We start from the raw sequence: 144,179 nt of genomic DNA, 5'->3' as shown, positions 1-144,179 counted from the left end.
ACATTTAAAACCCTCATTTCTGAAGTAAACTGGAATTTCCTTGCCCAACTCTCACTTGATGAGGCTGTCCAAGCTTTTAATAAAACCTTCCTTGATATCTTGAACTCTACAGTTCCATTTAGGAAAAATAAGAATAAAGGCAAACATATCCCCTTGGCTATCAAAAACTACTCATACCCTTATGAAATCTAGAGCTGGAGCCTGGACAACATGGTTGCAATCTAAAGACCCTGCCCAGCTGCAAAGATACAAAGAACAAAGAAATTGGGTTAAACAACTCATCAATAAAGACAAAAAATAATTCTACCACAACCCTCCAACCACTCTAAAATCAGATCCTACAAAATTCTGGAATGCAATAAACCAAATATTACATCCTGGCAATCCTACCTCACCCAACCCATGCCCCGACAAATTACCTGATGAAACTACCAACACCTTCATCACCTGCTTCACAGAATCTGTATCCAAACTATTCATTCCCAACCTCCCTAGCACTACTCCTCCCAATTGCCATAAAGCATCCTATACTGCCAACTCTCTTAAAACTTTCTCCCTCAAACCTGTCCCCACTTCCTAAATAAAAACTCTGCTGTCTAGGCTAAAACCATGCTCTGTATATGTTGACAACATCCCATCATACTTTCTCCAAATAGCTACTCACTCTCTTGCCCTGTCTGTATCTATCATTATTAATCGCCCTAGCTCTGAATCTAAAGTCCCATCTATCTGGAAACAATTCTATACCCTGCCCATTCACAAAGCAGGTAACTCAAATTTCAGACCAATTGCTATCCCCCCCCTCTAAAGTGAGGAAAAACTACTCACTCCTGTACAGCATGGATTCTGACCAAAGCATAGCACTACTACTGCCCTTCTCTCCTTCCTTAACACTATTTCACTAGCCAGAGATGATCACAAACTTATCTTCTGTCTATTCCTTGATCTGTCAAAGGTCTTCAATACTGTTTCTCACTCTGTTACTGAATAAACTGACTGATCTAAATTTCTCCCCCAACACTGTAGCATGGTTCTCTAGCTACCTCACAGACATACTGCAATCAGTCAGATGGCTGTCTGCACTGTCCACTCCCCTTCCAATAAAAATGGGTGTCCCTCAAGGATCCATTCTCAGCCCACTACTTTTCAATATCTTTACCAACTTACTGCATCCCTCCTGTCCACGTTCTTCCATAGTCCAATACTCCAGTGACTCCACAGTCATAACCATAGCTAATTCCCCCTCTGTACTCCTATCTGCTACCCTATCCTCCTTTAGCTCAGTAGAGACATGGCTCTTCAACAATCAGCTCATACTTAACCCTAAAAAAAAAATTATTACTCTTTCTTCCCAAAACAGGTAACCGTATCAAAACTTCCTTTTCTATAATGTCGCTAAACAATACCCCCATTGTAGTTGAATCTAGCACAAAACTCCTAGGTGTTACCATTGATGACCAGCTGAAATCCAACCATCACATTAATAATTGTATCAAGAAAACTCATAAGAAATTAGGACTTTTATATAGAAACAAAACATTTCTCTCCCATGAAGCTAGAATCACACTTACACATGCTTACCTTCTACCATGCTTAACATATTGCTCCCAAATTCTTACTAATCTAAACTTTTCACTACTATCCAAGCTTGAATCAACATACCACAATATAGCTAGATTTGCTGCTCAACAAACCTACAAATCCCATTACTGTCTATCCCTGAAACACTTTGCTAGAACTACCCCATCTACTCCTGCTCTCACAGCTCCAAACCATGCACTCAATTTTGTATCAGCCTGCCTACTATCTTCTCTCATCTCACACTACTCTCCTACAAGAAATCTCAGAAGCTCATCCCTTGATCTAGTAGACATTTATAAACCTAAATCCAAATCAGGTCAAAACATATACAGCTACCATCCCTCTATAGCATGGAACAAGGTCCCTCTTAAAATCAGAAATCTGAAGCATCCCAAACAATTTCAGTAGGCCATAAAAGAATATTTCAAACAAAACTGGAGCTGACATTGATCTCATCCTCCCTGAATATCACCATCTAACTTATTGTACCTCTTTCCTTCCACTCTCCCTGCCTCCTACTAATCTCTACACTCTACCTTATCCTATTCCTTCCTCCTATTATCCCTGCACTTCCCTTTTCCTTATCTTCTCTGTAATAACCTCTTCAGACATGGTTACTCCTTCATTTCTTAATCATTTGTATTTCATTCCTGTTGTTCCTTTTCATTTCGACTTTGTTAATGTACAGTATTTAGAGTCTAGTGTAGAATTATCATTTTAATTTTTTTTAAAAGTGTTTATATAACTTAGCTTATTTTTACTGTATTATTATGGAACTTTTCTCCCCGGGACTCTGCTGAAAAAGGGCTCTGGCTCATTTAGACATTCCTGGTCAACAAATGTAAAATAAAATAAATAAATAATAAATAAATAAGTGTACACTTAGTGCAATCTTTCGGAGTGGCTAGAAAGCACAAAAATGTGGTAGGGAAGTTCTTGAATACAGATCATGTACACATAATGTACAGATCATGTTATTGCCTTGGTTTGGCTTACACTTGTAACTCACCTTATCATGCCTAAGTTTCACTCCCTACGATACATCACTAACAGTTTCACATCATCCTACTAATCTAAGAAGAAAGACAAATGATCCCAACAAACGACCGGGTACACTCCAACATTATTCACCATTAGATAATCCAGTGACTAAGCGCTTTCGCCATTCATTTAGCTTCATCCAAGTCATCGGATAGCATACATACAATCAATTATATAGTTGCATCGATCAAATAATTAACCAATCATGAAAATGCAAATTAAAATGTCAACAAATATAAAATGACAAGTGCATGACAACTCCTACAAACCACTGAAAAAATCCTATGTAACTATGCTAAAAAGTTCCTGTATAACTATAATAAGACTCCTTTGTCTCATGAGTACTATAAAATAAAAACATTCAATGAATTCACTTAATTAAAAAACAGTTTTCAACAAAATATGTTGTACGTTAAAAAGCCAGATGTAAACAAGATTTTATATTTGTTGACATTTTAATTATTAATTTGTCTTTTTTCTCAGTTTATTTTCCCTTTTTAGGTTCATTTTATCTGTTCGTGAATCCTACTAATCTACTTTTTGAATGATTATTTTTTTTCTCATTTTTTCTTCTTAATGTTTGATTATGATTGTCCAAGCAAACAAAACATGTATTTTTTTTCTCTTAACATTTGTACAATACTGTAAAAAAGCTAAAATTGCGTATGTTGTAGATACTGTAACGTTTACTGGGAGCTTGTTTCCAAGGGCCTCCCCCAGCCATACTTTCAAGGAAAAAAATGCAAATCAATCAATCAATCAATCAATTAATTAATCAACTAATCAAAGCTTGTTGCTAATTCTGTGTGACCAGGCAGAATCACACAAAGACAACACACAGATGTGCATGCAGCAGAGGCACCATACAACAAGACCTTCCTTTTTAATTACAATAAAATTATAATTTGAGGCCAGGATATGTTTAAATAGCATGCATCTTCTTTACTGTTTGAATTACAAGTAATTATACTTATTACTTCGGATCAGAAATCCAGGTGATATTTTTAGATCATTTTGTTTCAAAATCATCTGAGAATGTCAGCAAATAATGCATAATGACCCTTGGGATAGTACATGAAGGTCATAAAATTAACATTTTATTTAAGTCATATATCTCATTTGTAAGCCTCAGTTTCTCAACTCAATGCTCAACTAATAGCCATTTCACACAATTTCCACCAGGCATTACTGACCTCTGCAATTATTCTCAGGGGAAATGATTCCCAGAGCAATATAGTCTTTCCTATATATAGGCAGTCTGAGTCCACTAAATCCACCCACCATTTATTTAGGACAAACTGGGTATCACCACTGCCCTTGTACTTTAATTAAGTGTTAGGGGCATCCAGTCTTGTGCATGTCTGTAAACAATAGCCTTATAGTTTGTAAACCCTCCTCCACTGACATTCTGCTGGTCAGCTTTTATTCTCTCCTTCCTAACAGACACTGACATTTACTCATACTGCTCTTAGTCAAATTATTTCTTTCTCTTATATTTTCTTCACTCCTTCTAGACTTGCTATTTCCATTATTTATATCCTCCTGTCTTTCATTAGTGGAACTGCATGCCTTCAAGGAAGTCACCCTTGGCCTCCCCCATTCTTTCTTATTTATCTTTGCCCGAGACAGTTATTAATCCACTTTGTGCTCTGAGCTAGTATTTGTGCACACTCAACATTGACTCAGTGCATTCAGCTGCTTCTTTAGTGTGTTTTTATTTTGCTATAAAAGTGTCCCTGCAAGCAACTATGTATGTAACAGTGATGCCAGCAGTTTGAACACCATTCCATGCACTAAATTTTTATGTAAATTGTAAATATTATGGCAGCCTGAAACAAAGAACTTTTTTTCACTATAATAGCTCCATTTTCTTAGACCACAGCAGTCCCATTGGTACTTTCTCCTTAATCTGTGTTCCAGTTATTGTTTTAGCAGTCCACTGTCTGCCTTCCTTAGGATTATTTCTCTTCTTGTGTAACCACTTTCCATTCTGAGACAGTATTTTTTTCAGAGGTGTACTCCTACATTCTGGTTTACTTTTTCTCATTGTTTTGCTGATCTGTGGGGGTTGGGGTAGCCTTTGGACTTTGCATTTCAAAGACCATAGAAACCTCCTTACATTACACAGTTGTTCAAACAGTCAAGTGAAATTTTTACTGTTGTCACCATTAGTCAGGTCAAGTTGATATTGGACTAACTCTCCTACTAAAACTGTGTCCTAGAGTAACAAAATCAATACTTTCATCTACTAGCACATATGATTTTAAACTGAATTGTTCCTTTTACTTATCTCTCTCTTAGCAGATTTATGGCTATTTAAGTTCAGTCAATGATTGCTTTTTCTCTGTCTCTTTGCCAAGCTTTCAAACCACTTTGTTCACCCTCTTTAATACTCGGGCTCAATCTACTCCCCTACTCTACCTCCAATTCCCACCCACTCCCTCTTACTCTACATTTATACTTCTGTAGCACCACCCACATATTCCTTAGGCCAATAGCATCAGTTCCCTTCAAAAGAAAAATAGACAATAGAATTACTCCCAGCAGTAACACCCACTCTAGTTTACCACCCAAGGGTCTCTCTCAAACTGTCTTAATCCTTGCCCCTATAACTATCAAACTGCATCTCTACAACCAACCAAGTACCCTCCTTAAATTTTCTAATCCTAATTTACAACAAAAATGAACCCAAGTTAAATAAGATACCACTAACTCAGATTATTTTACTATTCCTCCTTACTCTACTAGCCTTCATCACCAATTGTCAAATCCACCTCCTTCAAATACTTAGGACTTCAATCAGTCCTCACAAAGAATATAAACATCTACCCAGCCTGTCTTTCTCCATAACACCCTATCTCTACAAACAAACAAACAATTTATTTATCTATAAATATCCCAAAATTAAGTATCCGCAGTTATGATCGATAACCAAACCACAACTAAAATGTAACTGGCCACACTCTTCCCACCATAAAATATCTATTCAAAACTTATATTCACCTCAACCTATGTCCCACTGCTCATAAAACCATCACTCCCATCCCCAAAATAAACTGGTCACCTAATACAGTTCAACAAAAAAGCAGAGCCCAAACTCATCTGACTATGAACCTAAGAAGTATGTGCAATAAAATTCATGGTGTACATGCCTACCTTGCCACATACACTCCTGATATAATAATATAGCTACTGAAACCTGGTTAAAAAAAGAAATAAAGGATAATGAGACCCCACAAGATACAGTATACTCAGGCATGTAGACAAAACAAGCATGCAGGTGGTGTAGCAATCATCTATAAAAATTCCACAGGAAATACCCAAATTTAACAATGCTGAACTTCTAATAGCACTCCTGAAAATCAACAATAGTAAAACTATATGTTTAATAGCAAATTATATAACATGTAGGGATAACACTGATACTGCTGAAAGCATCCTGTATTGGATATGCCAACAAATTAGCCATGAAACTGTAATTCTTGGAGACTTAAATACTGACTGGCAGCTCATAAGTTCCAGTACCCCCACTAAATCCATAAACTTGTACAACTTCAGACAATTAACAACCAAATCTACTAGAATTAATAACACTTCAGGGAGACACTCAACATTAGACTGGATTCTTACAAACAAACAAGACAAACTGACACAATTAGGCTGCCTCTCAGATAGCATAGGTGACCACATACCAACATATGACATTAGAACTACCGACCAATACGCCTGACAGGTCTGATCTGTAAGGCAATGGAGCAAATCATTATGGAACTCATAAATGGAGAGATTGGGAACCTCCAAACACTTGACCCCACACAGTTCGGCTTTGTCAAGGGCAGATTATGCCTCCTGAACCTGGTGGACTTCTTTCGGACAGTTATTCAGGCTATAGATAAGGGAACGTTGGTACACATGGCTTACCTTGACTTTGCTAAAGCATTTGACACCATTCCCCATTCAGGTATTATTGATAAACTCACCAACCTGGGCATAAACCCTTACATCACAAGATGGATCACAAACTGGCTCTCAGACAGATCCCACAAAGTAATAGTAGTGGGATCTATGTCCGAATCCAGACCAGTAACGAGTGGTGTGTCTCAGGGCTCTGTCCTGGGGCCCCTCCTATTTGGCATATACTTCTCTGAAATACAGGCAAACACTGAAGGGCTGCGGCTGACCAAGTTTGCAGATGACTGAAAACTGGGTGCTATAATAGAGTCTCCAGCCAACATGGATATCATCCAGAAGGGCCTTAATGAGACTGATGCATGGTGTCAAAGCCATGGTCTCAAGCTAAATGCTAAAAAATGTGTAGTAATCCCCTTTGGAAAAAACAGAGTACCTGCGAACTACCACATAGGAGGTAACCTCCTGAAATCTGAAGTAGTAATAAGGGATCTAGGGACCTAAGTAGATAGTCAGCTTTCCTTTGATAACCATGTTGCCAAGGTGGTTAGAAAATCCTTCTATGTGACCCATCTGATCCCAAAAGGGTTTGCATCAAGATCTAAGTATGTAATGGTGCCCCTCTACTCTTCCCTCATCAGACCCATTATTGAGTACAATGCACCAATTGGTATGTACCTGGCTAGGCATCTCCAGCAGCTGGAGAGACCACAGAGGTACCTCACTAAGAGGATTACTGGCCTCAAATAGTTGCCCTATGCAGCACGATTGAAAAAACTAAGGCTTTTCTCTGTTGCATACCGCCTTCTCATAGGCGATCTCTGTCTAACATACAGAGCCATGTCCAACCCAGAACTGTTGAACATGCTCCATCTTAGCAAAACCTAATCCACTCGAGCTACACGCTCTAGGGATATAAACCTCAGGACAACAATGAATAGAACATGCTGGAGGGATAGATTCCCTTCGCAAAGACTTCCTTTGCTATGGAACAAGGTCTGGATCTACATAAGACAGAGCCCCTCACTATCACTCTTCAAGAGGAACCTTTGACGAGTGGATGGGTAACAGAAAGTTCACACCAGGGATCATACCAACAGCTCTACTAGATAGGGGCCAAGGGTACTAGCTGCTAGATTAAGGGCCTAGGGAACTAAACAAAGGGGCGGTGAATACTGCACAACATGGCTGGGCTAATATATGCCTTCGGACAGATAGCCCAGTACCTACCTATGAACCTATAACCTAATTAAACATATTATCTATAATCAAATATGAAATACAGCCAATTTCAGCAAAGATGTTTTCAGTGAAACAGTAAAACAATATAACTGGAATGTACTTAGAACAATGCCATTAGATATTGCTATAGACCCTTTGTCTAGAACCAGTATGTAATAAAAGAGTAAAGTCAAACCCCACACTATGGCTGACAAAAGAAACAAACAAAAAAAATCATAATAAAAAGGGTTAAAGCCTGGAAAAATTGGTATAAAAATGAAACTCAAAATGCCTTCCAGCAATTTAAACATATTAGAAACCTTGCAAAACACCATGTCAAACAGGATAACCAAACATACTATACCAACCTACAAGACAAACATAAAAACAACCCAAAACTTTTTTGGTCATCACTAAATAAACTACTCTACCCTGGCAAGATCACCACTCTCTCTCCAAAAACAGACAATATGACAGACTACAAATAACGAGGAAACATTTCTGTGGAAGATCTAAGATTCCTTAGAGTTTCTTAGAGTTCAGGCACCTAATAAAAAATGTCCTGTGAATATCCCAAATAACAGGTGGTAGAAATACTTTCTTTAAAAACTTTCCAAATTATAAGTCCACTAATGAAAGTAGGGAAGCACAATTTTAAATTGTATTTCTATGAAGTATCACCCATTGCCATTATAAATCTGCATTTGTAGGTTTCCTGTAAGTGACTGATCAGTTGCAGTTAGAATTTATGGTAAGGATAGCAGTTTTTAATTTGTAGGGTCTGATTGTCACAGGAGGCTGGAGCAACTTTTGCAAAGGATTTTTGTCTATTATCAAAGCAAGGATGGTCTTTGCAATGAAAGAGTATCTTGTTTTGTGGGTTATTTTTCAGCTGTGCTGCAATAGGAGAGCAACAGTACAGAAATAATTTGCAGGGATGGCTCTTGTTGCATCTGGAAGCTAGTTTTTTTTTTCTGTTATGCAATGGTGCTCTTTATTGTTGCATAACAGGATGAAATTAAGTTCTTGGCTGACTTAAGGATTTTTGGTATTGCTTAATGAGTTTAGGCGAAGGCTATACTGACTCCATTGGATCTTCTTCTTCCCTATGTAATGAGGTAGGTGCTGTGCAATGGAATGTAGTTCTAAAAAGTAAACAAATGGTAGCTAGTATTAAATACTAATTAAACTGCAATTGATACTGAGTGATTGTATTCCAGCTATTAAACATTTGTATTGCCACCATATACCATTTCCTTGATATACTGTTACTCAGTAAATATTAATTTACTTGTATAAATTATCTTATTTACATTAAGACCATCCATATTCTAGTTTCCTTAGTAATCACAAATTGTTTTAAATTTTATCTTTTGCACCCTGCACCTTCTGACCATCAGGATTTCCTGCTATTGACAGATCCACCCATTCCACACTTTATTGGTGAGATGTAGTTGTAGCAAGACCAGTGCCCAGGTAAACATATTTCTTTTTTATTTGTTTCTGATGCTAGAGCTAACTGTGTACCCTGTATGCCTTTGTTATGTGAACTACTGAAGCCTGATCCTTACTGCAGCCTGATCCTTACTGCTAGCAAGAGGAAGTCTGTATACTCACACATGCACCATAATTCTGATACACTTTATACAATGTTTGCTGGATTGATGCACTTGTTCTGGTAATTTCTACTGCTCTTGTCACATTATTCCTTAGCTTTTACTTCATGTCAGTGCAATACTTTAATGAGCCAACTCCCTTACCTTGAGATGGGTTAGCCTATGTCCACAAGTCATTCAAACCTTCAGCTACCTTGTTGTCCAACCTTTGTGTTGCTAGCATTATCCCTCTGTGCCACAAAGCTAAGACTGTTGAACTTTGGGAAAGCAGAAAAATATACATGTGGCTAATTACTATAATTTTAATATATTATTGCAACATCAAATTACCTCAAAGGAAGAAACTATAGCTTACTTTTCTTTTAAAAAATGTCAGGATAAGGAACTGGCAGAAGGATCACACTGTATATATGGATGTCCTTACATTCACTGCTACAGTATTCAGTAATTCACCACTGAATTCTCTACACTGATGGAGTTCAACTTCCCAGTGTTGAACTCCCTGATCACTATTTTCACATAGGAAATCACTGTTGGTATAGTTTCTAAAGTGTACACCAGCAATGATGTCCTTTAATGAGCTTATCATTTTAATGGGTGTATGACCATGAACTTTGTATAATACAGCTTGACGTTATATAGGGGCTTGCTTCTCAGATGGGTTACAGGTTTCTTACTCCCTGAAAAAATGTTTATTTTTATTTCTGCATTGGGTTGAGTTCCAAAAGAGTTGAAATCAGTGAGTTGAGTCCTCATTGATTTGTGACTTGATGAGATGTAGGGGAAGATTATTACCACATTTAAAATAAATCCCATTGTGAAGCATATTTTAATCTACTACTTTAAGCCTTTGTATCTATTTAAGCATTGTCTTCTTCACTTTCAGATGAGGCAATATTTTCTTGAGAAAACTGATTTTTTTTCCTATTCTTTGCCCTGCTAAATATTTTGCTTAAGATATTTTGAAATTTCCTGTGTAATGTTTGAATAGTTACAATTTTCTATGGCTATAGTACGCATCATTTCATCATATTTCCATGAAGCACCATTTCAGCAAAACCATAACAATAATGATTGTTATAACAAATGAAAGCCTTGAGTGAAGTAGAAGGCAAGATCCCTCTAACACTGTATGCATGTTGATTGAATATTCATTCACTTCATTGGGATAACCTCTCATTAAGTCACCTAAAACATGTATCCAATTACATTTCCTACCTCGTGACTTCTTCTTCTTTGTTTTTCGGCTTTTTCCCAGTAAGCGGTTGCCACAGCGGAACTCTGATCTGCTAATGATTGGCAGTAGATTTTTACGAAAAGCCGAGGTGCCAGCTAGACGCCCAACCTTCAACAAAGGCACCCCCATTTATGCACGCATGTCTTTCGAACGCTACCCAACCACGGGGAGGACATGCAGACTCCACACAGAAGGCACTCCCAAGCCAAACCGAAAATCGAACGGGAGAACTTCTTGCTGTGAGGTAACAACGTTACCGCTGTACCACCGCGCCTTGTGACTATACTAGTAAATTTGAGACTAAAGGAAAGGAAACTTTCCAAGCAGGTGGAAGGAATCTAAACCTTTTCCTTTATGCAAATACAGATATAAACATAAGGCCATTACAGACTGATGTCTAGCCTGAGTCCCCCATCTCAGGTATTAGAAAGAGTGGTGCATTCACTAGTAATGAGCCACTTCTTAGCACAATATACTCAGCAATACTCAACATTGATTTTGCTGCACACATAAAACTCATAATGCTCAAGTTTAATTAACAAACTTTGTGGTGAGCGAATGCCACAATGAGAAATTTCTTATCACTCTATTCACAGACTTATTAAATCCCTTTGATGTAATAAATCATGCCTTAGTTCTTCATGGGCTACATAGTTTGTGTTATGCAGGTACAGTATTTTGATGGTTCAAAGCTTGCATCTCCTCAAGGTGGTGTACCACAAGGTAGCATCCTTTGCCCATTACTTTTCTGTCTTTTCTAATGAAATGTGCCACCCCACCAATGGCATGAAATTGTTGCAATATGTTGATGACTATGTAAACATCTGCAGTTTACCTAACCTAGCTGAAATCACCACATATTTGCAAAAATCTGTCCATAGACAACTACCGTGGGCACATGACTCTGCATTGATTGCTAACGAAAAGAAAAAAAAATACTCATGAATTTTGGTGTATAACTACCCCTGCCATCTTTACAAACCAGTTCTACTATGAAATGCCAACTTCCTGAAAGTGGACATTCCAAAAGAATGAAAAGAAAATGCCTGAAATTTAAAGGATGAAAAAATCCATTTTGTTGCTACATACAATTCCCACAGTTGCACCAACTTGAAGAAGGGAGAAATCTCCCTAAAAAGTGAACCATTTCTGGCACACAATTAAAACTCACACAGGCAATGATTTCCAATGGAGAAAAGCATTTGTCCTTATGCCATTCATCTTATTTTTCTTTGGTCTACTGTCTCTCATGCAATTTCTCCTTGAGATTGTGAAGGGAAGCCTTACAGACTTTACCATAGTCCACATAGTGAAGCAATAAGTACTTAGATGCGACAATTTGAAAATAAGATCACCTTCTCAGAACAAGTTAATGATATAGTCCAAGATACAGAAAAGACTAAGAGTTAACTGCATAAATATCGTCTAACTCCTATTTCAAAGATAACATTAGCCAATGCATAACTTATAACGTTTGTGTATGGCACTCCATACAATGGATACCTAAACAAAACACTCTGCAGTTTGACTCTACATATTACAAACTAGCACAATTTCTGACCCAGCCTTTAGCTAGCCTGCTTACATGTAATATATTCCACAATCTTGCCTGGATGCCACTTTCATACAGTTAACTACATCCATCTTACATTCACTTACAGACTGTTACATAACTGCTAGTGTCACTGCATATCCTCTTTGCTGCATCCATTACAAAGTAGACTTTTTACTGATAGAATTTGTCCTTCAATATCTATATGTTCACTGATTCAATTGTTTTTTTCCTTCCTTACATAAGACTTACATTTTCTTACTTACCTTAATACTTCTAGCCTTACATCACCTGTTTTTCTTTTCAGTTTTTTTGCTCCATTTCTTCCTTTATTTTCCCAACACCCAAACAACTATCAATCACATCTCTTCCTAATTTCTCACCTCTTTACTTTTATGTTTCACTACAACATCTGAATTTTTTGTTTAGTATGACTAGTACTTTATTACTCCTTATTATTAATGTAGTACTTTATTCGCATTTCAGTTATTGTACACTGCCCACCATTTAATGTCAAACATAAGTTCGAACCCATTTCACTGAAAATTAATAACACTGAAAACATATAGCAATGAAAAGTGTAGAACTGTATAGAATTGTGTAGAATGTATGCATTTCTTATCATAGGAGTTATTAGGGAAGTCTGTCTAGCACAGTATGTGTAAATTGCGATAGCATCATGTTGTATCATCAGATCTGTAAATGTCTGTATTTGCTCTTAAGCACTGATTCACTGTGTATGGTGCTTTTCACTTTTCTCCACAGTTGTGCAATCATGGAATTAGTATGTATAATTAAGAAGGGAATGGAGGTGCAGGGGTGCTTGCCCCCCTTGAAAAACATGTTTTTAGGATATATTTCTTGGGAAGAATGTTTTCAGTGTTATGAGTTTTCAGTGATATAGGTTCAACCTTATGTGTTTCAGTGCTATGAGGTTTCAGTGTTTATGTATATATATATATATATATATATATATATATATATATATATATATATATATACATACAGGTTTGTATAGTTCCTAATTTTTCTGACAAACAATTTATCTTGTGTTTTTATACTGATTCTTTTTTTTTCCCAAGGTCTCTTCTAAAAGTGAAGTCTGCCCAGTTGGTCAACAATGTTAACAGATGCAAATAAATAAAATAAAAACTTGACTTCTCACTCTGTGCACAATTAATTAATATATGTCCTAATCTGCGATTGCACAATCTTAGGGCAATTATAAACATTCACTGGACTCATCCTTTATAAAACTAAGATTCAAAGAACCAGCTGATTATACTACATGCATACCCATATTAACACAAACTTTTTTCCTTTTCTTAATTTATTTTTCATTGCTTCTGACATCCATCCAGTTGCTTGACAATTTACTTAATCTATAAATTGTTTATATTCATCCCCAAATTCACAAGTTTACTTCCTTATTAAGTATCTCCAGAGTTCATTAAACAGCTCCAACATATTTTCATTCTTATAAATCTCATGTTGTTAGTCTTTCTTTAACATCTTCAAAAACTGTAATTATTTTTTGTCATAGAATAACTTTGTCCCCTTCCATATTCCATTACTGCTTCTTTCATTTTTTCATAACTAACATTTTCTCAGAACAATCCTATGTTATGAAATGATGCCAAACTGTTAGCCTCACTTTTCAATACTTTATGTTAATATGGAATAAATTTGAGATGAATAACTATTTATTTTTCACATTATTATAAGTAACAATTCTCTCTTTACTATTCCGGATAATTTGCTTTGTCTAATCATTTGAATCAAGCCTTTATTATCTATTCACAATTTCACTTTCTTTTTTATTATTTAACAAATAAAGTCATCATACAAGATGGACTTTTGAGCAGCAAGGATTATTTGATTTGCATAGATTTTTTTGTGGAGTATCAGACATAAGGCATATAACACCAGCTCTTTCTTTTATTAAACTTTCAATTACAAGAGTGATACATTCTTTTTCTTCCAAGATTTAACTAAATTTCATGAATTATATCTTGTATCTATAGTACTGCAAATACATTTCTCTGTTCTCACAGGTACATCAGCTGTATCCCTGTATCTTTCTTGAAGAAGTCCCCATAATTTTATTGTCTTTTTAATCTAATATTCATTGATATAAAAAATGTCAAGTTGCAAACTTTCTAGAAAACCCAGTAGAACCACTTAATCATTCATTCATTCATTCATTCATTCATTCATTCTATCTCTTTTACTAAACAAGAATATCCCCCACTACAAAACTGACTCATCTACTTTTGTTAGTTTTCCCCAGCTGAATATACGTCATAGAATTTATTTCATTAGCGTTTGGATTTCTGTAGCTAGACATTATCTTGTTTAATATTTGATATTTGATAACATTTAACGATGGAATACAGACATTTTTTCTCTACTGCCTTCTTCTATATGAAAACCAGAAAGACCACATGGCCCTCCTTTACAAAAAGTAAAAATATTAATCTGCTCTAGGATTTCAATGGTTGAATCAGAAACTTTTTTAGAAAAAAAAATGCTCCATGTTCTACAAATAACATTGCCTAATCACTTAAATAGTTGTAGTAGACTTTACTTCATGAACATATTTTGGAACTATACCTTTGTATGCTCTTCAGAACGTATTCTTAGCCATGGCTAAATCTTATCCTAGAATATACTCTCCAGCATGCAAAGAACCATTATTTATCCTGTATAGCTTGAACTACCTAATGCTTTATCTGGTGACTACCTGTATTGCTGTTTTCCTTTCCATCACACCTCTATAACAACAAATATCTTCATAAGATATTCTCAAAGGTTTTTTAAATGTTTTTCCCATTATTGAGACTTCCTCAATCTTTTTCACCACAGCCAACTGACAATAAAGAAATATTTAATTTTTATAAAATCCACTTTGTTCATTTCCTTCTTGTTATCCTAATTGTTTGTGGCACATCTGATGACCAACTAATGGAGATGATATGTACTTTCACAGAAAGAGAAGGGACACTTAAAGGTAATATACACATTCCTTATTTATATATTTACAATATCAATATATAAATACATAGAAATATTTTACACCAAACTATTTTTAATACTTTCCTCAAACATACTCACCTCCTCACCTTACTTATTTTCCTATAACCATAACGTTCTATATCATACACTTTCCAAATTTTCCCATCTTTTAATATATAATAAACTTGTACACCTGTCAGCCTGTTCATCTTATAAACAGCACACCAGTTTCTTGATCTAAAATGTATACATCTTCTCTTCTTTTTCATTTAGAATATCTATGACTGATCTTGTTCAGATTAGTGCTACTTGCTTTTTTCCTGATAAATGTCCTTCAGAAATAATTCCCCAAATCCTTTAATTCTGTTATACTACATAAAAACATATCATATTGTTTCTTTTTAACCTGTTTATGTTTCATTAATACTTTAACTGGTGGTCTTTGCAAAAATAAATGTCATAAGAAGCCCCCTGTAACAATTTGTGTAAAACCACTTCCTTCTGGTCCCTTACATGTTTAATATTCTATTGTCCAATCCTTGCCATGCATGCTATCATAACAAATATGCCATATTTTTGTTGTTTCCCATGTTTCTTATTATTAAGTTTCAAGTTTCTAGTTTTCATATAATATGCAAAAATAACCATATCTTATAGCTTGCATTTCATTATTTGCTTCTTTTAATAATAATTTACCTTTCTGATTTATATGTATACCATAATTTTTCCCTTCAGACGTTCCTTTCATTATTGCATGAATGGGCACTGAGTTTGCAGTAATTGTGTTATTACTTTCACTATAGTTGTACCTTTATTTCTGTGTTTAGTGCAGGTATTATCACCATTTTATTTTTTTACAATTGCCTGTTTTATCTACCATATAGTTGGTCATCTCCAGCCCAAGATGTATTCTTGTCCCATAGTATTTAACTCGTCTTTAACTCTGCAGCTTCTTCTTAAGACAAAAAAATATAAAAATAAAAATAAATAGAAAAAAAATCTAAGGGTAGTCAAGGGAGTACAATATTTTAAAGATGGGGGTGTAAAGAAAGAAGGATGAATCAGATACATCTGTTTAATATCCAAAGTTAAGATTCTATTTGCATGCTATTTATACTAAGAATACCATTATTTCTTGTCTTTGTTTTTTGTCATTTCTTTATGAACATTTTAATTTTTTTTATCATTTCTTTATAAACATTTTCAATCATATAAAAGAAAAGTTCATAATGTTACTTAAGCAATACCATTAAAAACTAAAAAATAATTTTGTTTCTGGTGGTAAAAGCAAAGCATGGATGACATCTGTGCACTGGTTATAAAGTGCAAGAAAATTGTTCTGTCTACATGCAAGGTTTATTTTAGATTACAACTGCTAGTCTATTACTGTGCTATAGGTAATGATTTACAGTAGGTACTCCAATGTATACATTTATTGTGTTTAATTGTGCAAACAGTTAAATGAGTTTACTTATTTATGGCTAGACCTCAAAGTAACAATGACAATAAAGTTTACATCTATGCAGTTCTAATGACTTGTCTCTATCCACTGATTCCATCTTCCCAATCGCAGAAAGAAAGTTAAGGGTTTATAAATGCGCTTTGCTTTCACAGCAACTAAAATAGCTACTTAAACCCAGGGATTTACCCTGGAATGAATGGAAACAACTACATGAAGGATATAACCACCTCAAGAAAAGAGCTGGAAATGCTACAAGTGCAGCAAAGGCCTCATTTTCTACAGACAGTTTTTGGAATTAGCTACCTGCAGAAGTGAGACAGCAAGAGAAACCAGTCCTTTAGAAAAATGAACAATAGCTTAAGGATATTGAATGCTACTACTTCTATGTCAAATGCTGGTCATTACTTCTTATTTATTATTTATTTTTCCTTTGTTAACCAGGTTAGTCCACTGGGCTGGGGGCTCATTTTCAGTGGACATCCAAGGAGAAAAGCTCCACAAACACATCATAAAAAAGATGATGCCAAAAAATAATGTACATATATCATAACAAAACCAAGTAACATTACAAGTTTAAAAACATAAAAAAGGCAAGATAAAAATACATGTGAATAACATTAATGCCTTGTAGATAATCATTAAAAGTATTGACAGAGCTCCACAAACACATGCTAAAAAAGATGATGCCAAAAAATAATACACATATATCATAACCATACCAAGTTACATTGCAATTTTAGGAACATTAAAAAGGGCAAGATAAAGAGACATGAGTAAAAACAATAATGCCTTATAGGAATCATTACAAATATCCCTTTTGTGCATGTACAACAAAAAAAAAATAGAGGTAGAGTTGGTGGAACAAAACAGAACATTAAGTGGACTGTACGAAAGAGTGAAGAATAACTGAAGAGACAGAGAATAGCAAAGAGTGGCAGTTGTGTCAGTTATAGTGGGTCAAGTGGAAGGAAAGGTGGTAAAGATAGATAGAGTGGAGAGAAGGAAATGAGGAGAAAAAAAGTTGGGGAGACCGGGGAAATAAAAAATAAAATAGGGAGACAAAGTTGGAAGGAAAGTGTTCAGTGGTATAGCTATGGGTTCACAGGATTGTAAGTATATATAATGTATGAAGGGAATAGTTCTGGTAGAGTGGTGGCAGTTGCAGGAGGGAAAGTTGGTTAGGTATTTTTTCAGTTCTTTTTTGAACAGGAGCAAAGATTGTGTATGTCATGTGTTAGATGAGAGTTTGTTCTAGGTTTGAGATATGGAGCATTTATAAAGTAACCTGCCAATAATTTTGTTGGACTTGTGGGTGTTCAGTAGCACTTGGTAAGTACTATGGAGAGATGGTGCAGGTTTGTAGAGGGATAAGAGGGTGGACAGGAAGAGACAATTTTCAGGTTTGTAGAAAAGAGAATGGGCAATTTGTAGCTGTGAAAGTTTGAGTAGTTGTGGGAACTCGAGCCATTGAAGTTATTTTTGTGTGAGGCAGTAATGGGATTTGTAGGGAAGATTACAGGCAAATCTGGCTATCTGGTTGTAGGTTTGTTCTAGTTTGGTTAGGAGATTTGCTTGGATATGTGAATATAGGGGAAGAGTAGAGTAGACAGGGGAGAGGATAGGCATGTGCAAGTGAAGTCCTAGTGGTGTTAGTTAAGAATTTTTTGTATCTATACAGCAAACCTAGTTTTTGATTGGTCTTTTTGATGGACTGTAGGATGTGATGGTCAAATTTCAGTTGGTCGTCAATAGTGATTCGAGGAAGTTTTCTTAACTTTGGAGAGTGCGTAGTTATTTGTGTTGTCAAGAGAAGAGAGACTGAAAGACGTTTCAAGATGGGGTAAAGATTTTAGAAGGAAAAGGAGGAGTCTGGTTTTCTTTGGGTTAAGGATTAGTTGGTTGTCAGTTAGCCAGTGTTTGATGATATTAAAGAAAGTCTATGTGAGAGAGTGTAGGTCAGTGGGGTTGTCAGAGAGGGTGGTAAGGGTAGAGTCATCCACATATTGGATTAGTGAAGATGAGGTACAGACAGAGTGAAGATTGTTAGTGAAATATTAAAGAGAATGGGGCTAAGAATGGATCCTTGGGGGACTCCAGTTTGGATAGGTAAGAAGTCTGCCATTTAACAGACTGATGTCAGTTGTTGAGATATCTGGAGAACCAGAGGATAGTGGAAGTGGAGAGGTTATGTTCGGATAGTTTAGAGAGGAGTTTAGGGTGGAGATGGTGTTGAAAGCTTTAATGAGGTTGAGAAACACACATGAATCAAGTTAACTGTTGTCTCTTGCTTCTGCTACAGTCTGGGTAAAAGATAGCAGGGCTGTGGATGTGCTGTGATGAGGTCTAAATCCATGCTGAGAAGGAGTAAGAAGGTTTTCATGAAGTAAATAGGACATACATTGCCTATGAATGCATTTCTCAAGAAATTTTGAGAAGGCAAAGGATGGCTATTGGTCAGTAATTGGTAGGTTCAGTCAAGTTACCTCCCTTGTGAAGTGGAATAATATAGAAGGATTTTCAGATCTCAAGGACTGAGTATTCTTTGAATGAATGGTTAATAAGAATTGAGATGGGATATGCTATAGAGTTGAGAATGAAGTACCAAGATAGAGCAAAATATCGTCAAAAACACACAATAGTCTCAGAAACGCTAGACTTTTAATGAAGCTTTCGGGCTCTCAACCCTTCATCAGCATACATAGTTCTCATTACTTCACATTTAAATAGAGGGAACAATTAAAAACACATGACCAAACCAACCAATAAAATTCAGAAAATCATCCCATATACTTCATTGTAAAAAAACAATTATTAAGCAATGTAACAATTTTAAAAACAGTATTTTACATCAAAACATAATTTGTCAGCTCATCACAAAACTACAAATATACTAATATAACTTATTATAAGTTATTCATTTGTCGCATTAGTAATACAGAAATTGTGGGGGTAGCTTGTCTAAAGAGGGTGAGCAAGGTTTTAATTTTAGCAGAAGGCATTTGATATAGGCAGTGGAAACAGGTTTCAGGGAGAAGGCTGATTGGGGCTGGGTGGTTGAGTGGGTTAAAGGTTTTGACTATCGTCTGAGGGGTAGTTTTCTGACAGAGTCTATAAAGTGGTTATTTAGAAATTTCAGGATGGGTTTTGTCAGCGAAGGGGTTGGGGGTAGAGGGTTTACCAGGGTGGAATATACTGTTAATACTGTGCCAGAATTTTTTGGGATTAGAAAACTGAGTGGATTGGGCTTCTTGATATAATTTTGTTTTGTCCTGACTAATACATTTTTTAGTGATGTTTCTATGTTCTTTATATTTAAGGAGGAGAGAAGGAGATTTTGACTTAGACCATTGTTTCCAGGTATTGTCTCTAAGTTTCATGGTGGAAAGGGTATCTTTGAAGAGCCAGGGGTGGGGTTTGGTTTGATCTTAATTTTCCTAATGGGAACTAGGGCATTTAGTATGTTTAGGAAAATTTTGTTAAATTCAAGAATGGCATAACTTAGAGGAAGGCTATACAGGTGAGACCAGTTGATGAGGGAGAGTTGGTAGTTAAAGGTTTCTGCATTGAATTTGGACAGGTTACATCACTGTCTATAGAGGTTTGTATTAGGGGTTTGAGAAGGTAGCCTTAGTATTGAGATAGGGAGGTGGTCACATATTGAGTCGAGTAAGGTGGTAAGATTGTGATACTGATTGGGGTTGGAAGCTAAGATCCAATCAGGAATGGAGCTGGAGTTTTTGTGTATGTGAGTGTGAGAAGAAATAAGTTGATAAAGCCAAATAGGTTAATAAAGGAACTGGGGGTATTGGGGTAGAGCTTATTCCAATCAATATTAACATCACCTAGTATGATCGTTTCATGTGCTATATTTTGGGAGATCCATGATAAGATATTTTCAAGGATTGAAATGTTGTTGCCAGGGGTATGTAGATAGACACTATGGCCATTTATTTTTATGAGGGTTGAGATGATAGTTAAGAAAGATGGGTTCTGCTGGGGAGACGTCTGGGAGTGGTAAGGAGAGGGGGGAGAGGTTAAGTTGTTCAGGGTATAGGAAGGTGACACCTCCCTCTTTTTTAGAAAGTCTATCCTGCCGGAAGATGTTATATCTGGGAGGTAAAATTTCAGAATTAGTAATATTTGGTTTTAGCCAAGTTTCCGAGAGAGTTAAGATGTGGGAAGTGTGGTGGGCAATCCAAGCATGAAATTCTGTTATTTTGTTTGGAAAACATTGTAGGTTTATGAAATAGAGTGATATGTATCTAGGCAGAGAGGAGATGGGGTTGGTACCTTGTTGGACTGGCAGTGCTACGAGTGATGGTGGGAGGGGACAGACAGGGATTGGGGTGGATATCCCCAGCTAGTAAAAGTACAGTAGGAAATAGTGTTTGGTATATATATGTGTGTGTGTGTGTGTGTGTGTGTGTGTGTGTGTGTGTGTGTATATACCATCAAATGTTTGAACGGTACAAAATAATCCATTGAAAATATTACCTTCGCAGAACCACTTCCTGCATACTAAGCAGGGCAGAATGTTGAAGTGCATTAAGTGACAGAATCGTATTCACACTTTCAACATTCAGTTTTGCAGTTTAGTACTGCAAATCAAGTAACCTAATGTTTTTGCAGGGGGAAAGCACCACTGTGCCCCCCACACCCCCTGCAAATTATGTATTTCAACTCCGAAGCTGCAGTGCAGTGGGGAAAGGGGCAATTTCCCAATCTGCACTATACCATGATCTCTAGCTGAAACATTAACCACATATAGGCGAATGCACAGTGGCATTTGCTGTACTGAACACTCACAGTAGTGCAGGTTGGCAATGTGGGAAACAGCCTAATGACTTTTGACATTTTACATTTTCATGGTAAACCATACATATATATATATATATATATATATATATATATATATATATATATATAGATATATATATATATATATATATATATATATATATATATATATATATATATGTTGCGGATGGTGGTATATGCATATGTGTGTGTACATATATATATATATATATATATATATATATATATATATATATATATGGGTCTACCTGACAATGCCGAAAGCTGACAATGCTGACGATGAGAACACCGACACCAGAAAATCGAAAACTGAGATGACCGACGGATGAAAACCCCGACGCTGAGAACACCGACATGTGAAAAGGCTGTGTAAGTATGCGGTAGTGACGGACGTTAGGGTTAGGGTGCGAGTAAGGTAAGTGTGCGATATTGACGGACTCTAGGGATAGTGGTGGGTTAAGTGAGTTAGGGTAAGGGCACGGGTTAGGTGAGTGTGCGATAGTGACAATCTTTAGGGTTAGGGGCGGGTTAAGTGAGTTAGGGTTAGGCGGTTAGGTGAGTCTTGGATAGTGACGGACCTTAGGGTTAGGGTTTGGGTTAAGTTTATAGATAGTTGTGTATGTGAGGTTTAGTGTGGGTTTATAAGGATTTTGGTGTGCTTGTGTTGTGTGTGTGCTTTTTGGACAGGGGATTTGTTTTGTTTGTTGATTGTTGGGATTGTGGTGTGTCAGGCATGTGAGGTTTCGTGTTTGTGAACTTTCGTTTATGTGGTGTCGGTGATTTCATTGTCGGTGTTGTCAGGTAGACATATATATATATATATATATATATTTATATAGATATATATATATATATATATATATATATATATATATATATATATATATAAATATATATATATATATATATATATATATATATATAAATATATATATATATCTTATATATTATATATGGGTCTATGTTAAATATTTTAGCTTCAAAAATGTCGAATACCATATGGTCGAAATTTGGAAGTTCGAATATCTAAAAAAAAAAAAAAAAAAAAGAGAAACATACACTAACAGTGCGAACATATACCAACACCTAGACTGCACTTTAGTGCAGAAAAATGAAATTCTCCCATTCTGCACCATACGGCACCATTAAAAGTCCATCTTCGAACACTTGAAATGTCGAACATATAGTCTCGACCATATAACGTTCAACATTTTAAGTGTTCGAATAACTGACATAGACCCTATCTATATATATAAACACACACACATATTTTATATATATATATATATATATATATATATATATACATACATACACACACATACATATGCATATATACATATATCAAAAACAAACAGATGAAAAGGGAAAGCAAGACTATATAAGTTATTTTTTTACATGGGTCTCTTACAGCTGTCAAAATTCTACAACAATATAATTACTGCATGTTATACTTTAAAAGATTGTCTGAGAACTCAAAAGGGCTGCCAGGTTAGCAAATGACTCAATATCTATGGCAGCCATCCTTTTCTAGGGCAAGTGTTGTGACACAGATCATTTTGAGTCAATGTGCAGCAGAGATCAGGGATTATAGGTTCATAGGTTGGTACTAGGCTATCGGCCCTAGGGCCTATAGAAGCCTAGCCATAACAATTCCCTGGCTATTTCTTCCAACACTATTTACTTCCTGGGACCCCTGTCTAGCAGGGCGACTGACGTGATCCTTGGGGTGAATTTCCTTTCTCCGATCCAATCATCAAGGTTCCTTTTGAAGAGGGCCAAAGAGGTGCTCTGCTTGACATGTATGGGCAGTCTATTCCAGAGTCTAGGGTGTCTCTGGGTCAAGAACCTATCCCTTCAGCATGTTTTGTTTATTGTGATGACAAGGTTTAGATCCCTGGAGTGTGTGGCTCTGAGGGATTAGGATTTCTTTAAGTGTAGCATGCCCAACAGCTTTGGGTTTGACATGGCCTTGTATGTTAAGCAGAGATCGCCTCGGAGTAGACAATATGTGACAGAGTATAGCTGGAATTTTTTAAGGTGGTCAGCATAGGGCATCTGCTTTAGGCCTGTGATTCTTTTAGTGAGGTATTTCTGCGGCCTTTCCAATTGTTGTAGATGTCTTGAGAGGTACATACCAAATGGGGCATTGTATTCTATAATGGGTCTAATGAGGGATGAGTACAGTGGGACAATGACCTTCTTTTTTCTGGATGAAAAGCCCTAAGTGATGAGGTGTGCCACATAGAAGGATTTCCGGACTGTTTTGGCAATGTGGTTATTGAAGGTGAGACCGCTGTCCACCTGTGTCCCTAAGTCTCTTATCACACTTTGGGTGTTTTGTGTACTGCCACCAATGTAGTAATTCAAAGGTACATGTTTTTTCCCAAAGGGGATAACTATACCTTTTTTGGCATTGAGCTTGAGCCCATGGCTCTGGCACCAAGCATCTGTTTTGAGAACTTTTGTAGCGTATCAACATCATTTGGGGATTCAATAATGGCTCCCAGTTTTCAGTCATCTGCGAACCTTGTTAGCCAGAGTCCCTTAGTGTTGGCCTGTACTTCAGAGAAGTAGATGCCAAACAAGAGAGGTCCCAGGACTGAACCCTGAGGTACTCCACTTGTCTGGAGATGGATTTGGGGTCAGCTACCTTTACAGTGTGGGTTCTGTCAGTAAGCCAGTTGGCAACCCATCGAGTGATGTAGGGATTAATGCCCAGCTTAGTAAGTTTATCTATTATTCCAGAGTGGGGGATGGTGTCAAAGGCCTTGGCAAGGTCCAGATAGGCTGTGTGGACTGCCTTACCCTTGCCCATAGCTCTGGAGACTGATTCAAAGAAGTCAATCAGGTTCAGGAGACAAGATCAGCTCTTCACAAACCCATACTGGGTGGGGTCCAGTGTTCTAAGGTTACCAATGTCTTTGTTTATAAGTTCCATGATAATACATTCCATGGCCTTACAGATCAGGCTCATCAGACTGATGGGGCGGTAGTTCCCGGGATCCAAGGTGCTTCCCCCCTTGTGGAGTGGGACAACTGTAGCTGTGCGCCACTGAGTGGGCATGAAGCCTGAGGTGAGGGTATGATTAAACATGACACTTAGGTGAGGTGCCAGTTCATTTTGTAGTTCATATAGTACACAGCCCAAGATGTCATCTGGTCCCATAGATGCTTCTTAGCTTTGGAGAGTGTGCTTTTTGCCTGTGTGGCTGTTATTACCGGAATTTGGCAATCTTCCGGTATTGAGATGGACCATTTAGGGGGTGTGAGGGGGGTGAAGTTGGCACTGAATCAATCTGCCAGGATATTGGCAATATCCTTGGGATCAGTATATTTAATGCCATTCTGTTGTAGCTCAGAGCAGATCTGAGCATTGCCATTTAGATTGACATAGTTATAGAATGCCTTGTGGTTGTCTTTGGAATCTTTGGCAATTTTATTTTTGTAACTAGCTTTGGAGGATTTTATGAGGGATCTCAGCTTCTTACTGCAGCTGGTAAGGGAGTTTTTTACATCCTGGGATTTTACTTTTTTTGCAACAGTTTCTTCCTTTTGTTGTAAAGTTTGTTTATGGCAGGGGACCACCAGATTGGCTTCCTTTTTCTGGAGGAGAGCATCTTGGTTCAATTTGGGATGGCACGATTCATGCATGAGTGGATGTGCTTGTACAGTGCCTTAGTGTAGGACTCAGCAGTCGAACTTTCAGCTCCCGTCTGCATGGGTGTCATGAAGTTTGTAACTTCTGACTTGAGTAACATGAAGTTGGCTTTGGAGAAGTTTTTTATGGAGGTTTCCTTACTGGGGGGGTGGGGGTGGGATGTGGATGTTAAGGGTGATTAGCTTACGGTCTGATCTAACCAATGAGGGGGTGACCATAGGTGTGGAGCATCAATTTACCATGTTGGTAATGACCAGGTCTAGGATATTGGAGCCCCTGGTGGGACTATGGATTAGTTGATCCAGGGCATTGGAATTTATGAATTCCAAGAACCGTTGGGCAAAGGTGTTGGTACACGAGTAGTTTTGCCAGTTAATGGCAGGGTAGTGGAAATCACCCAGTATTAGGGTGTTTACTTGTATATTAATATTTTCCACTATGTTTAGAAAGGTGTAGTGAGAATCTTGGGGCATGGTGGGGGATCTGTAGCAAGCTACAGTTTGGATTGCAGTCTTATCTAGTTTTAGTTGCACCTGGAAAATTTCAGACGCATTGTGTTGGGCAACTAACCTGGTGGTGTGAATATCCTTGGTGAATATGGAAACTCCTACACCTTTAGTGTTTCTATCCTGGTCTGGTGGCCGAAAAGTGTGGTAAGAGTTGTAGCCTGGTATTGCAGGAGTGCTCTCTTGAGCCTTGAACCAGATCTCAGTTACTGCACAGATATCAATGTTCTCCATTTTTAGGAGTGCCTCGAAAGAGTGCATTTTGTGGTTTAGACTTCTAGCATTGAGTAGTATTACCTGGAGATTTTGCATGCTTGTACCTGTTACGGTGGTGGTTTTGTCCTTTGAACTTTGCCTAAAAAAAGGCACTATAGGGGTGGGAAGAGCCTTTGCCAGTAAACTGAATCCCAGGGGCGACAGGTGCAGACCATCTCTGGCAAAGCATCGTGGTCTGTCGATCATGTCATCCCAGGCAGACAGATACTGGATCCCCTTTGAATGACACCAGAAGCTTAGCCAATTGTTGAAGTCAATCATTTTGTCCTTATATTGTGGTATCATTCTGGGCGAAGGCAGGATGCTACTCAGGGCTATGGTCATACTTGCCTGGGCCACATGATCCAAGAGATCTTCCATGTCTCTTTTCATGTAGTCCAGGAAGGTACGTCTCAAGTCATTCACTCCAACATGGACAATGACAGAGTCATATTTGTACTTGTTGTGGAGTGACTTGAGTGCATGAGTTATGTGGCGGATCCTGGCACCCGACAGGCAGCTCACTGTAATTTTCTCCTTGTTCAGTCTGGTGAGTGGGACATCAGTGTGCTTGACTATAGAGTCACCTATGACTAAAATGTTAGATACATTGTCTTGCCTTAGGGGCTGTTGCTGGGTGGCACACTGGTATTGTGAGCTATGTGACATTTTGGTTATGATTGGTGTTTGTTTGCATTTCAGCTTCGGAGATCCTTGTTGCTTAGGCAGGTTACAGTTAAGGGCCTCCACATATGTGGATTTAGTGTTGCCATGTGTGGGTGTTGGTGGTGTGAGTTTAGAAGGGCTATGTGTTGCTTGAGGTGTAGTGCGGGTGTTAACCTTCTCCTCTTGACTGTCTAGCACAATCTTGGGTGGAGAGAGCTCTGATTCCAGTTTGGCTATGTAAATGCATCTCTCACAGGTTGTACTGTTGAGTGGTAGGAGGAGAGGGCTGTCTGTGTACATGAGGCAATTGTTGCATTGTCCCAGTACGCCCAGATTCACCAGGTGGACAGGAGAAATAACTGGAAGCGTACCTTTGGACATGCCTGGCTTGGTGTTTTTTTTTTTAATGTACAGGAGCTGTTTTCCCTTGCCTTAGCAAGGTACTTTGCAATTATAGGCTGTTTAGTGCCTATGATTAATTTCTCCTTATTAATAAGGAGAGTTGAGTGCTTGTATCAGTTTAAGGCTTCCTAGTTCTTTCCAGCAGGTATTAGAGCAAGTGTTAGTCATAGGGATGCTTAAAGGTAAGCTGAAAAAAAAAGGTTTATCCTAAACACTGCAGTGTGTACTAGATAAGTTAGATGTGAAAGTAGGTAACTTAAGTTTTATCTGTCTAAAAAGTTACGTTTTAGTGGAGAGTCACTATTTTTAAAACAGCAAGATCGATTGAAAGGGGATGATCACTTTTGTATTCCGGTACTATGGAATACAGTAGAATGGCCAATAAATTTAAATAGTTGAAGGGGAGTGATTTCACAAAATGATAATTTTGTGCTTACTCACACAAGCCAGTGAAAGCAGAGAGGAAATGAGATATATGGTTATATATTACCTTATAATGTGGCACAGATCAATTCAGAGATGGTCCAATTAGGTGTTTAAAGGCCTACTTCTCTATAGCAGTGCATGATTCTCCATTCCAGATATTTGAGTACAGCTAGAAAACAAATTAAGAAAACAAACTACAAATGTTCCTTTTAGAACTACAATTTAATTATTGTGGAATGTTTAATTGTTGTTTCTTATTTGAAGACATGGCTGGAGGTATAGCATACTGAATTAAATAAATGGTGCATAAGTGATGTGTGCTGCTGACCTGAGTTTGATTCTCAGAATCCTTATGTTTATATTGTGTAACTTTAAAGTTAAAATGCTGGACACCTGCAAAAATAAGTACTTGCTCCTAGTCTGTCTTAGACATTTAACACATAAAAACAACATATAACAACACATATTCCCATGCTATGGAATAGACTTCCCATACATGTCAAACAGAGCACCTCACTGGCCCTCTTCAGGAGAAATCTTGATGAGTGGATGGGAAATAGAAAATTCACCTCAGGGATCACTCCAGTGGCTCTACTCGACAGAGGCAATGGGAACTAAGGTCGGGTGGCATGATACCAGGATAATCCTATGGGCTAGGCTTTTAAAGGCTCCAGGGCCATTAGCTTAGTACACACCTATGAAGCTATAAATGGACAACAATAAACAACCTCTCTTAAAAATGTATATCATAATATGTGACTGTCAAGAAGATGGATTCAGGTTAGGCATGCTTGAGTACTTTAACCATTGATTTATTTATTCATTCATTCTGTAATATTCTTCTTAACTCAGTAACGCCTACCTACCCCTGCACTTATTGGATGCATGCCAGGGAAATTAACCATTCATTGGCCACAAACTTCTTACAAGTCAAATACAAATTAATTCACACATAGTATGAACACTTACTTGCAATTCTGAGGATTACCTATTTGTATCTGGCACATATTTCACATGTAGGAGGAAACAGAATATGTAGACTCCTCACATAAGACACCTCAGTTGAGAACCAAACCAGAGAACTGTGAGCTGGGAGGTAGCAATGTTAACTGCTGTACCTCTGCATTACTCACATACACATAAATTGTAGTTAAGTGAAAAAGGTTATGCTAAAATCACACTTCAACCACGTATAATCTAATATAAAGTTCTCAAAACGTAGCTGAAATTAAAAACCTGACACATACACATTTACACTGGCTTATTACACAGGTATGCATTTAAATACTCCATTAAAATAAAAAAAAGAATCATGGTGCTGTTGTGAGCAGCTTTCTTCCAACTTTCCTTTGTTAATTATTAATATTTCTGATATCATCTGCTCATTAAGGAAATGAACTAATAAAACTTTCACCATAAATCCTTCATTTAAAATAATTTCCTAACATTATTCTAGTGCACACTGACCACCTTCATACATTATTTCATCCGTACTCACAAAACACAAAAAAATACTCTCATATCTAACATTATGCTAGGCTTAGAAAGGCCCTCCTGTGCCATCTGCCTGGTAACAATCCATGAATCTATGACTTTATTGGATGAATTCTATTTCATGGTCACCCTCAAGTATAATAGAAAACATTCATGTAAGCCCAAGCATACATCAACAATTCGGCACAGCTACACACTTACAAGCTGTGCTGACCCTCACTTTAGAGAATTCTTAATTAGTAAAATAACAATTTCAACAAACTGACTCACTGTTGTTGACCTGGTTAAATATGATTAACTGTGAGTCTGCTAATTCCTCTTCCTGAAACCTCTGTATACCCTTTGTGCCAACTTACATTAATCCACAAGATGTCTGTCAAGAAGACAGAAAGAAAGAAAAAAGCCAGCTACGTCCCACATTTAGACAACTCATGGGTATCAAGGAGAGACAGAATAGGTCACACGTATACCAATAGACATCTTAGACCAAGTATGGCATATAAGTATTGAACACAGAAAACTGGAGATGTGTTAGTGTCAGGAAAAGCAGAAGGGGCATTGATCCTGCCATGAGGGTTCTAATCTTCTAACAGCAAGTGATGTAAATTAATGAATTACACCAGTCTCTTCTATACTTGCAATAATTCACACAACTACACAGACTATTGTAGATGTATCTGTCTTTTATATAGTTAAATTCTTCAGCTGCCCTATCGCATATCAGGTATATAAGGTGTGGCAGCATTATATCCTTCCTGGCCAATCAAATGGTTGGAAAAAGCTATTAAGTAGTAAACCTGCTTCACTACTACTGACAAGAACTAGCCATACTGTATAAAATAAATGCAAGCTTCCTGCAACCATGATATTGCCAGCAAGCCTGGAAATGCAAATACCCCGCTCCAAGGAAAGTCCCTATTCCGACTAAATTCATTGCTTGGCCTTTAGGTCTCACACACACACACACACACACACACACACACACACACACACACACACACACACACACACACACACACACACACACACTCACACACTCACACACACACACACTCACACACTCACACACTCACACACTCACACACACTCACACACACTCACACTCACACACTCACACACTCACACACTCACACACTCACACACACACACAGTCTTTTAGGCAGACACAAACTACAATGACAAATGAAAATTCTATGTTTATAAGTATACAGAGAACAGAAAATAGGGTTGTTTTCTTCTCCACAGTGAGGAAAAAAGTTTGCTTCCTTTAGCACATTTACAGAAAACCACCTAATTCCAGCAAATGCACAGTTACATCAGTGGTCTTCTGTTTTTGGTAACAGGCCTGCAGAAGATGCTATATTTGAGCTTGCTTTGCTTTGGGAATGGAAGAGGCTGAACATGTTTTTATGACATGATCTGACTACTGTCAGAGTATGGCACAGTGGTATGAGGTATTTATATCATTTACAAATACTGCAAAAGTAGAGGTCCAAGAAATTAACTTTGGGGCACTCAGTAAATTGCACAGCAAAGGGTTGATAATGCATTGTTCCACTTTACTGTTTGCTATCACTTGTCAAGGTAGCTTGCAGACCAATTAATATTCTTTCGGTAAACTCCTCATTTTTAAGTCAGTGGAGAAGGATAGGGTGATTGACTAAGTGAAAAACTTTGCCGGTATTTCCAGTGTCAACCTTAGGTCAAGTGATGCCCTAGGCAGAAGGGCTCCACAGCACCCCCCACACACCACCTGGTCTATTTACACTGTCCACTTTACTGGAAAAACGCTCATGCTAGAGCGGTACCCTAGGCGGACGCCTAGTTGGCCTATGCCTAAGGCCGGCTATGGGTATCTCTGAACAAAGCAAGGATAGCTATGTTTTATTGAATTTTGTACAAGTAAAGTCTGTGATTTCCAAGAATTCATTACTAACTTTGCTGCCCAGCCTGAAGCCATGTTTACAGTTGCTAAGGAGGTCATGATTGGTAATGTAGCTAAGCGATTGTAAGTATGTAGCATTTTTAGTAATTTTACAGTGGGTTGTAAGATGGCAAGTGATCGGCAGTTGAACAGGACAATAGAAATTCCACCTTTATGTAATTGCTATACTATGGTTTGGTTTCTCAGCAGAGGTATGGTACTTTCTATCAAGATGCCATTAAACAGTAGCATAATGGTATAGGCAAGTTCTGGGGCATATATTTTAAAGCCTTTCAGTAGAAGTTTACCTCTTATAGTTGTAAGGATGTGAGAAGTTTATATACTGTAGCAGCAGATATTTGCTGGTTAAAGCGAGTGATCAGAGAGGCTGCTGTTCTGGTGTTTGTGGGAGATGGTTGGGTGCTGGTTACAATATGTCTGAAACCATCACTGAAGGGTTGAGCAACCAAGCTATCATGGATGTTGAGAAACAGACTGAGTATTTTGCTTACCAGGATGTAGAAGGTTGTTCGGATCTGTCCAAAGTTAGCAAGAAAGTAAGAAGTGACCTGTAGGTTATTGAAATTGATTTAGTTTTGCTTAATGAATTGGAGAGGTGCAGTAGTTTATTGCTAGCTTTCAGTTTTAGGATGCAACAATAATTCAAATAAGCAGTAAAATATAGCAAAAGGAAAGAGGGGTAATGCACCTCAAAAACAAAACTGATATTCTGTTTAGTAAGACATAATGATTAAATAACTCAATACTGCAGATTTGCAGCAGGCTTATAAACAAGTAAAAACCATAACAGACACATTACATTAAATATTTAGTTACATTTTTAATGGAGGATGTGTATAAGTTAGAAATATTTCTAGTTAGCTTTTGTGCTTTATTATGCCTTTGTGTAATCCTATAATTTTAAGCAATTTTCTAAATACTGTTTTCAAACTGGTAAGATTATGAAGCCATTTACGATGTATTCTACCTTGCTGTACCAGGTTCAGTTCTGTTGAAGGTCATTTTGGCCAGGGTACTAAAAGATGGTTTATCAGCATTTTATCATTATTATAGTCTATTATTTTAAGTCTTTTCCAAATATTCCAAATATGTACATTGTCTGTAGATCTTTAATGATGGTATCATTTTTATGATTTTAACATTTATTTTGTAATCATAATATGTATCCTTTTTGACAAGTTTCATAATGCTACACTTGTTGACATTAAAGATGAGTTTGTTAGCACTGCACCAGACCCACACACACACACACACACACACACACACACACACACACACACACATATATATATATATATATATATATATATATAGTTCCCCTTAACAAGATCAAATAGATGGAAGCTCGAAATTCATAATCTCGAGACCAGAATCTCGAACTTCCATTCACTCGAAATTGTGAATGGGAGCCTTAGGTTTAAAAAAATAAAAAGTTAACTTACCTTATTGCAGGGGGTCAGGTCCCCTGTACCCTAGCAATTTAAATGTGAGTGTTCCGTGACCGCACTATAGCGGAGGAATGGATAATCTTCCGTTTTGTGCTTACGCGTATAGTGCGGAATGGGAGATTTCCCTTTCCTTCACTATACTGCGATCCCGGAGTAGGTATATTTAAGTAGGGGGGTGTAGGGGGTGCAGGAGGGAGAAGCCCTCTGTGAAAACATTTGAAAGGTGTTAATATTTTTTGTTCCTTTCATATGTTCGAATTTCTCTAAATTCGAGATTCTGGTTTTGAGTTTATGACTTTCGAGTTTAGAGAAATTCGATCATATGAAGGGGAACTATATATATATATATATATATATATATATATATATATATATATATATATATATATATATATATACACATACATACATATATATATATATATATATATATATACACACACACACACACACACACACACACACACACACATATATGGGTCTACTTCTATTCAACGAAAAACATTTTTCAAAAAACAGAAGTACGAACCCATTTCAGTGAAAGTGCACTTAACTGAAAGTTCACCGAACTGGACATAAAAAAAAAAAACACTGCAAACACACTTTTGCTTGCCCCCCTGTACCCCCACACCCCCGCTACTTATATATACTAACTCCTAGATCACACTACAGTGGGGAAATTGGTAAATTTTCTTATCCCCACTGTACCATGCTTCTGTGGTGTAACCAGTGTCCGTGAAAGTGCACTTTCACTGAAATGGGTTTGTATTTTTGTTTTTTGAAAAAATGTGTTTTCATTTGCTTTTGTTGAACAGAAGTTGACCTATATAATATATACACACAGTAGATCATCTTGGAGGACTTCAGCATCTTTTAATGAATCATATCATCCTGTTTGCAGTTATAAAACCATTTGGTTATTCATAGTCCATCTCCTACTTCTGCATCTGATAACAGCCCCAAAAAAGAGGTGGCCCCAGTACAGATCCTGTAAAACACTACTGTAACCTGTTTTGGTAGACATCTAATTTTCTACCTTAATTTGTTGTACCCTTTTGAATAACTAGTGTTTTACCCAACGAATAATGTATAAATTGAGATTTACTTCCTTAAATTTCCAATGATCCCTTTATGAAGAATAGTAAGATTAAGACAAGCAGCATATACTGTTAGCTCTTCAACTAATGCTGCTGTTACAACTTCAAAATTGATACAACATTCAAAAGGCAAGCAGGCCTCTTAATAAACTCATAGTGTACCGTATCGATCAGAATTGGCCTTTATTTCATTCTAGATTTAATTATGACTCATGTTTTTACAAAGAATATCGGTCACTCTGGTGGGTCAATTTTTTGGGTACCAAGAGTCATATGGACCCTTAAGTTTACTTTCATGTTGTGGAAAAATAATGGAGAAGGTAATATTGGATAAGTTATTGTTAGAATTGGATAGGTTTATAGGTTCATACTAGGCTATCCGCCCTAGGGCATTTATAAGCCTAGCCAGAGTGTGTTTGGCTTTCGCCACCCATTTTAAATTAATGTTGCTATGCCTTTTTTTGAGGTTAGTATACTGTGCCTCTGTCTAACAGTGACACAGAAGTGATAGCCGGGGTAAACCTATGATCTCCCATCCACTCATCAGGATTCCTCTTGAAGAGAGTCAATGTGGGACTCTGCCTAACCTGGACTGGGATTTTATTCCAGAGTGAAAGGAGCCTCTGGGTTATGAATCTGTCCCTCCAGCATGTCCTATTTATTTCAGTGCTGAGGTTCAAGTCTCTCAAGCGTGTAGCTCGATGGGATTTGGATTTTCTGAGGTGCAGCATGTCCATTAATTCCGGGTTGGACATGGCTTTATACGTCAGGCACAGATCGCCTCTGAGCAGGCGGTATGCCACTAAGTAGAGCTGGAGTTTCTTTAACCGGGCAGCATATGGCATCTGTTTGAGCCCTTTGATCCTCTTGGTGAGGTACTTTTGGGGTCTTTCCAGTTGCTGCAGTTGTCTGGTAAGGTACATCCCAAAGGGGCATTGTACTCAATTATGGGCCTGATGAGGGATGAGTAAAGAGGCACGATGACCTCCCTGATCTAGATGTGAATCCCTTCATGATTAGGTGGGCTATATAAAATGTTTTTCTAACCACTTTGGCCACGTGGTTGTCAAATGAGAGATTGCTATCAACTTGGGTCCCCAGGTCCCTAATGACTTCTTCTGTACTTAATGGATTACCACCTATGTGGTAATTTGTGGGCACTTTGTTTTTGCCAAAGGGGATGACTATACACTTTTTGGCGTTAAGCTTGAGGCCATGGATCTGGCACCAGTTGTCTGTTTCTATGAGGTCCTTTTGGAGGATGCTTGTGTCAGCTGGAGAGTTGATTATGGCGCCCAGTTTGCAGTCATCTGTGAACTTGGTCAGCCACAGTCCTTCCATGTTGGCCTGTACCGCCGAGAAATATATACCGAACAAGAGAGGTCCCAGGACTGAGCCTTGTGGGATGCCACTTGTAACTGGTTTGGAGTCTGACATGGCTCCAGCAATTCTAACCATGTGGGTTCTGTCCTTGAGCCAGTTTGCAACCCATCTAGTGACATAGGGGTTTATATTTAAGCTGGTGAGCTCATCTATAATGCCCGAGTGGGGTATTGTATCGAAGGCTTTTGTGAGGTCCAGGTAGGCTGTGTGGACCACCTTCCCCTCGTCAATGGCCTTGGTGACTGTTTCAAAGAAATCGACCAGGTTTAAGAGGCAGGATCTGTCCTTAACAAAGCCAAACTGGGTAGGATCCAGTGTCTGTAGGTCCCCAATATCTTTATTTATGAGGTCCATGATGATCCTTTCCATAGCTTTGCAGACCAAGCTAGTCAGGCTTATGGGGCGATAGTTTCCAGGATCCGTTGAGGCACCACCTTTGTGGAGAGGGACCACTGTTGCTGTCGCCACTCTTTGGGTACATATCCTGTAGTAAGGCTAAGATTGAACAGTAGTTTTATGTTTGGGTTTAGCTCTTCTTGGAGTTCATGTAGGACACAGCCCAGGACACCATCTGGTCCCATTGATGCTGTGTTTTTGCTTTGGAGGCGGCTCTTACCTGAGCATCTGAGATGTCAGGGGGGCAGCACTCTGTTGGGATAGATATTTGCCCTTTTGGTGGGGAGAGGGGGGAGAGGTTTGCACTAAACCTGTCAGCTAGGATGTTGGCAATGTCTGTGGGGTTGGTGTATTTTTTGTCATTTTGGACTAATTCTGAGCATATCTGGGAATTCCCATCCAGGTTCCTAACATAACTAAAGAAAGCCTTGTGATTATCCTTAGTGTCCTGTGCAATTTTTCTCTCGAAGCTGGCCTTAGACGATTTTATGAGTGCCCGTAGTTTTTTGCTAATACTGATCAGAGATGCCTTCCCTTTTTGGGATTTTGCTCTATCATGTAGTAGCTTCCTCCTTCTATTGTATAGTTTGTTTATGGCTGGGGTCCACCAGACAGGACGTCTTCCTTTGGAGGATTGGGTCTTGGTTTTATTTGGGATTGCATGATCCATGCATTCCTGAAGGTGTTCATAGAATGTGTTTATAAAGGATTCTGTGGTCTGGGCCGTATTTTCCACAGGCCCGGGGGCTTTAAAGGATTTTGCCTCGGTTTTGAGGCATGTGAAATTTGCTTTAGAGAAGTTTTTCACTGTGGTTTTCTGGACAAAGGGTGGGGTCGGGATGTGAATATCCAGTGAGATTAGTTTATGGTCTGATCTTACCAGTGAGGGATACACTTCTGGTCTGGAGCATAGTGTCCCCATGTTGGTGATGATCAGGTCCAGTATGTTTTCCCCTCTTGTGGGAGTGGTAACAAGTTGTTCCATAGCATTTGAGTTTATAAATTCTAGGAACCTTTGGGCTAGGGTGTTGGAGCTAGAGTAATGCTCCCAGTCTATGTTTGGGTAGTTGAAGTCGCCCAATATAATGGTGTTTGGAGAGACCTTCATATTTTCCAGTATTCTCAGGAAGGCCAAGTGGGGTTCCTGTGTTTGGGAGGGTGGTCTGTAGCAGGCTATAAACTGGAAGGCAGTTTTACCCACAGTTAGTTGCACATGGATAGTCTCTGATGCTTCGTGCTGTGCCACCAACCTGGAGGTGTGGGTATCTTTGACGAATACTGATACTCCCCCTCCTTTTGTGGTTCGGTCCAAGTTTTGGGGCTGAAAAGCATGGTATGAGGTATAACCTGGTAGTGCTGGGGTGCTCTCGGGAGCCTTGAACCAGGTTTCTGTTACTGCACAGATATCGATGTTCTCCATGCTAAGGAGAGTTTCGAGTGTGTGCATCTTGAGGTTTAGACTTTTGGAGTTGAGTAGCATTACTCTTAGTTTCTTATCCCTTGTGATACCTATTGAGGTGGGTTTGTCTTTTGAGCCTTGCCTAAAAAAGGCACTATGGGGTAGCAAGAGCCTTTGCCAATATCCGAAAGCCCAGGGGTGACAGGTGCAAGCCATCCCTAGCGAAGCATCGTGGCTTGTCGAGCATGTCATCCCAGGCTGACAGGCATTGGATCCCCTTTGAATGACACCAACACTTAAGCTAATTGTTGAAATTGATCATCTTGTCTTCATATTGTGGCATCATTCTTGGTGAGGGCAAGATGCTACTCAAGGTCAGGGTCATACCGGCCTGGGCTACATGCTCAGAGAGCTCCTCTATGTCTCTTTTCATGTAGTCCAGGGAGGTACGTCTCAGGTCATTCACACCAGCATGGACAATGACTGAGTCATATTTGTACTTGCCTTGGAGTGACCTGAGTGCTTGTGTTATGTGGCGGATCCTAGCGCCCGACACGCAGCTCACTGTGACCTTCTCCTTGTTCAGCCTGGTGAGCGGCGTGTCAGTGTGCCTGACGATAGAGTCACCTATTAAAAGTGTATCAGGTTTGTTGTTTAGCCTTAAGGGCTGTGACTGTTCGGCACACTGGCTTTGTGAGCTATGTGTTGCACGTGTTTTGTTTTGGGGTAGTGGTTGCTTGGGTGTCTGCTTTGGAGGTCTCTGCTTCTTAGGCAGATTTTTATTTAGGGCCTCCGAGTATGTTTTTGTGTGTTTATGTGTTTGGTTTGTTGTCGTGGTAGGTCTATGTGAGACTGGAATTGTAGTGAGTGTGGTTTCCTTCTCCTCCTGACTGGTTACGCCAGTACTGAGTTGAGAGAGCCTAGCCTCCAGTTTGGCTATATGGTTGCATCTCTCACATGTGTTGGAATTTGTTGGGAGGAGGAGAGGGTTGTCTGTGTACATGAGGCAGTTGTAACATTGCCTCAAGATTCCCAGATTCACCAGCTGGACCGGAGAGGAGATTGACAACTGACCTTTGGACATGCTAGAATAGTATTGGGAATTCCTTTACAATTGAAAAAAGGGCCAATGGGGAACAAGGTACTCAAGGGGAGTTTGTGAGGGTGTAGTGCTTTAATTTTTTAGAGCTGACTTATATAATTGTTTTAGTGAGCAAGTGCCAGGTAGCTTAAATGCAATGTGCTACACGTAACTTAAATGCAAAAACGGCAAACAGTAACTTTCTTTCAAGTGAGACGAGGAAATAAGTACAGTAAGCAATGCAGATATCACTAGGGATCCACAGAAGTGCTAAAAGGCCACGTTTTAGGTGGAATTAGCGTTTCAGGGAAATAAACAAACGACAAGCATACAAATAAAGCTAGATTCAGCAGGCCTGGATTTAGTCTATGCTACAGCAAACAAGGTGTACCAATTTCAGTAAGAAACAGTTAGAATATGCAGGCACTATAAGCCTCTAACCAGAAATTCCCTGCTCAGAAGTGCAGAGTCCAGCCTTTCCTCCCACAAGAGTGCAGACATCAATCCTTCTTAACGTAAAATAACTGGCCTGAAGCCCAAGTGCTTAAACCAGAACTAATACACTTTTAGAATAACAGACACTGAGCTCTCAATCAGCAGTTCCCAACTTAGAAGGATGTAAGCTACCTGTCCTGTCACCACAATGCAGGCCACAAACCTTCCTAATGTAAAACAACTGGTCTGAAGCCCAAGTGCTTAATCCAAAAGACTTAGAAATGATAGCTACACTTTAATCAAGTTACTACCAGCAGTAATAAATACAACTGAATACTTTAAAGAATGCCTGGATTAGTGCTCAAGTTATACAAACAAAACTAGATTCAGCAGGCCTGGATCTAGTCTATGCTACAGCAAACAAGGTGTACCAATTTCAGTAAGAAGCAGTTGAAATATGCAGGCACTATAAGCTTTAACCAGAAATTCCCAGCTCAGAAGGACAGAGTCCAGCCTCTCTTCCCACAAGAGTGCAGAACACGAACCCTCTTAATGTAAAATATCAGCATATTATTCTCCTGTGCCCAAATTGGGACTTGAAACCATATATCAGCATGCACATGTCGAAAACAGATCTATTACCATCTGTAACATGATGTTCTATAACAATATAATAACAGCTAGGAATGAAAACTTGTGCTGTGATGTAGTTTAATTTAACTTCAGCATTTAACAGGGTCATACACAAAACACTAATCAATAAATTAGTACAACTAGGTATTGACGTACTCTTGATATGATGGATAGCTGCATGGCTTAGGCAAGTGTCATACAGCAACTGGATAGGTGAAATGCTTGGTTACAGTCAGGGTGTCCCACAGGGCTGTGTCCTAGGCCCTTACTTGTTTAGATTGTATATTTCAGACCTAACTTTTTCATCTGAGGTGTTCTACTGTTTATATGCAGATGACCTGAAATTAGGTAAACTGATGTGTTACAGATAAGGCATGTCTGCAAAATAACTTGACTAAATTGACAATTTGGGCACAGGAGAATAATATGCTGATAAATACATCATAAACTAAGAATATGAGATTTGGGAGACATAAATTGAAAGGTGAATGTTTAATACAGCACAAAGTGATTGAAACTGTAGACTTATTAAAGGACTTGGGTATATGGGTAGATTCAGCTATGAGTTTTTCTAATCATATCAACCAATTGGTTAAAGATAGTTATAGGTTGTATAAAAAGATTTATAAAGTCTAGGAAAGCAAAAATGATGAAGTCACTGTTAGTTACATTAGCCCCAAATTTGAGTATGGAATAACAATATGGAAACAAGCATGAGTAAACCGGAAGGAATACAGCGAAAATATACCAATGTAAGTTATTATGAAAGACTAAGATATCTGAACTTGTGCATGGTCTCTTACAGATATCTAAGAGGAGATCATATTCAAGTATATAGGTCATTTATAGTCAGCTACCTCTGGGAATGTTTGGTGCTATCAGAAAGTACTAGACAATCCTCAGACAAACTATGTAGAAGATTCTATAGGAATGAGAAGTGTGCTAATTGGTTGTCTGACAGAGTAGCTGATGCATGGAACAGACTACGTAAGTACTAGTTTAGATATTTTTAAGAACAACCTGGACACTTATTATGGGAACAAGTATTATAGTATACTGGCAAGGTAGAAGGGGTTTTAATGCCCGTGATTGAAATACTTGTATGTAAATATTTGTATGTATATTTTATCTCCATATTTCTCATACTAACCTATGTATACATCACATACTATCATGCCCACATATTTTGCAATAAAATGTCATCTTCCCTGACCTTCAGATTCTATAAATGCTTCCCCATTTTGTGACCAAGTAGGTAGGGATATTATGTGTTTTCAGAGTGGGATAGCATGCTTTCTCAGAAACATATAAAAAATACTATATAACCTTGTCCTGAATAACTCAGTGTTCACAAATGCATTACTAATATGAAAAAAAAATAAAGGCTAAAACACCTGTCTCATAACCCTCTTTGCAACATTTTTAAAGCATCCATTTCATTCGTTGACTGAATCTGATTTCCCTTTCACTTTAATCAATCCAATGCAAGCGCTTTCATTCCAAAACAAGTGTGGAACATCATCAGACATAAAATATTGCACTACATCCCTTCCTTTATACAAATGGCATCATATACGTTCAATCCATTTAAAGGGCCATGCAGATCAATAAAAAAAAAAAAAACAGACTAAATATACATTATCAGAAAATTGACACCACACTCCTGGATTAAAAGAAAAAGGTCACAAAAACACATGCACATGTACACCCCCCCCCCCATACACATAAACATAATTATATTAATTATTAATGTGCCACCAAAGATACAGACATAAAATTTTCAACCATAGCATCTGCCATCTGTAAAGAGCTAATAATACCACTCAATAATGGATATCACACTCCTGTATTAGAAAAAAGATCATGCACACAAACACATCCACACACATAAATACATGTATGCAAACATGCACACATGTGTGCGCGCACACACACACACACACACACACACACACACACACACACACACACACACCTTCTACAAGTTTTAAAAGCTAAATTCTCACAAGATATTCAGACTTTTTAACTTTTCCCAGCTACTGTATTCTGCTGATATTCATTCAGATCTAGACCCCAATAACTACACTTGCATAGAAATACAATTACATTATGATGTACTAGACAGCATAGTTGAAGAAACTGCATCCCCAAATCTCCTAACCATCAACTATTGACAGCATTGAAATCATCCATGTCAGTGCTCAGGGTATATGCAACAAAGGTGAACAAATCAAAACTTTTACTCAGTCATGCAAAACAAATGAAATGTATATAATGGAATCCTGGCTAAAACCACATGTTAAAAGTTCTGCAGTCAGTCTTTATTGATTTTGTATGTTTATGCAAGATAAATAAAGAGGCAGAATTAGTACATGCATAACTTCTCTTCTAAATTAAATAAGGAGGCAGAATTAGTAAAGACATAAATTCCCTTAACTTCTCAGTTTCTTACAAGCAACACCGACATTGTGACAATAAATATTGTCATGACACTCTTTCTCTGAAGCAGACATAATTCCATTCTACTAGATAACCTCTCAGATGAAAGACACCCTAGTTTGGATAACTGAAAATAAACCCCAGAGCATAATTCTCTAGGAGACCTCAATAAATATTTAAATTATTTTCAACAAACACATAGCTAGAATGTAATACAAATCCATGGTCTATATCACCTAATGTCCCTCCCTAGAAATACTGATAACGACTCAGACAAAAAAAGCATCAAAGAATGGATATTCACCTCAAATTTCCTGAACACAATACAGCCATCTTACTAGCAAACAAATGTAACTGACCATCGGGTCACTTTCAACGCTCATATTCTATACAAGTCCTTTCCCCAACTTGATCAAAAACTAGTTAAGCTAATACGTAACACAATTTTGGCAATATCTGATCATCTGACTTCCATCAATGAAGCTACTGTAAACTCTCAGTTAACTGGCAGCCATGGGGATTGGTAGATGCAGGATAACTGTAATTTCTGGTTGCTTGAGAGTTACTATTAAAAATAGGCCTGACTAACACTGTACCCTATACTATTTGTTTGGTTTGACTTGTTCTCAGATTGGGGAGTGAGGGAATGTATTCCTAACTTTCTTTTCAAAACTCTAAAACTCTAAAAACATAAGGTATGTTTCTGCAGGGAGAAAACAGAAAGTGTAACACATGAAAATTGTACTGTATTTCTTCAATTTTTTTTGTCAGTTGCTTGAGAGTGCTGGTTGCTTGAGTTTCAGTTAATTGAGAGTAAACTGTATAACACATTTAATGGATACAGTAATGAATATATTAAATGACTTAGTTTAAAAATATTTGGAGTCAAACATAAATCTTTAATGATAACATTTATTGTTTATTTATTTGTATTTGTTTACCTGGAAAGTCTGACTAGCAGAAGCTCATTTTCAGTGGAGGACCTGACAGAAAAGCTGCAGAAACATACAAAATATTTAAACATAAAAATAAAACAATAATTGTTTTCACACAGTTAATAAGCAAAATAAGTAAGCAATAAAAGATGTTTGAAAATAAAGCATTTCAAAAATTTGTTATGAGTAATATTTGAATTTATGCATGAAAGTATGGGCAAAAGGCATATATGATAACTCACAAAACATCTTTAATGTAGTACAGGAATCTCGGTAACACCTATAAATTAACTTGTATCTTTCAGCTTTTCCCGGTTAGGGGTCGCCACAGCGGAACTCCGGTCTGCTAATGATTGGCAGTAGATTTTTACGTACAGAGTTGCCAGCTCTGACATACAACCTTCAACGAAGGCATGCCCACTCACGCATATCTCCACACAGAAGACGCTTTCGCTGAGAATCGAACAGGACAACGTCTTACTGTGAGGTGACAATGCTACCACAGCACCACCAATGATGCTTGTAGACTACTGCCAATAAAAATGTATCACCAGCTGGAGTCATCATGCTTTTTCTGATATGAATGCATTGGGAAAAGAACAATGTTAAGCTGGTAAACATTTGAAAATGTGACACCAAAAGGAAAATGCAATTCACCAAATCCAGTCAACTCAAAAATGTTTGTACTTGTCCTTTACAACTGCAAGCTGTTATCTTTCACTTCATAAAGAAACTCTTGTGTCATAGTAACAGTTCATGCTGTGCAGAATCAGACAATGTCTTGCTCACATTTATGAAATTATCACTAGCACTACTCATTGGCAAATCTCTTAACAAAACATTCCTCAAAGAAGAAAGAGGAAATTTTGACCCCATTAGTCAGACTGGCATTCAACTTTGTCATTGTGTAATAGACTGTGGTCACTGCATCCAACCCTGATCCCGATATTGCAGAAGCTCTGCCACAAGGCCCAACTCCAGAAAGTTTTCACTATGAACTTTGCCATTGTACAATATCCTGTGGTCACTATACTCAGTCCTAATGCTGGCGTTGCAAGAGCTCTGCCAAAAGGCAAAACTCCCAAACAGTTTCACTCGGAATTTTGTCAATGAGCAATGTAAGGAAGGGGGTTAATGTGAAGAGTGTGACCTAAACTTTCAGTAAAGATGCCCATGAGATTAAAAGGAAAATTTGTGACAACTGGTCCGTTTTTGTCTAGTAACAGACTGGTGAGTGAGATTCTGGATCCTAACCTTTCTTTTGTTTTCCTAAAAGGTAGGTACATTAGGCCTTATTTAGAAGGGAAGTTCAACATGGACAGTAAAAAGAGGCTTGGTACATTTAAATATGGGCCCCTTTTTCTGTACCTTTTGTGAGTCCATGAGATGCAGAGATTTTTTCATATGCCCCAGTACAGGTAAGAAATATAACAGTTAAGTGGTTGGGAAATGTACTAGTGAAAAGTTTGTTTACAGAGCCCATATTTCTAAGTTTAAAAGCAAGATAGTCTAACACATGTCTAAAATTATAAATAGACTAAGAAAGACTCCTCTTACAAAGGACAGCATTGATTCACCAGTCTATTCTTTTTTCACTTTTCACATTTTGGATATGATCAGGATGGGTCCAGTTGAGGGGAACTGTAATGCCATTCTTGAAAAGAAGACTTTGGAATGCCAAATTTGCCTTAACACCTACAACCCACCTGGAGTTAATTCTGCTTGTTCAATTAAATATATTCCACAGCTTACAAAACTGGACTACATATTTTTTATTAATGGCTTTGACATGACATATTTGCACCTTTATTCACTTTTTTTGGACATTTTTTTATGCTTGCATTGTTGATGGTTTCTACTGGTTTTCCGTTCTGCTACAACATATACACATGCTTAGTCATTTGCATTTTTCTACACAATTTGACTTTTTTCTTCATATTTTTAGGTTTTGATTGATTTTACGATTGCTCAATTTTAAAAGCGACTCGATGAAACCCAACGAGTGAAAGCACATTTCTTTTTTGTTTGTTTTTAGTATACTTACGATTACAGCTTTTTATTCTGATTGCATTTTTCTCTGTGATATTTCCTTATATTACATCTTTTCTAAGGTTACTATGGCGAGTGCTGTTTTCTTGATTCATTTGACTTTTGTCAGAGATGCATACACACACACACACTAGCGCATGTATAAACACTTTTTCACTTCAGCTGGCTGATTTTTTTGTTTGCTTGTTTCTTTTTATTTATTTATTTATTTTAAGTTTATCACTCCTTTTGGATGGATCTTATTGTCATCGTGGTGATTAATAGCCTTTAGTAAAGAGAGCTGTGTAACACCTTGTTCCTGTCTGGAGAAAGATTAGGAGGTGATTACTAGTCCTGCACTTCAGTTTATTTGGACTTTGTCATAATAGTACTCTGTTTCTTATTTTAGTTTGGATTGTAAAAAATGACTTGTATTACAACAGGCTATGTTTTTGTTGTAGGCTAGGCTAATTATTATGCATGAGGTTGTTAATCATAATTTATGATGCTCTGTGTTTTTTATGTGTGTATTAGTTTTATGTGTGTTAAACCTGTTATTAAAAAGTTGATCTGATGAAGTCCAGTTGGTGGACAAAAGCACTTACCATAAACTAAAGCTGAGTTAGTCTGGTGACTAAGCTTGTTTGAGTTTATTTCTTCAGTACCTTCTCAGAAAAGGAATTAACATCTGAAGCTTTGGACTGTTTATTACTGTTGCTTAACATTGTAATGTTTAAGTGTTTTTATTTTTCATTTTTCATAAATAACAAAGAACTGAAGTCAGTCCTCTGCTTAACAAACTGGAAACAGCTATTTCCTCCCATCTCTGCTATATGTTTTGTAACTAAAACTAGTCTGCCTTGTGCTGGAAAGGGACTGTGATATTTCCCTTCAAAGGATTAGTCCTTACACACTAATGACCCCTTTCTAAGTTGCTCACTGTCCATTCCCTTGACCAGCAGATTACACTGTTTATGCTAGTTACTTAGTCTCCTTAGCTTCCTGATATCTGCATTCAGTAAATGAAAGAAAACATGTTCTATTCTGTGATGACTACTTAATTGCTTTGTGTTGGCTATAAACTGATTGCTATCTGTAATAATGCTGCCTTTCTAACCTTTATTGTTACATTAATCAAGAGATAAAGGCAAATTAGTCTCTTCCTTTTTTCTAGTCTTATCTAAAGTCTTCAGCATAATTTGTTACAGCAAACTTTTGTGTCAGATTTATGCACTAGTTCTCTCTCAGTCTACCTGTCTATTGTTCAAAAGCTAGCTATCCAGATATTATAGACAGGGATCCCAGAGGGAGGTGTTGGGAAAACAAACTGGAAAGGGCAGAACATTACTGGTAGCTTAGAACCAATGCAATGGTGGCTCTTGGTATTAATAATTATTGATCCCTCAAATGGACTTTGGTTTTATAAACAAATGTACAAGGCTAGAAGTGTATTTCTTTAAGTTTTAAATGGTAACCGTTTTTTAATCTTTGTGATTGGTTGGAAAAGTTTTAAATGCATTATTTAATGTGTATTATTTTAGAAATTAACAGTTCTGAAGAAGTCCTGGTGCTCAGGATGAAAGCGCTTGACTGTGTTATTTGTTTGTGAATAAATCTTCATTTTTGTGAGCTGTATTGGACTGTTATTTCAGCTACAAGCACTTGAGGGCAATTTTGTGTTTCTGGTTGTTTTTTGGCACTCGTTTACACACTGTTTGTGTTCGGAGTTATGTACTCCCAAATGAGAGTTCCCACACCCCTACTGTATTAATTACACCAACTCCAAGACTGCAAAACAGTGTGGGAAAGGAGATATTTGCCTTCCTTACTGTTCAGTTATCCAGGACATAAAAACACGCAAGCCACTAAGCAATCATTTGATGAAAAGTGAATTTGATGAAGCATGCAGTGAATTCCAGTTTGGTCAAACCAAACCTGCAACAATCACAAATGTATATATTTATACAATATACAAGTATACAATTTATAATTGTGTTATTTCTTCAAACACCTGTTTGCTCTCCATCATATTAGTATATGAATAAATCACTATTAATCTTACACATTTTTGTCTCATTCTCACATTATCCTTTCTGGTATTATTATCTTTACATCTAAAATTCTTTCTTCATTTTTATAAGAATTCCTATTACAGAAAATGTCTCATTTCCTACTAACCAAACAACCCCACAATACTGTCTGTTATTTTCTTTTTATTTCTTTGCAAGATCTTGTATCTGACAAGTAAAATGCTATTCACATTTAATGCTTAAAATCCTTTATCATTCTTTTCCTTTTTTGTAAGTTTTACTCCCAGGTCTTATTTTTATTTTCCTTCTAAGTCTGTCACCAATTGTTCTTGTTTTTCTCCTATCCCAATTTCTCCCTCTTCTTCCTCTTCACTTCCTAAAATTGCAAATCTGTTTTCTTCCTGTGTATTAATAACCTCACTTTGAACTATTTCTTCTCTAAGTACCTCTTCATTGTTTAATCTTTTATTCAGTATCCCTATCTCCACACCACTTTCTATTTCAACATCTTTTGTAATATTTTCTAATGTTTGTTTTTCTTCTGAGCTTTCTCCTTCATCTGTTCTATCCTTTTCTAATATGGGCTGTCAAAACAAAAGTGTCCAAATTCTTTATGCTTTCTACAAAAAGGCTTGTCATTTTTTGATATATGTCCCATCTCCTCACATTGGCCACACCGTCATTTGTTACAGTCTTATACTAAGTGATTTTCATTCCCACAGAAATAATATGTTTTGAGTTGACCACAGTACCTAACAAATCCTCTCTTACCATTCACAATTATTGTACTTGAAATATGTTGAATTTCCCATCCTTATTGCCCATTGTTACCCACAATTCCCAGCCTCCAGTCCATACATTTTTTTCATCACATATCTTTTTTAATCTAATGCATCTCTTGCATTCGTGTTTGATAATATCCATTTTGTTTTTGAATTTGTCCATTTTTAGTGACAGTTCTTGGATGTTTGTTGTTATAAGATGTAGTTCTTTCTTCACTGCACTCTCCTGGTGTGGGTTCTTCACGTTGCTCATGTTTTTAGTGACAGTTCTTGGATGTTTGTTATTATAAGATGTAGTTCTTTCTTCACTGCACTCTCCTGGTGTGGGTTCTTCACGTTGCTCATGTTTTTAGTGACAGTTCTTGGATGTTTGTTATTATAAGATGTAGTTCTTTCTTCACTGCACTCTCCTGGTGTGGGTTCTTCACGTTGCTCATGTTTTTAGTGACAGTTCTTGGATGTTTGTTATTATAAGATGTAGTTCTTTCTTCACTGCACTCTCCTGGTGTGGGTTCTTCACGTTGCTCATGTTTTTAGTGACAGTTCTTGGATGTTTGTCATTATAAGATGTAGTTCTTTCTTCACTGCACTCTCCTGGTGTGGGTTCTTCAAGTTGCTCATGTTTTTAGTGACAGTTGTTGGATGTTTGTTATTATAAGATGTAGTTCTTTCTTCACTGCACTCTCCTGGTGTGGGTTCTTCACGTTGCTCATGTTTTTAGTGACAGTTCTTGGATGTTTGTTATTATAAGATGTAGTTCTTTCTTCACTGCACTCTCCTGGTGTGGGTTCTTCACGTTGCTCATGTTTTAGTGACAGTTCTTGGATGTTTGTTATTATAAGATGTAGTTCTTTCTTCACTGCACTCTCCTGGTGTGGGTTCTTCACGTTGCTCATGTTTTTAGTGACAGTTCTTGGATGTTTGTTATTATAAGATGTAGTTCTTTCTTCACTGCACTCTCCTGGTGTGGGTTCTTCACGTTGCTCATGCTTTAGTGACAGTTCTTGGATGTTTGTTATTATAAGATGTAGTTCTTTCTTCACTGCACTCTCCTGGTGTGGGTTCTTCACGTTGCTCATGTTTTTAGTGACAGTTCTTGGATGTTTGTTATTATAAGATGCAGTTCTTTCTTCACTGCACTCTCCTGGTGTGGGTTCTTCACGTTGCTCATGTTTTTAGTGACAGTTCTTGGATGTTTATTATAAGATGTAGTTCTTTCTTCACTGCACTCTCCTGGTGTGGGTTCTTCACGTTGCTCATGTTTTTAGTGACAGTTCTTGGATGTTTGTTATTATAAGATGTAGTTCTTTCTTCACTGCACTCTCCTGGTGTGGGTTCTTCACGTTGCTCATGTTTTTAGTGACAGTTCTTGGATGTTTGTTATTATTAGATGTAGTTCTTTCTTCGCTGCACTCTCCTGGTGTGGGTTCTTCACGTTGCTCATGTTTTTAGTGACAGCTCTTGGATGTTTGTTATTATAAGATGTAGTTCTTTCTTCACTGCACTCTCCTGGTGTGGGTTCTTCACGTTGCTCATGTTTTTAGTGACAGTTCTTGGATGTTTGTTATTATTAGATGTAGTTCTTTCTTCGCTGCACTCTCCTGGTGTGGGTTCTTCACGTTGCTCATGCTTTAGTGACAGTTCTTGGATGTTTGTCATTATAAGATGTAGTTCTTTCTTCACTGCACTCTCCTGGTGTGGGTTCTTCACGTTGCTCATGTTTTTAGTGACGGTTCTTGGATGTTTGTTGTTATAAGATGTAGTTCTTTCTTCAGTGCACTCTCCTGGTGTGGGTTCTTCACGTTGCTCATGTTTTTAGTGACGGTTCTTGGATGTTTGTTGTTATAAGATGTAGTTCTTTCTTCACTGCACTCTCCTGCTGTGGGTTCTTCGAGTTGCTCATCTTGAGATCTCCAGTAAAAAACTTCTTGACAGGAATAATTAAAAAATTCTCTTGACTATGAATTAATTTTTAGAAAATAATAAAGAGTCTATGTTAATCTATCTTTCAGTATACTTTCAGATAGATTTTTCCAAAAATTTAAATATATTTCCTGTCAGAATATTAAAATCTAAGCAGAGCTATGGATTTCTGCTGCTATGAGACTGGCATCTTGGCCACACCCTCCCCCCCTTCCAGGCAGATCTTGATAACAAAAAGAAAGGGTATAACTAAAGGCAGCTAAGATGTAGAAAATGCCATGAAGTCATATACATCCATTCACATATTTTATGTGTATTCCATCATTAAACCCAGCTTTAGAAATAAAACATTTTTATTTATTTTCATAGTGCTTCTACTGTTTGGGATTATAAACTGTAAAGGTGCTTTGATTACGTTTTAGCAGAAATGCATTAGTATTGTTATTTAAATAAGTACTGGAGCTAGGTCAAAATGGTTTAGATGCTATCCAGTCAGGAATCTGGATGGAGTGAGTAAAGGGTGAAAGATGCCCAATTAGAGCCAGTCTAGTCTGGTATGTCTCATCCTGGTGGATTGTGTGACCATAATATGGTGAAAGGTGGACAGTTGCTTAGTGATTTACATACTGGCTATGATTAGATGTTTAAGATGATATTAGGTGCAGGGGGTTCTTCACAATTTGCATATTTGTCTGTGATTGGACAGGATCACAGGAAGCATCCTGCATGCATACATCAGAACCCTTTGTAAAGGGAAAGAGCAGATGGTGAGTGTTTGTTTGTTTCTTTCTTTCGGCTTTTCCCGGTTAGGGGTCGCCACAGCGGAACTCCAGTCCACTAATGATTGGCAGTAGATTTTGACGTGCTGGCTTGCCGGGCCTAACGCACAGCCTTCAATGAAGGAACACCCATTCACGCATGTTGCCACACAGAAGACGCTCTGAGAATCGAACAGGCAACGTCTAACTGTGAGGCGACAACGCTACTGCAGCACCAACACCGCAAGTTTAAAGCATACAGAATATGAAATCCAAATCCTGTTGTGAGTAGGACAGGCATTTGTGTTAGGCTGATTGTACCACATCTAAAACATCTAACCTAATTTTGTCTGCAACATTGGATCGCACAACACCCCTGGACAGTCTGTTATTTCTCTGTTCTAACTACCCTGCTGGGCATTATCACTTGTGTAAAGACTATTTGTTGTTTTACCTTCAGGTATTATCATATGAATTTTAACAAAAGAAAGAGTTTCATCTAGTGAGTTAAATATTTTGATATCAGAAGGTAGGGGAAGTTCTTTTGTGACTAGAAATATTAATTCTGCTATTTTTAAGGGGGGGGGGGGCTAATTTCTCAAAGTGTTTTGGGTTTCAAATACCATGATGTGAATGGTCCCTATTCCTAAGTCTGGGTACAATTAGAGTTCTTAAAATTAGTATTGTTTCATTCTTTGATGGTAACTAAGAGTGCTCTCATCACTCAAAATGCATGCACAATTGTCTTTTCCTGTAATTTAGATTGGTCGCATGTATTATCATATTTAAATATGATTGTAAATTATTTTTATTAGACCTCCTGCTCCTACTACAGTTGGAACTGTCTTGTTATCTTTCTTTCACATTCCTCTTGTTTTCTCTTGCAAATCTTGGTATTTTATGACTTTGTGTCTCTTGTACAAAAGACTGTGTAATCACTGGGTGTAGCTATTTTGATAATTAATAATGCAGTTGTCTTTTTTCATGGACTACTATATCTGGTTTTCTTGTATCTATTTTTTAAACTGTTGATAATGAGTGATCAAATGTGATATAAACTTTATCATTCTCTATAATGCTTTGTGGTTCATGTTTCCAATGCTTCTCAGTTACTTCTACAGTGTAATATTTGTACAATTCACCAGCGCAGCAATATTGTCACATTACTGTGCCTTTAAGAATACAGCCCCTCTGTTGTAATTGCATCATACCCAGCAACAAGATATGCAACTGCTTCCAGTTTTATTTTACAGAACCTGCACTTGTCTGTTTCTCTATTATACCAACATACGTATACATGCATAATCCACTCTCCTGGGCCACTGTTATTAGCCTTTCATTTTTTGGTTTATATTCACTTCTCCTTAACTATTCTTATGTTAAATATTGGTCAACATGAGGTTGTTCAAGAAAGTCTCTGTATTGCTACTATATTTGTGGATTTTTCCATTTTTTTTTTCCTTCTCATCTGATCCTTTTCTTTATTTTGCTTTGGCACTTTCAGTTGTTGCCTATTTTCTGTCTACTACTAAAGGCCAAGCAGATTTTTTTCTCAACAGCGAACAGCATTTGGCTCACTTTAAGTGTTGCATTATTCCAGGCAGAATGTAAACAAGTTCATTGTCTGTGATAAGTATTTTGCAATAACAGATCTTTATATGTCATTTCCTTTATTTTAGTAATTCTGTCTAATACTCTATGAGCACTTTCCATACCACAAGACAGACTTTCACTATGTTATTTCCCTCATGTTTTTTCTGGCATCCCAGAATTCTACTACGGCCCCTTCTTTACGTTCTCATTGTCTAGAATTTTCTTTGAGTTAGCCACGTATCCCGCTTAATTAAAAATTATCTGTGATTATCCTCTCTAATTAGTTCCTCCATATAATTCATGGTGTCTTTTTAATTCTTTTATCTGACGTTTATCATGTTGAGAGACCATAACACTTACCAATTAATTTGCTTCATACAGCTTTGTTGAATTAAATAAATTTTACTTTTAAATTGTTCCATTTTAAATGTTAGGTCCCAGATAGTGTTGAGAAATTATTGAATGCCTTTTCTCAGTACAGATATGTGTGTGTGTGTGTGTGTGTGTGTGTGTGTGTGTGTGTGTGTGTGTGTGTGTGTGTGTGAGTGTGGATGTGTGTTTGTGAGTGCGACTAGGTGATAGGGTATGCTACATGTAGAAAGAGCTGAAAACTATACAAGAAAGCTAAAATTTAATAAAGATATTTCTTTAGAAAAAAGGAAGTTAAAAATATTCTTTTAGTAGCACAAATATACCACCTTCCAACTGGATGTGATATACCTCAACTTTAAATATCGCAAAGCTTGTTTTAAGTGTTTTTTTTTTTTTTTTTTTTTGTAAAAATGTTCCTGTCAGAAATGAATTTTCCCTGCTGAGCTTCACCAGCCACAACATACATCTCCAAATGCCTTTTTGGGTGCTGTCCTTGTAAGATGGTCACTGTACATACAATTTTTTGTTGCACTGAATTTGCAACACACCAGTGCGTGCCATTTTTTCTTTTTAATATCTTCATGACACATAACTCAATGTCCTTTATTTTTCATACATCAACACACAGACACAAAACACACACAAGACCATTCATACCTTTTCAGACATTCACAGAATTATCTAAACAAGCACAGACCCCCACAACCATTACCTGCCCACTAAACTCCCTAGCACTTACCTCTAATGTGATCTCTCCCATTAAAAGTGTAAAAACATGTGGTTGTGTTAACTAGCATTGCTGGTGGTGGTGATTTATACAGCCGAACAGTTCATTGAATAGTTTGGTTGTATCAATCATGTACTGCAGGCATTTCCAGGGGTGGAGCACAACTCAATTATAGGTGCAGTAAGCTAGCGGGATAGCTCACTGTAGTGCTGCACCTCCTCATATGACAGCGCTGTGCTAGGGCTGTCTGTGACTCAGAAACAACTACTACAAGTGGGAAATAGGGTCACTGCTGGCTATAATATTTCTGAATCCCTGACTATATATTCATACTCTGAGTTTGTCATTACCATCTAAATAAGAGTAAGTTAATGCTCTTGAGTTCCAAAACACACAGCACACCCTGCACCAAGTATATCACTCTTTAGATTATTAGAGTTGCTTCCTCAATATACTTATTACACATTCAAATCACTATTCTAAACATGCTCAAACATAAGCACCATTTTGGAAGAAACCAGATGTATGTCCCATCACTGTGACTACCACATATTGTCTTGCACACACTGAATTCACACTCCTGGTAAGGAATAAATTATCCATTTTAAACTGTGGTCTTATATAGCAATAACCCACGCCTGGGTGTGGGTAATGCTAAATTTACCCACGGTTGGTGTGGTTTCGCCCTCGGGACCAAACAAAGCCAACCATGGGTAAATTTAGCATTACCCACACCCAGAAGTGGGTTATTGCTATTATACCATGACATTATTTAAGAAAAGAAACTATTACATTTCTTAAATAATGGCATAGTATAATGCCTGTTTACTGCCCTTCCGCAGATGTCTGGCATCCGCGGCAGTTCTGATGTACTGCACGCCTGCGCAGTACATCAGAGCTGTGGGCAAAAGCAACGGAGAAAGCAAGATCTCCATTGCTTTTTATGTTTCGCTATGTTAAATGAGTTTAACATAGCGAGACAGTTTAAAATAAGCACAACATCCGTTGCTTATTTTAAAACTGTCTCGCCATGTTAAACTCATTTAACATAGCTATAAAAAAGCAACGGAGATCTTGTTTTCCGTTAAACACTGTCTTATGTTAAATGGGTTTAACATAAGGAGACAGCTTTAAAATAAGCAACGGAGATCTCCGTTGCTTATTTTAAAGCTGTCTCGCTATGTTAAAACCATTTAACATAGCGAGACAGTGTTTAAAACGAAGTTATACTAATGGAAAAGTCCGGCGACGGACCTTTTTCCATTAGTATAACTCGATTTACAACGGGCACGCTGGCCAATCAGCATGCACGTTTTGGGGGGATCATGGTATAATATGCTTTTAAACCTATCCAAGAAGCATCTCTTTGATGTTATTTCTGTGTGATTTTAAATGAGTCACTGAAGTTAGGCCATGTTGCAGACTATTTTCAATCACTCTGTAGTGCACATTATTTGGTAGGCAGCTGACGAAAATAATAACTACACACACGTGCACACAAACACACACACACACACACACACACACATCATTCCAAGTGATGAACGAATACATAGGAGTTGCCTGTGAAAAAAACAAAAATGTTTGGGAGATGTGTGTATGTGTGTGTGTGTGTGTGTGTGTGTGTGTGTGTGTGTGTGTGTGTGTGTGTGTGTGTGTGAACTGGCATATTAAGAAACAGTGTCACAGAGTGTATGCATCTAAGCTTGAGATATTTGTATGTAGCTAAGTCCTGAAAGGGAAAATTTGCATAACTAAATATTTCTTCTAACCATATGTCACAAAATTAGTTAACTATAACAGAAAAATCTCTCTTGTTTATTTACCCACTGCCTACAACCTGCAAGTTTTCTTATCCAGTTCTACTATATTTATTTTATTTGTTTGTCTCTTTCTTTTTATTCCCCCTCTCCTTACAGGAACATGTCTGTTTCTTCCTATACTTGCTCTTGATTGGCCCATTTGTTACACAGCAGCAGGAGCTTAGAAGATTCCTATAGCCCATTTGTTTCACCCCAGAGATCCCCATTGAGCTCAGCCACACCATGGCTTGAATCAGGTGACAGGAAGCAGACCATCTTGCTGGTGCTGCAGGAAGGCACACCCTCCCCCCAGCAAAGAACCCCTCTTCTCTGCAATGGTTCTTCATAGCCCCACTGCAGCTGTCCACTGAGGAGAAGCATGCTTCTGCACACTAAATACCCCTAGGCTTATTGAGTGACTTACACGCGGCAGCATTAGCTTGCTGTGCTCAAGCTACATGAGGTGAACACTTAAGTGTTCCTGCTAGATGTCACCCATGTGGTGAGGCAGACCCATCTCCTACTACCCAGGGTGGGTGAGCCAGCAATGGTGTGTCACTTCCATCCTCTCCTACAGGTATCCAAGCCACTATTCAATCATGGGTCATTTTTAGATGCATTTAGAGTTTTATCCCTCTATACAATGTCGATGTCTCTTCTCTCTTCCTTTATTCTTTTGAGCAGGTATGTAGGTAGGTAGAATGGATATAAAGAATTTCTTTCTGCCACAACTTAGTTATAAAGAGCTAAAAAAAACTAATATGATTAAAACAATAGAATAAAAATGTATGAATGTTAGAAAGTACAACAAATAGTCAATGAAAGAAGTGATGGTATAAAGTATTCTAAACTAGCAATGTAATCTCAAAGTATCAGAAGTAAGAGAACAGAAATTATTATATTAATCCAACATGGTGAGTCACAGAGATAAATGTCTGTACAAAATAAATAGCCAGGTGGGCTCTTTTGACAAATTATACCTCCTAAACTAAGCCCACCTGCTAGAAAATGGTTGACTATGAGATAGTATAAGGGAAAAAGGATAACAGAAAGTAGTACAGGTTACCATATAAAACTGAAATGGAAATGGGGTAATGAGAAGTGACTCCATGTTAATAAGCATATTTATTGTTTATTGCTCTTTTCAGTTATGAGAGGAAGAACTGTAGATATGCACACAGTGATATGCGAAGGGACATTTTGAAAAGTTAAGGAGTTTGAAGGCACTGTAACCTTGGGGGTGTATTGTTCCAGGTCTTTGGTTAATTATAGACAAAGACTTCATCTCCAAAATTTGATGTGAATTTAGGGTTGATGAAAGAAGTTGTACCAAGATAGAACGAAGAGTTTTTGATATGAAATTTGCTGACAAAGTGGATTTTAGCCTGGGGCAGTGGTCATGTTTAATGATTTTTTAAATAAGCATTGCTTGAGGGCTCCTTTCCTAAGTGTGAAAGGGACTTCATGTTAAGAAAGATAATGGCCATTAATCATCAAAGAGGAATTTTATCTTGGATATTATCAACATGAGCACTGAAACAGAGGGAAATATCAAATTCCATATGCAGCTACTTGAAGAGATCTGTGCAGTCTGTCGTGTAGTGATGGAGAATGACAAGGAAATGCATTTGGTTGCACTATGGGGTCCAAACTCCCTTGTCAAACAGCATAGTCTTTAGATTGATTACACTCATTGCTGTTGCTTTGTCTCAGGCTAGGAGATGAGAGTGGCACCGTTACATTGTAGTTTGCGTTTAATGGTGTCTGGTGATAGATAAGACCCTTTAATTATCATGTCATTGGTCTAGCAACTTATTTTCCCCAGCTGTTGTTTACAAAGATGGAGTAAAGTAGAGACCCCAAAATAGACCCTTTTGAATTCATTTAAGTAGGTTAAAGAGGAGAATTGCATTCCATTTAAATAGAGATTTGTGGATCAGTTGCATAGGTAATTGGAGAACTAATTCAAAGCCAGGATACCTGCACTATGAACCTTGAGCTTTTTTGTAAAAGGGTACGTGACAAAGAATGAAAGACTTTATTGGTGATTACAGATAATGGTTCTAGTAAGTGTTCCTTTCTCCATGTCTGAATAAATATGTTAGAAAGGGAAAAAATAGAGGTGTCAGTTGTGTGCTGTTGTCTACAAGTGTGTTGTGAGCATTTAAGATGTTGAGTACTATGGTAGTCAATGTGTTGGAATATTTTCCTGAGTGATCTACTGAGTGAGACGAATTGTAATAGGTGATAATTATTTATTTATTATTTATTTATTTATTTATTTATTTACATTTGTTGACTGGGAAGGTCTGACTAGATGCAGGTCCATTTTCAGCGGAGGCCCGGGGAGAAAAGCTCCACAATTAAAATAAAACAGACATAGTTACAGATAAAGAATCCTAGCAATTAAAATATTACAAACATAGTTAGAGATGAAGAACATAATACATTCAGTAGATAACTAGCATCTGTTCCATCCACGAAGTTATAGCAGATATTAACAATTGTTACAATAAAAAGTTACTGCCGTATAATAAGTAGATAGGCATGGAAGTATCAGAACTTGTTGTAATCAAGGTAGTTTGTGGGGTGGAAGAGAGGTAGAGGGTAGATGGAGTGGGAGAAGTTAGAGGGGAGAGCTGCAAGGGCATAGCCAGCATGTTTTTAGGTGCACTTTAAGTAAAGCTTTGAAGTGGGTGCATGATGGTACAGCGGTTATTGTGGGGGGGAGGGTGTTCCATAATTTGGCTATAGCACTGGACAATAGTACTTCTCCAGCAGTGTTATTGGCTTTAGTAACCTGTAACTGATTTTTGTTGCTGGATCGTAGTGGTCTGGTGGTGAGATAGGGTTGGAGTAGATTCTGGAGGGATGGGACCTTTAGAGGATGGTTTACTAGTTTATGTACGAGTGTGAGTTGATACCATTGAAGGAGGTGAGGGAGTTCTAGCCATCCTAGTTCAGTAAGTAAGAGACAGTGGTGACTGTGGTAGGATGCCCCGGTGGCAAATATGGCAATTTAGTTGTAGCAAGTCTCGAGTTTATTTAGATCGCATTGCCTTAGGTTGGTATATATTGGAGAGGCATAAATTAGGGTGGAGATAAGGTGCGAATTTGCAACTGAAATCTTAGCTGCTTTGGTGAGGAGTTGTTTATTTCTGTATAAAGCTCCTAGTTTTTTGTGGACTTTTTTTATGGTCATGGATAAGTGAATGTCAAATTTGAGATTGTTGTCTATTTCAGCTCCTAGTAATTTGGTGTGATCTGTTGGGTGGATAGTGGTGTTGTCTTTTGCTGTGATCTTAAAGTGAGAGTTGTTTTGAGTATGTTTGGTGGGTTGGAAGATGAGGAGTTTAGTTTTGTTTGGGTTGAGTATTAACTGGGCATTGGATAGCCACATTTCAACAGAGGAAAAGGCATCCTGTGTGACTTTTGCAGTTCGGGTAGGGACTGGGCTGAGCAGATAATGGTTGAGTCATCTGCATATTGTATGAGTGTGCCATGTTTGTTGGCAGAGGCTAGATTATTGGTGAAAATAGAGAAGAGTAGGGGTCCAAGGATGGATCCTTGGGGAACACTAATAGAGACAGGTAGTTGGGGAGATATGTCATTTTGCCATACAACAGATTGCTGGCAGTCAGACAGGTAACTTTGAAACAAGTTGGTGACTGATTGAGTGAAGGATAGGTTATTGAGAACACTGATGAGTTGTTTGTGTGGGACCATGTCAAATGCTTTACATAGGTCTAGGAAAGTAGCAGAGGAGAGATGGCCATTGTTTTTATGGTGAAGGATAGTGTTAGTAAAAGAGAGTAAGGCAGAGGTGGTGCTATGGTTTGGACGGAATTAGAAAGGAGGTTGTTAGTAAGGAGGTAGTCTGAGATTTGAGAGTGAATGCATCTCTCTAGTATTTTGGAGAGTGGAGATAGAATCGCTATGGGGCGGTAGTTCTGTGGAGGGGCCGCCTTTGTGGAGGGGAATGATGTGTGATATTTTCCATAGTGTAGGGATGCAGCATTCTGACAGTAATTGGTTAATCAAGATTGATACTGGGTAGGCCAGAGCGTCAGCTGCAATTTGTAGGAATTCACTTGGGAGGTTGTCTACTGCTAATTTTGTGGGTTTAAGTTTAGTTAAGAGTTTTCTTACGTTGGAGGTAGGAATGGGAGAAAATGAGAAGAGTGTGGGGGGATTACTGGGCGAAGGTGTGGGGTGTAGGGGAGGGGGGTTATGTTGTCTAGCTAGTGATAGTACGGTTTGTGTGAAGTGTGTGTTGAATGAGGTAGCAATATTTTCTGAGGAGTGAGGAATGTTAGGTGGAGGGGTATTGATTTTATCTGGGTGGAGGATGGAGTTTATGGAGGTCCAGAATTGTTTGGGGTTGTGTTGGGAGGAGTTGAGGGCAGACTGGTAGTATTGGATTTTGTCCTGCTTTATTAGCTTTTTAATTCTATTGCGTAGTTCTAAGAATTTCTGTCTAGCTGAGGGGGTTTTGGTTTTGCGCCAGTGTTCCCAGGCTTTATCTCTGTTTTTCATTTCAGACCTAGTGGTTTTCTGTAGCCATGGGGAAGGTTGGGCTTTGGATCTGGTAAGTCTTATGGAGGCGTGGTTATTTAGGATGCTTAGGAAGGTAGTATTGAAAACTTGGACTGCGTCATCTAGGCTGAGGTAATTTAACAAGTTACATTCTTTAAGGGATGAGATGAATGTGATTGGGTTAAAGTGTAGTTTTTTAAGTATTTGACGGTAGATGACAGGTTTAACTTGGTATAGGTGTTTTTTGAGTAGGAATGTTGGGGAATGATCACTGAGGCTATCTGATAGGCAGCCTGCTATACAGGACTGGGGAATCTTGCTGACTAGTATCCAATCCAGGGTAATTTGCTTGTTGGAGTTTTTATTTATTCTGGTTGGTGACTGGACTAGTTGGGTGAAGCCATGAAGGTTTAGATGATGAGTTGGATGGTTGCCGCAACAGGATTGCCAATCAATATTGAAGTCACCTAAAATTTCTTTTTGCATTTCACCTAAAATTATGGTCTCTTGGGGGAGATGGTGGGTAGTCCAGCTGAGGAGGTTTTCTACTGGCTGGGATTTGGGAGAAGTTGTGGTTGTTAGTCTGATTATTAGAAGTGGGGTTGGAGATGGAGGGGCCAGGGTAGGGGTGGATGTCTCCACTGAGGGCAAGTTTTGATATGCATGAGATTATTAGTTTTATCAGTTTGTGAAAGAGTTTGCATTTTAGGGAAACTTTATGATTGGGTGCAGTCAGTAATAGATATGGTGGGAGGGTTATTTTGTTAACTTGTAGGGATGCATTTAGTTTGAGTATTATAAGCACAATACAGTATTAAAAGTAACTTATTTATGAATGGAATTATACTGAAACTGAATAAGGACAGATTAATTATGTGAATGAGGTGGTTGGCAATATAGATATCGCAGGCTTTGCGAAAATGATGGTATATGCCATAAGAAAGGATGCAGTTTAAGATTCTGTTATCAGTGATATTTACATGAGACCATATCTTATCCCTCCATTTCTAAAGATCTTTGAACATCTGTGTTTATATAGTGCAGGTTCGAGTAAATATGCCAATAGCTAAAACAATGCAAATCCTATAAAATAACCTTGAGCAATGATGTTTATATATTTGCCTAACTACTTCATAAAGCACAACAATAAATGATGTGTGTTTTCACTAGTTTTTGCCTTTTACAAGGATGGCAATTGTATGGGTATGTGAACAGGATGTGATGCCTTGATAAAATTAGTGGTATCCTGGTGGGGTAGGGTGGATTGACAAGCTTTAATCCCTGTAGTCACATCCTAAGGGAAATCAAGAGTTCACATATAAGGGGTAGAGGTACTATATGAGTAATGGCAAAGCAAAAAGAATGTTAACAAGGAAATAAAAAGAACAGTCCTGAAATGCATACTCTGGTGGTGAATTCAAATGACTTATCTGTAGAAGGTGTGTGTGTGTGTGTGTGTGTGTGTGTGTGTGTGTGTGTGTGTGTGTGTGTGTGTGTGTGTGTGTGTGTGTGTCTGTATGTGCTTGTGTGGTATGTTGGAAGGAGAGTAGCTGTTATAAAAGTGGTTCAACAAATCAGAATAAATATAACAGAGAAACCAGGAGAAATGGTAAAGAAAATATATCTTTACATGAAAATAAATGTAAAAATAAATTGATAAATTAAAGAAAATCATGGTTGCTCCTGCTTTGATGAGTGTACTGGTCATACAGGGATGCAATAATTGTGATGAAATAATAAACCCAATAAAGAAAATGATGGTATCAATGCTGTTCATAATATCAAATTCAAATCACCTCAGTGCACTGGTAATTTGATACGAATTTTATGAAAAAATTATCTTTCTGTGTTACACCAGTTCACATTGATTTATTGGTATTTGTACTTTTGTATATGCAGCCTGCTGTTTTGCTCATTGGAAGGAATTTTTTCTCTTTGGAGAAATAAATGTTAACTAATAATACAATACAAGAAGCTCCGGTGTACATACATTTTCACGTAAGAAAATAACAATATAGAAATAATAAATAAATCTGTGACTTTGTTGCAGTAATGGAATGCTTAGTCTCCATGTGCTAGCTAGGTCTTTAAGATAGGAGTATGCTCAAGTAACTATGCTTTAGTTGTACTTAACAGTTATTTAAAACACCCTTTCCTTCTAATCAACATTTACTACTCTATGCTCAAACCATACGCATACATAGTAGAGGTACTCAATCTATCAGTGTTTGACTTACCAGTTAAACACACTTGTCTGGTACTCAGTTATGCAGAAGTAAACAAAACAGTCCTACATTTTCTATTACTATTGGGAGTGGTTAACCTAAAAGCATCATTAACTCAAGTTCTGAATATGAGAAGGATAGGATTTATGACCTCTAGAAATGCCAAAGTGTAAGCTTTGCACAACATTGCAACATTATTCTGCATGGAGATGCATACAAATAACAAGAAAATAAGAACAACATAAGAAGAAAATATACTGAACTGCGCAAAGTAACAAAAGTGCATTACATTAGGACAAAGCATAGTACAAGGCTTGGAACATGGCACATGCTCTAAGTATTACATCAGAACAAAGGGTAGTGCAGGGCTTGAAGCATGGCACATGCCCTAAGTATTACATCAGAACAAAGGGTAGTGCAAGATTTGAAGCATAGTGCATGCTCTAAGTATTACATCAGAACAAAGGGTAGTGCAAGGCTTGGAGCATGACACATGCTCTAAGTATTACATCAGAACAAAGGGTAGTGCAAGGCTTGGAGCATGGCACATGCTCTAAGTATTACATCAGAGCAAAGGGTAGTGCAAGGCTTGTAGCATGGCACATGCTCTAAGTATTACATCAGAACAAAGGGTAGTGCAAGGCTTGGAGCATGCCATATGCTCTAAGTATTACATCAGAACAAAAGGTAGTGCAAGGCTTGTAGCATGGCACATGCTCTAAGTATTACATCAGAACAAAGGGTAGTGCAAGGCTTGGAGCATGACACATGCTCTAAGTATTACATCAGAACAAAGGGTAGTGCAAGGCTTGGAGCATGGCACATGCTCTAAGTATTACATCAGAGCAAAGGGTAGTGCAAGGCTTGTAGCATGGCACATGCTCTAAGTATTACATCAGAACAAAGGGTAGTGCAAGGCATGGAGCATGGTACATGCTCTAAGTATTACATCAGAACAAAGGGTAGTGCAAGACTTGGAGCATGCCACATGCTCTAAGTATTACATCAGAACAAAGGGTAGTGCACGGCTTGTAGCATGGCACATGCTCTAAGTATTACATCAGAACAAAGGGTAGTGCAAGGCTTGGAGCATGGCACATGCTCTAAGTATTACATCAGAACAAAGGGTAGTGCAAGGCTTGAAGCATGGCACATGCTCTAAGTATTACATCAGAACAAAGGGTAGTGCAAGGCTTGGAGCATGGCGAATGCTCTAAATATTACCTCAGAACAAAGGGTAGTGCAAGGCTTGGAGCATGGCAGATGCTCTAAGTATTACATCAGAACAAAGGGTAGTGCAAGGCTTGGAGCATGGCACATGCTCTAAATATTACCTCAGAACAAAGGGTAGTGCAAGGCTTGCAGCACAGCACATGCTTTAAGTATTAAATCAGAACAAAGGGAAGTGCAAGGCATGGAACATGGCTCATGCTCTAAGCATTACATCAGAACAAAGGGTAGTGCACGGCTTGTAGAATGGCACATGACTTAAGTATTACATCAGAACAAATGGTAGTGCAAGGCTTGGAGCATGGCACATGCTCTAAATATTACCTCAGAACAAAGGGTAGTGCAAGGCATGGAACATGGCTCATGCTCTAAATATTACCTCAGAAAAAAGGGTAGTGCAAGGCTTGGAGCATGGCTCATGCTCTAAATATTAACTCAGAACAAAGGGTAGTGCAAGACTTGGAGCATGTCACATGCTCTAAATATTACCTCAGAACAAAGGGTAGTGCAAGGTTTGTAGCATGACACATACTCTAAGTATTACATCAGAACAAAGGGTAGTGCAAGGCTTGGAGCATGCCACATGCTCTAAATATTACCTCAGAACAAAGGGTAGTGCAAGGCTTGTAGCATGGCACATGCTCTAAGTATTACATCAGAACAAAGGGTAGTACAAGGCTTGGAGCATGGCACATGCTCTAAGTATTACATCAGAACAAAGGGTTGTGCAAACCTTGGAACATGGCACATGCTCTAAGTATTACATCAGAACAAAGGGTAGTGCAAGGCTTAGAGCATGGCACATGCTCTAAATATTACCTCAGAACAAAGGGTAGTGCAAGGTTTGTAGCATGGCACATGCTCTAAGTATTACAGCAGAGCAAAGGGTAGTGCAAGGCTTGGAGCATGGCACATGCTCTAAGTATTACATCAGAACAAAGGGTAGTGCAAGGCTTGTAGCATGGCACATGCTCTAATTATTACATCAGAACAAAGGGTAGTGCAAGGCTTGTAGCATGGCACATGCTCTAAGTATTACATCAGAACAAAGGGTAGTGCAAGGCTTGGAGCATGGCACGTGCTCTAAGTATTACATCAGAACAAAGGGTAGTGCAAGGCTTGGAGCATGGCACATGCTCGAAATATTACCTCAGTACAAAGGGTAGTGCAAGGCTTGGAGCATGGCACATGCTCTAAGTATTACATCAGAACAAAGGGTACTGCAAGGCTTGGAGCATGGCACATGCTCTAAGTATTACATCAGAACAAAGGGTAGTGCAAGGCTTGTAGCATGGCACATGCTCTAAGTATTACATCAGAACAAAGGGTAGTGCAAGGCTTGGAGCATGGCACGTGCTCTAAGTATTACATCAGAACAAATGGTAGTGCAAGGCTTGGAGCATGGCACATGCTTGAAATATTACCTCAGCACAAAGGGTAGTGCAAGGCTTGGAGCATGGCACATGCTCTAAGTATTACATCGGAACAAAGGGTAGTGCAAGGCTTGAAGCATGGTACATGCTCTAAGTATTACATCAGAACAAAGGGTAGTGCAAGGCTTGGAGCATGGCGGATGCTCTAAATATTACCTCAGAACAAAGGGTAGTGCAAGGCTTGGAGCATGGCACATGTTCTAAGTATTACATCAGAACAAAGGGTAGTGCAAGGCTTGGAGCATGGCACATGCTCTAAATATTACCTCAGAACAAAGGGTAGTGCAAGGCTTGGAGCACAGCACATGCTTTAAGTATTACATCAGAACAAAGGGTAGTGCAAGGCTTGTAGCATGGCACATGCTCTAAGTATTACATCAGAACAAAGGGTAGTGCAAGGCTTGGAGCATGGCATGTGCTCTAAGTATTACATCAGAACAAAGGGTAGTGCAAGGCTTGGAGCATGGCACATGCTCGAAATATTACCTCAGTACAAAGGGTAGTGCAAGGCTTGGAGCATGGCACATGCTCTAAGTATTACATCAGAACAAAGGGTAGTGCAATGCTTGAAGCATAGCACATGCTCTAAGTATTACATCAGAACAAAGGGTAGTGCAAGGCTTGAAGCATGGCGGATGCTCTAAATATTACCTCAGAACAAAGGGTAGTGCAAGGCTTGGAGCATGGCACATGCTCTACGTATTACATCAGAACAAAGGGTAGTGCAAGGCTTGGAGCATGGCACATGCTCTAAATATTACCTCAGAACAAAGGGTAGTGCAAGGCTTGGAGCACAGCACATGCTTTAAGTATTACATCAGAACAAAGGGTAGTGCAAGGCACGGAACATGGCTCATGCTCTAAGCATTACATCAGAACAAAGGGTAGTGCATGGCTTGTAGAATGGCACATGATTTAAGTATTACATCAGAACAAATGGTAGTGCAAGGCTTGGAGCATGGCACATGCTCTAAATATTACCTCAGAACAAAGGGTAGTGCAAGGCATGTAACATGGCTCATGCTCTAAATATTACCTCAGAAAAAAGGGTAGTGCAAGGCTTGGAGCATGGCTCATGCTCTAAATATTAACTCAGAACAAAGGGTAGTGCAAGACTTGGAGCATGTCACATGCTCTAAATATTACCTCAGAACAAAGGGTAGTGCAAGGCTTGTAGCATGGCACATGCTCTAAGTATTACATCAGAACAAAGGGTAGTACAAGGCTTGGAGCATGGCACATGCTCTAAGTATTACATCAGAACAAAGGGTTGTGCAAACCTTGGAACATGGCACATGCTCTAAGTATTACATCAGAACAAAGGGTAGTGCAAGGCTTAGAGCATGGCACATGCTCTAAATATTACCTCAGAACAAAGGGTAGTGCAAGGTTTGTAGCATGGCACATGCTCTAAGTATTACAGCAGAGCAAAGGGTAGTGCAAGGCTTGGAGCATGGCACATGCTCTAAGTATTACATCAGAACAAAGGGTAGTGCAAGGCTTGTAGCATGGCACATGCTCTAATTATTACATCAGAACAAAGGGTAGTGCAAGGCTTGTAGCATGGCACATGCTCTAAGTATTACATCAGAACAAAGGGTAGTGCAAGGCTTGGAGCATGGCACGTGCTCTAAGTATTACATCAGAACAAAGGGTAGTGCAAGGCTTGGAGCATGGCACATGCTCGAAATATTACCTCAGTACAAAGGGTAGTGCAAGGCTTGGAGCATGGCACATGCTCTAAGTATTACATCAGAACAAAGGGTACTGCAAGGCTTGGAGCATGGCACATGCTCTAAGTATTACATCAGAACAAATGGTAGTGCAAGGCTTGGAGCATGCCACATGCTCTAAATATTACCTCAGAACAAAGGGTAGTGCAAGGCTTGGAGCATGGCACATGCTCTACGTATTACATCAGAACAAAGGGTAGTGCAAGGCTTGGAGCATGCCACATGCTCTAAATATTACCTCAGAACAAAGGGTGGTGCAAGGCATGGAACATGGTACATGCGCCAAGCATTTCATCAGGACAAAAGGTGGTGCAAGGCATGGAGAGCAGCACATGTTCAAAGCATTACACCAGAACAAAGGGTAGTACAAGTATCGGCACATGGTACATGCTGCTAAAGCAGTCATGATAAAAGTCAGCTACTGCTATTTGCATTTGAAGCAGGGAAGGAGGGATGAAGGGAGATCCAGAGAACTCATAGTAGTGTACAGCTTACAAGACATTCTAAATGAATTAAGAAGGTACATAAAACAGAGTTCCTCACTGATCCTATTCAAATGGAACCTACATAATTGGATGGGAGACTGCAAATTCACCCCTGGGGTGGCACCCATGTCCTGCATGGACAGGGGTAACCAGTGTTCATCATAGACCTAATCTGTTTATAAATTCTTTCTGCGAACTACCCAAAAAGAAGAAATGGGGATATCTGAGGTCCGCTAGCCTAGTAGCTTCCTATGAATCTATGAACCCAAGTAGTATTACCTTGTAATGCACATGGGCTGTTTGAACTTTATTTCCAAGTTGCACCTATTTATGGCTTGTTTATAAGAATGACATGATAACTGAATGAATCCATTCGAGAGAGACTGAAAGAAAAGTAACATGAAAAAAATTAAGGTTAATCAAAATGGTCAGCAGTCACTATTGAATATATACTGCATGGAAAAGGAAACACAGTGCTGCACATGAAAATAAAAACATAATGATGTAATGTTTCATATTTGTACCTTTATTATAACAATGCAGTAAATAGCAAGGCACCTTCTCAAAGCACACGAACATTTAATGAAGCAACACAACTGTCGTTGTTCAAAATGCACGATAAACTATGATAGGATTAGCCAATGTAATATCTAAATCACATATGCGTTTTATATGCAGCAGTATACTATACTGATTTCTATTTACAACCCTGTATAGAGAAGAATGATGTGGCTTTATGCTTTATTTAATACATTTTATGAAAGTCTTGTTTCTGTGCATTATTTCCAAGCAGTATATACCGCATATATTTATATGTGGGAAAAATGCTGCAGCTCAGATGTATGCACTAGTGAGTAAAATGACATTATCACTATTGCCAAATCATGTTTTTACTAACAGTAGACACACTAGTTTTGTCTTGAACACATTTTGCACTTGAAAACTAAAATGTTTGCAGTAAAACAGGATGAGGGCACTTCTATGCACTACAACCTTAACATGCTCATGTTTTTTATTCAGAAATTGAAGTAGTTAATCATTTGATAAATGGGTATGATAAATGATCTTACTTAAATATTTCAGCAGTGCCTCAGCAGCAAGAGCAAGGGTAAAGGCAAAGGCTACATGCACTGTAGCCAAACAGAAGGTCTTTGACAGGTAAGAGAAAACAGGAGCACTCATAATAAAACCACATGAACAGAATGAGAATGTGGAAACCACAAAGGCACTGACTAGATATTAAAAGCAAACGTTGTTGTGAGGCACCCATGCTAATGCATTTAAAGGGAGGGCAATAAACATGAATTCAGGAGGCAGGAGTGTGACCCTGGACAGCATATTATTAACATGAATTTGGGAGGTAGTTGATGACCCTGCACTGTAACTAATGAACATAAGTTCAAGAAGTGAGAGGGGCTAACCTTGGACAACTAGCACTCAGTGGGGTGGATGTTGTCCCTGCACAGTGAACAGTGAATATGAGTTTAAGAGCTGAAAGGAACTAACCCTGGAGAACTAGCACTGAGCATAAATTTAAGAGATGGGAGAGTAATGATAAAGTACTAGTCAGGAATTTGAAAGATGGGAGGGGGAGACCATGGTCAACAACCTTAAATTTGAGTGGTACCACAGTACAAGGGCAATATCAGGGTTAATGAGATAAGGTCCAATAGATTGCATTTTGCAGATTTTGTATATTTGTTCTGAAGTTTACTCAAGCTAATGAATTTCTGTTAAAGTACATGCAGACTTAAAACTATGGGTATTAGTAACCTTTTTAGGACAAAACTTTCAGAATACTGTGCTTCTCAGTCTCCGTCATGAAATCTGAATTGTCACTTTGCAATTCTGTCATAAAAGATGATTTTGCAATCTATGTGCACAATTTATTGCCTGTTAGAACTCAGCTTTGCGTTATAGAAATAAGTAATGATAACATATTTTTTCATTAGCTGAGGTTGCATGGATAGCAATGTGCATATTTGTTGTTTAAAAAGTTGAATTATAGTGAAGTTATAAAACATTTTTGCTAAATCAAACAAAGACCTGAATAATTTGGCAGCAGGTGAATATTTGAGTCAGACTTATATATGGTCACAATTTCTATCTGAAATCATCTTTCTGCAATAAAAATGTACAAGGATGGTACAGTCATTCATGGGTATAGGAGGATGGAGTGGATCAGCAGGTAGCACAGTTACGTTTTGATACTGGAAGGTCAAAAAGTTGTGAGTTTTATTCTCACATCAGGTGATTGGATTCATTTTTTATCTGTCAGTTAAACAGAATATTAAGGCTATGAGCTGCTTTGTATAGTCTAGGATTTTTACTATTTGTATTTGTTTTCTGGATAGAACACGGATCTCCATGTTCCATTTTCATTCGCAGCCAGGGAGCAATGTCTGGCTAAATGACTTGCTCAGTGTCACATTGTTAGGTAATGGAGGCTGGTCTACAGGAAACAGCTCCTTAGTCCTCTAAGCCAACTGCCAGACTTAATTTGATTCCCTTGGCCTCCATTTTGCCTATAGTGTAGCTCAGAACGAGTGACTTAACTAGACACTACTCAGGGACAACTGGGAGATTGGGACTGAGTTCTCTATAGCACAGACTTTGAACTATGAACCAATCACAGATGGAGTGCAACAAATTTTGTGTAAAACTTTGATTTTTAGTAAAGGTATAAGGAATAGTGCACCATCTTTAATGCAGTCATGATTTTTCCATTGAGTGTTGATTTGAAACAAGATCATCAGGATACTTAAGTATTTATATAATGAAACCTCTTAAGTGACATGCATTACATTGCCTGTACATTTCAGTATAAAAATGCTGTATCTTAATAAAGTTGCATTTAAATGTTTACCACATTAAATGCAGAGTTATACATTAATTTATTTGTTAAGTAATATTTTGCAATCAACCTTCCAAAATGTTCCTTCAGTGGATCAGTGATTGGGTATCTCTGTATTGGTGCTTTCACATTCACTGTGCTGAATGATAGTTTTTCACAAATGTATGTTTATCAATAGAAATGCATAATGACACTGCAGTGTTTGATGAGATGGGAGTGCACAGATAGCACTTTGCAAATTTGTCATGTTTGTGCTATGATGAAATGTTTTTCAAATTAACTGCTGAGTCATAACTTGGGAAGTTGGTAATATTTTGAGAAAACCTTTCAAAGTGCTCATCTTAAGGACATACATCATGATTCAATTCCATCCAAAATGGTCATTTCAGTGTTGCATAAAATAGGAGCTCTCAACTAAAATTTGTGCAGTGTGTCATGGTAATTAAAGAGGTGATGAATCATGGAGACTAAGCTGAGGCCAAGCTGAAAATCTGTAATCAGTATGTTAAGAAATACCAAAGTTGTGGCATCTTCGTTTTCAAAACTTTTAAGGAAATACTAGAGAAAAGACTTGTAGGTTCATCAGTAAGCATCTGACTGCTGAGTAATGGAAATGGTGTCTGGTGAGGGAAAGGTTTGTGCGGTAGGTTTGTATAAGGTATAATGAGACAGTGGAGATTCATTCTTGGTGGAGAGTATACACTTTAAGAGCTGGTAGCAGGTATATGCAAGAATGATTAATCATTTATGGATTTATTTATTTATTTAAGTGCATTTACCAGGAAAGTCAAACTAAATATAAAATGCATGCATTTATTTGGTAACAGTCTGTTACCTGGGTAAGTGAACTGGTCGTTTGGCCCTTGTCAGTCATGACCCAGGTGAAATAAATAAATAACATGATACAGTAACAGGCAGATGAACAGTATATAACTATGAATATATTTACATGAAACAGCAGCAGTAATACAGAAACATTGCAGAATGTCAAAGAGCAACTACTTGACAAAGCAGCAAAGCATTTAGAGTAGATGATTAGCATTTATGTTAAGCTCAACATTACACTGTGCTTTGTTACACAATAAGAGATTATTGGAATTATGACGGTTTAGTCTGCATAATGAAAACAAGTGCAGTCAGCTTCTTTGTGAGGGTGGTTACTTAAAGTAGCTTTAAAGGATGCTAAAGATGTATTGGCTTTCAAGTCATTGGGAAGGCTGTTTCTTATGGCAAGAGCCATATTGGAGAAGGCTCTTTCATGCATTGTATTCTTAAAACTTGGTCGTTAGAGCCAATGACTCTATGGAGTAGGTGATACACCTGATTAGAAGTAATTTTTTTAGGGCTAGGCAATAACCTGTTTCAAGAATTTTGTAGATCAAAGTGATTTGGAGTGAGATAGCTCTTTCAGTTATTGGGAGAAGTTCAGTTAATTAAACAGGTCACAGAGATGCTTGCACCTATGTGTCAGATCTGAATATTTCAGTTTCAGTGATTTGTAGATTATGAGTGTTCTTAAAAGAGTGTAGGCAAAGCAATGGGGACCATGTTCTTGCCTTGGTATGAGTAAGCCTTTAGATATAGCTAGGACATCAGAGATATGGTAGCAAAGTTTCAGTTGGTTTAAAACTTTGGAGGCAATATATTTGGTACACAGAGCGAAGATGAGTGTAGGATCTGGTATTAGGCCTAGGTATTTTGTTGTGTGGCATTTGGTATGGTGTAAGAAGACAATTTCCTAGGGATGGAGAACAATATAACATTAGTTTTGGACTTATTCAGGAATAGTTTATTATTGTATTGCCAGTAGGTTATCTTAGAGAAACCTGTCTGCATTTTGCTGAAAGGCCTGGTTTGATGATCTAGATTCTACCAATACGATATAGTCTGCATACATGATCAGGTTATGGTTTTGGGGTTTCCTGACATGATATCATTATTTACAACTGTGAAGAGAACAGGCCCTAGTACAGATCCCTGAGGAACTCCAATATGCAGATTACCATTGTCAGAAAAAGTATTGTTTGCAAAAAAATGGAATGTTCTTTCTTTTAAGTAGCTTTGGAACCAGTTGATTGAGTTACTACCAACGCTTAGTTTGTATATAGAAGAGAAGGTTATGGATTACTCTGTCTGAAAGGTAATAGTCATGTCAATATATACTCTTTCAAAATAAAAGACCACTACTTATATTGGTGTATAACGTGGTAGGTACTGAGGTGAGAGCAGTAATGGTGCTGAATGAGTTTCTGAAGATGTGTTGTTGATCACAGAGCAGTATGAAAAAAACGATGACCAGCAGACAGTGGTGTACTAACAAAAAATATATATATCTTTATTATGCCATAAAGCATATAAAAAGGCAGAAAGTCTACAGTCCACAATATAAACCGGTTTTGGCTCTAATGTCAAGCCTTCAACAGTGAAAAAAGAAAAAAGGAAACAAGAAACTTCCTGCCTTATAAAGGGAACACATGTCAATCATCATTAAAACCAATTGGAAAAACTACAGATGCTCATTCAGACCAGGGGGAAACAAACCACCCAAATTAATAATCCATCTTTTCTCTAACTTATTAAGCATGTCATGCCAACCAGAAACCCTTGTTCTATTGCCTTGAATTTTATCAATAATAGTAAAATTAAAATTAGCATTAGAATGTTTCAGTGTATGTTTATATAAAGCGTTATTAGCTCGTTGGTGCCTAATATCAGATAAATGTTCTGCAATCCTGAACTTAACAGGCCTAGATGTCTGCTCCATGAAAAATGCAGAACAGCTACATGTAACTAGGTAAATAACCCAATCAGACTGGCAATTAACAAAAACAGAAATGTTGTAAACCATACCAGTATTACGACTGCTGAAACTCTTAGTTTTATTAATTTTAACACAGTATACACAGTGGCCACAAGAGAAGCAACCACTAAGATGGTCAAATAATAGCGTTCTCTGGATATTTGCCCCCAAGGGATAACGCCCCTTCTTATAATGATTGAAAAGGGCACCCAAGTTCCTACCTTTCCTAAAGGAGAATTGGCACTTATGACCAATAAAAGTAGACAATCGCTCATCAGCCAGGAGAATATTCCAATTGCACTGTACACTATTAATAAGTCTAGAAGTATTACAACCATAAGTAGTGATTAGACGCAATACCAAATTATTACTGGAATCAACCTTATTATAATTCAGCAATTGTTCCCGCTGTATAGAGTCAACCAAATTCCTAGCAGACAAAACCTGCCCCAATTTATAGCCCCTTTGAATAAACCTTGTAGTAAGATCATCCCGATATGTAAGATAAGAAGAATCATCTGAACATATGCGTTTTACCATCATATACTGAGACTTAGGTATGTTCCAACATGTGTGAGGTGGATGATAGCTGGTGGCATGGAGGTAGGAGTTATATTGGGGGAATTTCCGATGAACTACAGTTTTAAGGGTGTTATCAGGATTCTTGGTAACCAACACGTCCAAGAAAATAATTTCATCTTTACTGTAGTTAACTGTGAAATGAAGTCCCCACTTGTTTTTATTAAGATAATTAACAAACTCCTGAAGATACATGGAATCCGACCTCCAAACCAACCAGCAATCATCCAAAAATTGCCTCCATATGTCCATGTCCTGCAGAAAAATGTTATGATTTGAATCGTAAATTAATTGTTGTTCTAAACAAGCCATAAATAGATCAGCATATATAGGGGCAAAAGAAGCCCCCATAGCTGTTTCTCTGATCTGTAAATAGTGTCACAATACAAAAAAAAAACATTTTTTGTCAGGACATGTTCAGTCAACCCAAGTAAAAAGGTGTTGAAACCTGGTGGGTATAATTCAGAAAGATCCAACCAGTATTTCAAAGCCTCAATACCGGCCCAATGGGGGATGTTCGTATATAATGATGATACATCAAGGCTACACAATAACCAATCAGGTTCCAGTTGTGAATCCAAAACAATCTGTAGAAATTCGGTTGTATGCTGAATCTTGGATCTGATGAGTGAGAGCAAAAGTTTTCAATATTTGGTCAAATACTGAGACAAAGGTTTAGTTAATGAACCACGACCAGACACAATAGACCTCCCTGGTGGATTGTCCAATTTTTTGTGTATTTTAGGCAAAAAGTAAATATACGGTAGGACAGGATCAGAGGTAGTCAATTGTTTTCTGATAAACTGGGAGATAATGCCTTCCTCCTCAGCTAAAGATAAAAAAATATCAATTTGTTTTTTGTAGGAGGCAGTAGGATCAAAGGGTAAAATGGTATAATAACAAACATCAGATAACTGTCTCAGTGCTTCCCTATTATATTTGGCCCAATCCTGTACAACCACTACTCCACCTTTATCAGCAGCCAAAATTACCAATTCATGATTGGAAACCAACTCTTGGATACAATCAGATTCGATCTTTGAGACATTATTATGACCCACTTGATGTTCTCTAACATCAAAGTGTATGTGTATCGCACAAACACAAAACAAAAGCCAACACACGCACATTCTCTGACCCCTCACACACACATCAAACACATCAGCACACTCACACACACTCTAACTCCCACTCAAAACCCTTAGAAAACACTTACCTGACATAACACCTACATCCACACATGGCACCGCGCACAATCAAAACAAAATCCAGGACATTATGCAGCGTAAGGTCATAACCGCGAATTTGACATATATTCGAGTTCGCGATTATGACCTTTCGCTATTTTAACATTCAGTTTATAGTCTCAAATACTGAAATTACATTTCAGTAATTCGAGGTTATAGTGTTTCCATATATGTATATATATATATATATATATATATATATATATATATATATATATATATATATATATATATATACAGAGAGAGAGAGAAAATGAGAGATACATATGTATAATTAAATATATATATATATATATATATATATATATATATATATATATATATATATATGTATAAATATATAGAAAGCTATACATAGATATATCTCTATATAAATATAGATAGAGACATATGGCAGACAATCATGTGGTCAGGGCTTGGAAGCTCTACCTGAACATGTTGGAACTGTGGACACAGAAGCTCAGAATACAGAACATCAGCAATATTGAAGCCCATCTTTGCCCCCCACTTCTGGACCCATCTTATCACTTGTTCCTGAGTCCGGAGTGGTAGGGTGCTTTTGGGATTTGAGGCTGTGGACAACATGGTGTATAGCTGATATTCCAAATTTTGGGTTTGCATTTCATTGTTTCAGGTGGCTGAGCTTCCAAACCTCGACCATTTAATAGTAAACCCACATATAAAACTCAGGGGGTTGACAATATTATTAGCAGGTACTTTGAGGAAAGAGGGATGAATAGTATTAAATTTTGACACAGTCAAGTTTAAATTCCTTAAAAGTTTATTGTTTTTTTTAGCTATAATTGCTGTGAAGTGAACTGAGGCTGACTACCCCCTTTCAGCAAAGGCCCAGGGAGAAAAGCTGCAGAAAACAAAAACCTTAACACTATAGGTAGGTACTAGGCTATCAGCCCAAGGGCCTACGTAAGCCTAGTCAATAAGGTTCCCTGGCTTACACCACCCAAGAAAGTTATTTTCCTGTGCCACTGTTGAGCAGAGACACAGAAGTGATCCCTGAATTAAATAGCCTCTGCAAGGCTCGAACCTAGGAACATGCACACCAAACACAAAGTGATTTACCATTAAGCCATACCAGACATGTGCTGAAAATGCAAACCACATAACCACATAAATGCAGAGTAAATGCTCTTCAGTGGCTGGTGTCCTCAGTGAATAAGGAGATTTTTATTTATTGGGAGTCTTGTTCCAGGAACTTTAATTTTTTTGTAAATACATTGTTCAATTTGATTTTGAATCATAGTTGTGGTCCGATGATAATTATCTGATATTTGACTATCATAAATATATATTGCTGATGCTGATGGAGAGAGTACCCCAGTATCAGGATGAATGTGAGGAGTATTGGGCAGGGGCAATAAGCAAAGATGGGGAACATTTTTGTTATGTGGTTTGCATTTTCAGCACTTTATATTAAAACCACTTTTATTTAACTAACTCATCTGCATTGTGAAGCAGTTAGTGCTGTGCTCTTAGAGTGGCTTACTTTTTAGTTGATACAACTTTGTGGGCTTCAATGGGTGGAACAGGATGGTTCTTTTACTTTCACAAAGATAATCAGCTTTATTAACCATCACTAGGGCTACTAAAAATTGCAATTGTAACTGATATAATACAACTTTAAAAGGACTAGCTTATGATGCGAGGTTGTCTTTTTGATATGTGTATAATTGCAGGCACATGCCATGATTACAGGGCTGGCTTAACTTTTTTATATCATGCTAATTGCAACATTTGAAATATCATCAGTAATATTTACAGAGAGCTGATATTTTGATCCACTGCACATACAGGGCAGAGTCCTGAGGTAAACATGCAATCGAACGATTGATGATTTTTTTATATGGATTAATATACTCATTATTGTGAGACACCTTTATGTGACCAGCAACTGCTGGTAAACCAAAAAAAAAACAAGCTTGCTCAGATGTGAAAGTCTACACAAAAAAAGTAATAAAGAAAAGAAAATGGAACAACAAAGTGTGACAAGACACATGCCCACACAGCACAATCTGTATCAAAAGGTTATAGCATACAAAGGATATATTGTCCAACATCAAGTATTCACGTGTAGACTTGTATGTAGCTATGCAACAAGACTCACAACAGAGTTTCATGAAATCCTGAATCCAAACATAGGTTCATAGGTTGATACTAGGCTATCTGCCCTAGGGCATTTACAAGCCTAGCCAGAGTGTGTTTGGCTTTCGCCACCCTTCTTAAATTAGTTGACTGTGCCTCTATATAGTAGGTCACAGAAGATAGCCCATTTAAGGTTAGTTTACCATGTCTCTGTCTAGCAGTGACACAGAAGAGATCCCAGGGGTAAATTTACGATCTCCCATCCAAACGTCAAGATTCTTCTTGAAGAGGGTCATTGAGGGGCTCTGTCTGACATGGATTGGGATTTTGTTCCAGAGTGAGAGGAGCCTCTGGGATATGAATCTGTCCCTCCAGCATGTTCTATTTATTTCTGTTCTGAGGTTTAAGTCACTGGAGCGTGTAGTTCTGATGGATTTGGATTTCTTGAGGTGGAGCATGTCCATTAATTCTGGGTTTGACATGGCTTTATACATCAGGCACAGATCACTTTGAGTAGGCGGTAAGCAACTGAGTAGAGCTGGAGTTTCTTTAGCCTAACTGCGTAGGGCATCTGTTTGAGTCCCTTGATCCTCTTGGTGAGGTACTTTTGGGGTCTTTCTAGCTGTAACAGGTGTCGGGTAAGGTACATCCCAAATGGGGCATTGTATTCAATTATGGGCCTGATGAGTGATGAGTAGAGGGGCACAGTGACCTCTCTTGATCTTGATGTGAACCCCTTCGTGATAAGGTGGGCTATATAGAATGTCTTTCTAACCACTTTGGCAATGTGATTGTCAAAGGAGAGATTGCAATCTACTTGGGTCCCCAAATCCCTAATTACTTCTTCCGTATTTAATGGATTACCACCTATGTGGTAATTTGTGAGCACTTTGTTTTTCCCAAAGGGGATGACTATGCACTTTTTGGCATTTAGCTTTAGGCCATGGCTCTGGCACCAGTTATCCGTCTCTGTGAGATCTTTTTGGAGGATGCTTGTGTCAGCCGGTGAGTCGATTATGGCCCCCAGTTTGCAGTCATCTGCAAACTTTGTCAGCCATAGTCCTCCTGTGTTAGCCTGTACCTCAGAGAAATATATACCGAACAAGAGAGGTCCCAGGACTGAGCCTTGTGGGACGCCACTTGCAACTGGTTTAGAGTCTGACATGGCACCTGCAATTCTGACCATGTGGGTTCTATCCCTAAGCCAGTTTGCAACCCATCTTGTGACATAGGGGTTGATATTTAAGCTGGTGAGCTTATTTATGATGCCCGAGTGGGGTATTGTGTCAAAGGCCTTTGCAAGGTCAAGGTAGGCTGTGTGGACTACCTTCCCTTCGTCTATGGCCTTGGTGACTGTTTCAAAGAAATTGACCAGGTTCAAGAGGCAAGATCTGCCCTTAACAAAGCCAAATTGGTTAGGATCCAGTGTTTGGAGGTTCCCAATGTCTTTGTTTATGAGTTCCATGATGATACGCTCCATAGCTTTGCAGACCAGACTAGTTAGGCTTATAGGGCAATAGTTTCTGGGGTCCGTTGTGGCACCACCTTTATGGAGTGGGACCACTGTTGCTGTATGCCATTCTTTGGGTACATATCCTGTTGTAAGGCTGAGACTGAACAGTGATTTTAAGTGAGGGTTCAGTTCTTCTTGGAGCTCATGTAAAACGCAGCCTGGGACATCGTCCGGTCCCATTGATGCTGTGTTTTTTGCTTTGGAGAGGGCAGCTCTCACCTGTGCATCTGTGATGTCAGGGAGGCTACACTCTGTTGGGATAGTCATTTGCTCATTTGGGAGTTTTCACTGAACCTGTCTGCCAGGATGTTGGCAATGTCTGTGGGTTCAGTGTATTTTTTGTCATTTTGCACTAACTCAGAGCATATCTGGGAGTTTCTACCCAGGTTTCTGACATAACTAAAGAAAGCCTTGTGATTATCTTTAGCGTCTTGTGCAATTTTTCTTTCGAAGCTAGCCTTAGATGATTTTATGAGGATCGTAGTTTCTTGCTAGTACTGATCAGAGTTGCCTTCCCTTTCAGGGATTTTGCTCTATCATGCAGTAGCTTCCTCCTTCTGTTGTACAGCTTATTTATGGCTGGGGTCCACCAGACAGGTCTTCTGCCTTTGGAGGAGTGTGTCTTGGTTTTATTTGGGATAGCACGATCCATGCATTCCTGTAGGTATCCATAGAATGCGTTTGTAAAGGATTCTGCGGTTTGGGCCATATTTTCCACTGTCTCTGGGGCTTTGAAGGATTCCACCTCGTTTTGAGAAGTGGGAAGTTTGCTTTTGAGAAGTTTTTGACAGTGGTTTCCTTTGCTGGGGGTGGGGACAGAATATGGATGTCCATAGTGATTAATTTATTGTCAGATCTTACCAATGAGGGGTATACCTCTGGTATGGAACATAAAGTCCCCATGTTGGTGATGATCAGGTCCAATATGTTTTCTCTTCTTGTGGGAGTGGTGACCAGTTGTTCCATAGCATTTGAGTTTATAAATTCTAGGAACTGTTGGGCTAGGGTGTTGGGGCTTGAGTAGTGCTCCCAGTCTATGTTTGGGTAGTTAAAGTCACCCAGTATAATGGTGTTTGGAGAGACCTTCATATTCTCCAGTGTCTTCAGGAAAGCCGAGTGGGGTTCCTGAGTTTGGGAGGGTGGTCTGTAGCAGGCTACAAACTGGAAGGCAGTTTTGCCCACTGTTAGTTGCACATGGATGGTCTCAGATACTTCATGCAGTGCCACTAGCCTGGAGGTATGAGTATCTTTGATGAATATGGATACTCCCCCTCCTCTTGTGGTTCAGTCCAAGTTTTGGGGCTGAAAAGCATGGTATGAGGTATAGCCTGGTAGTGCTGGGGTGCTCTTGGGAGCCTTGAACTAGGTTTCTGTTACTGCACAGATATCGATATTCTCCATACTGAGGAGAGCCTTGAGTGCGTGCATCTTGAGGTTTAGACTTCTGGCATTGAGCAGCATTACCCTTAGTTTCTTTTTCCTTGTGTTGTCTAAGGAGGTGGGTTTGTCTTTTGAGCCTTGCCTAAAAAAGGCACTATGGGGGTAGCGAGAGCCTTGGCCAGTATTCAAAAACCCAGGGGTGACAGGTGCAAGCCATCCCTAGCAAAGCAACGTGGCTTGTCAAGCATGTCATCCCAGGCTGACAGACACTGGATCCCCTTTGAGTGACACCAATACTTTAGCCAATTGTTGAAATTGATCATTTTGTCTTTATACTGTGGTATCATTCTTGGTGAGGGTAAGATGCTACTCAAGGTCAGGGTCATACCGGCCTGGGCCACATGATCAGAGAGCTCCTCTATGTCTCTTTTCATGTAATCCAGAGAGGTATGTCTCAGGTCATTCACACCAGCATGGACAATGACGGAGTCATATTTGTACTTGCTTTGGAGTGACCTGAGTGCTTCTGTTATGTGACGGATCCTAGCACCCGACAGGCAGCTTACAGTGACCTTCTCCTTGTTCAGCCTGGTGAGAGGGACGCCAGTGTGTCTGACAACAGAGTCACCTATTAAAGTGTATTAGGTGTGTTGTTTAGCCTTAAGGGCTGTGACTGTGCGGCACACTGACTTTGTGAACTATGTGATACGTGGGTATTGTTGTGGGGTAGCAGTTGCTTGGATGTCTCTGTTGCTTGGGCAGATTTTTATTTAAAGCCTCCGAGTATGTTTTGTTTAGCTAAAAGTCAAGGATTAATGCCAAAACAGTTAGTTTGACAAATTGATGGGTCACCTACTGCCTAGTGAGTAGGGATACAAAATGGGTATCTGAGTGTGTTTGATCTTTTAACATCTTCATTGTTTAAACTTAGCATCACTGAAATTGTTTTATTTCCCTTCCATTTCTTGAGCTTATTTTTCTATTTATATTTGTTTACCGGGGTAGTGGGGTAACTCTTTGAACAAAATTTTTTTTGTCTGCTGAAGTAGGTTTCCACACGCTCCTGCAGTTCAGATGGTTATAAGATATTTAGGAAGCTAGTGTTTCTTCAACAGGTTGGTACCGTCTATATTAGTGATTTGAGTGCTTTCTAATTAAGAAGAGATAAAAATTTGTACAAAAGAAAGAGAAGTAAGTGTAAAGTGCTGGAGTGATGAAAGGATGACGTGTATAGTTACTCTATCAAATGTGCCTTTACTAGTTGAAAGAAACAATTGCAATTAATAATTATTATGAGCAAGTTCTTGTTACTTCAAGGTGAAATTCTGCTTTGTTATTGAATTTGTTCCAATTACGTGACAAATTGTAAACAATTGAAGTAAATGGAGATAATCTACTTGATTTGTGGATTTGCTTCTCTTGGTAAACCTTAACCTAGTTCCTGTGGAGCAATGGTTTGAAACAGAGGGTTCTACCACTGGAAGAATTAGGCTGGATCTCTGTTGGGTTTGAGCACTGTTGTACGGTTGAATTTCATTGGGAATGAGAACCAATGAATTTGGTCTGCTATAATTCCTCTATGATGTGGACGAGGGTTTTATATAAAAGTAAAACTCTAATTTCCAAAGCACGAAACATTTGTGATATTATTGCCCATTCAGGAAAATTATGTTTTCACCTCCACCTCTTGGTCACTTCAGGGCCTCAGATCTGACAGTGTGAAAGGAAAACCTGTGAGTTTGGTTTTACTGATTGGAACTGAACTACATGCCAACGTTTATTTCAAATATCAGATCTGTATAAGACGAGATAAGAAATTTGGCGATTTAGCATAACACTGTATATAACAGCTAACCAACGATACTTAGCTGTGGTATTGTGAAATAGTGACACAGATACCTAAATGAACTTAAATTGAATAATATATTACTTCTGAATTTAATTTTTTTCTTTCTGCGAATCAGGCAGTTATCTTAATAGTCTTTAATTTTATGTGTTAAATGTTTTAACAAGTACTGTGAAGTATTTTTAAAAATGACATAATCTATAGTAGCAGCACTGTCAAGCTCACAGTGTATTTGTAATAATTGTGAATTACAGTTGCATTGAACACACTGGGACAGATTTCAAGAGTTTTTCCTAGTGTAAGTCTGCCCTGATTTGAAAGACTTGATGTCAGAGCAAGTGACTTACATCAGTGTATGGCTTATATAACTTACATCAGTGTATGGCTTATATATAAACAGGCTTACACTGTGGGCAAGATTCCAAAACACCTGCTCTCAGTGTATGTGGTCACTTATACTGAGAGCAACTCTTTTGAAATCGGGGCCATTGAGTGCATTATCATAGCCTTAACTAATATCAGTTTCAGCAAATCAAAATCACTGCATAAGTTACTATGCTGCATATGCAGTAATATTGTCGTGTCATATTTGAATTTTGAATGAGAATATTCATGTTGACATATGAAGCTGATTTATGTTTTGAAATATAATGAATTTAGCCTTAAAAATGTAAGATTAAATACATACTGGTATAGCTCTCAAGTATTGTATTTTTTTATTTATTTCTTAATTTCACAACTCTTAACTGTGGAGGTATTATGAGGCAGTAGCATATGCCTGAATGTCTCATTTGGATTTAATGGCAATGAAAGTAAAGTGCAGACGTACAGATGTATAGAAGTGCAGAAGTTCAAAACTGTAAAGTGAGCAAAGATTATGTGTGAGAATGGGAAGTGAGACTATTTTGTTAAGGATTAGCATTTGAACTTTGAGAAGAATTGTATGGGGAACTTAGTTTTTTTTATTTTATTTGACCTAGTATTACATTTGACAGACAGAGATATCCAACTTGAATTTACATATTCATGTGTGATATTTATTGGTACATATATTGTGATGAAATTTCTGTATGTTAAAAGTCTGTGCATGTTAATATCTGAAACTAGAAAACAATGTGCGTTTCCTGGTCTTGTACGAAGTTTTGATATTTAAAATTAAGTTTAGACCATCTAAATTACTGTTACTTGCACCAAAAGTTTAGGTGATTAAAAATTTGCTTTGAAACTATGACAATAACCAAATTAGGGCATGTTATAGAAGAAAAAGGATCAGTAATGGAAAGCAAGATAAAAGAAATTAGACAGCCACTCCAGGCTGACTGTGACCATATTACCCAAAGTTTAAGTGAAAGCCACATGAGAAATGCTCTTAGACTTACTAAAGACATATATCTGAGAGAATGTGAAAAAAGCACAATAGATAATATTACAATGATGTTCATAGAAAATTTGAGTAGAGGCTGTCATGATGAAGAAAAGCTGGTAGAACACATATACAAGAAAAAAAGAGTGTATACTTTAAGGGAATATAATGAACTAGGGGATAGGATAGAAGATAATTACATTAATTCTTTAAGTGGGTAGGTTAAGGAAAACCCTTTGAGGTATTAATAAGGCAACATCAGGATCAATGGAAAACAAATGCACTTTTGAAGAAGTTAATAGTAGGCAAATTAATTCTGAAGACCTTAAATATAATATAATACAATATAATATAATATAATGTAACATAATATAATATACACAGAACAGCACAGTATATACCAGTGTGAAGTACATTGTCAAAGTTGTTTTTGCTTTAATTTATTATAGCTCTATTTTCTAGTCTTTAACATTATATATTTTCTTCTAGGTCTTCTGCATGTTATATAGTGTTATTACAAACTGCTTCACATGGCATTTACCATTTAAATAAGACAATGCTTTCAGACATTCATATTCATTTGAGAAAACATTGTAATATTGAGCCATTCATAGGCATTTGTGAATCTGGCTGAATATAACATGTATGTGCTAAATGTAAAGTAAAATACCACTCGCTTTTTAATACTTGAGATTTTAAATGAAGCCGCTGAACCATTAAAAGACACCTTAGACAATATTCTCATACTTGACCCTGCTATGTATTGTACTGTGTATGTTATAGCACTGTTGAAAATTACCAAGTTTATGTCTAGCAAAACAAGTATGTAATAAAGAACTATAAAACTTACAAAACAGAACTACAAATGTCACACACAAGAAATTATCTTGGCAAAAGCTTAAAGATTTATTAGAAAAATATTAATGTGGTTTGTCAGATGGTTTGTCAGATAGCAACATTTGTTAGGCACCGTGTCTATAGTTGTGTATATAGTTGTTTTATATTGATTTATATTGTTTAAAAGTTTCGTTGTTCTGTTTATTTAGATTCACTGTATTCTAATATAAAATTAAAAAAAATGAAAGTTACCAAGTTTATAAGTATGACTGATTTTTTTTCAGGATGCAAACACACTGTTTCTGCAGTGTATGTCAGATGACAGTGTTGTGGAATTTAAAAATACATGGGAGATATCAAGTGTTATGCAGAGACCATTTTCATTTTAAAATCTGAACTGTATTCAGTTTATAGGCTGTATATGAAGCCACTAATGGCTAACAGCTGTGACATGGCAAACAGCACTATTGCAACATGTAGAAATGTGCATCAGCAACTCAATGATGTCATTTCAATGTTCAGACAATCAGAAACAAATGTTATTAAGAAAGATACTTCATAAAGTGTTCTGTGTTTTGCATTGTAATCAAAATAATTTTACCCCTTGATATAACAAGTTCCAGTCCAGCATTATTGTTTGGGTCAGTCCCTTATCTGTAGAAAAGAAAAAAATATACACATTCATTAAGGAGAATCTCTTTTTGAATGGGATAGATGTGCTAAGAAGCTAACTGTAAATGTGGATCATTAGATAACTCTTCAAGGACAGCGCCAATCAGTTCAGTGAAATGCATTGTCGTACCAGGAAGAGATAATAGGCTCTAGTCATAGCCTGTTAGGCCACTGGTGGTAGAAGTGGGTTCTGTAGCATATATGTGTACTAATTTTTTAAGGAATAGGTATTTCTTTAAGGGAATGCATGTCACATTGTCTTGCCTCTAACTTGGCTCATCTGCAATAAAGGTTTTGAGTTGTGGACATCACCATACCTCTGTTTTATTTTTCAGTAATCAAGACAATTTCTATAAATGCATGCAACATGGAGTCAGTAATGTAAATTTAAAGTGTAATATTATATAACGTCAGTAGATGGTACTATTGGCTTAGGAATTGAATGTGTCTGTTATTTTTAGGATCTCCAGGATATATATTTTTTATACATACACACACACACACACACACACACACACACACACACACACACACACACACACACACACACACACACACATATATATATATATATATAGTAGAAATGTTAGGATTGAATATAAGTGTCAAGATTATTTGGGTTATTTTATGAATCTATACTGTTATTTTTATTTATTTAGTTAATGTATGAAATGTTTAGATCGCACATTTCCTTAATGATGTAATTGATCTTTGAATTTATTGGTAGCTTGGGTAGTTGGGTTTGTTATAAAAGGGATTGATGTTTAATACTTGCATTACATCTGATGAAGTCTTTACTGATGAAAACATGGTGATTTGTTAAGCATTTATGCTTTGTTGCTGTCTCCTTGTGTTGGTTATTAAAACTGAATTTTCCCGGATTTGGTTTCACTGGTGGTCTTTTAAGTGCCTAGTCTGGTGGATAAATTGAAGTACTTGCCATACAAAGGAAAAGAGAAGGTGACCATTTCCGTATTGAGTTGAAAAATCATATCACAACCTAGCCAATAGCAAGTCTTATTTTTGCATTTCACCATTAATGTGTCATTTGCATATGTCATATCCACATTTCTTTGCAATTAAACCACCAAACCACCACTTTCTTTTTGTCTGAACAAATAATTAAATGCAACCACCAGTATCTCTCATATTATGAAATATTTTTTCTGCATACTGGAATCTATTATTTGAGATATATCACACTATTAATGGAACTGGAAAGAAAACATGCAAAAATGGTAAAATGTGCATCATTTCTACATCTGAGGAGAGGAAACTATAAAAGTATGCACACTATTAACCTAAATGAAGTGGAGAAGGACAAATGTAACCATTATCAAAGAGAAGTTTAAGGAATAATATGAACAAAAGAAAAACTTGCTATTTGTCAGATGCTTGTTCTTTACAATGATTCAAGGTTCACAGAAAGCTAGTGCTGTCATATGAATGACTTGAAAAGAAAAAGTCTGTGAATTTGGTGAGTTTCCTGATTCATTAGTCAAAGAGAGTGTTACCTGTACAAATAATGTGGCTACATAAGAGGCATATATTTGAGTGGAAAAGATGGGACCCTGGCTAAATGTAGAGAGAGAGCGACTTTTATAATGCAATTTAAAGAGATAAAGGAAGAGGTGGGCAAGTATAAAATTAGATCTTTGGCTAAACAATAAATGGAAATTAAGCAAAAAAGTTAAACTGTAGGATAGTAATCATAATGACAAGTTAGAGAGACACATGATGCATGAGATGGCAGCCAGAAAACACTGCACATTTAAAACAGAATTGTGTATTCATGTTGTGGTTGTAAGCATGAAAAGAATACATGCACTTTACTTAATCACATTTGTATGCAATGTGGTACAGAAATCATTTAGAAGGAATGTGTAAAAAGCAAAATAAGTCTTTAGTAGACTGTACATATGTTGCATATTAAAATAAACTGAAGAAAATTGACATTTGTTGGAAATGTGAAAAATCAGAGACAGAATTTAGTACAGGCTGGTACAAAGTAATCCTATACTGAAGGCTAGGGCAATGCTTCTACTGAAGTTTTTACTATTAATGACAAAAGTACTGAATTTAGCTAAACCTTGATAATGTGCATTACATTTTAAGGGTATTTATATTTAAAGCATGGAAGATGCGAGACAGTGGAAGTGAATCAGTTAATACTTTGTAGGAATACTATTGGCATAAGAATACAAGAAAAACTAATATATGGTTTTGTTTTAGACTGCAACCTTGGGTTAAGCTGTGAATCAGCCAAATATCAATCAACAGAGGTGCCACACAGGGAACCAAAGCAGCTAATAAGTTAAACAAATGGAATAAACATTAACACTCTTCAAGTTATAACTTTGATAAAAAGCACATTCATTCAACATCTATGTACTACTACCGACACACCTCATATCCTGTACACAGACTGCTTTTATTTCCACTACTTGTGTGTAAGATTTTTCTGTGTTTGATTCATATTTTATAAACCTTGAATTCATATCTCATAACATTTATTTTTTTTGTATTCTGAATTTAATCTGAATGTTAATTTCTATTTCAACTACTTTGAATTGTAACACTGTATATGTTATTCTGTGTAGGTTTTTCTCCCTGGGCCTCCACTAAAAAGGGGCACTAGCTCAATCAGATTTTCCTGGTCAGCAAATGTCAAACAAATAAATAAATATATATATATAAATAAATACATAAATAAATAAATAAATCTAAGAACTTTGTCAGAGTTCAGGTGAACTGAAAATGATGATCTAAAAATGTTTGCTTCAAAAGCTCATGAAACTTGTCAGGCAATAGAATAAATTTTAGTATATAATCAATTACAAGTAATTATGCCACTACTTAACATAATAATATTGAAGGAATAGTTGATGACTTCTTGTTTAGCACCTACGAAATTGAGTACAAAAACATTTTTTGGGGAATTGCTTCCAAATGTGAAAACATTGTTAGGAGGAATGAAAAAAGGGGGCCCATAATCATGATGATTACAAGTTCTGAGACAGGGAGATTTCAGTCAGTATTATAATGGACATTCTTTATACTCCACTCCCCCAGATGATCTTCAAGCTTGGCCTCTCCAAAGGATGGTCCAGCAAACTTCAAGATCAGGGCACAAAGGGGCCAAACTTTCAAAATTTGCAGGGGCAGCCAATACCAAAACAGTCAGGCAACAACTGGAAGAGGGGCAGGGGAAAGGGAATGTGGAGTTACTGACTGATTGCGACATCTGTACAGTAACAGACAATGTTTACAATTAGAGCCAGTACATTCATGATGAACACTTTTTTGATCTTTACAAAAAAAAAATTACTATTTTGCCTTCTTCTAAAGTAGACTTGATTGATACCTGGTTGAACTAAAACAGACTGCATGCAAAATCAACTTGGGTCTTATATTTAAGAACAAAGGAATAATGGTGGAAAACTCTACCCTTAAGAGATCCAGTACATACAACCCCTCCCCTGTTAACTCCTGATGCAATATGATAAGCTATGTGAATATGACATCAGGATTTTTGTCTTACAAATTACAAGACTAAAATTACTAATTTGCTAAAAGAAGTACAGAAGGTATCGGAAATGTTGTCTTCCAGTAGAAGTATGAGAATTATGAAATCAGACAAAGGTGGGAGGATAGTTATCATGGAAAATTTTTATCATGGACAATTTTTTAATAACTCAAACAAATGTTTCAATATTTAAATGATGTGGCTTTTCTTAGGTCAGTTTCTCACAATGTTCTTCTCAGCATTGCATCCTACTCCACAACATGATATCATATAACCCTTCTTTGCACTCGACAGTGCCCAAGTGCACTTCATGAATTCTTCTAGCACTGTGTTACATATTGGCACAATCACTCTGTTGGATTTAAACAACAAACCTTGTGGCACAGGAATCTCACTGCAGAAACTATATTACATTTGTATTGGTTCTGGAAATTCTTTCTTTTCATCTGACCATCTTGCCATTACTATTGGGGGTCATGAAGGTACTGTCATGTGTACACCTCCATGCACATATCACTGTACCCCTTTTCGTATTCAACAACTGCCTTACCACAATGTTGCATGGTGCTATTGCATAAAGACATGCAGCACAGTGTACAACTAGTCCTACAGCCATGCTGAATGCTAATCAAGCAGTCTGGAGGAAAGCCATATACTAATTAGTTATGTACCCTTTCCCTCCAAACTGCTTCAAAGAAGGCATCTACATGATGAATGATTCCAGAAATCACTAGGCTGTGTACATCAGCACACCCAACCCCACCATGTCTCAGCACTGAACACAGCTGAAAGGCCATGTAAAATTTCTTACCAAGACCATGGGATCAGGCTCGAGAGGTAAAGGAGTCCCTAGACACCAGGGATAATGCATTCATGAAGTGACATCAGGGCAACTACAAGTGTGCCAAAACAGCACATACACTATTATGATGATTGTGAGGGGGACCATAAAAGGGCAGACAAGTCAGGGGGACAGGTATAGGGAGTGTTGTGTGCATGTGGTTGTGTTTGAATGTGTAGTTGTGTATGTGGGAGAGTGACTGGGGAGGATGCTGATGACCCTACACAGTTATCTGCATGTTGTGATATTAACGGTCAGAGACATGCAAATTAGTGGATAATGAGGTTGTACTCATTACTGGTAACATGTCTCTGAACTGCAGATTGCCTCTTCATGGGAGGAGGGCCTTTTTTAGAGCAAGGCAAAAGGCTCATGCCCTTTTAATAGATTTGCAGGTATATTTTTAAGTATTTGTTATTCAGTACTTTAAGTAAATTTTAAGTTAGTTTTCAAGTCCACTAACTAGGTCAGCATATTGCCCAAAATATCATTAAAGCAAGAAATTTCAGTGCATAACATTTCAGACTTGATGGCTAGATACAGACATTCAGGGCATATTAAATATTCACATGATTTACTATCATGGCAGCAAATGAGAAATAAGACAGAACCACATGACATCCCATATGCTTGCTCAACCTCACAGGTACACTTAAAAAACTGCATTATGCATTACTGTGGCCCTCATACTAAGGCCCTCATACTAAATGTAGGCTTCCATCACTGGATAGTTCAGGCCTTTGTCAGTAATCTAAAGGTAGACGAAAACAATGAATAAAAAGGTCACACAGACAAACCAATCAGTAAAAACTAAAAGAAAACTAGAGTTCTCACTGTGTTATTCCTTAAACTTGTTGTATTAAAGGCACATGAGATATATGGGATTTTCTTTTATTTTTTACTGATTGGTTTATCTGCGTGACCATTTTAATCATTGTTTTAGTTTGTTAGTTGGGAGATTTTGCAGACACCTTAATGGTTATGGATATCAGCTGGGTACGACAACCCTGTGTTTTAAAGGTTAGCCAAACAGTCTACTTATGCTATGCTGATGAAGCCATAAGAAGGCTGAAACATGCATATCTACAGCTAGTGGGGTTTGGCTTTATTGGCCTGAATTTGTGCATAACAGACTTAAAAAGAAAAAAGTTATTGGCATTGAGAACTGCCGTATAGCTGAAATACCTGATGCCCTTAAAGACTCATTTGCATATATCCCATGTGCCTCTAATACAAGAGGTTTAAGGAATCACACAGTGGAAACTCTAGCTTCGTCAGATTTTTCTTTTAGTTTTTAGTAATCTAAAGGTTGCTCAAAGCATGTAAATTAAATCAGCATGAGACTAAAAGCATTTTAACTCACAAAGAAAAGTTTGGCATTGCACACACTTTATTAAAACAATTTGTGTTGTAAAACAGTCTTTTGCACCTCACAGATGCTATATCATGTAATTAAAATAAAACTCTAATATCTATTTAAATAAACAATGTCTATCATGTGACAAAAATTAATTACATCAACAAATTTATATCATGAAATACTCATTCAACAGCAAAACATGTTCCTAGAAAAACATAGGATTATAGGACAACATTAAATGAAATGAAAGCAATGACTGATGTCAAGTTTTTGAAAGCTGATAAAGGAAATGGTTGGTGTTTGTGAATTCCACTGATTATGATGTTTGGATTGATTCATTTGTTAGATAAAAAAATGATTTAACATTTTTACTTGCTATTTTGAAAGCTTTTTAAAAGCATTGTGAACTTCGGAATTTGAAAATGCTATCTCCTTTGATGAATATATTTTTGGCCCTTTCTACCCCATCCATCCCCCACAAAATACCAAGCATAAAGACAGACTTTGTAATCAATTTATTATTATAATACATGAATTTGCTAACAGTGAAACATTATTATAAGCTATTAAACCATGTAACTCATAAACATCATAAAATGCTGTTAATGCAAAACCTTAGCAATCAGATTGCATAACAAAATACTCAGCTGAGCTTGTTCCCCTTCCATCTTAGAGGCCACCTAATCATGTCCACTTTACAAACTTGCCATTGGTTGCCTTCAACTTTCGGACAGCTCATAATTCCTTGTTTTCTGAATTTGAAGTCACCCAGTTAAGGGCTGGGGAGAATAAAAGCAGGAAAGGCTGCGCATGAAGCAGCTAAGCATTCTTCCAGTCCCTCCCCTTTCCTGGCTGCAAGAAATCAAAACAACCACAAGTATTTACAGTGCACAAAATCAGGCTAACAACCTTTAAGCTTGATGTATACTCAAAATAATACAACCTTTTTCTCTCTTTCTCCTTCGTCTCTTCTATTCTCCACATCATTTTTGGCATTATAAAGATAGCAGCTTTCCAGTTTTTCTAGATAAAGGGCCAAATTGAGGTTAAATAAATTCAAACATTATCTGAAACACATAACCCATCATCCAAAAATTAAATTGATCTTTATCATCCAATATCCAGTGTTTAGTCACTACTACTTTTACAACTCTCAAATTTTGGACTCTTCCCCCACCACTCTCAATTAGTTCTCAAGCTATCTAAAAGACAGGCAACAAGCCATCAAATGGCAAAACTCTACCTCTTCTTATCTTAACACCTCTATTGGAGTTCAAGGCTCCATACTTGGTCCCCTCCTATTCAATATTTTCTTTAATAATTTCCATGCATCTATGACCCACGAAGCTCTTATTCAATACGTGGACAACTCAACTACTGTATGTTTGGCTGACTTTATTGCTGAACTCCAACTCAAAACTCAAAACTCAAAAAGCCTTCTCCACCACTGAGTCCTGGATGTATAATAACTACTTAGCCCTTAACCCCAATAAATCCAAGATCATGCTATTCATCCCTAAGAAATCAACCCTGTTAGACAAAATCATGTTCACTATCTATTCTGAAAGTAAGGCACGAATAGAACTTGTCAGCCACACAAAACTACTAGGAATCACCATAGATGAACTTCTAAAATTTGATATTCACCTGCAACACAACATTCAAAAAACTCATCAGAAATTAAGAGTCCTCTGTAGGTACAACCAGTTCCTCAGTCTCTTCACTAAACAAATCCTTGCCTCCACTTACCTACTTCCTTCTCTCATGTATGGTGCCCATCTACTTACCAACCTTCAAACCACTCTAAGGGCCAAGCTTGATATGTTTTATAATAAAACTGCAAAATTCACAACAAATTTCAAAAGCTTCTCCTATCACTGTACTGCTATATACTCCCTAAAATGGCTGAAATACCAAACTACTTCACCTATCTGCAACTAACTACAGCTCACAAACTTATCTGTAAACCTTCTGATTGCCCTGGCCTTAGATCTATATTCACCTACTACCTCCCAAACAGGCCCATTAGATCTGTGAATCAACAATGTCTGCAGGTTTACAAGCCAAATCTGCCTCCTGGCCAACTTCTTTGGTTTTACTATTTAGCCAAAAATTGGAATGCTGTACCTTTAGCCATTAGAACAATCCAAAATCCTGCCCACTTCAAAGCTTCTCTACACATATACCAATCTTCCATGTGGAACTTTACTTGTACTCAGCCTCATTGAATACCTGAGTTCTAAAGATATATATTTTTTATTTTCTACCTTTATGCTATGTTTACTAAAAAATCTTCTATTTTCAATTATCTCTAAAATATTTAATTTGTCACTGCTATTTGTCTTGCTGCTGGATTGCTAACTGTGTTTTTAACTTTGTAATCTAATTTGTTTGATAACTGTATATTACCTATGTATAAAATTCTGCTTTTTATTGAACTAAGGAGTTTTTCTTCTTGGGCCTCCACTGAACATAGGCTCTGAATGGCCCAGTGGACTTTCCCAGTTAACAAACAGAAAATAAATAAATAAATAAACACAAAAGCCAGGTTAGGAATGGGACAAGGCACTGTATGATTTAAGAACTCATGAGCTGTGTACAAAGCTGTATGGTTAATGCCCCCGATCAAGATAATCTCAGAACAATAAAGGATGACGCAGCCAGGAGGACAGGATATGACTGCTGTATATTCACAAGGTTTCTCAAAATACAAGAGAAAAATCAATGCTTGGGGATCTTCCTGGTATCAATGTTCCATATATAGGTGATAATAATATGTCGCTGACCTACTTCCTTAACAGCTTGCTGTAAGACTGGCAGTAAAACTTCTCAAATCAAGCCATCCAAACCTTCCCAAATTATTTTACAACTACTATGATGAAGGCCCAGGTTCAATCCACCTCACACTATTTGTGCTTTACAAGCTACCCACTGTATAAAAGAGTGTCCTAAAAATCATCACTCGCAACCCACCTACAATAAATAAAAATCACAAGGGTAACAAGAATAGACACAATATCTGCGTCATAAAATAAGATAAAAAAATGCATGGGAAGACCATATACGAGTCCTCTTAATTAGTTCTATAGATCTGTCTTCAAAAGTCCAGTCTGAAGCATACCCCATTCTGAAAGAATGAAATAAATAACCTCCAAACAGTAGACCATGGGAAAGCAATGCTCTGCATAAACATATATCATGGTCCTTGAGTCATAAATGAGAACCCTGTAGAAATGAAAAAATAAACTGTCTAAGCTAAAGGAGTGAGAAGGATTCTGCAAAGTAATGTACATTGCAATGAACAAAGTAAGGGGGTAGCAGCTCTGTCAAACCACTTGCTGGCCCCTGTCTGTTTGATCATTCTTGGAATGACCAATCCAGACTACAACTCTATTCTGAGCTACTAAGACCACTGTAAAGGAGCGCATTAATCTCAAAAGCTTCAAAATATAAACAATTTAAAAGTGTGGACCAAAGAGCATGCACAATATAATTAGGTACTATTGCATAGATGCCATCTAATAAGATTTTGGGCAATGATTTTACAATCTGGTGATGTGAATCTATTTTCAAGCCCTGAATTCTGACCCACCTTTTTAAAAGTCTAGAAACTAACCAATGTTTCCTGAGTTCTTGAAGTCTGAGTCAACATGATTAAAGTCAATAGAAAAGATTATTCCAGGGCATTTAGATCAGAAATGACTGTGGGTAGCACTTCCATTATATATGTGTCTAAACAAAATTGGAAGGTTATTTTAGGTAATGAAGATCCTGCTAAAATTGTGGGGCAAAACCAATGTTTGTTTTCAAGAAAGGATTTAATCTCAAAGTCAAGTTAGAAATGAATGGCAAAAATATGAATGTTGCCACTAACAGAGACAAGTGGAGTTCTTGTATTTTTTGCAGAATGTGATGTTACATCAGTGAGAGTCCATATTTAAGTTAGCTGACATGGACAAAACATTTGGAGTCTTAAAAATGTATAATTGAAATTTATTGGGAGTGGTTTATGTAGCTAAATGCTCTATCTGCAATGCCTTTTGTGTATGGAAGACAAAAAGATTGGCAGAGCATATGCATGAGGGCATTTATGCATTTAAAAATAAAGCTGCAAATGATGCTTTATTTAGACATGCCACTGTATGCAAAAATGTATGACATTTTTATTCTGTGCAATTGACCATGTAGAAATGGGCATTAGGGTTGGAGACTTCAGTGAGAAATTAGAGAAAAAAGAACTGCAGTGGCAATTGTGTTTTAATGCAGACAATGAGCAAGGACAGAATGAACACATTAATATTAAAAATGCTTTAAGATTGTATTTATGTATAAAATCTGTAAGATCTTAGGTAATGGGTTTATAACTGTTTTGTAAGTATTTATTTACTTTTTGCAAACTGAATCCCATAACTGATGAGGTAAACAAAGAACTGATGACATGTTTTGTTATAAGTACGGTTGAGTGTAAATATATATTTTATTATTATTTATTTTATTTCAGTCTGATGACTGGGAAAGTCCACTGGGCCAAGACAAGCCCGTTTTCAGTGGAGGTCTGGGGAGAAAAACTTCAGCAACAAATTACAAAACATACAATTTAGAGATATATACAAAGCCATGTGAACAATTACGGCATGCTAAGAATACAGTGTGATAGATAAGAGGTATAAATTCATTGTATTACAAAACATGTAAGGACATACAGGAAATAGAGCAGCGGTGGACAATATTTGTATGTACATAGTTAGAATACAGATTTTGAAGTGACAAATTCAGAGGTTTAGATATAAGAAGATCTAACAAGGTTAGCCAAGGTGCTAAATATTTTTAGATCATATTTATGTAAAAAATCCATATGTTTTTGGTAACAAATGCTATTATATCTACTTGCTTATATTTTAGAAACTGAATCACATGACTGATGATGTATAAAAGTAAGTGATGTCAATCAAATGTGTTTTAGTTCTGAAGACGTCCATCAGTATTGCTGTATGAAAGTGCTTAAAGGTTGTTTTTAAAAGTTTTCTTAGCACTTCTTTTTGCTGTAACTATGCTCTCATCATGTAAAGCTAGCTTTTTGATTCTATCATATGTAGTTTCTACTTTATTTAGACCGGTTGAACTATATTTATTAAGTTTAATAAACTTATACTTGCATCTACTGTAGGTTGAGCAGCTGACTCATTACGTCTTGATTCTGTTATCTGGTGAACCTTCATATGGTGTCTTAAAGGGAGCAAACATACTGTAATTCAATACCTTAAGATACTGAATTGAAGGGAGTCTTACTATGCCAGGAACAGGTAATGAGATTCTATAGTATCCTATTTTAATGAAACGTATTACATGTTCTGAATATAGTCTGATTTTACCTGAGGACATGGTGTAACTGCTCAGTCTGGACAACATTATCTGGTGAAGCAGCTCTACCTGTTTTTCAGATCTAGTATTTCCATCAGGGAACAGGGTCTGGCATACAGGTGAAGCTGTCAACCTAAATCCTGTCCAATGCAGGAGCTTCACCTGTATGGCAGTATAGTCATCACCCCCTGAATTCTCCCTATCTAAGATGAGGATGGGTTTTTGGTACCACTAACCCATAAGGGAATTCCCATAGAGAATCCCCATTCTCTGAAACAGGCTTTCCATCCATCTGAGCAGAGTTCCTCCTTATCCCTATGTAAGTGCAACTTGGACCAATGGATGGGTAATCAGAAATTCATCCCCATCTAGCTCCTATGTCTCTGATGGGCAGAAGCTGTCAGTAAATCATCCCCTGTATAAGTCAAATTTGTGGGCCACATTTGGGTTGCATGTCTAGGCTAGGCTTATAAGGGCCATAGTGGTCATTAGCCTAATATACACATATGAGCTTATGAACCTATTAAATCTGGTTTTGAAAACAGGACATTATGAACTGTCCCTACAAGCCTTTGGTGGATGGCTTGTATTGCATCAAACTGCATATGTGTCTGACTCTTGAAATCTGCATTATATCTTTACCTGTATGTGAAACAGTGCTGTAGACAGTTTGGCTTTCCACCAGGTATGGCCTGCAGCACCTAGCCCCACATACATACATGTGGACCTTCCACCTTGTCGAGAAGCCCATTAAGTTCAATGCACAGTTTCTATTCCAGCACTAATCCAGTCAATGTATAACATATACAAATATACATATCTATAGGCTATCACAGAGGTGTTTCAAATACTCTTAGTTTTCTTTCTAAAATTGATCATTCGTGGTAGAGAACTATTTATTACAGTGCTATATCAATGTTATTAACTGTATGTCACTCACTACACATTTTACTAGCAGTCTTATGTTACATTTTTGCTTTTGTTACTTTTCATTTGAATATAAATATATTTAGCTATTTATTGTTGATTTATTGTCTGCAAGCTTGACTGAGTGACTGATTGTGTTGCAGTCTGGTCACTTTGTTAAAATCATTGACAGACTACAGAATATATGCCTTCTGACTACAAGATGTTTACCTTCTCTATTACATCAAAGAATGCAGGATTTTATGACTTGGAATCCAGAAATGCATGCACAACTGCTCAATATACATGAAACAAACTCACGTTTATTAAACTTAATAAACTAAAGTAAACACTGCATATTTTTGAATCACAAAGACTAATCTACATGAAAACAGTTTAATTATTGCAAAAATGAAAAAACACAAAACACCTTGTGTATGTCAAGAAATTCTTTCCAGTGGTCATTACATGTTTTTGCTTTTAGTTGTCATGGTTTGGCATGTTATGGTGAATTTGCCTTCATTTTGGTTTGAGATATCAAAGTCTGTAACACTCTAGAGAACACACTTAAAACAGATAACTGAACTTCTACTGTACTATGTGCTTCACCTTGTATCCAACAAGATGTTAGGTAACACATTAAGAGGTGAGCTGACCATGGACTGTCTTCCTTTGGAAAGTTAGTCCAAAAACAGCTAAATGATCTAATAGCTGTTACATAAGCCCTCCTGGTACTGAAAGACCAGGAATTCCACTACAGGATCTTAGCCATCCCTTGTCAGTCATCCAGAACTTGTCAGTCATCATTGTGGGAAAAGCTACTACTTTCAAGGCCGGTTGTCAACATTTGTCATCTTGCAGATAAAAAAAAGATTATCAGCCAATATATCGGCAACACCTTGAATGATAAGTTAATTTACAAACTATGTAACACATGCTGTCTGTTAAGTGACTGCACCCACATTTACTTAGATGATTTTTTGTTCAAGACTGCCCTACTGGAAAAGCACCTTCTTAGTTTTGAAGTCACTTTGCCAGACAACTGTGGCCATTAGATCCAGGAAGTTAATGTCCTTTCTCCTTTCTGACGACCAAGAGGGGAACCAAGGGGCTATGAATTGTTGATCTTGGAAAATGTTCCCAACCCAAACTCCCCGACATCAATGAACAATTGGAAATGCATTACTTATCAAACAGTCCGCCTGGGAGAATGACCTGCCATTAAAATCAACCAAAATAAGGACCACAATCAAAGGTCTGCTTTTACTTTCCTGGTTATCCTGATGTTTCTTGTGCCCACCTTATAGCAAATTAGTTAGTGATCTCACAAATGTCCTACCCAGGGGCCACTGCCATACAAGCAAAATGTAAAAGGCCACGCAATTCCATCACCTTGACTAACTTTCACTTTTTGACCAATAAATGCTCAAATGTAATAAAAAAGTTTAAATTGGGAGAATAAAAATAATGCTAAACCAATATCAGTCTCAATGCCTAAAATGTGTTAGCCTTTAAAAGGCCTTCAATCTTATCTTGGGCAGCGTACTGCCAGCTGATGACAAAGGATCCTGAAATGACAACCTGCTCACCTTTATTTATAATCTGAAATCATCCAAGTAAAGTACTGCATATTGCACAGTCGACAAATGCTCCCAGCACCACTGAAGGGCTGTAAGAAATTTCACAAAGACAGCACAAGCAACTGTGCACCTCATTAGCATGGTCATGTTGAAAAATCAAAAATCATCAAACTGTATTCCTAATAGGTGCCAGTCTTTTAGAGAAAGTATGATAAGCCTGAAAGCAGATTCTACATTCGGTTTAGCTAACCAGGGTGTCCTTAAACAGGCAAATAATATGTATCACATCATCCAAAGATGAATAGTGAACTCTAGAATGCCTCTTGCTGATATACTGTTGTTGACTGATGGCCCATCTGAGAACGAAAGGTAATAAGTTAAACAAAACTCACCTTCAGTCTTTTTTGTGACCACAACTAATATACAGATTATTCTAAAAGCATCAAAGAGTGGGAAATGAAATGGGCCTGCAGTCTTACCTTTGGGTACCTCTTTGTACAGCAGTTCCTTCCTTACAGCCTCTTCACCTAAGATGAAGCTCATGTTCCTAAAGAAGGTGCCTTAGTGGAAGCATGCACATTGATGGGAAAACCTAATTTGAATCACTGCACTAAATCTTCCTGGACTGTTGGTTTAGATAATGTTTTAACAAGTCAGAAAATATATTAACTTTACTGGGAAATGATAGATGAGACTAATGTAAAGTACAAAAGGAATCACTCCTCTTGGTTTCACAGAAAGGGGTTTACACAGCCCTACCACAGGGTACAGTTTACCACTGATCCTACTCTCCTGACCCCAGACAATAATATGGACCCTTCCTCCATCATTTAATAGTTGGATGCCCCCACCTGAAATGAGAATACGTTTGTGTAAATCTGCAGAAAGTCCAAGCACAACTGCCTGTGTTTAAAGCTCAGTAAGCCTTAATTCTACCAACTCCTGAATCATCACTATTGTGAGAAGAAGTTCTTGGCATATCTATGGTCACATCTAGCCACATGTCAGGGTATCTCACATTTCGCTTAATGTGCTTATTCGCCTTCAACTTCCTTAACTGCTGACTATACCATAACAAGGAAAGTCCCCTCTTAAGCAAGATGCTTCCCTAATGATGTAAAAGTACTTGAATAAAGACACAAAATGGTCTGGATACTTCTTTGTGATAATGATCATAAGATGTACACACTATATATATATAATAGATCGTTGCGAGAGAGGATTAGAGACCACATTTATTGTACTAACAAGGGTCATGAATATAGTGCCATTGCTAAGCATACGTTGAATATGGGGGAGAAACATGTATTCTTGTTTCAAATTTTACATGTTCAGCAAGAGAACATTAGATTAGGGGACATCACTACTGAAACTGAGAAATCAGAGCAACAGTGGATCCTTAGGTTAGGCGCCCATAGGGGTAGAGGTCTAAATGAAACTGTTTCTTTGAAGCCTGTGTTGAAGAGTAGAAAACTTAAACATTGATCATTTTTCATTAGCATCTATTTATTTATTTATTATTTTTACATTTTTGTTGTTTTTTACGTATATGCTTTTTGCACTTTATAGCAAGAATATATTTTGTATTTATTCAGATTATTCAGACTTTTAAGTGTAGTTTTAATAAGGAATGTTTTAATGGATTAATTGATTTGAACATTAATTGAATAATGAATCCAATTAAGTGTATTTAAGGTGACTAAATTCAATGCATTTTACATTGTCTGAAGAAGCGGAGTGTTACATCCGCGAAAGCGCTCACATTTTAATAAATCTGTTGTTTTATATGGTCATTGGATTATATTCCTTACATTCAAGTGCCTGGTATTTGGTGATTGATGGACTTGCTCCTTGTTTTCTGTCTTCGAACTGGGTATTTTATTTGATATCAGGAACAATTGTCTCTCAACTTTTCCTTTTTGTTCTATAAATATATATATATATATATATATATATAAATATATATATATATATATATATATATATATATATATATATATATATATATATACACACACACACACACACACAGATATACATGTATGTATATATATATATATATATATATATATATATATATATATATGCAATCATGTGTGTGTGCATCTGCATGTGCTTTTACAGCAGAGAAGTCTGATAATAAAGCACCCTTGAAGTGCACAGAAAATAACTCACTAATACAAATATTATGCACTTCTATGAATACCTTTTATTCCTTGACCGCGGTATTAAAGAATAAAAACACACTACACGGAGAGAGAGAGTCTAACTGACATGCCTGATCAGATGAAAATAAATCCCATCAGCACCTAAGCCAGAAGCAAAATGTGAGCACAAGCCTCATGTCAAGCAATGTTTATCGGTGTCTCCTGCCCAATAAGAAACCAATAAGGCTGCTGCTTTTTCTAAAGAAGCAACTTATCCAAACACACCAATCACACATCACCGCTTTCACTGGGTGAATTTCACTAAGTAAACCACCTGAACATTCAGATAACTGGTACCAAACAAAGCAAACAATGGACACCATGAGACCGACTTTTCAATTAAATGCAATGAATCATGCATTTCTTCCGATCAGAAGCCAATGCAGAAAACAAACTTGACAGTCCCATCATTTAAAAAATATATTTTAATGGTAGGTCTACTAGCTTTTATAGTTTTCCTTCAAAACCTCCTCATATTTCTCATGTCAATAAATAAACTTCTCCCTTTTTTAACTATGTTCCTACCTGGTCACAGATGAGCAGATGAGTAAATCACTCTAGTTACCTTCCTAAATTGAAAGTGGGTGCCCAAGGATCTGCCTTCAAATATGGTTCATCCATGAACTTGTTTTAAAAATTTTATTTATTATTTATTTTATTTATTTTATTTAACATTTGTTGACCGGGAATGTCCGACTAGGTTCCACAGAGCCTGTTTTCAGCGGAGGCCCGGGGAGAAACGCTCCAGATGCATGTCTTTGGAAAAATTGATATTTTAAGCACAAAAGTCTCACCACATCAGTGGATGAAACCAACTCCTAGTACAAAACGTAATCAAGAGGCAAAACCAAGGAGGTGGTAGACACAGCAGTTATAAGATAACTTGAGTTTAATGAAGTATGACCACTTTCGCGTTACTTCCACAAATCTTCTTCAGATACAATAAAATAACATCTCAAAATACTTGTATTTAAGTCTACATAAACCAATAAAAATACTAGGAGTAGTCACATAACATATAAAAACATCAGCTGACTCTTCAGTTATACTATTCACCTGACCTAAACCCAGCTTGCAAAATCCCAAATAACACATTCATCATAAAAAATAAATATAAAACATTAAGCCTATAATGCAAAGCTGAAAAGCTAGTAAAAGTAACATATTAAGTACCTAAACAAAATATACATGCATGTTTATATATAACCAACAGTTCTCATACTATCAAAGGCATAACCATATTAATAGCACTCAGACACCCCTGATGGAAATCATAAGAACTAGCAAATAAACACATACAAAGCTGCTCAATAACCCCTTCAAGATTTAAACATAAGGCCTGCATTACTGTGTCATTTCTGTTTAAATTTTTACAACCTTTCCATATAAGAAACAACAAAGTTTGTAAAAAATACTTATTTTATTCTCACCCCCATGACTTCCACTTAACACAACTTATGACTAATCAGCAAATATGTCTATTTCAAATGAGTCTGCATACATATCCCCTTTCAAAATCAAGTTAAACAGTCCGTGCAAGTAAATCTAATCAACAACAGTCTCGTGTATATAAATAACAGCAAAATAAGTAGAAAATACTTATATGGACATCCCCATGGCTTTAGTAAGCTCATCTTGTCATAAATCAACAAGTTTATCTATTGTAAATGAATCTGCATTCTACTGCCTTTTCAAAATCAGCTATTGCAGTTTGTGCATACAGATCTGAAAGACATGGATCAGCTCATGGAGCATAGACTAATAGTTAAACCTTCCTGTTATCCAACATGCTCATTGCACATGAAAAAAGTTCTATTCTAATTTTTACTCACCAAAAGCTCCACTTTTATGCATAAGTTCCTACAAACCAATTGCTGAATGATTGTAAGCTTCCTTAGGTACAAAACTACCTGGGTTGTAAACAGCATTCAAAAGGAGAGTCCCTCTGTGAATTCATTACAGGATAGCTAGCGTAACTAGTGCCTTCTAGTGGTCAATGACAAATATGAATCAACCTCACTGGGCTAACAAAAAATACTCATATAATGCAAAAAAAAAATACTAGTAGATAAACTGAGAAAAAAAGAAGATGCCTAAATTACAAAGCTGCAGGAAAAAGTTCATGTGCAAAAACATAGTTAAAACCCAAACTTTAAATATATACAACAAATACCTATGTGTCCGATATGCACCTAAACTACAGTAATATGCAATGCTAAGGCAAATGCATACAATGTTGTGATAATCCACAGGTGCGGACAAAAATAGATGTACATGAAAATGAACTAAAAAACAACATGTATCTAAATAAATACAAGTAATTACCTAATATGTGGTCTATCTGCTAGAAAAGGTTTCAAACACTCTCATTTAAACCGTGATTCCTGTCAGCTTGTAACCTAATAATCCATTTTTGCTCTTCTTGTTATGTTTTGTTCACCGTGTTCCCAATCTCATATTATCATTCAACCATTGTAATACTAAAAAACTAAAACTATGTGCTGTGTTAGTGTCCCAATGATGCTGTTCACAAATTACCTACAGAACCAGCTACTGTTTCACATACTCTACTTGTTGAGGTCACTGTCAGTGCATGATCATGTACCAGTGTTCCCACATTATATGACCACAGTCATGACAGACACTTGCTGCCATGATATGTTTATAGGTTCATTAATTCATAGATTAGTACTAAGCTAATTGCCCTTGTGAGCCATTTTAAGCCTAGCCAATTATCCCTTGTGAGACTCAAACCCTGCACCTTGTGTTTGTAAGGCAAACACCTTAACCATTAGACCACCCTCCCACCCTCCCATGATATGTTTATGAAATGAGTCCATGTCAAACATAGCTTGCATGGACCCACATGGCTTTGTGTTCTGTAAGTATTATGACTTACTTGGTATCTGACAGTTGCCAAGCAAGATGTCCTTTCTGATGCACAGTTTACATGGCTTATAAAAAGTCACATGATTGTCTTGGCAGTACAGTGAGACATGCTTACACATCAGTATACTTTCTGCATAATTATGCGCATCATTTGCACTACACTTACAAATGCCACACACATATTTGCCATGTTACACTGCATAAAGGCTGAGGATGGGGGGGAAGTCACAGCATCCACTGCATGAGCTCTGCCAGGAGTTCAGTACTCACTGTGCCCTGTCAGTTTCCACCTGTTCCCTGTATTGCTTCCAACCATCTTTGAAATGTTAATGTTGTGCAACATGAAACCGGCCATGGTCCTGCGTTCCATGATGAATACTTACACTCACTGAGCCAATCAAGCATTGGTACTGCTTCTTCAAGTTTGCAAACATATGTTTCACAATAATGCTTTTCTGCTGGATTTTAGCTTTCCTCAACATAATGTTAGGGCTACCATGTAGGGATAATTAGCGATAACAGCAATGGGCATATTACATCACATGTAAATACTCAGTAATTATGATTATGTTTTTGATTATTGTGTGTTTTCTGTAAGCTCCCAAATCAATTACATTCCTGGGTCCTTGCATGTATGTGATACAGCATGTGTCCCTACTAAACAAAAATACCTCTGTGATACACGTCTTTGAATGAATGCCAGGCACAACTCAGTCATCTGTGTATGTGTGCATTACTGGCATTCCCAGAGTAGTTACCAGACACACCAGTATTTCTTCACTTTTCAGTGCATACTACTGGCTTTTGATGGAGTGGAACCCTTTGTACTCCCATTTGCTGTTCCATCTTGCTATTTTGTGGAATGTTTGACTAAACATTTGCAGTCCATGGCACCTAGCATGACTGACTCACACATAATCTTGTGAAATGCATGCATCATTGATTATTATTCCTAGAGCAGTCTCTGATAAGATGTTGCATTTTCCCACATGTTGCAGTCTTCACCTAGGGATTGTGTCCAATATTCTTTATACAGAAGTTTAGGATCTACTTAATTCATGACCTGTCTGCTCTTGGGATGTCCCTGTGATTAAAATGTACAGTGTTCCTCCAGCTATGGTGACTAGTGGGATGGCCCAGCCCCACAGTTTATCTGACGTGATCTGCTCAGCATACTACGAGTATAGTACAGAATGTAGCCCTACCCACACTGTACCAGTCATGCAGTTTGTGATCACTCCACATAGTAGGGGACTGTTTTGCACAGTACTGTTGGCATTGCATATAATTAGTTGGATGTGCAATACTTGGACCTGCCAGATGTCTTCTATCCACCACTGCAGGGTACATAGTACTTTTGCTTCTATTTTCTTCTGGCTTTTCAAGGTTTCATGCAATTAATTTTTAGCCAGTACTGTGCATCTGCATGCTTTAGCTTGCTATTCTTCATACTGTTTGAGAAATGGGCAGTACCTTACCTGCATAGCTCTACTCCTCCTTACCAGACTACTCTCATTTCCAGTTCTACAATGTGCTAAGTGTATGCTTCACCAAGTACCATTGGGTAACAATGTTTTAAGCACCGCAGGTCTTTAACAAACTTACTTTACTGATTTATTGGTTCATAGATTCATACGTTCATAGATGTTTAGTAGGCAAACCACTGCAAGAGCCTTTTTAAGCCTAGCCATGCATCACAAATCTCTGACAAGTTCTGGTACCCTTGATAAGTGAAAGCAGGGGCTTTGGAGATTAAACATTTATAAGCAGGGGCTTGGCAGATTACTCTTTACAGGCTGCCTGTGTCCATTAAAGACATAGGTGCCAAACCAGGGATGAATTTCTTGTTCCCCATCCAGTTGTCCAAGTTACACTTGAATTGAGTTAGGCAGGAGCCTTTTCCAGAGAAAGAATAGTCTGTGGGATACATACCTGTCTCTCCAACAGGTCCTGTTTATATTATAGGCAAGGTTTAAACTACACTACACAGTTTTATGCAGTTATTCTGTCTTTATGAATCTCAGGAATTGTTAGGTATTTTATTTGGGTCTATATCACAACCCTGAAAATTCAGTTCAGCGAATGGCTTTTACATCAAAAATGCCGTTTGTTGAACTCGCTTTTGTGGGGGGGCACCCCTGCTAATTATATACACCAACTCCGAGATCACACTACAATGTAAAATGCCATTCGCTGAACTGACTCTTCCTACATGTAATCTAGTCCCATTTTATTTACCTTGCCAATATCTACTACTTTAAATGAAGAAATCATGCTTGACTTACCTTTTTTTTTCTTTGTGCTTGTAATAGAGAAAAAATGAGGCAGTGCTATCTTCTCAACCTTACTGCATAAACTATACCAGGCTAAAGTTTTCTCCTTTGTTCATGTTTTTTATAAAACTATCTTTCCAAGACTGGAGACCTCTTCAGTCCATGGCAGTTGATTTCAAATGGAGTTAAGCTATATACTGCTTCTAGTGTTTTTTTTTTTTTTTAGAAATTCTTGTTATACTGGGAAATCTTATTTAATAACCATTACCTTGTAATTTCGTAATACTTCCCTTTGACAAGCTGGTTATTGACCTCAGTGCAACAGCTATGACATCTTGTATAATTCTATTCTGAGAACTGATTTCACCAAATGACCATAAAATCACCTCTCATGAAAGAACTGCACAATGAAAAGGTTCTGATATTGTACTCTGGAAACCAAATTAAGTTGTCAAAGTTATATCTCTGCATTTAGACTAAAACATGTTTGGTTATAACTTTCCCGATTATTAAATTGCTCCTGTAACTGACTACATACCCTGTCTTCTGACCACCTAAGCTCAGAAGTGTGAGAACTTTGACAGTACAGACTACTTCTGAGTTTAGACAATTAAATACCTTGAATAATTACAAAATTAAGGTTGGAAGGTTTGGAGACAAAGCCAGAGAGGCAAGATTACGTTGGTTTGGCCATATACTGAAGAGGGATGTAGAGTATATTGGGAAAAACATGCTAAGGATGAAGCTGCCTGGTAACAGGAAAAGAAGAAGGCCTAAGATAAGGTTTAATGGATGTGGTGAGAGAGGACATGCAGGTGGTTGGTGTGACAGAGCAAGATGCAGAGGACAGGAAGAAATGGAAACAGATGATCCGCTGTGGCGACCCCTAATGGGAGCAGCCGGAAGAAGAAGAAGAATTACAAAATTAAACACAAAATGTATAATTATTGATATAAATCTCTGCCACATAGCACATTCAGAAGACCAACATGATTACTATAAAAAACAAAGAACTGCAACATTTATTACTATTTTGAAACTTGTGACATAAAAAATGCAGTTCGCATTTTTGTCTGCTCATAACTGAAGCAATTACTCTGAAGGTAAGAAATCACAGTACATGCTGTACAACAGAAAAATGAGTAATCACTTTAAGGCATCTCATACCTTCTTACATGGAACAACATGTTCATAGGTTCGTAAGTACTTCCTAGGCTATTGATCTATAAGGATTTTTCAAAGCCTAGCCATAGATTCCCATTAAGTTTTTAGCCCTTATATTCTAAGTACGACTAATCCAGAGATGAGCAGAATACATGCACGTAGTTATTTTTTAAAACAATTTCTTTATTCACAGAGATCCAATAGGATTATAGCAGCACACACAGCTTGTCCACAAATAGATTGAGCTTCTAAAACTACTTATATGACTATCTAATTTTTGAAGCCAAGAAAGAAATATTAATAAGGGAACATTTAAAAAACAAAAGTTAAAAGCTATGTTGGCAGCCAGATAAACTATTTTCATCTTATCATGGCTCATAGTCAGAAACAGAAAAGAGATTCATGTTCTGTCAAACCAAAATGTAAAGCTGCTAAGTCACATAAATGGATAGTTTTTTGCAAGCAATATTTTCAAACATGCATTTATACATTGATAAATGAAAGCAAGGTGTTTTCTAAGGATGATTTAAAATGCCAGAGATGTCAGTCTGTAAATGCAAGTTCTGAGGATTATATACTTTATGTCTTTTGTCTGCTATCCCCATTACTTAGTGTAATGGAACCATTTGTACAAAATGCCTGACTTCGTAAAACTCAATCTTTCCTAATATACGTGCTATATAATTATCATCATAGAAGTGACTATGAAGTGAAAAGTTGGTGAGTGTGCTAAGTCCTTACAAGAACTCCTGCTTAAGGAATATTAACATTCATGGTTATTTTTTTTTTCACAGATCAATCATCACTGTAGCCCCCATCAGCAAATATGTTTCTAGCTATAAGTCAGGAACATTGTCTCTCTGAATGAGATCAGTTGTTGAGGGAGTTTATGGCAGGGGGATTTTAGGTGAAAGATAACTGGGCAATGGTCAAAGAGAGATGGCAGGCAAATAGTTATGCTGCTGGGTTTATCAGTGATTATTAGATCTAATAAGGAGTGGTTGTTGGTTATAAGATTTGGGTGTGTGGGTTTTTGTACTAGTTGCCTTAGGTTATAGTCAGTGGGGACATCAGTGATGTCTTTCTTGATGGTGCTATCTACATTTAGATTAAAGTCATCTAGTAGGAAGAAGTCATGTATTTTAGTTATAGTAGTGGCTATATTGCTCAGTAGAAGATTTTTTATTTTTTTTCTACAAATGATGGAGAGGTAAGGGGACTACAACCAGGTGGAGTGTTTTATTACATTTTGTGGTTACGTTGACTAGTAACCAGTTGGCATCTGAGTCAGGTGCTGCATTTTCTTGAGCTATAAGTTCTACCTTTAAGTCTGATTTGAAGAGAATAAGGGTTCCTACTCCATTTTTCAATCTTGGTCAGCCATCTGGGGGGTAGAAAACTACTGCTATGCTATTTGGCACACAGTAAACCCCTCAATAAGCAGTAATTCTCCCTATGTTTTACCAGTTATAATTCCAGAGCAAAGATACTGGGAAATGCATTTGATCATCTTGAAAGATTCACTACACAGCTACATAATATTACAAGTGCAGCCCTCAGACAGTTAAAGCCAGCATATAAATATTCAGTTCTGCTTCACTTTGATTCCAGAAAAGCCCTGACATTACAAATGATAGTGCCCAGTTTAGAACACTGCTTATCAATAGTTACTGTGAACTCAACCCAAAACACCCACAACTTCCAAGTGATGATAAACAAGATAATCAGATTCATATAATCCAAAGTTCAGAAGAAAAAAATGTACTACAAAAAGTCACAAAAGCACACACACAAACTGTCTCACCACAGTAAGACATAAATGCAGTATTGGCATGCTTTTATAATTTCCAATACTAGCCTCCTCTGGCAGCTTGCACTCGGGATAGCCAGCCCCTTTGTCTTACCCTAGTTATGGCTCTGCTGCTACTCATTGGCAAACTCCCAACTGGCTGTCAGTAATTGCCAGGGTCATTTTGCTATTTAACTGTTTCATATACACATCACTAAAGCACTCATAAACAGCAGCACTGACTCATATACAGAAAATGCAGTATACTGGCAAGGCCACACTTCACCAAAGCAATAGGTAAAAAGCTTTCTGAAAGCTAACATCAGCAACCTGGAATGCCTTGCCTCAAAACAGTAGAAATCCCTGGTATTAGCTACCTTTAAAGAGGCACTAATTACATTTCTTAGCAATGACTACAAGTGTTGCTGTTTTGACACCAGCCAAAATGTTGAAGTCAAGCAGAAATCAGGTTATGATACGTCAAACTTGACTCCTTACATACTTCTAAAACTGTGCAGTTTTCAATTTTCATTGATATGATAAGCTATTACCATTGTTAATCTGACAATATAACTAGATGTTGTTGTCTCATGTATTTTTTTGTATCTACAGATATCTATTATGATCTTTCTATATATTTTTATTAATATGCTCTCTCATTATTCTGTTATAAATCTGTCATGTAATTCAAAGTTGAAATCTGTAAATGTCAAATTGTCTCTGAATGTTGCTGAAAATAAGTTGTGGACCAGCCTACCATCTTGCTTAAAACAGTGAAAACAAACAACCACAGTCCCCAGCCGAAACCAGGAAACACAACACAGGAATTCTCCTCAATGAAATAAAATAAACCAAATGGAAGCACAGCTACAGCTACAATTCTTTATTCCACATCACATTCTGGTACCTCGGCTCCAACAGCCTTCAAAGGAATAACCTCATTACATTCAGTAGCCATTTTATATCCCCCTAATTACAGTGCTAATTAGTTAAATACATTCACTTCCTTTTAATAATGACTTTAATTTCCCAAATGTTAAAGATGCCTCATACAGCTATAAAAAACATCCCTCACTTTTATAAAGTTGTTACACATTTTACACATCTCCATTATAAAATTTATTTATATAATAAATGTAAATAACTTATTACTTTTTCCATTTCCCCATTTTCCATTGAACGTCCTATGCTTGTAGTGCTCACCAAAGTTTAAGTTACATCCCATTAACAATGACTAAATGTGCCACTACACTTTTCCTACTTAAATTTTTTAATGTGACATTTCCTATTTTTCCTTACCTATTCATCTGTACATAAGTATTACAAGTCTCAGTTTACTTCCAAATTCAACCCTCTAGGATATAAAGTACCTAGATTAATAATAATTTTTGTTTCTAATTTTACCAGTCTGCTTTTGAATACTTCACTTCCTATATTATCACCCCCCCCCACCAAAAGGTTGTGCCAGTACTCTAAAGAAAAAACTGTCAACATCTCCCCCATGTGGCGTCCAGAAATGCTCAGCAATTGGACTTTCCATACTTTTGTTTCTTATGTCACCTAGATATTCCAATGTTCTCTATTTTGCCTTTCTTTTTGTTTGCCCCACATACCACTTTATGGGTGTGCATCCACATCCAATGATGTAGACCACACCACATGAATTACATTTAAATTCACTTTTAATCCAAAACTTCTTACCATTTATCATTCAACCATCTACATTTTTAATCTTACTACATATTTTACAGGCCCCACACGAGAAAGCAGCATTCCTATCCCTATTTTTGTCTTTATTCTTCAATTTTAATAACTCTTTTAAGTTCTTAAACCTACCACAAGAAAAAGTAAATTTTTCTGGGAACAATTTTCCAACCATTTCCTCCCTTTTAATAACAAGCCACAAATTTTCCACCAATTTCCTTACTTTAAATGTCAGTGGAGAAAATTTTTTCACAAAAAAATGGGATCCACCTCTATAACTCCTTCTTTGTTTTCCTTTGTTTGACCAACATATCTTCTGGCAAAGTTATCCTCATTACACTTCCTGTTTCCCCTTAGCTTATTCAAGGCTGCCTGCATAATATTCTCACCATATCCCCTCTTTCCCAATTTTCTTTTTACCTTATCAAATTCACTCCTTAATATACTTTTATTAGATGTATTAGTAGAAATCCTCCTGAATTCCCCATAAGGCATAGATGTTATTAAATGTGGGGGATGAGCACTACTAGCTTCCAAAAAGTTTTCTGCTGCTGTTTCCTTATGATAAGGTTCATAGTGCAAACTTCCCTTTATGTCAACGTAAAATTCAACATCCAAAAATTGCATGCTTTCTCTCATAGCTCTCAACCTTCCATGTCCAAAATGAGGAACACTAGCCCTCATAATGTGGAACAAATGGGCAAAATATGGAACACATACTAATGGCTTACTAACAACTTCAACTAGGAAGGTCATAGGAGGGTTAAAATAAGCTGATTTTACTTATAAAGAAGATCTTTTAATTAATTAATATGATTCATTTCTATTTACAATGGATTTCACTTAAACAAATTCCTAACACTGACTGTGAGACAAAGTCTTTCAATGTGGAACTTTGAGGGAACTTCGAGGAACATGAACTTTTTAAGACCCCAAATGAGGTACGTTCCTCGTAATGAGGTACACTTGAGAGGTATGCTTTCTCTGTTCATTCTATAAGTAAACTGTAATCCAAACGTGTTTTGATTTAGTGTCTCCATAAAGCACTCAGATTCATACATTTCAGATAATCTATAAAACATTTAAATAAAACTATGTTGTTCTTCATAAATTGTGTTGGATATATAAACAAATTTTCAAAATAGGACATAAATAATATTGCATATGAGGGGGCAAATGCCACCCCCATTGCTGTCCCTTCCAACTGCAAAAACATTTTTTCTTCATACTCAAAATAGTTGTGTGTTTAGGCATATTCCTTTTTTCTTCAAAACAGGTTTATTGTTTTTACATATAAGAGAAATATCATAACAATTTTATATAAGTAATTAAAAATAGGTATTATTATAATATTCAACAAAACAACTAAAGTATTTACAAAGATATCCACTACAATCAGATCAATTAATTAAACTAAAATACCATGCTATTGAAATTAGAATTTTTTTAACAAATTTTGTAAATTATCCCATACAATATAATAAGATGTTTTTCTATTTGTTCTTGTCCTAATTGTGTTTATTTCCATATGGCACACTATATTCATAACATTTTTAAATTCATTGAACGAAGGAGGTGTATCTGAAATCCAGTTTCTAGTTATTATTTTCCTAGCCACTGCTAGAATAGACCATAACAAGGGAAGCTTAACCTTTTTAACACTTTGAGGTACAGGTGTGTTGAATAATATAAGAGATTTAGAAATAATGAAATTATCTGTAAAAAGAGCCTGCAAAAATTCATTAATTGACTTCCAGTATTCTTTCAATTTTATACAGTCATAAAACATATGAGCCCAGTCAGCATTAATTTCTACATTACATCTCTTACATAAATTATCTTTATTATTTATTTTATTTATGTTTAGGCATATTCCAACAGCTGACAAATAAATGAGGTTCTAGGACCCTCCCCCATCATCCTTTTAACTGCTTCCAGACCTTTCTCAATTTTTATGTTTGTGTATAAAGATTTCACATCCACACATACAAAATAATATTCTGATTTCCATTGTATATGCTTCATATATTCCAATATGTGCAACGTGTTTTTAATATAAGATTGGATTCTTGGAAGGTATACCTTTAATTGAGAGTACAAAAAGATGCCTAAATTCTGTAAATAAGCCCCTACCCCTGAAACTATCAGTCTTCCTGGGGGTTTAGTTAGGGAGTTTTGAAGTTTAGGAATCACAAAAAATGTGCATCCTTAGGACACTTTAGATGTAATTTTTTAACATCTCTACCATCAAAGAAACTAAGCCTTTTGCCTCTTTCAAGCAGTTCCATCAAACCCTCATTAAATTGCTTCAGTGGACTACTGGGTAGTTCCTTATAGGTTTTTTTTATCAGATAGCAATTCCAAGACCATATTATCACAGTCTTTCTTGTTTAAAATAACCCAATTCCCTCCCTTGTCAGCTTGCATAAACACATATTTATCAGTAACACTACGTAGTTGTTGAAGTGCTAACCAGTGTTCTTTACTTAAATTGCACACATTAACATTTTTGGCATATTGATCATACATTTCTTCTATCTGTTTACACAATGTATTTTCAAACGCGCAAACAGCATTAGAATTTTTTGGTGAAATAAATAAATGCAGGCATCTTGGGTATTTCTAATCTTCCATATCCTGTAGAAAAACAGCTTTGGGAAACATTTACATTAACATTTTCATTAACTTCCTCATAACTTTCATTCAAATTACAAAACGGGTTTTCATGCACTGAAAGATCAACTAACGAATTATCCATATCTTCTTCATATGTTAACATTTTCAAATTTTTTTCAGATTCATGCCTTTTAAACCCCCAAAAAACTTTCAAATGTAGCTTTCTGCAAAATCGCTTAACTTCACCTAGCAGATCAGCAAGTGATGGAATAAATGTGGGAACATACTTTGTGTCCTTTAAAAGCACTTTTTTTGCTGTTTCCGTCATCCATAAGTCAGATAAATTCACAACATTTAGTGCATTTTCATTTCTACAACAAACATTGCCATAATACACATCATTTACTACTACCACAACTTGTGGCACATTATCAAAAACATGTGAGGCACCTGCATAGGACATTCCTTCTACATTTAAATTATTTACATTCGCATTCACATTTTTTTCATTAACATTTGCATTATTAAAGTCCGTTGCATTAACTATTCTGCTTGATGGTTGTTCAGAAAGGCAGGCTCCAGGGAAGGGTTTCAAAGTCTCATATACAGTACATACCTTGTTTTGTCCATTCCAAAAACTCAGTTCCTCTTTCCCTTTCCCTGGAACCTTCTGCCTCTCCCTTTTCCCCGATTCTGATTTTCCGACTCTTCCCGCCTTCCATCTGGAGTAGATCCCCCACACTTTTATTAACATCCTCAAATGACACATTTTTTCATATATTAGGGATCTGTTCACCAGAAGAAACTGAGGCCTCATGGGAAGATGTGCCCGACTGACTTCTACTTCTTCTGCCAGCAAAAAATGAATTCCCTTTCCTTTCATTCCGCTGCCAAGAAAAAATAACCCCAGTATTATAATCCTTCACATCACGTCTTAATTTCTTCTTCTTCCTATCGATGATTTCCACCTCCACCTTGGCTACACACATTTTGATCTCATTCAGTTTGCTGGAGAAGCTCATTTCCGACGTTTCAGTGATTAGCTCCTCCTGCAGTTGTATGATAGTATTACCTACCTTCTCCTGCGCCCGAATGTTCCTCTTCACCAAAATTTTCAACCAATTTACAGTACACATCAATGAAACTGCTTTTCACTCCTCCAGTTAATCCGATTCTTCCTCAGAAAAATCATATGCTGGCAGTCGATCCACTCTAAGCCCTCTAGGGGTAATGTTCAAATCCACATATTTTTGCAGCTTCACATCGTAGTATAATAAAACTTCTTTTTTTAGCAGTTTTTCAAGTTGTTCGTACCTTTCATCAGCATGATTCTCCAATCCCATAGACCAGGGGTCAGTGTTTAACATCTTGTCATCTCGTTCTTTCCATAACTCCATACACCTTGACCTGCCACCTTCCATTTGAGGTTTAAATACACCTGGGATAGCTGATGCTCCTTCCAAAGAAATACTGGAAACAAACAACGACAGTCCCCAGCCAAAACCAGGAAACACAACACAGGAATTCTCCTCAATGAAATAAAATAAACCAAACGGAAGCACAGCTACGGCTACAATTCTTTATTCCACATCACATTCTGGTACCTCAGCTCCAACAGCCTTCAAAGGAATAACCTCATTACATTCGGCAGCCATTTTCACCTTGAAACTGGCACTGTCAAGATTTAGGAAGGCAATAGACACAGATTTGTCCTTAAATCAGCATATCACCAGTATTGTCAGAAAATCTCTCTACCCTTCCTATGTCTCCTGCAGTGTGTTCTTGTCTAGATCCCATTTCATCTTAAATCTTCATTTACTCTGCCATAATTCATCCCTTCATGGAATATAGTATTCTGTTTGTCATTTGTAGCTTTAAACAACTCTCCCTTCATTTTATAACCAACCAAATCCAGTGTTTAAGGAAATGCTCTTACATGACTAGACAAAAATATCTTGTTGTTATTTTCTGTTGTCTGTAGATTCATATAAAGCATTCAAACTTCAGTCAGCTCGATGGTCGGTAGCCTGTAACTTCATCCCAGGAGTAAACAGACACGATCATCTAACTTTGGCAATCTCAACAGTGTCACATTTCATTTCGCTCTGCTCCTTCTCTGCCTCTTTTGCCTTTCCTTTTCTCCAACTTTATTTCTCTTCTCGCTTTCATAATCCAGACTGAAAATATTCTGTCTATATTTCCCCAAAAAAACTCTTCCTCCTATCATTATCTGAGCTATTTATTTGCAATCAATGCTTCTTTCTTCTATTCCATTGCTGGCTTAATCTACAGTGGTTGACATATTGCTGATTTAGTATAAACCTGCAAAACTATCAACATGGATTAAGTCTGTGTAATTTTGGATTTTATTTATTTTAATTAAGTGTTAAGCAGTGTAGTAGACTGGTATAAGTAAGGGTAAATACAGTAGACATATGGATAATTTAGTTTAGCCATTTACCTAGCCTGTTTATGGGAGGAGGGATGAAACCAAAGTACCAAATAGAAAAAATACATGAACAGGAGACCATGCAAACTTCATACAGACAGTGATTGGAAGTCAGGCTTGAACCCAAACCAAGGGTCTGTAAGGTAGAGATATCACCCCTGAGCCACCATGCTACTAAATGGTGGTGTTAAGTGCTGGGGTTTAAGACAAATATAGAGACCAGGACAGTCAAGTCAAAAGTTATGTCATCATTGTTTCCTGTTCGGAGTTCTTCCTGGAAGGGAAATTTTACAGGAGGATGCTTTATTCCATTTATTTGAGGTACACTAAAATGGACATGCAATTATTCTTTTTGTGAACAACAGACAATTAACATTCAGCCAAGGTTTAGTAATCAATGAATCAGTTTCCTGTGATAAAATTCTGCAGTCCAGATACATTTAAAAAAAACATTTAAAAAACAGTCGTATCTGACAATAAGCAGCATGGCCATAGTCATCAGCAGTTTGGTTGACTTCATTTATTTCTGGAGCATGAAGGCACTAATGAAAAATGAAAACAAGCATTAACTTTCTTTCATTAGGTGCTATCAGCATAGAATAAGAAATATATTAGATGAGAAATCTTGGAGTTAATACATTTTTGTTGAATCAGATAGTGTATGAATCACACGAGGCCTTTTTATAGCTATGTATTTAATTGAACTCTAGTTTTTGATTCAGTTTATAAATGCCTAGTGAACCATAATCTAGGGGAAAGAAAATGATACCATGTCTTCTGTCATCTTTTTAGCAGAGGAGTAGTTTAGAGCGTGGTTGGTGACAATTTTGCAGAATCTAGGTTTATACTTACGAGTTTACAGACCAAAAACAGTAGCAAGAGACTGGGCCTTATTGGTTGGTTGTGGAATTACGTGAGGTAACACAATTAGTACTAGTTCCAAAGAAACCAAATATATGCCTTATACCCTGCAAAAGCAGCTCACACTGTAACAAGAATGAAAATGAAGGATTCAGATGCATCTAGTTGTAGGGACCACTGTATAATATATTAATGTCCAAATGATACTGTAAAAAGTTAATTATAGTTTTGTGAATTCTGTTAACCCTGCTATCTTTTGACTGAAGTTAGACTTCCCAAAATCCTAAATTGTCATGACCAGTCCTGATCTTAGATAACAGAACTACATGGTAAGACACCACCATCATTGTTGAAATAGCTGAAACCTTGCACTATAAAATAGTTTGGTATGACAGACATAATAGAATTATATGTAAAATGGACTCCAGAGGCATGTAACTATATTCTTTATGAGACAACATTATTATTCTGGAGATTTTTGGCATCAATTCAGTGGCTGCCCTTAGTAAGGTTCAGGTAACATGAACTGTATGTTCCCTTATTCTTTATTGAGCTGTTCACCTGAGCTGTGTGTTCCCTTTTTCTTCATGGAGCAGTTCATCTGAGCTGTGTGCTCTCTTAATCTTGATGGAGCAGTAAATCTCAGCTGTGTATTCCATATTCATCATGGAGCAGTTCACCTGAGATTTCTGTTCCCTTATTTTTTATGGAGCAGTTCACCTGAGCTGTGTGTTCCCTTATTCTTTATGGAGCAGTTCACTTGACCTGTGTGTTCCCTTATTCTTTATGAAGCAATTTACCTGAGTTGCATGTTCCCTTATTATTTATGAATAGTTCACCTGCAGCTCATCTTCCTGATGATGTCTGCAGGTGGCACACTGATGTCTCTGTGTGTAGCATGTCAGATACCAAGTTCAGTGATATGCCATAATGAGATATCTTACTGAGAAACTTCTTGGCTCATTTTCCTGAAAGTGAGGAGGTGTACTGATTGCAGGCATATTGTGGTCTCTGGGCTGCTGATGGACTGTTGGCTGTATGCCAAGGAATACAGTCACTACAAAGAGTATGACAAATACTGCTGCAGAACATGAGCTTTGGTCATGCAGGTATCAACAAAGTGATGAACAATGCTAGCAATAGCCTGTACGCCCTGTAATATATTGCCCTCCACAAATTTGCCTTCTATAACAATATGCCTTTGTACTGCAGTGGACTCATATATTTAAAGAAATTCATCTAATACATGCTCATTTGCTTGCATACAGTTTGTTCTGATGCAGGTGTGCCTGCTAAAATTAGGTGTATTATAACTGCAATGCTCAAAAGGCTAAGTGGGGGATGTACCCTAAGTCTGCAGCTGCACTACCTTGGAGTATTCCCCCTACTCTGAGATATGCTGATCATAGAGTAAGTATATATTAGTAGCAAGGTTGACAATGTAGAGGACTGGGCAGCCCTGTAAAAATGCCTTTCTAGTGTAATGCTGAGTCCTGAAATTTGACATTTCTTTTGTCTGAATCATAGTTTATTTTTTGGAAATCCAAAACAAAAAGAGCAACCAGTGAAAAGGCAAAAACGTATAAAAAAGAAGAAAACTGGTAGGCAGAGAGACATAAAACAAAGTCTGTTTAACAAAACACAGATAATAAACATGGAATATAACTTTAAAAAACAAGTATGAACACTTTCATACCTTCTAGGTACTTCATCAGATCCAACTAAAACCCATATAACAAGCAACATTTAGAATTCAGTGTCTTGGGTCATGTGACCTCAATACTGGCTTAATTGGAATAACATCATTTAACCCCTTCCCATCAGTAGCTCGGAGTATATGCATCCATTTGATTTTAACATATTCTGTTTGTGTTCTTACATCACCCCCTCTAGGTCCTGGCACATAAATCTCTAGAACCATGAATTTAAACCAGTGATTGCATCCTGCAGCTGTTACATCTTTTGACAATGCATTCCTCTCATCACTTCTATTTATACTATAGAGATGCTCTCTGATCCTGTCTCTAAAGCACCGGTTGGTTTTACCAACATAAAAACATTTGCAAACCTCACAAGAGGCACAATAAACCACATTTTGGCTACCACAATCAGCATAAAGTTTGACATTAAACACTTGCCCTGTGTCTGGATGTATAAACTGATCATCAGTATTAACGTATTTACACACATTGCAGTGACGACATGGGTATATGCCTATTCTCTCACACAACTTTCCTATTCTGCTTGGTCAAAGATTTATATTACAGCATCTTCTTAATAGATAGGCGATTCTTAAAGCAAAAGGAAGGGGAGACACCTAACAACTCCCTACTTTTTTCATCTGAGGCTAAAACCTTCCAGTGTCTTCTAACTATCTCACAGATAGAACCAGAGTCCTTCGAATAAGTAAGACTCATACGTGTGGGTTGAATATGTGACACTGGGAGAGGTGGACTGTTCTACCCACTCCTCAAAATAAGGTCTGGTCCGAGTATCTCTCAACAGAATCATATCATTGTATGCAACAGAGACTTTTGAGCTATCATACCCCCTATTCAACAGGCTATTTGTTAAAATCTCAAAAGAATAATACATGTCACTGTCTTTTGTATTCAGCCTAGCTGTTCTAAAAAACTGTCCTCTAAGAACATTTCGCTTCACATATTTGGGATGCATACTCTGAGAATGCACAACATTATTGGTCTTACAAGGTTTTACATACTGCCTCGTGTACAAACCTCCCAAAGTTTTACAAACCATTACATCCAGAAATGAGATGCACTCATTCGACCAATCATAAGTGAATCGAAGAAAGCTATTTTTTGGTAATGTAAAACCATCAGTTTCCCATCTGATACTTGTGACAAGAAGGGACTTCTGAGCAGTATCATTTCTTATACAGTTAATGTCTGTATGGATATGTTGCTTTGGTGAGATAGGGAAGGTAGTACTCATTCAAAAGAGCTTCAAAACCATTTAAATGGATTCCTCTGTTTTTTTTTCTCCAACTCTTTTGGGTTTCTAATACCATGAGGAGAATGGACCCCATTCCTAAGTCAAAGTTCCTCTGCAGTACAGCTGTAATGATATAAAGTACATGAAGTTATTTCCCATATGTTTGACAGCTTCATAACTCTACTGCATGAACTACATGATTATGCCCATCAGTGAGGAAACACTGCCTACATAAGAAGAAAATAATGTGCTTGTGAGGATCCTGTCCCCTGACAATGGTAGAATTTCATAAGTGCAATAATGGCTTGCTGCATTTTTGGTTACAACAATTTTATTTTTAATATGTTGATTTACTGGATCAAGCAGATAGCTACATGTGCTATTAAGACACCAGTTGAACATTGTATTTATATAACTATGTTTAGACTTTTACAGCAGATTAGCCCCTCTGGTTAATGACTTCTTTTCAGGGGAATCCAAAGGGCTATTCATACTGACTAGGGTTAATCTGGCTAGGGCACAGGAGAACTTCCCCATTCTTTGGTGGAGAGGAAGTGAATCACTCTCTGGAGCTGCTGGTTGGGGCAAAGGGGTGATACTGCAACTCTGGGAATTCCAAGATGGAGGAGTGTGCACAGCAGTAATGGAGATAAGAGCAGGAGAAAACTTACTGAAGCAAGGAGAAGGAGACAAAATGGCTGTTACAAAGTTGGAAAGTAGAGGACTGGAGGCCGAAGTGCTGGTAGATATGATGAACCAGGCAAAGCCAAAGGAAAGAGAGGAAGTAAGATGGAGTGGCAAGGTGGAGAGAGTGTTACAGGAAGAAGAAACAGATGTTAGAAACAGTGAAAAGAAAACACTGGAGGTATTATTGGCTGGCGGACTAGTCATTTTTATGGGTTAACATCTACAATGGGGTGTTTGTTATAAGAAAAAAGATGTTATGCAAATGCAACAATATTTATTTATTTATTTACTTATGTATTTATTTATTTATTATTATTTATTTGACATTTGTTAACCAGGTTGGTTTGACTGGGCTGCCAAACCCTTTTTCAGCGGAGGTCCAAGGAGAAAAGTTCCACAGATAAATGCATACAAAAACAACACATCATACATATTGACATACAAATGTATACATGCAGGCAACAGAAAATACAACTTATAAATGAACATGTTAGAATGCAGAAATAATATTGAGGTTTCAAACAGTCAAAGTACATGTTAACTATATAAAGTATAATATATAAAATCTAAGAATAACCATCAGAGAGAAATTTGTGGTAGGTAGAATATCATAAGAACCGAAAAGAGTACTTGTGGTAAAGTGAAAGAGCTAAGAAGAGAAGGGGAAGAGGAGAGGGAGTCATTTAGGTGGGAGTGGGACAAGGACATTTCCAGATTTAGTAAATAGGTCCTTTAGAAGGTTTTTGAAGTTGAGGAAGGTGCCATTTGTTCTTAGAGAAAAGGGAAGTTTGTTCCAGGCAGTGGCTATGGAGTGGCTGCATAGAAGCTTGCCAATATTTTTATTAAGCTTGCAAATGTCTAAGAGGTACAGGTCTGTGCTGCGTAAGTCACACTTAGGAGAGTAGGGAGTGATGAGGTCCATGAGTACCAGTAGGAACATTGATTTAAGAGAGAGTGTGTGAGGTGGAGCTGGGAAAGAAGTAGTTGGTTATGGAGTTCAAGCCACTGTAGGTTTTTTAAAGCTATGCAGTGGTGAGAGTGATAGGGAAGGTTGGCAGTGAATCTGGCTATTTTCAAGTTTCAAGTTTAACTAATAGATTGGATTCTATATTGGTGAGAATAAGGGTTGCATAAAGTAAGGTTGGGAGAATTAAAGTCTGTGCTAGAGAATGTTTAGCATTATTAGTGAGGTATTTTTATGTCTGTATAAGAGACCAAGTTTCTAGTTAGTCTTTTTGATGGCTTGCTGTATATGTATGTCAAACTTTAGTTGGTCGCCTATCATTACACCAAGAAGTTTAGTATGTGATTCTACACAGATAAGTGTATTATTAAGAGAAGATACTGTGAAGGTATTTTTGAGTTGCTGTAGATATTTGAGGAGGAAGAGTAGTAGTTTTATTTTTTTTAGGCCCGAGAAGTAGTTGATTATTGGCCACCCATTTTTTGACTGAAAGGAGGGAGTCTTGTGTAAGAACAAGGAGGTGGGGAAGGTTATCGGAACAAGAGATAAAGGTGGAGTCATTGGCGTATTGTATTAGTGAGGAATTTGGATAGGAAGTTATTTGTAAAGATATTAAAAAGAAAAGGTCCAAGTATTTACCCTTGGGGGACACCTGTTTGGATTGAGAAGAAGGTGGAGAAGGTGGAAAGCCAATTGGTGGATTGGAATCTGTTGGAAAGGTAACTGGAGAATCATAGTATAGTAGAGGAGGAGAGGTTAAGAGAAGAGACTTTTGAGAGAAGTAGGGTATGTGAAATGGTGTCAAAGGCTTTAGATAGGTCAAGGAAGAGGCATGAGATTAGTTTATTATTGTCTCGTGCTTTGACAATAGTCTGTGTAAATGAAATGAAAGCTGTAGAGGTGATGTGGTGAGGATGGAAACCATGTTGGCTGGGATGTGACAAGTTGTATGATGTGTTTAAGAAGCTGGTTATGCATACATTTTTTAGAATTTTGGATAAGGGGGATAGTATGGTGATAGGTCTGTAGTTGATTGGTTCAGTTCAATTGCCACATTTGTGGAGGGATATGACATAAGATTTTTTTCCAGATGTCAGGGACTGCGTTCTTTAGAATTGACCTGTTTACTAATATGGAGACTGGATGTGCAATAGAATTAGCTGCAAGTTTAAGGAATAATGGAGGTAAGTTTTCAGCAGAGGGGGAACAAGTTTTCAGTTTGGTGAGAAGAGATTTGATGTATGCATTAGGGACAGGTTTAAGACAGAACTTGGTGGAATTGGTAGAGGGAAAACGATCTGAAGATGAGAGGGAGGAGTTGTCAGGTTTAGTTATTTTTTTTATAGCGTCAATGAAGGAAGAATTAAGGAAGGAAGCAGTGTCTGTTGGTGAGCTGTTAGAGTAGGAGCTGGGGGGTAGAATGGTTGCCTGGGTGTAAGAGTTTGTTGATACTATTCCAAAAATTTTAGAGTTGGAGTTGGGCCTGTCTAGTAGTTTTTGATAGTACTGTTTTTTGACCAGATCAACCTGTTTCTTGGTTGGGTTCTAAAGTTCTCTATAGGTTTGGAGATGGCAGCAAGAGTTTGATTTTTTCCAGGTTTTGCAGGTGCTGCCACATTTAAGCATTAGTTTATGGGTTGAATGGGTTAACCATGGAGCAAAGTTTGTTTTTGTTCTTATTTTTCTAGTGAGAGCTAAGGAGTTTAGTATATTCAGGAATATGTCATTAAATTTGGAGACAGCCTCATTGAGAGGGAGGGCATAGAGAAAGGCCAGTTAACAGAGGAAGAGAAGATTGCTGAAGGTATCTGGGCAGAAATTAGTGAGGTTATGGCTGCCTTTGTGTTGGTGAGGAGGGTGTTGCAACATGTGGGTAGGGAGATGGCCACTGAGAGAGTCAGGTAGAGGGTGGCATTGTGATACAGATTTGGGTTAGAGGTAAAGATCCAGTCAAGGGTAGTACTGAAGGGAAAAATGGAGAAAGAAACTGAGAGGGTCAAACATGCAGTTTCTTAACATCCACGGGGAAGACAACCATTGGTAGGAATAAAAAGGAAAAGCAATGGCAATGTGAACAGGTATGACATTAAAGACATAAGAGGACTGATTCATTTAGGAGCTGAATGTTTGTGCAGTGACATTTGAAAGCTTACTTTGCTGGAAAAACTTATAGCTGAGACTGAAAAATACAGTAGAACCATGGAAAAGCTATTTATTTCATTGCTTAAGACCACAACTGAAAAGAAAATAAATGTGCATAGGACTTCAGATATGGATGACCATGAGTTTAAAATGTTTTTTTTTCTTTCACTATGTAGTAAATTACATACAGTTAAAAAATATGTGACGAATAAAATCTATGGACTGGAGGTTAAGGATGGGAAAATTCAACATATTTCAAATACAATAATTATGAATAGTAAGAGAGGATTTGTTAGGCACTGGGGCCAACCTAAAGCACATTATTTTTGTGGAGATGAAAATCATTTCATGACAATTCAATAAAGGTGTTTTAAAAAAAAGAAAATCATTTAGTATAAGGCTCTAACAATAGAAGGTACGGCCAATGGGGGAGAGTGGACATCAAGTCAAAAACTGTACACCTTTTTGTAGAAAATGTAAAGAACTTTGGCACTTTTGGTTTGACTCTCATATTAGAAAAGGAAAGAGTAGATAAAGTAGAAGGTTAAGAAAGGTTAAGAATGGCAAACAGTAGAGATATTCCTACAGAAGACATTGAAAGAGAAAGTGATATGGGGAGGGGATGCTTAAACAATGAAGGTACAGTATAGTTAGCAAATAAATTACAGTTCAAAGCAAAGTTATTAATATACAGGAAGAGATCAGATTTATAGTGTGACTACACTGGGTTTTAAAACTACCACCAGCTTTTCAACTTGGTAGCTTTTGAGCTGCCCATTTCTACTATAAATTTGACTTTATAAGGTCCTCTCAGTTTCATCTCAATTGATCATTCTACTGGTCACTGAAAGATCGAACTGAGAGGGTCCCACCCTCAGACTCTTAAAGCTTGAGTTAGTCCATTTTTCATATCATTCCACTCACTTACTACACACTGCAATATTCAGAGTATTAATGCCATTTTAAATGTATCTTAAGAAGCAAGGACCTCAGTAACCTCACAAACACACAAACAGGTAGCCCTTAAAATGTAAAGTCCATCTAAGTCACACTGACTCAGTTCAAAAGTCCATAAGGCAAACCTCCACACAATCCAATATGTTAGTCATAGGTGACTCCCTAGTGAGACTGATGAATGCACCAGTTACCAGGCTGTGAAAAGCAAGGGTTATAGTCAGTGGCCTATCAGGTGCTAGGATTCACCACATCATTCATGAGGTCAAGTGCTTACACCACAAGTATACAATATGGCACAGTCATAGTGCATGTGGGTATAAATGACTACCTCCTGGACTATATAAAGAAAGACATAATAGGATAAGTATCTGAGGAAGATATGAAGCTAGTCTTGAGGAGAACTCTACCATCATCAAGACTGATGCAGCAATATGACAAAGATTATTGACTTTAACAATTGGTTTAGCTTCTGGTGTCATTCTAAGGAGGTACACTGTATATCAGCTTGGGAGGATATCTTATACAGTCCTAACTGCTTTGCTGAGGATGGCCTGCAGCTACTCACCCAAGACTTTTGTATATTGGTAAAATCCTTTTCCACCCATAATACCTTTTTAAGCAAAGTCAGTTTTGTAAAGCTTCAAATATAACACAACCAAATCTGGATAACATCAAGGTATTGCTGCTCAATGCTAGGAGCCTTAAAACGTCCAGTCTCTATAAGTACTCCTTACCACAGAAAACATCAATATAGGCATTGTCACAGAAACCTGGTTCAAGACCAATAAGAGCACTCACTCCATCAGTGCAGGGTTTCAATACCCACCACATGTTCAAGCTCAACAGAATTAGATGAAGACACTAAAGGCAGTAGTGTCTCCATATTCTTAAGAAAATATTTATCCTCCAGACTTGTTAGAAAAGATAATAACTTGAAACTCCTCCATGTCCAATTTACTGTTTAAAAAAACCCTTATCATATCACAGCTACCTATATGAACCGCCCCCTCCATATCTCACTCAACCAATACTTTCTAACTAATTAGTATGGATTCCCTATGCATTAAGCTAATAACCATTCTCCTAGGAGACTTTAACTACCCCTCCATAAAAACTTGGAAACGTATACATCTTCAAATGTGTATGCCCAGAAATTTCTAAACTTCATTAATACAAACTCTGTGGACCAGTTACTCTGCATCTCAACCAAGGGCGATAAAATCCTGGACTTGGTCCTTACCAATATAGGACCGCTTCCTCCGTGGTCATATAAGCCACAAATCAGTCACATTTAACATATGACTGAAGCTGGAAGCATCTTCTCATATCTTGGAATTCAGGGCTTATGTGAAGGCTAGTCTACTCAAACTGAGTGATAACTTGGTTAAATTCAAAAGCCGCTTCCATCTTGATGACCCCACTGTTTATGCTGAATCCTTTACTTCCAAATTTTGTGCACATGTAAATAGCTGCATAGATGCATCTGCTACCCATAGAAGTAACTACAACTGCAAATTTAAAAATAACTCCATATGGTGGAACCCTAATATAAATAGGCTGTACAAGAAAAGAAAAAAAAATCATAGCGCTCAAAAATAAATTTAACTCTCAAGATGCCAATAATGCTCTTACAATGCTCATGGAGCACTGTGATTATGCTCTGATATTCGGAAAAAAATCAGTTAAGCACTGCTATAGAGTGACACCCAATCTTGCATGTTAAGCACCCCCTGCTTAATTTGTTTAGATCAGGTCTCACACTATTCAATCAAATCTGCAGTACTGACCAGCAAAGACAGTAGCAGAATAAAAAACAGATCTATCTCTGCCTGCTGTCTGTACCAGTAATGCATTCATCACCTCCTCTCATAAACATAGGAAGTAGTTAGTTGGCCTGCATTTTCTGAAACCCAAATGAATGTCATTATTTAGTGACATCAATACTCAGTGATTTTTCTGAAAACCAAATATTTTATGAGGAACAGACCAAACATATGAGTAAAAAAATCTGAATATTCTGCAAAAATCTGGACATTTGAGAGGCATGAGGTGAGTGTAAACATAAGGGACTGTGTTAAACTGTTCTCCTGACAGTGATCATGGAATGCTTTATAGCTTTCAAATAGGCTCCATGCAGTACAAAGAACTATGATTGGGTCTCTGATCATAACCTTTAATTATGTGTTTTCGATATGGATGTCAAGATTCAAGTTTCTTGCCACCCATGTTTTGAACACATAATAAGCAGGTTATGATCAGTGACTCAGTTGTAATCCTCTGTTAAACTTAACAAGGAACTTTTGACCCAGATCAATTCAACCAAAGCAAGATATCAGGTAAAAATAGCTACCCAGGACAAGGATAACCACAAATCCTTCTTCAACTATGTTTGAAATCTCAAAAACAATGCCCAGAACTGTGTATAGCTAATAGTAAATATTACGTACTCTGACCCAGAGGATATAGCCAGCCTACTAGAGGACAAATTTAGTTCAAACTTCACGACCACTACCTCCTATAATACCAGATCACATACTTGCATCTACTATCCCATAAATCTCCCAAGAACAAGTCCTTAAGGTGCTAACGAAAAACACTGCTTCTAAGAGGTTGGATAACATACTGGGATATTTACAAGTCAGCTTGAAACATGACTTTACAGACCACCTACAGAGGTTATGCAATGTCAGCCAGCAAACAGGTTTCATGCCCAATAAATGAAGGACAGCAACAGTCATTCCCTTGCACAAAGGTTTGATGTCAATAGACCCAGGTAACTAATGACCCATAGGTCATACCAGCCTCATCATTATGGAATTAATAAATAAGGATATAGGTAACCTATAAACTCTTGACCTAAGGTAATTCAGATTCATCAACTGCAGATCCTCCCTACTTAACCTGGCTGACTGTTTTGAGAAAGTTACTGAACTAATGGATGAGAGCAAATCAGTGCACACTACATATCTAGACCTCACAAAACATTCAACACCATCCCTCACTGAGGTATCCTAGATAAACTCTGCCAGATAAATGTTAATCTCTATGTAATGCATTGGATAGCAGATTGAATAATAAACAGAACCCAGAAAATTAGACCAAGCAGCTCTACCTCCTCCAAAATACCTGCCATTAGCTGTGTATGCCAGGGTTCAGTCCTTGGGCCACCCCTCTTTGGCATTTACTTCTCGGAGGTAAAAGCAAATTTTAAGGGTTCATGGCTTATAAGTTTGCAAACAACTTTAAATTTGATGTCATCATAAACTTCCTGGAGGACAGCACAATCCTCCAAGGTGGGCTTTGCCAAACAAATAGTTGATGTCAAAAACATGGACTGAAATAAATGCCAAGAAATGTTTAATCATATCCTTTGGCAAGCATGACTTCTCCTTTAACTAACACATTGACAACACACTCCTTAAAGATGATTCCATAGTCATGGATTTGGGAACCTATGATGACTATGAATTGCCATTTTTTCATCACATATTTATAATAAAGTCTTTTTTCTATCTATAGCTTCTATCTAATGTTATAGCATCCAGGCCACGGATGTAATTATTCCACTGTACTCATCTCTCATCAGGCCAATTATTGAATATGATTCCCCATTTTGTATTTATCTCGTCAAGCACTCGTCACAAATGGAGTGACCGCAACACTTTTTCACTAAACAAATTAGGGGCCTAAATCAAAAAAATTATGCATATTATCCGTTCATAGGTGTTTCTAGGCTGACTACAAAGGCCTTTTTATGCCTAGCCATGCATCCCAAATATTTGACAAGTTCTCATACCCTTGATAAGTGTAAGCAGGGGGTGGGAGATGAAGCATTTGCAAGCAATGGCCTGACAGATGAATAATTTATAGGCTGCCTGTGTCCTTAAAGACATAGATGCCAAACCAGGGTTGAATTTTTTATTCCCCATCCAATTGTCCAAGTTATACTTGAATTGGGTTAGGAAGGAAAAAGGGATTTGAACAGTGCACCCTTGACACAAGGAACACGTGCAATAGCCCATTGCACTAACTGAGTAGTTTCATCATCCTCAAAGCCTTGTCCCTCTACCCATTATCATACAAGCTACATAGAGGAAACTTCTGCCTCACATATACAGCCTCAACATGACCTGTACTGCCTGACTTGTTACAAATTAAAAAATGTAACTAATAATATGAACATCCATTCAAAGGATCTCAATCTTGTTTGCAAAATAAATAGAACATGTTTGAAGGAGTAGGTTGTGTATCACAGAGGATACCTCTTCCATGGAACCATTTTCCACTTCAAATAAAGTGAAGTACTTCTCTTACTCTATTCAAATGTAATTTGGACAAATGGATGGGAAACCACAAATTCATCCCTGGTTTAGCACCTGTGTCTTCCATGGACAGGGAAAAAACATGTCCTTTCTCTGACCACCTCTGGGTAACTCATATGCAAAATACAAGGGCTAAAAAATACCATGGGAATGTAAGGCTAGGCTTCTTAAGATCATCACAGATCAATAATCAACTAAGTACCTATGAGACTATGACCCTACGAAGAGTTATTCCCAGCTTTTTGTGTTTCTGCTTCATGGCACTGTCTTTGTGTAATTGCATCTGCTTCAGTGCAGCTAACAGAAATAGTTTAGCTGCCTCTGCTCCTTTGTATGTATCTGTATTAGTGCAGAATATTCTGCTATTCAAGGGAACCTGCCACATTGTTGCTTCTTTGCACATGCACATTCTAATATAGTTTTGTACTGAACTGTGGGAATCATTTCAGGCTTAAGCTTGCTTGCACAGGCATGCAGAGCTATCCTTTTAAGATCATCTACACCCTGGTTATATCTGTATGTGATATGTGATGCCAGCATATCCCTTTTGTCTTTCAACATTGGTAGATTATAAAGGGAATGATGTTAGTTGCAGTAGGAGGCAGCAACGATTTCTGGCAAAGTCAGATTAATTTCATCCTATGTCCTGTCCTGGATTATATTGGCTGCACCACCTCCAGGTCCTAATTACAGATACCATGCTTCCCATTGTGTTTCATTTCTACAAATCATCATGGTCCACCAGAACTGCAGGTGCATCAACAGCTGCCTGCTACTGCCCTGCAAAGGCTGAAGCTGATGCTGGTGAATGGGATTAGAGTGTCTTGCCCGAAGAGAGTTCTTTCCCATCCCAGGCTGGTAGCCAAGCCCAAGCAGCTGGTCCTTGCAAAGCCTGAGATGGAGTTAAAAGAAGAGGCAGCAGTTGACTGGGCAATGAACTGCTAGGTGCCATGCAGCAAACCCCATGCAGATTATCAGTCTCAGTGGACCTGCTGACTCATGCCATCAAGCCACAGGTGCTTGGTGTGGCCCATGCCAGTGACCTCCCAAACCCAAGACCACCACTTACCCCATCTCTGTAAAGTCCCACCAGACAAGTTGATAGCTAGCAGGTTGCCTGTACCCATCATATTCCCACCCATTTATCTACCATTTGTTTGTCTGTGTCTACATATACTCCTATTCATCTGTTATATTTTGTGTGTATGTGTGTGCTCCCTTGCTACCTTTTCCTTTCATTCTCCCCTTTATGCCTCCCCTCCTCTTCCTTTCTGTTAGTTAATATATAAAATGGAGTCTCTTTTCCCACAAAAATACATGCACTGCCTTCTCACACCTGCTTTACATTGCAGTGTTCCTGATGTGTGTTCCTCTGCTTGCTATACTTGCATTTCTTGCTTTTCTATACTTCCCTTTCCACCATGTTTAATAAACCAAAGTGTCCAGCTTTGTGGGTAGCCATTCACATGTATTTCACAGCTCCTACATGTTTTTCCTTAGAAGTATGAAGTGGTAGACTGCGGCCACAGGTGACAACATGCGCTGCCTAGTCTGTCTGTCCTTCAGGTTCTTGTAAGTTTTTCATAATGCAGTAAGAGGATATTACTTTTTGCTTTTTCAAAGATTCAAAATATTGTCCCTCTATTTTATTTTCACAGTTCTTCTCCACCTCCTGCATCACAACGAACTACAGCACTGCTCTTTGCCTACTTGTGCTGTATGTCCCTACTTAGTTATTCATATCTATTTAGCACTGGTGTGTAGTCCGCAGCACACGGAAGAGATGTTCTATGAAGCCTTTCCATACTCACAAGAAAGGTTAAAAATATGGAATTTTAAATATTTGTAGAAGTTTTATATTGTATGGTTTAAGGTGCTATGAAAGTTCATTAATATGCATGAATTATATGCTAATGATCTATGTCAAGCAATGCAATGCAGTTTAAGTCTTAACTTTATGGAGTTGTGCAAGTGCTGTTGACACTTTAGAGAAGAAAGTGATGTTTGCCCCGAGGGGAGTGGGTTATATTCTACCTATATCACTAGTTTTATTTAAAACGTTCAGTACTGAGCTTTTATCAGATCCTGTATATATGGTGTTGATTGTAGAGGGAGGGATATTTTGTTTTTTCTTATATTTTACTGTCTTAGTAACTATAGACACATTTCTTCACTTTTGCATCCTAGAGAACATTTTTTTGCTAATGGCTCATACTCACTTGTCTTCCTTTTTGATTCAAAAAACATTACTGCAGATTCTCAGCATGCATTCCATGACAGCTGGCACATTTACAGTATATGAACTTATGAAATAACTCATTAAAAGTTAAGATTGTTGTAGCTACTTTGAAGCATTCAGTTTTATCAGATATTTTCATCTGATTTTTTGCTTTCAACATTGAGTGCATCCTCTCCTGCCTCTGCTGACTAAAGAGTTGTCTGAGTGAAAATATCAAGAGAATAACATAATGATCTTTAGTGCTAATGGTAATGTCAGTCTGCATTACTTTGCTATAATTTTGAAATTTTTCAAAACAGTATTTTGGTATTACATAACATTTCTGATTGTACATTAGGGTAACATTAGTGTGTAAGTAGCAGTTTACTGATATTAAATATTTACACTATATAAGGGAGGGGGGAAAATAATGATGCAGTTTAACTGAAACCCAGTAAAGACAGAATTGGCTTCTTAGGCACTAGTTTTGACTTTAAGTTAGTGAGCCTCGTCTTCTTCAAAGCTTTGCAGTACATCTTAAAGTAATAGCAAGGGTGTATATCACACATTAAACCATTTAACATCTCAGTGACAATAACGGATTACTAAACCTAGCATTGGGGCATATAATTCTATGAATCCAGATGTCTACTAGTTCAATAAAGTATTAAGGTGCATTTTTTGTATTATAAGGTAGCATTATGTTCCTGTTCAATAGCAACACATATCTAGTTTCTGACAAAACTGCAAAGCGTTTTTTTTTTTTTTGCTGGAATATTAATCAGGACACCAAGCATTGTGTTATACACAATCAGCTGGCATTAATCTTAATTTATGTATAATATAGGGATGTTGTAAATTAACTTATTCTAGAAAAAAGTTGTAAGACTGGTTACTTTGGTTATTTATTTCTCATAAAGTGCATGCTTCTGTTAAACAAACAGTAAAATTTGTAGTTACCAGACTGAAATATAGTAAGTGATTAAGAATGCTTATACGTTAATTATACAGGACTTAGATATGAGGGGGTATTCAAGAAAGTGTAGAATGTATACAAAGTACTAATTAACATGAGGTGGTGTTTTTTTTTTTAATCATGTTATCCAGAATGTGGCTATTGTGGCTTATTGTGCATGTCAAGTGTAAACACATATTAGTCATACATTTCTGGCCACATTCCATGAAAGTAAATAGAAAAAGACTTATGTTAAAATGCTCCATGTTGGTGCTACACTTTTCAGAATAGTCCTATATTTGAGAGGGATATGATGCCCAGTAAATTTATTTGTCCTAAATATTTAGTATGATTGAATTTAGTATATTAGTAAAATAGAATAAAAAACATGCTTAAAGACAATTGATGGTTTAGAATTACCAAACAGTACAAAGGCTGCATACTGTAAAGATTAATTAATCCGTTTTAAAAACAAATATGCATTAGCAATTGGAACTGTAAAGGAAAAAGATACTTTTAAATTTGTCTGTGTGAATAATAAACCTAACTTTTCTGATTAACAAAAGTTAAAATGTTAGAGAATTTAATAGAAGCAATGTAACATGTTACCTTGCATTAGAATGATAATACATATATTATAATAAGTAGCCTTCAACCTGTATACAATTCATTAATGTGTATATTATTGCCATATCAGTAAATAAGACTGGCTTGCTTAAAATGTTATTGATGAATGAATTGTAAATGGTATAACTAACTCTAAGAAAAAAAAAACAAAGAAAGGAATGTAGATGTACAACAGAAAATAAAGAGAAGATTCAGGAAACAAAAAGTGAAGATGAAATTAACGGGAAATATGGAAGAGGAAAAAAAAAAGATGAAAATTGAGAAAATAGGAAAAGGAAGACCAGAATGAGAATGAATAGTAAGTCATTAAAATGAGATATTTGTTTATGTGATAAAAATTAAACAATCAGATTTAGAAGAAGTTGAACATTTTGCTTTGAGCAGTCTAAGAATGGAATGAAATTGTGCATAACTGGACATATTAAAATAAACAGGAGAGGAGGACATGAAAAAGGAGGAGAAATGGAAAAGAGAAGACTAGATGGATACAGATGTACTGATATCTATATCTATCTATATATCTATATCTATATATCTATCTATCTATATATATATATATATATATATATATATATATATATATATATATATATATATATATATATACACTCATATATATTAAATACACACACACACACACATATTTTCTATTCCTAAGAATGTGGTCTGTAACTTAAGAGAAAACTATACATGCAACTTTTTACAATACTTATAAGATAAAAAATATATATTTTTATTAACTCATTATTGACATCAATATGTAGTTAGACCTGAAGAGATAAGAAAGATAATTTAATTTAGTAATGTCCATATTTAATATAATACAATGAAGACACAGTTAGGGGCATGGATTTTAGATTTACTAAGCACTGATTGTCAAAACTGAACATCTAAAAATGGCTACGCTCTAGGTTTCCTAGACATAGGTTTATAAGTTTATAGGAAATTACTAGGCTAATGGCTTAAGAGGCCTTACAAGTCTAGCCAATATAACCCAATTTTACCCAGTATATGCCCCCTAAGGGCAAGAAGATGGCATGGATTTGTGCTTATACCTTAAGTATCTTAAAGATTGCCCTTATCCATAAGGGAGATAGGCACTGCCAGGTGTGAATTTGCAATTCCCCATCCATTGATCAAAACTGCGTTTGAAGAGGACCAGGGAAAGTCTCTGCTTAATGTGAATAGGAATCCTGTTCTAAAGAATGGGCAATCTCTGAGACACATCTGTTTCTTCAGCTGGTTTTGCTTGAGTGGCTGACTATATTTAGATCCCCGATTGGGTGACCCTCATGCTGTTTGACTTGTGGAGTTGTAACAACTATATCAGAGCTGGATTTGTGAGTGACTTGTAGGTCAGGCATAGGTCACCTCTTAATAGTTAGTTGGAAACAGAGTAATGGGATAGGGCTTTTAGCCTATATGGATAAGACATGTTGTTTGCACCCTATATTTTCTTTGTGAGGAATCTCTGAGGCCATTCCAGATGCTATAAGTGCCTATTCACGTACATGCCAAATAGAGCATTGTAATTAATTATTGGTCTAATGAAGGCTGAGTACAGCAGGACTATAACTTCCTTAGATCTGGATGCCATTCCTTTACTTATAAGTTGTGCCACATAGAAGAACTTCCTGACCACTTTGGGCACATTGTGGTCAAAGTTCAGGCTATTATCTATCTGTGTACCTATACCTGTCACCTCTGATTCTACTTTAAGGGGTGTGCTATTGATGTTGTAATTTGCAGGGGTATTTGACTTCCCAAAGGGTATGATAATGCATTTTTTTTGCATTTTGCTTTAGGCCATGGCTCTGGCACCAATCATTTGTCTGATCTAGACCCTCATGTATGATATCTACATTATAGGGGGATTCAGTGATTGTTCCCAGCTTGAGGTCATCGGCAAACTTTGTCATCTAGCGGCCTTCCACATTAGACGTGACTTCAGAGAAGTACAGCAGTGGTCCTAGGATTGAGCCCTGTGGCACACCTTAAGTAACTAGCCTCTTGCTGGATCTGGATTCACCCACTTTAACCTCATAAATGATAAAAAAATGACCAGAACATCTGAACTCCTGAAGATACTTTATTGCTTTAAAATACGGCTAAGCACTTTCATCATTAGACATCATCAGATCCATTAATTAAACTGCTAAAAAATTACAACAAATAAAAAGCTGTCCAAAGACACACCCCAAAATGTTGTGACCAATCCTAAGTTGCTAGATGTAGTTCATTGTCCAATAAAAACCTTAAAAATGACCAATCATGTCTTATTCATCACTAGTAGTATTAATCATATCCGTTACTTGTGGGAAAACAATCATAACATTAAAAGCAAGCCATCAACCAATAAAAACTCCTAAGTGTAGATGGTAGAATAAACATGCCATGTTCTTACAACTATCCAGTGAAGAACCAAATCAATTAACCAATCGGAACTCATTTGTCACTCGTGATATTCATTGTTACCGCTGCATATAGTTACCATTCATAACACTGAATACACACTGTCGACCAATATAAAGAATCCTAAGTGCATTTGGTTGCAAATCCATGAATAAACAATCTGTGTTCTTCTACAAAACCTTGGAGTATAACCAGTCATAGCTCATTCATCACTTATGGTAATCATCATGTACCCTTTTATTTTAGTAACCGATAATACCATTAAAAACAAACCATGAACTGATAGGAAGATCCGGAATATGGTTGGTTGTAAGGACATGAATAAACATGTCATATTGTTCTAACATTCAATGAAACCTCAAATATATAATTACCAATCACTGCAGTGAAAAAAAACAAACAATGGCAATAAACACTTAAATTTAACAAAGAGTAATATAAAGCGCAAAATAAAATGCAAGGTGTAACTTGAATATAAATTAATGGGTGTTACAGTCTAAAAGATTATTTCTTGAGTTCACTTATGATTGAAATTGAATCAATAAGTCTGGGGAAAGAAGTTGCATCTAAACGTAATTGCCATAACATTTCCCAATGCCAAAGATTGTTTTTCCAGTCCCTGTCTGTAATATCACACCCCACCTGTTCCAAAACACAAAAATTAAATTTATCAAAGTTTTGACAAACCAGGGAGTGTCTAGCTAAGGCACTTTTACTATAATTTTTCTGTATGCTATGTATATGTTGATAAATTCTTGTGTTTAAGGGATTGTTAGTCTTCCAGTATAATGCAGTACATTAACTACACCATGCTAGATAAACAACTTGAGGGGAAAAACAACTGATTTTTCTATAAATCCAGTTTTACTATGGCAGTGAATAAAGGGCCTTCAATATTAGAAGTAATGTAACTGCAGTGATGACAGCTTCCACATCTTGTAGTTCTTGGAAATCTGCCACAGATGAGGTTGTTAGGTCTCTCTCTGATCTTTTTGATGTTGAAACAGTTTTTATATGTAAAAATAGGCAGATCACTGAAATATACATTGAACTGGTCATCACATTGAATGATGTGCCAATTTTTGAACAAAATACATGTAATGTCCTTAGAATCACAAGTGTAATGTAGAATCATATTATTTTTACAGATCACTGTGAAATATATTTCATGAGCATCAAAATGCAGTCCATGTTTAATAATTGAGCTATACTTCCAGTGGCCGAATAGTGAAGTTACCTTCCTAAAGCAACATAAATATATGTAAAATAGGAATTATTCATGTCGTTTATTAAGTTAAACAAAAGAGAACATCATTAGGGAAAGAATCACCAAGTTCAGCCCTGTTTTAGAAATGTCATCAACAAGCTTTGTGAGACAAAGGAGCACAGTACAGGGTATGCCAAGTAAAATTTTGGCTATGGTTATATCTTACAACAGAGAAGTACCTTAAAGGCAAACTGTGTGATTTTCCTTTTATTGTTTACAGTAAAGGAAAATTATTAAGGACTATTTAAAAAGCAACAAGGATAAAGATTGAATAAAACACATAAAGAAGAAGATGGCAAAATATGAAACATATAAATATTGTAGATATGTGAACAATGGTCCCTATGTTAGTGTTTTATGAATTTTATAGACATATTGGTTGCCCAGGTCTTATACCCGTGACACTACCAGTGTGATGTATTTAGCTACTTGTGTGTTCTGCCTGGCTTATTATGTATGAAAAACTGCAAGAAGACTTCATGACAGGATTTATGATTTATGAACACCTGTATGACTTTAAGTCTGGGAAATCTAATAATGCCTTATAGGCACTCTACCAAGTGTGATGTCTTTAATAAGTTTTTATTTTTTATTATAGACAGAGATAATAAATGTGAAAGAGGGTGGACACAGAGATATTTTTGTAATACAAGGAAATAATTTGGTAATCATCATGTACTCATCAAGGCTCAACAGAGGTGAAACCCAGGTTTGAATGGATGTATTTCCATTTCAAGTGTTTTGAAGCAAAAGGCAGCATGTTTATGACACAGTTATTTATGTGTTCACCTATATTTATGCCTGAGGTTAGTGGTGTAAGCATGGTTACTGATATAAGTAGTGTTTTAAAATAGGACGTTCATGTATGAATAAAGCTGATATTGTTCTGCAAAAAACCATATTGATTGAAGAGTGATTACTCTTGATTTGTATTTAAAAATATGCAGCGATTGTAAACTATGCATTTAAAGAAAGAAGAGGAGTAATGATGTTGCAGAACAGTAATTCTACCATCGCTCAAAATTATTTCTTAATTTAATTACACCCACCGAATGTTTGATATGTTAGTAGTTAAATCCCAAAATGGACTTGTAGCTGATATATACTAGATTCAAAGACTCTGTGTTGAATGTGCTAACATATATCTATATATACTAGTAAATAAAAATGCAGGGCAGTTTGATATCGGGGGGAGTTTAATTCTATGCAAGATAAGATGGACAAATGCAATTAAATGATGCATAATGTCAGCATCAGCAAAAGCTTGAAGACATTGAGGAAATGAGATCTAAAACACTTAGCAGGCTGTGACTCTTTGTTGTTTAAACATTACTTCTATGTTTTTGGGAGACCAATTCAGATCAATAGATTATTTATGTTTCAAAATAGTTAAATTCCAAAAATTAAGACCTTTATAGTAATTATATAACCTTTAAAAGATCAAAATGACATTTTTACAGTAACTGTTAATTGTAAAAAACTATCCATAATCAGGATACACTTTTCTTATTATATGAAACTAAAATAATTTAAAGAATAATTGAGCAGAGAACTGGATTTTTTTTATCAAATGATAATGGTGAGATAAATGAAAGTTAAATATGTGATTCACTAAAATCATATCTGCTGGTATAATAGTGAATTAAAAGTCAGATAATGAGCTGTTAAGATATGAAAAGATGTAAAAGTTTCAAAGGTAAAAAAAAAACAATCTATATTTTTGGATGTAATTAAGGCCTTAAATAAGAAATATTAACACAATGTAAATAAGAAAGGAACTGTAACTTACGAAAAATTAAATTTGCAAACCTAGTCAGTTTATTCCTAAAGGGTTACATAGATTGCTGACATTATCAAAAAATATATTTAGAACAAATCAGAATGTTCACGATCTCATCAATAGTATTTTGTCTTATTGAATTTACAAATGAACTTTTAGGAAATAGTATAATGACATTAATAAAGAGATACCATTTTAGATGCAAATTTTATTGGGGCATTTGTTAACAAAAATGTAAAATGCAAATTAAATAAGAAGAGAACCTGACTGTATTACTTAAATCTACTGACACATTGTATTGTATACAACCTAACAGGTAAAGAAATGGGGGAATAAAGCCCCAGGAGCACATTCAGTATTTCCTTACATTTATAAAGTATTTCCACAGACATTATTCATTTGAGTATACATGTAATCAATGTAGAAAATATGGATGTGAGTCCTCCATCTTGGTGATATACAATGACAAACCTGATAGTGATATATAATCAAAATGCATTTTCTTGAGATCACAAACAATGATTGCAAGATATGTATGGCAATCTTATCCAATTGATTAACACTGATTATGCTAGCTTTAGAAAGAAAAGATTGATGGGTTTTATAATAAATAGGCAACAAGTTATTTGATTATAATAAACAAGAATTGATGCTCTTAACTTTGGATATAGAAAAGGCCTTTCACCCTTTAATCTGATGATATTTGCTTAAATTATTAGACATACAGACAAATTCTATAAAGTTCAGGGATGCTAGAGCATTCCACCAGTATCAGTGGCAAAGTTATGGATAACAATGTAATATGTAAATCTGCACAGTGAACTCTGAATATCTCGGCATACAATGGAGTATCTGAGTGGTAATGATTATCCAGAAGTAATCCATAAGTAATGAAAAATCTGTCAAAGCATGATGTACATTAACAAAGTTATGGAAAGAATCTCACAATTCAAACATCCCGACAGTCTTAAATACATATCTATAACAGAATCTCTCCAAGTTTAAGGACAACTACGGAATATCACCGTAACTCCATTATTATTAAAATATGCTACCTATCTCTTATAGATTCTGATGGAATCCATAAATTTTCTAATAAAAAATTAATAAAGGCAAAGGGTAATCATGTTCACATCACCATAGCATTAGTTAACAATGGGTACAGGACTTGTGTTGGGATCACAGATAATGCACACACCCGAGTCAAGAGGTAAATAGAAAAGAAGATGTGGGTATGGGTGAAGAAGAGGGACACACAAGAGTGGAATGTTGGAAATGGAAAATCAGAGAGGAAAGTAAAAGGAGCATGGACATTTATTTTTGGAATAGGCACCATTTTCTATTTTTTTAAGAATAGAAGGAAAAGTAAAGATAGGGAAAGAAGAGGAGAAGGCCATCACAGCAGGTAGACCCACAGAACAAATATCAAAACACATGGCAGACAAAGGTTGGCAAACAAAAACAGTAAGAACAGATAAGTTACACAGACCACACACTGCACAACATGGACAATGGAAAGTTTTCAAACAGGGTAAGCATGCATATCAGCCATGGTGAAATGCAGAAAAACATATCGACCTATATACTATCACACAAAGACATGTTACAAACTGTGTGGCAGTCATTCTTGGATGTGTATGACCCATAGTAAATGTGTGTTGTGGGTTAATAAATAAGGATCACAGTACACCATGCATAAATAAAGACATATCCAAGTAGCCTGTTAGTTTATGCAAGTTATGCAAGTTTATGCCTATTATGCAAGTGTAAGCCAAGCAACATCACAAATGGGCAAGGGCAGGTCTAAGAATGCTAGATAACTCCAGCAGAGAACCAAACCTCTGACCATGCATGTGAAAGGCAAACAACTAAGCATAGTGCCACACAGCAGTACTGCAGCAAAGCAGCAAATGGCTGCAATATACACAAGTTGGTGTACACAACCCAATGAAATGTGTAATGGAATGCATGTGTTGAAACACATATATGCCATATTAAAGGCAACACACACAGGTGTAATCATATATGTATGACTGTCAGTAGCCTAAATGGAACATACACAAAAGCAATGTCAATACAAATGCACATACCAATGATATGTAAGAATAATTGTCTAATACTACAGCTTAAAAAATAGCAGGTCGTGCACATGAATTTCAACAAGATACACTAGTTACCACACAAGTATAATGAGAACAAGGATGTATTGCAAACAGTAGTCAGCAACTTGTGTGCATATGCCATGAATTTGTAAAATGGCCATACATTTAACATATGTTCACCATGTCAACAATGTAATACATGGCAATGGTTAATAACTGCAACAAAGCCACACATATCTGCAAAATATATTTCATAGACGTAAAGGTGGAAGTGAGGTGGACAAACTGGGCCCACATCAAGGAAAACAATGATAAAACAGGACAACAAGGTAAGGTTACACATTGTAATGCATGTGTACAGCATACAAGGTGCTGTCAAAGTCTACCCAAAATACATTTAAGGAAATAGCAAATGGATATCACACAGACAGACTACATTGCTGAAGTCAACAAAAATGGGTATGTGTAAATCACACATACACAGTAATATTCATTCATGTAACATCAACAGCCTTAGGTAAGCAAGCTAAGAACTTCAATCACATACACATATCCTGTCATGGCAATGGTGAATAAACAACCGCAGGTGTATGGCATGCATCCTGCTCATTAATGAGCAGAGGACACTCCTCTGAGCATCATTACAACACATCAGTGGTAAGTCAGTGAATGCTGACATGTCAAAGGTACAATGCTGTATCAGTATGGATCAGACTATGTACAAAAGTGTACAGTCATCAGTTAATGTGCACAAATATTGCCGGAAGGTGTGAACTTATGTGAATAAGGAATGGATGTGGAAATGTGACATAGACCAAGCACAACATAATATACTGATATTGAATAAATTATCCTTACCACAGTGTGTAAATTAATGTTAAATTGGTGTTCGATGCAGTCAGAAAAGGAGGACTTCCCATAGGTATGACATACCTGTATATAACCCCAAATGGCATTAACATTGCCAGCACATGGCACACAACAACACATCATGCGAATGGCACAGCATAACTGTCATCCAAAGCACATAGGAAATGACGTGTGCTTCTGTTGCACATACATGATATGGCAATACACAAATCCTAACCATACCACAGTGGTAGTGTTGGACTATGAACAACATCTGTTGTCTGTCAGTTTCCCACAGAAAAACACATTTAAAGGGTAATTGTTGCAGCAGTAGCTGCATGTTAACTGCCACAATACATGGGCAGCTGAATGTGGGATGAAAGTGTAATGTGTTTCTGTGTATCATGCACACATTGAAACATAATTAAATGTCATATAATGCTATCTGCATGGTCTGTTTGTACATGCAACACATAAGCATGGCAACTGCAAGAAATTCCTGTACAAGAGTGCATATAAGTCAAATCAAATATATGGCAATCAGAGTGTTGCCAGTATAATACAATTGCAGCACATAGACAATACTTATGAACCTGAGGGATGGGCCTAATGGGGATGAGCCTCAGGAATGATCTCCTTTGCTATCTCCCTAAATGAATCACCCATAGCACACTCCATGTCCTGGAAAAAATTCCCTATCATGTCCTTATGTGTGTTCAAAACACATCGGTCACAACCTCCCAGATCTAGTCATGATAATATCTCTCCCTTCTTCCTGGAGTCATCTCCTCTAAGGTGCAGCAGGCATGATGGCTCATACAGGTGCAGGTCCAGCTTCCTCTTCCTCATCACCATCATCATCTGACGCCCCAGCAGTGGCCTGGCATGCACTCATTGTCTACTTCTGACTGGTGATCACTCACGGATCCCATGCACTGTCAATATGAATTGCAAAACACAGCAGAAATTACATATGTAGAACTGATACCACCTGACTGCATAACATACCCTCTGATACACAATGAACAGGAAGAAAACAGTCCTCATGAAATATTTCAATACTTTATGACTATAGTCCACTATACCATCATATGTGATGCATGTTAGTAGTCAAAACTATAACATTAAAAAGCAAATGTCTGTCATGCCACACATTCCCATGAAGATCATGGTTGACCTTAAAATAAAACTGATGCCCACATCTAAAATCTAAACTACATTAATTAACATCCCATCTACATGTGTGTTCTGCAAATACAAACTTGAAACTGAAAGTGTTACAGCATACATTGAAGTTCTTATTTAATACACAGTTCAGTTTGAAATGGGGTAACCATTAGCAAGTAGCACAATTATAATAAACAATTGCTACTAGTGAATCGCTCCTAATGCTTACACCTTCCCTGTGTCACTTTACCTACAGTTATAGACATGTCCAATAAAAGAACATGTCAGGGAGTCGTGCAATGGCATGTATAACACAGCTTACTAGTGGAAATATTGACATCACCTGAGCATTTTCTTATTGGCCAGCATGACATATGGCAAGCATATGCAAAGCAAGAGCACATAACATATCCTGACATTTGAATGGAATCATGCAGAACACTGCCTCATGCCACATTAACATAACTGAAATTTGACAAAATAATAGCTTGTAAACTTCAAGATAATATTATTGTTGCAACCTGTGCTGTTTAATAATGTTGTCTGCCTCAGCCAACTGTCCATCTGAGTGTGTAACAGTATGGCATTATTTCCATTCTTTTTCCCTTGCATGTATTCCCTGAGCAGTTATGTCTGTGTGTGAATGTAAATTGTAATCTGCATGTGATGAGTAATATGAACAGCCACCAACTGACTTTGTTAAAATAAAGGCAAAGTGAGATTACAGTATTGTCGAAACTTGGCCAGCCAAATGAAAAACATCTTTGCCAGGCAGCATGGTAATTGTCTGACCCCACATCAATATAAGGAGTACAACAGTAACAAATAGTTATAATGTTCAATCATAACCACAGTCACAGCCTGTGACACATGAGAATGTAGTATATGTTGTACAAACAATATTGTAGGTCTACAGCTGCATGCATGACCTACCTACAATTATTGTACAAGCCAAAAACAAAAACCTCAAAGGGAAGGTTCCACAAAAGTATCCAAGATAGGCGACTTCAAAGTCAGCTGCAGTGCTTCACTAGTCCATCCGTAAAAGCACTAATCAAACGATCCTTTTTAATGTTGTAAAAACAGGTTTATTTAGTTCACGCAAGGTAAAACAAGCAAATAATAGACTTTATAGTAATCCAAGTCATAAATAAATCCAAATCACGTAAAACACTCTGAACAAGTGTTTTTCGTTCGGTACGTTGCCCGAACTTCTTCAGACAAACATTTGGTACTAACTGTGTGTTCCATTTAAATATTCAAGACAGTACGTGATTCGTTGATTAATTAAGTCATTAACCCAACATGATTATGCAAAAAGCCTCACACCAGCTGAGTTGTACAAAAACGTTTATCACTAATAAACCAGTTAGAAGCTACTTTAAAAAATGCTTTTACACCACTTTTATAATATCTCCAAAATACTTTTAAAATACTTTTAAAATACTTCTAAAGTACTTTTAATATACTCGATAGGAACCCAAAATACTTTTAAAATACCTCTAAAATATTCTTAAAATAGTAAACATGCAGGGAACGTCTATTGACTAGATGGTTGTGTTTATACCCACATTTAACAAAAGTTAAATATGTTGTCACATATTCTGTCAACGTTTACAAAAATCAGACCATACTGTTGTTATCACAATTTCCACTTTGTGAAACTTTTAAACATTAAAGACATTTTTTCGATGTCTTAAAATGATTGGGAATGTCTATACATCCAATATTAAAACCCTGTGGTCAATATAAACAGTAAAACTAATAACAGTGATAGTAATAATAGTAATAGTAGTAAGGGTCCAACAACAACTTTTAAAACCTCACGGAAAACACTATTTAAGTAAACAGCAGTGCAAAAATATTTAGGTGTAATAGTTTCTACTGTGAGTCTACATAAATGTAAACTCACTGGTAGTAGTATTCATAAAAATTGTCATAACTAAACTTTCTACCAGTGTTAGTCTAATACTATTGTGAATCTAGTAATAACCTGAAAATCCGTCAAGGGATAATGACAGTTTGGGGCCAGGAGAGGTTTACCATTACCTTCTCTCGAACTAGATCTCCTCTAATGCTCGTGAGTTACAACAACGTAGCCATTGAAGTCTATTCAGTGTGTGTATGTTTAGGTGTCAAATTTCACCCACCTACTGTTTAAATTGAAACTTTATATAAAGCGTTTTTTTAAGCAATTTTATTAAAAACTCTAATCTCATTTTATCTTAATAAACTTTTCAATTTCAGAAGGCACATTATTGAACAAGCCTCATTAAGTCCGGGAGTTTTTTGTGCCCCCAAGCGTAATTGCCAACAGAGTTCCTTCTTCTTCAGTTGAAGTTTGGATAGGTTATCATTACATAAATTATGGCCATCAATCTGAACTTGGTCAATAGCCATAAAGTTAAATGAATGACCTTCGTTCCTATTGCAGTGCTTTGCCAAGGCGTTGTCCTCTTTGTTGGTACTAATTGCATAACGGTGTTCATACACCCTATCCTTCAGGCGTCTGTCGGTTTTACCCACATAAAATGTGGGGCATTGTTTACACTGTGCTAAGTAAACAACTCTCCTACTATTACAATTAAACTTCTTCTGGATCACGAAAGTGTCCGAGCCTATTTTAAATGACTCGCATGTGTTCATATAAGCACAGTGTCTACAAGTCCCACATTTGTTAGTACCCCCCTTACCCCTCTGACTCACTAGTTTCCTTTCGAGGAGCTGTTTCATGTTAGTACCCCTCCTAAATGTAATGATGGGTCCCAACTCAAAGGTTTGCATAAGTTCGTTATCCATAGATATACAAAACCAGTATTTACTAAGGACCTTCGAGATTTCAAAGGCTTCTGGGCAGTATGTAAAAACAAATGTGGTCGTAAAGTTCGTATGGCTCCTAGTGGTCGTAACATTCGTGATCGTCAGATTATCAGCAACCTCAGTATTTAAAATACCATTCACATCCGCACATATCTCAACTAACTGTGTATTTGTATTCGGTAAACCCAAAATTGGTTTATAAATACCTTTTTCTCTCTTTAGGGTTACTTCACTAAAGATACCCTCCAAGAAGGAATCTGGGTAACCCTGGTGTCAAAACATCTGATACAATTTATCACATTCGTTGACAAAATCTTCATCAAGTGTAGTCATCCTAGCCACCCTAACCAGTTGGCCTTTCACTACGGATTTCTTCTGGTGCCTAGGGTGGGAACTTGAGAAGTGTAAGTATGTGTTGGAAAATGTTTTTTTCCGATAGATTTTGGATGTGTATTGGTTTTGGTGTTTGCTAAGGGTAATATCCAAAAAGCAGATGTTGTTCACTTGAAAATTCATAGTGAACTTGAGGAACCCTGTGGTAGAATTGAAAAATTCCACTAGTTCCCCAGCTAATAACTCATCCCCTTTAAATAAAATAAAAATGTCGTCCAAGTACCTTTTGTACATAAAAATGTGTTGTTTCCAGGTACTGTTCAACACAAAGGATGTCTCCCAGTGGGCCATTACTAAATTAGCAAAGCTTGCGCCCACTGGGGACCCCATAGCCACACCAATTTTCTGTAGGAACAGCTTGTCCTCGAAAGAGACATAGTTGTTCTTCAGAATGATGTCCAATAGTTGTTCAACAAGGTTACATTGGTCACTGTCGGCTCCCTTTGAACCTAAGAATTCTATGACCCATTGAGTGCCCAAATCCTGTGGGATACTAGAGTAGAGGTCAACCACGTCCACTGTCAAAAAATTCAGAGAACTGTCAAATCCTTCTTTCTGTATATTATCAAGGAAAGACCAAGAGTCTCTCAATATTTGAGTTTCTTTTTCTACGTATTTTTTAAGAATGAGATCTACTAGTTTTGCAGCAGGATAAGTTATAGATTGACGTGCATCGACTAGTATACGGAAAGGGGGGTTATTTAGATATTTATGTAGCTTCGGGATCCCGAAGACCTTAGGGATTCTTGGAGCTAACATAGTGAGATATTGACTTTGCTCAACATTAATAAGACCATCGATAAAGAGGTCATTAATGTATGTTTTGACTTGATGGTATGCTTGGTTGAGTTGATTTTTGCTTACTGGTTCATAAGTGTCTCTTGCTAATAATGTATACATGATTCTAACATAGTCGACATTGTGGACAATTGCCAAACCCCCACCCTTGTCCGGTTTCATAACTCTCACTGGTAAGTTTCTAAACAATGTAAGTAGACATTCCTCATCCTTAGTTATATTGGACTGATAACCACGACGTGTTCTAAAAGCTGTCTCTAAATTCTGTTTCACAAAGTTGTTCAAACAGATATAATGAGTTATTCAAGGGTGGGTTAAAACTACTAGGAACTCGCAA

The sequence above is a fragment of the Protopterus annectens genome, chromosome 10.part0, assembly GCF_019279795.1.
Source record: "Protopterus annectens isolate FY-2018-M chromosome 10.part0, PAN1.0, whole genome shotgun sequence".
In the NCBI taxonomy this organism is placed as follows: domain Eukaryota; kingdom Metazoa; phylum Chordata; order Ceratodontiformes; family Protopteridae; genus Protopterus; species Protopterus annectens.
This window is presented reverse-complemented; position numbering follows the sequence as displayed.